Consider the following 144,179-nt stretch of genomic DNA (forward strand, 5'->3'; position numbering starts at 1 on the left):
GTCTAGATATATGAATACAAAAGGCATACCCCGACCCACATGATCCATGAGGCGTTGGAACGCCTGGGCGGCGTTTTTGAGGCCGAAAGGCATCCGCAGCCACTCGAAAAGCCCGAACGGGGTGATGGTGGTGGTCTTAGGAATGTCTGCAGGGCGAACCGGGATCTGGTGATACCCTCGGATTAAGTCCAGTTTTGAGAAAACCGTGGCACCCTCTAGGCTGGCAGAAAAATCCTGAATATGCGGGATCGGGTATCGGTCAGCCGTGGTGATGGCGTTCAGGCGTCGGTAATCGCCACATGGTCTCCACCCCCCAGATGCTTTTGGGACCATGTGTAATGGTGAGGCCCATGGGCTGTCTGACGGGCGTATGATCCCCAGTCGTTCCAAGGTGAGGAACTCTTCGCGAGCGACTGCCAGCTTATCAGGGGGTAGACGACGGGCTCGGGCGAAAACAGGTGGTTGCTCCGTGGGGATGAAGTGTACGACTCCGTGCTTGGCAGCAGGTGTGTCGAATCGCTGGACTAGGAGCTCCGGGAAATCAGCGAGTATCGCAGCAAACGGGTCGGAGGTCGTGGTGACGGCCTGGACGGTCGGGCTGGATGACACGGAAACCGAAGAAGCGGGGGGGTCAACGCTACTGGACGACGGTTGCAGGGTCTTCCCGCGGACGTCAGGGATTAACGAGAAAGCCCAAAGGAAATCTGCGCTCAGGATTGCCTGGCCTACATCTGCGATGATGAAAGTCCAGTTGTAGGTCCTGGAACCAAAGGACAGGGACATGTCCCGTGTTCCATAGGTACGGACCGGGCTGCCGTTGACTGCAATGAGGGGGGGGTCGGTCTTACCTGATCGCACTTCTTGGCAGGATGGAGGCACAATGCTGACGATCGCCCCGGTGTCCACGAGGAAAATGGTACGCGTATGTTGCTCCGCCAGGTAGAGGCGATGGTTCTGGCCGATTGAGATTGCCTCTACATTTGATCGGCCGAGGCATTTCCCGAGAATGTGCAGGGGCTTCTACAGTTGCGTGCCGCTTTTTCTGCGAAATCCATCGGGTCCCCGAAAGTAACGTCTGCTAGGACTACGCGGACGTCCTCTGCAATCTTTTCGCGGAATGCCTCCTCGAACATGAGGCATTTGGTGTGTTCTCCCGCTGGAGTCATCATCTCCGACATGACGACCGACGGCGGTCGGTCCCTGAGCTCAGGTAAGTGCAGGAGTGTGCTGGCCCGCTGTTGTTGGCTGCGCCCGAAGGTTTTCAGCAGCAGAAACTTGAGGCCCGCATACTTGTCGGTTTCTGGCGGGTCAGTGACGTACTGTTCGACCCGTGCGGACGTTTCCGACGGCAGGACGCTCAGTAGGTGGTAGAATCGGGTCGCGTCCTCCTGTATTCCCCGGAGGTGGAACTGTGCCTCCGCTTGGGCGAACCACAGGCGTGGTTGGTGGGCCCAGAATGGGGGCAGGTGAACGCCGGCTGCGTTTGGCGTCGATGCCTCCCGTTGGGACATCTTGGTGATCTGTGATCACGTCGGGGTCACCACTATGGCGAGTCGTAGGCGAAGTACGTTGAGGTAGACGTTTATTATAACATTAACAACCGTGACAATCAACGCACCAAACGACAGACTCTCTAGTTCGGAGGACTAAACGAGACTCTCTAGTTCCTTTACCTGCGCACCACCTCACCTCTTCTACCAATCAGAGGGTTCGATGGTCTGGACCAATCCCTGTGTCCCTACAGGGTGATGTTTCAGGTTGGGACCCTTCTTCAGACAAGGGGGGGAAGGTGAAGAGCTGGTTTTAATCAGGACCTGATCATTTCATTGGTTAGCTGATATGCAAAACAGTGCAATCCTGTATATCTCGTACACAAAATGATGTAAATCTTACGATGAATGACAGAAATAAAAAGTGTTATCCTTTTTTATGAAGTTCATTTTTGAATGATGTAAAATTGAAGGGGGTTGGTGCAATATACTGCTTATCCACAAATGTGTCATTATGAGATATTCACATTTGAAAAATCCTTAAGTCACAAATAGAACAAGAAGGTGCCTATGTTATTTCACCAACTTATCAGTTGAATTTAAATATGATTTTTTTACAGGTTGTAGGGTAGTGGGTAAGGATCGTGTTAATGCATGTAACTCATTTTTCTCAAAAGTGAGGGTTAGCACTATATTGCACCAATTATATGTTAAATTCAAAACTAAACTGTGGTAGCAATGTACATTATTCATGTCTAAAGCGAGCACTTCTGTCTCAGTGTAGGTATGTATGCATTACATTTTATTACACTAATATAGAATGAAAAGAATGAAAAAATATCCTGACATGTGTTCATATTATTTTAATAATAATAATAATAATAATAATATTCATTTATTGTCATTGCAACGAGTACAACGAAATTAAAAAATAGCCAATCCTGATGGTGCGTACAAACATATATGCAATAAATGCAAAAACAAATAAATACATAAATACAATTATATTAAGTACAAGATTTTTTAACGGTGTTGCCTAGTGCAAAGGTAGTGTTCAGTTCTCGTATGGCCCTGGGGTAAAAACTGTTCTTAAGTCTGTTTGTTCGGGATTTGATCGACCTGAAACGTCGACCAGAGGGCAGATGAACAAACAGACGGTGGCCGGGGTGGGATGGATCTTTTATTATTTTGCCTGCTCTACTGAGGCAGCGTACGCTGAACAGGTGCTCCAGGGAGGGCAGTGAGCAGCCGATGATCTTCTGGGCCGTCGTGATGACCCTCTGAAGGGCCTTCCTGTCCTTTTCTGAGCAGCTGGCATACCATGTGGTTATACAGTATGCCAGCACACTCTCGATGGAGCAGCGATAGAAGGACAACATGAGCTTCTCCTGCAGGTTGGTTTTCCTGAGGATCCTCAGGAAGTGGAGTCTCTGCTGTGCCTTCTTTACTGTGGTGATGGTGTTGGTAGACCAGGTAAGATCCTCTGCGATGTGCGTACCCAGGAACCTGAAAGCGGGTACCCTTTCCACACAGACCCCATTGATGTAGAGTGGGTCGTAATCTACACTGGTTTTTCTAAAGTCAATTATAAGTTCCTTTGTTTTGGAGGAGTTCAGGACCAGATTGTTCACTGAACACCATGCTGCCAGCCTTTGGATTTCATCCCTATAGGCTGTCTCATCTCCTCCTGAGATGAGTCCAACCACAGTCGTGTCATCCGCGAACTTGATGATGGTGTTGGTGGGATGGGTGGGGGCGCAGTCGTGAGTGTAGAGGGAGTAAAGGATGGGGCTCAACACACAGCCCTGTGGTGAGCCGGTGCTCAGTGTAATGGTGGAGGAGAGGTGAGGGCCTATTTTGACGGTCTGGGGGCGGTTGGTCAGGAAGTCCTTGATCCATTGGCAGATGGTTTGGGAAAATCCAAGGTCGGAAAGTTTGGTGACCAGTCTGCTCGGGATGACCGTGTTAAAGGCAGAGCTGAAGTCGAGGAAGAGCATCCTCACATAGCTCCCCTGGTGTTCAAGGTGGGTCAGTACAGTGTGAAGAGCAGTGTCGATGGCATCCCCTGTGGACCTATTTGCTCTGTAGGCAATATTAGGATTTCTGGAAATACGTTTGATGTCACTGATTGCGAATGTGTATGGATCGGCCTTAATAAAATGAATGTGAGAGAACAGTGATCATGATAGGGAGAACCATGTGCTGAGAAGTGTGTGCATGACTGATTATATATATAGAGATATATATATATAGAGATATATATTAAGATATATATATTTATATCTATATATCTCTATATATAGATAGAGACTATATATAGAGACTGTATACAGATAGAGACTATATAGACTATATATCTCTCTATCTATATATAGAGATATATAAATATATATAGATATATAGATGGAGATATAAAGATAGATTGAGAGATAGAGAGAAGGTTGCCAAACAAATAATTAGAGGAAATCACAAGAAACGAGAAATGTGTGTATATATATATATATGCAAATAAATAAACCATATAGGTCGAACCGCCTTTATGGTTTATGTACATCATGTGAAAAATAAGATGAAGAGAGAAATAGAGCGTTACTTTAAATCAAAGTTGCTTCTGATCCATGAGAAGTAACTTTGAGATCTATTTATCTCTATCTTCCCTCTCACACACAAACACACACACAAACACACATTCATATCTATATATACATAACAAGTTAAATATGTGCAGAGTGTGTGTTTGAGCAATAGAAGAAGGGAACCTGCAAAAAAGAGGGGGGCTGGATGGGAGGAATGGGAAGGAAATGGGCAGAAACAGTAAGAAAGAATAAAATCAGAGAAATTAAGCTGGGGGAAAACATTAAAAAATGAAAATAACAAAATTATGTGAGTTGATTGATGAGATATATTCTGCATTTTAATGGTATCATCACACATACTGTTCCCCCACAACACTGATTACACTGCGAGAGGCATGGTTTGCTTACTAAAATGGCGGACGTTACGCTCCTTTACGTGCAACACTTCAGTATAGGCGATTTCGACAGTGGTCCATCTTGCTCCTCTAGTATCTTTGAGTGTGTGTCCGCCTGCAGCAAAGATACTACAGGAGCAAGATAAACCACTCGACCCTAAACACTGCAGTAGGTCACGGCGCCATTTTAGTAGACAGAATCTTGCAGAAACACTCAAAGAGAAATATAACAAAAATCTGTGAATTGATAGATGAGATATATTCTGCATTTTAATTGTATCATCATCACACATACTGTACCCCCACAACACTGATTACACTGCGAGAGGTATAGGCAGCGAACGGTGAGGTTTGCCCACTAAAATGGCGGCCGTTACGCTCCTTTGCGTGCTACACTTCAGTATAGGCGCTATCGATGGAGTGGTCCATCTTGCTCCTCTAGTATCTTTGATTGTGAAAGATACTAGAGGAGCACGATAGACCACTCGACCCTAAAGACCGCAGTAGGTCACGGCGTCATTTTAGTAGGCAGATACTTGCAGAAACATTTAAAGGGGGCGTGGCTGCGCCTTGCTCACCGGCAGTCTCTCTGTCTTTTTTCTGTCTTTGTCTATTGTTACCGTTTAAATGTATGTATTGATGTATTTTTAGCTCTGTATATGTGGGGGGGTGGTGGGGGGGTGGGGAAACCTTTTTTCTAAATCTCCTCCTCAACGGAGATGCGACCAGCCATAGCAGCTTCGACCGCCCCGAATCGCGAGGCTCGATCGACCTGCTCGCAGGACCTTCATCGCCCTGCGTGGCTCGGCCGCGGCACTTTCCATCGCCCAGTGGGGGCTTAGGACCTTCATCGGCCTGCTCGGCTCGGCCCTAGGACTTTCCATCGCCCCGGCGGGGGTTTCAAAAGTCGGGAGCCTCGATCGCCTCGAGGCAGCAGTTTGACTGCCTGACAGCTGGAGAAGAATAAGGAGGAGATAAGACTTTTCTTTGCCTTCCATCACAGTGAGGGTGTGCCTGGAGCAATCGCTGTGATGGTTGTCTGTGTTAAATTGTAATTGTGTGTCTTGTGTTCTTTTTTGTTTACTGTGAACCATTTACTGTTTATTGTTTATTGTCAACCACTTACGCCGGACCCTGACGTGAGAGGACGCTGGCGCTGTTTGTTCCCCGCTTCTCCGTCTGGATAAATCTTTTGTTTGTTTGTTTGTTTTTATGTCTTGTTTGCTCTGTAAAGCGTCTTTGAGTTTCCTGAAAAGCTCTATATAAATTAAATGTATTATTATTATTATTATTATTAAAAGGAAAAATAACAAAAACCTGATAGATGAGATATAATCTGCATTTTAAATGCTGCACTGTAAGGAGTTTGTACGTTCTCCCCGTGACCTGCGTGGGTTTTCTCCGAGATCTTCGGTTTCCTCCCACACTCCAAAGACGTACAGGTATGTAGGTTAATTGGCTGGGTAAATGTAAAAAATGTCCCTAGTGGGTGTGGGATAGTGTTAATGTACGGGGATCGTTGGGCGGCACAGACTTGGTGGACCGAAAAGGCCTGTTTCCGGCTGTATATATATGATATGATATGATATGATAATGGTGTCATCACACATACTGTTCCACCACAACACTGATTACACTGCGAGAGGCATGGGTTGCTTACTAAAATGGCGGACTACACTTCAGCAGAGGCGCTATCGACGGAGTGGTCCATCTTGCTCCTCTAGTATCTTTGTCCTGCAGTCCCTGCCTCTGCCGGGTGCGGCGGTGTTGGTGTGTGGGGTTTGGCGCCACCGCCACCACCACCACCCAGGCACCGCAGCGCCGTTGCCGGGTAACGGAGCAGCGAGCGGCCATCATGGCGAGCGCTCCCGCTCCGGCTCCGGCTCAGCGGCCTCCCAGCGGCGCCGCTCGTCCGCCCAACAAAAGCGCCGCCGGCAGACCAGCGACCGGCACACGGCCCCCGCCCATCGCACCGAGACTCAGCACCGGCGTGAGTACAACCCGAGCGGGGCTTGTACAACAACAACAACAACAACAGCAGCAACAGCCCGCTCCTCCTGGGGGGGGGGGAACCCGCCGGCCATTGCTCCTCTACAGAGATGCTGCCTCAACCCCCCCCCCCCCCCCCCCCTCAGTTGATCTGTCGTTTCCATCCCTTCATCTTCCAAATCTCACGTCTCCCTCTCCCCTTGACTCAGTCTGACTAAGGGTCTCAACATAAAACATCACCCATCCCTCCTCTCCAGGGATGCTGCCTGTCCCCCCCCCCCCCAGTTGATGTGTCGGTTCCAAACCTATCTTCATCTTCCAAATCTCTCGTCTCTCTCCATGTTGATCTGTCGTTTCCATCCCTTCATCTTCAAAATCTCCCTCACTCCTTGACTCTCAGTCTGACACAAAACATCACCCATCCCTCCTCTCCAGAGATGCTGCCTGACCCCCCCCCCCCCCCTCAAATGCTATCGTTTCCATCCCTTCATCTTCAAAATCTCTCGTCTCCCTCTCCCCTTGACTCACTCTGACACAAAACATCACCCATCACTCCTCTCCAGAGATGCTGCCTGACCCCCCCTCTCCCTCAATTGCTGTCGTTTCCATACCCTCATCTTCCAAATCTCTCGTCTCTCTCCATGTTGATCTGTCGTTTCCATCCCTTCATCTTCAAAATCTCCCTCACTCCTTGACTCTCAGTTTGACACAAAACATCACCCATCCCTCCTCTCCAGAGATGCTGCCTGACCCCCCCCCCCAATTGCTATCGTTTCCATCCCTTCATCTTCAAAATCTCTCGTCTCCCTCTCCCCTTGACTCACTCTGACACAAAACATCACCCATCCCTTTTCCAGAGATGCTGCCTGACCCCCTCCCTCCCCCTCAGTTGAACTGTCATTTCCATCCCTTCATCTTCCAAATCTTTCATCTCTCTATCCCCCTTGCCTCAGTCTGACACAAAACATCACCCATCCCTCCTCTCCAGAGATGCTGCCTGACCCCCCCCCCATTTGATCTGTCGCTTCCATCCCTTTATCTTCCAAATCTCTTGTCTCCCTTTCCCCTTGACTCAGTTCACACAAAACATCACCCATCACTCCTCTCCAGAGATGCTGCCTGACCCCCCCTCCCCCTCAATTGCTGTCGTTTCCATACCTTCATCTTCCAAATCTCTCGTCTCTCTCCATGTTGATCTGTCGTTTCCATCCCTTCATCTTCCAAATCTCCCTCTCTCCTTGACTCTCAGTCTGACACAAAACATCACCCATCCCTTTTCGAGAGATGCTGCCTGACCCCCCCCCCCCCTCAATTGTTGTCGTTTCCATCCCTTCATCTTCAAAATCTCTCGTCTCCCTCTCCCCTTGACTCAGTCTGACTAAGGGTCTCAACATAAAACGTCACCCATCCCTTCTCTCCAGGGATGCTGCCTGTCCCCCCCCCCCCCTCCAGTTGATCTGTCGGTTCCAAACCTATCTTCATCTTCCAAATCTCTCGTCTCTCTCCATGTTGATCTGTCGTTTCCATCCCTTCATCTTCAAAATCTCCCTCACTCCTTGACTCTCAGTTTGACACAAAACATCACCCATCCCTCCTCTCCAGAGATGCTGCCTGACCCCCCCCCCCCTCAATTGCTATCGTTTCCATCCCTTCATCTTCAAAATCTCTCGTCTCCCTCTCCCCTTGACTCACTCTGACACAAAACATCACCCATCCCTTTTCCAGAGATGCTGCCTGACCCCCTCCCTCCCCCTCAGTTGAACTGTCATTTCCATCCCTTCATCTTCCAAATCTTTCATCTCTCTATCCCCCTTGCCTCAGTCTGACACAAAACATCACCCATCCCTCCTCTCCAGAGATGCTGCCTGACCCCCCCCCCATTTGATCTGTCGCTTCCATCCCTTTATCTTCCAAATCTCTTGTCTCCCTTTCCCCTTGACTCAGTTCACACAAAACATCACCCATCACTCCTCTCCAGAGATGCTGCCTGACCCCCCCTCCCCCTCAATTGCTGTCGTTTCCATACCTTCATCTTCCAAATCTCTCGTCTCTCTCCATGTTGATCTGTCGTTTCCATCCCTTCATCTTCCAAATCTCCCTCACTCCTTGACTCTCAGTCTCACAAAACATCACCCATCCCTTCTCTCCAGAGGTGCTTCCTGTCGTCCTCCCCCCCCCCCCCATCTCAGTTGATCTGTCGTTTCCAAACCTACCTTCATCTTCCAAATCTCTCGTCTCTCTCTCCCCTTGACTCAGGCTCAGTTTGACTCAGGGTCTTGACATAAAACATCACCCATCCCTCCTCTACAGAGATGCTGCCTGACCCCTTCTCCCCCTCAGTTGATCTGTCGTTTCAATCCCGTCATCGTCCAAATCTCTTGTGTCCTTCTCCCCTTGACTCAGTCTGACTAAGGGTCATGACATAAAACATCACCCATCCCTCCTCTCCAGAGATGCTGCCTGTCCTTCTCCCCCCCCCCCCCCCCCCCCAAGCTGATCTGTCGTTTCCAAACCTTCGTCTTCCAAATCTCTCGTCTCCCTCTCCCCTTGACTCAGTCTGACTAAGGGTCATGACATAAAACATCACCCATCCCTCCTCTCCAGAGATGCTGCCTGCCCCCCCCCATGTTGATCTGTCGTTTCCATACCCTAATTTTCCAAATCTCTCGTCTCCCTCTCTCCTTGACTCACTCTGACACAAAACATCACCCATCCCTTCTCTCCAGAGATGCTGCCTGACCCCCTCCGCCCCCCAGTTGATCTGTCATTTCCATCCCTTCATCTTCCAAATTTCTCGTCTCCCTCTCTCCTTGACTCAGTCTGACACAAAATATCACCCATCCCTTCTCTCCAGAGATGCTGCCTGACCCCCTCCCCTCCTCCCCCCCCCCTCAGTTGACCTGTCATTTCCATACCTTTGTCTTCCAAATCTCGCGTTTCCCTCTCCCCTTGACTCAGTCTGACTAAGGGTCTCGATGCAAAACATCACCCATCCCTCCTCTCCAGTGATGCTGCCTGACCCCCCCCTCAATCGCTGTTGTTTCCATACCTTCATCTTCCAAATCTCTCGTCTCCCCCTCCCCTTGACTCAGTCTCCCATAAAACGTCACCCATCCCTCCTCTCCAGAGATGCTGCCTGACCCCCCCTCCCCCTCAGTTGATCTGTCGTTTCCAGACCTTCACCTTCCAAATCTCTCGTCTCCCTCTCCCCTTGACTCAGTCTAACACAAAACATCACCCATCCCTTCTCTCCAGAGATGCTGCCTGTCCCCCCATTGTTGATCTGTTGTATCCATACCGTAATCTTCCAAATCTCTCATCTCTCTCTCCCCTTGACTCAGTCTGACTAAGGGTCTTGACATAAAACATCACCCATCCCTCCTCTCCAGTTTTGCAGCATGTTACTCCAGCATTTTGTGTTTTATCTTCGGTGTAAACCAGCATCTGCAGTTCCTTCCTGCAGATTCCCTCTCCTTCCGTCCCCCACTGTAGTCACTGCACTGGTGAGGCAGTCCACCTGGTGAGTTTCATTGCCTGGATAACTCATTTATACCGAGCCCACGGCTCACAATGGACCACCTCCTTTCTCATCGTTACCTTTTTGTATCCATTTCATTCACAGTACATTTTCAGTGGGGGGTGATTGGATCAGGTGCAAAGGTGGTATTTACGAGGTATATATTAGATATGCACATGAATGTGCAGGGAAAGAAGGGATATGGATCATGTGCAGGCTGAACGGATTAGTTTAATTAGGCAACATTGTTTGGCACAGGCATGGTGAGCTGAGAGGCCTGTTCCTGTGATGTATTGTTCATTGTTTCTTGCAGAAACAAGGAACTGCAGATGCTGGTTTAAATCGAAGGTATTCACAAAATGCTGGAGTAACTCAGCGGGTTAGGCAGCATCTCTGGAGAGAAGGAATGGGTGACGTTTTGGGTCGATACCCTTCAGACTCTGAAGAAGGGTCTCGACCCAAAATGTCACCCATTCCTTCTCTCCAGAGATGCTGCCTGACCCGCTGAGTTACTCCAGCATTTTGTGTCAACCTTCGGAGTAACTCAGTGGATCGGGCAGCATCTCTGGAGAAAAAGGATGGGTGATGTTTTGATCAGGACACTTCTTCAGCCTCTGTCTCTCTGTCTGCCTGCCCCTCTGCCTGCTTATCCCTCTGCCCGCCTACCGCTCTGCCCACCTACCTCTGTTTTATGTCCTGTATATTACAAGCAACAGAGGTCCTAGCACTCATCCCTGCAGAACACCACTGCCCGAGACTTCCTACCAGAGGAACATCCCTCCACCACTCTCCTCTATCATTTACAACCAAGTCAATTTTCAATCCAATCTATCAAGTCACTGTGAATCTCTTTCGTCTTAAACTTGTGGATCAGCCTAAAATGGGGGACATTGTCAAATTCCTTACTAACATCCACATAAACAACATCCAACCCTTATCAATCATCGTAACCACTTTATAAAAACACAATCAGAAATCTATTCAGCAGAAATCTATGCTGATGATTCCGAATAAGCCAGTAAGGCCATTAGAGACAGGAGCAGAATTAGGCCATTTGGCCCATCAAGTCTACTCTGCCATTCAATCATGGCTGATCTATCCATTCTCCTAACCCCATTCTCCTGCCTTCTCCCCATAATGATTAGTACGCGTACTAATCAAGAGTACTTTTGCAAATGTGAGTAGGAACATTCCAATGAATGTTCTCCAAAGCTTTCCTAACATTGATATAAGGGTCACTGGCCTACGAGTTGCTCAATTATTATTATTATTGCCATTCTTAAACAAAAGAACAAGGTTGGTTGCTCTCCAGCCTCGTCGACCTTTTCTGTAGATAGATAGGGTTCAAAGAGCACACCTCTTGCCTCTCAATAACTTGGTACAGTTCCAATCAGGCCCTGGAGACAGATCCACCTAATGCTCTTTAGGACACCCAGCACCACCTCCTCCTTGATCATCGACACGATCTAGAACGTTAACACAGTCCACACTGATCTCATTATCCTCTACCTGAATACCAATGTGAAATATTGGTGAAAGTATTAAACCAATTGTCTTTTTTTTGACAAACTTGATCTTTTAAAGATTCAAAAGGGAGAAAATATTATCGTACATATTCATAGAAACATAGAAAATAGGTGCAGGAGGAGGCCATTCGGCCCTTCGAGCCAGCACCGCCATTCATTGTGACCATGGCTGATCGTCCCCAATCAATAACCCGTGCCTGCCTTCTCCCCATATCCTTTGATTCCACTAGCCCCTAGAGCTCTATCAAAAACCATCCAGTGATTTGGCTTCCACTGCCCTCTGTGGCAAAGAATTCCACAAATTCACAACTCTGGGTGAAAAGGTTTTTTCTCACCTCAGTTTTAAATGGTCTCCCCTTTATTCTACGACTGTGGCCCCTGGTTCTGGACTCGCCCAACATTGGGAACGTTTTCCCTGCATCTAGCTTGTCCAGTCCTTTTATAATTTTATATGTTTCTATACGATCCCCTCTCATCCTTCTAAACTCCTGTGAATACAAGCCTAGTCTTTTCAATATTTCCTCATATGACAGTCCCGCCATCCTAGGGATCAATCTCGTGAACCTACGCTGCACTGCCTCAATTACAAGGATGTCCTTCCTCAAATTAGGAGACCAAAACTCTACACAATACTCCAGATGTGGTCTTACCAGGGCCCAATACAACTGCAGAAGAACCTCTTTACTCCTATACTGAAATCCTCTTGTTATGAAGGCCAACATTCCATTAGCTTTCTTCACTGCCTGCTGTACCTGCACGCCAACTTTCAGTGACTGGTGTACAAGGACACCCAGGTCTCGCTGCACCTCCCCCTTACCTAACCTAACACCATTGAGATAATAATCTGTCAATAATTCAAGTCATGTAAGCACAATACTTTAACTTGTATGGGAAGAGAACATTTTGCCAATAATGTGAAACATTTTGAATAATATGAAACAGAGTATTCAAATTCTCCGTTTTTTGACACAGTGGATTTCTGTCTCCAGGTATCTCCTGGTACAGCAAGACTAGGCACACGTGGTGGAATGGTAATGTCTGGAGGAGTGCTTTCTGCCCAGATTAAAGTTGCAGATCGCCCAGTAACTCAGCAGGGGTTGAGTGGAATGAAAACTGGAATGAAAGGTAGGTTTATGTTATAATTGATACATTTTTCCATAATTAGAAAATTTAATTTGTGAATAAGATATATATGCTCTTCAAACATAGATAAACTTGGCTGATGCCATGCGCTGCTTATCTAAATTTATTAAGAATTTATCTTGTGATTGACTCGTGTTTGGGAAAAGCCATTTTATTATCAGATTAAAGAAAATCCCAAAGATTTTATGCATAGATTAAAAACAAGAACGTAATCAGGGAGAGGTAGGACCACTCAAGGATAAAGGAGAGAACTTGTGTTTGGAGTCTTTTAACTTGCTCTGTTAAGCCTAGTAAATGATCTTTATGAACGAATTACTTTGTAGGACCACACCGTCAGATTCTGGACAAATCCTACTTTCTTGGACTGCTTAGGTGAGTTAATGTTCTTGATTAATATAAAGTAAGACTACAACTAGCAGACTTTTGGACCCTTCTTTTGTCAACATTGCTGTTCTGTTTCAATCACATTTTTAATTCCCATATTTATCCATTGTGGAGGTTTTTGTCTTCTACCACCAGTTTTATTTCATGATCTCAAGCTTATCTTAATCCTGTCAAGTGTCATTGCCATATATTTCTTCTGTTCTTGCTAACCGTACTACTGTCTAGTCCTATTGTGCATTCTTAACTGTTCATGCTTGTTTTTGAATTCATTCCAATCTATTCCAACATTATCCTGAACAATCCATTAGTTTAATTAAAGTTATTTTTGTCATGTGCACAGAGACACAGTTAAAAGCTTGGCATGCATGCTGCCCAGCCAAATAATACCATATATTTCCTTCCATGATGTGAATGCAGGCAAATGAGACTAGCCCCGAATGCCACCTTGATGAGCATGGACAAAGTGGTCCAAACAGTCGTCTTCCATGCTGTGCTGCTCTTTGATTTACGGTTTTAAAAGTTACACAGTGGAGTCAAAGTTTGTTGGGATATTTCCTTTAAAATTAGCCCATCTCACCCTAAAGCTACGGCCTTTCGTCTTTGACATTTTCAACCTGGGGAAAAAGATATGACTTTTTCCTATTTGTTGCCTCTCATAATGTTATATACTTCTCAATATCCTGCAGCTCCACTCTTGCTCCCCCTCGCTCCATTCGTAACAAGGATAGACTCCCCCATGTCCTCACCTTCCACCCCATCAGCCGTCGCATACAACAAATTATCCTCCAACATTTCCGTCACCTCCAACGAGACCCCACCACTGGCTACATCTTCCCATCTCCTCCCCTTTCTGCTTTCTGCAGAGACCGTTCCCTCCGTAACTCCCTGGTCCACTCGTCCCTTCACAACCAAACAACCCCCTCCCCAGGTACTTTCCCCTGCAACCGCAGGAGATGCAACACCTGTCCCTTTACTTCCCCCCTCGACTCCAACCCAAACAGTCTTTCTTGGTGAGGCAGAGGTTCACCTGCACCTCCTCCAACCTCATCTATTGTACCCGCTGTTCCAGATGTCAACTTCTCTACATCAGCGAGACCAAGCGCAGGCTCGGCGATCATTTCGCTCAACACCTCCGCTCAGTCCATCTCAATCAACCTGATCTCCCGGTGGCTCAGCACTTCAACTCCTCCTCCTATTCCCAATCTGACCTTTCTGTCCTGGGCCTCCTCCATTGTCAGAGTGAGGACCAGTGCAAATTGGAGGAACAGCATCTCATATTTCGCTTGGGTAGTTTCCACCCCAGCGGTATGAACATTGACTTCTCTAACTTCAGGTAGTCCCTACTTTCCCTCTCTATCCCCTCCCCCTTCCCAGTTCTCCCACTAGTCTTCCTGTCTCCTACTACATCCTATCTTTGTTCCGCCCCCTCCCCTGACATCAGTCTGAAGAAGGGTCTCGACTGGGTAACGTTACCCATTCCTTCTCTCCTGAGATGCTGCCTGACTCGCTGAGTTTCTCCAGCATTTTGTGTCTACCTGTGTGATATACTTCCATCAGTTACAAAGATAGACACTAAATGCTGGCGTAACTAAGCCAGTTCCATCATAACTGCTGCATCATAACTTCCTGACGCCTATACTCAATGTCCAAACTAATGAAGACAATCATACCATACACCTTCTTTACCACCTTATTTGCTTGTTTTATCTTTACTAATCAAGAATCTACCAATCTCTGCCTTAAAAATGTCCATTGACTGGGCCACCACAGCCGTCTGTTAACAACATCAGTGTTGCTAAGGGTCTTGCCTTTCACTCTATACTATCCTATTCCATTCAATCACCCAAAGTGCCACATCATGCACTCTGTTCATTTCTATAGCTAAGCTATATCTCGCTGTAAACTTTGACAGCCCAACTTTCACTGTTGGCAACCCTAGGTATCTTTATGTCGGCTGCAAACTTACTCACCAACCAATATACATTTCAGTCCAAGTTATTTATATATGTATCACAAATAAAGATCCCAGCACAGATCCCTCTGGACCTCCACTGGTCACAGATCTCCAGCCAGAATAACATCCTTTCACCACAATCCTCTCTTCAATGAGTAAGCTCGTTCTGAATCCCTTCAACCAAATCACTGTGAATTCGTGCATCTTAATGTTGGAGATCAGCCTACCATGGAGAACGTAACCAAATGCCTTACTAAAAACCATGTTGACAACATCCACTGCCCTACACTCAGCGATTACCTTTGTCACCACCTCAAATAACTTGAAGGTATTTATTCACAAAATGTTGGAGTAACTCAGCAGGCCAGGCAGCATCTCAGGAGAGAAGGAATGGGGTGAATAAAGACCTTCGATTTGTACCAGCATCTGCAGTTATTTTCTTACACCTCAAATAACCTGATACAGCACAGAAAGCTAAAATGTAAATCTGTGCTGAACATTAATTTATTCTTATAAATATGGTATTTATAAACATCATAAAATATGGTTTTTATAAAATAATCTAAAATGCAACTATTTGTTATGGAATAACTTGTGATGTTTTTGCTCAGAGCCAAAATCAGTGAACTTACAACAGAAGTTAGCAAGCTGCAAAAGGAAATCGATACCTTTAATCAAGAAAATTCTGTGTATCTATCCTATGAAAAGAGGTGAGAACATAATGCCTGCTTGTGCAAAAATTGCATACATGGAATAAATAGTTGGAAGAATGGTGTTGGTTTTTACAAAAGTTCATATTTTTCAACAGAGCTGAAGCATTGGCTATAGAAATCAAAGATCTGCAAGGGCAGCTGGCAGATTACAACATGGTGAGTGGATTTGCTTTTGTTGAGAAATGCAGAGTGATCTGTTATATTTAAGCAGCTGGAATTATTTTGTGTGTGTGTGATAGTAAGACAATGTTTATTTTATGTCTCCTGAACAACAATCATGTCAGCATATCAGTATATCCCAAAGTTCAGACTGGGGAAGGGTCTCGACCCGAAACGTCCCCCATTCCTCCTCTCCAGAGATGCTGCCTGACCCGCTGAGTTACTCCAGCTTTTGGTGTCACAAAGTTAAGTTGGGTCTCTTGGAGCGTATTAAGACAGTCAGGTTGGATCTATCCGAGGTTATTAAGAAGGGCATTGTCAAGGCCTTAACATAAATCTCTGTATCGTCTTTGGTCACAGGCAAGATCCCGGAGGACTGGAGAGTAGCTAATGTTGTGCCTTTTTTGTTAACGAGGACAAGTAGAGACAAACCGGGAATTTCGAGGCTGGTGAGCCTCGCGTCATGGTAGGGAAACTATTGCACAGGATTCTTTGGGTCGGATTTACTCGCATTTGAAAGAGAATGGGCTAGTTCGCTTTGTCTGCGGCAGGTCATGTCTGACAAACTTGATTTGAGTTTGTGAGGAGGTGACAAGGGTGCTCAATGAGAGTAGGGCCAGTGGATAGACCATAAGACATAGGAGCAGAATTAGGCTATTCGACCCATCGACTCTACTCTGCCCTTCAGTCATGGCTGATTTATGTTTCCCCTTCAACGCCATTCTCCTGCCTTCTCCCCGTAACCTTTGATGCTCTTGCTAATCAAGAATCTCGGCTTTAAAAATACCCAAATGCCTTGGCGTCCACTGCCGTCTCTGGCAACGGATAACACAGATTTGCCACCCTCTGGCTAATGAATTTCCTCTTCATCTCCATTCTAGAGGTTGTAGACTTTCCCATGACTGGAAATATCATTTTCATGCCCAATCTATGTAGGCCTTTCATTATCCAGTAGGTTTCAATGAGATTCCCCCCCCCCCCCCCCCCCACCAACCTTCAAAACTCCCAACGAGTACAAGCCCTGAGCCTTCAAATGCTCCTTGTACGTTATCCTGGGTTCGTTCTCATCAATCTCCTCTGGACCTTCTCCAAAGCCAGCACATCCTTCCTCAGATATGGGGTCCAAAACTGCTCACAATATTCCTAACGTGTCCTCATCAATGTCTTATAAAGTCTCAGTATTACATGCTTTATGTACTAGTTCGCTCAAAATGAAAGCTAGCATTGCATTTGCCTTCCTTACTGCCAACTCAACTTGCAAATTAACTTTTTGGGAATCCTGCACCAGCACTTTCAAGTCCCTTTACACCTCCGATTTCTGAATCCACTCCCCATTTAGAAAGTAGTTATACCTTTATTCATTGAGTCATACTTTTCCTTCTACCAAAGTGCATGACCGTTTACTTTGCTGTATTCCATTTGCCACTTCTTTTTCCACTCTCCCGACCTGTTCAAGTCCTTCTGCAGACTTCATACTTGTCTATTGAATAGATGGGGTAAATGGACAGAATCTTTTAATCAGAGAAGGTGAATCAAGAACTAGATTTCGTAGGTTTAAGGTGAGAGGGGAAAGATTTAATAGGAACCTGAGGGGCAATTTTTCACACTGAGCCTGGTGGGTATATGGGATGAGCTGCCAGAGGAGTTAGTTGAGGCAGGTACTATACAACATTTCAAAGACATTTGGAGTGGTTCATGGATAGGAAAGGCTTAGAGGGATATGGACCAAACACGGGGAAGTGGGACTAGTATAGATGGAGCATCATGGGCAAGTTGGGCCGAAGGCCCCTTTCAATGGTCTATGGTCTAGAGACTCCGTCTCTATATAATTGTTGCTGCTGCGTGTATTAATTTGAAACAAACCTATTCGTCTTTTTTGTTCAATAATTAGCTGAAATATTTTATCTATGTTGTGATGGTACAAGCTACCGTGTAAATAGTAGTCAGTTGTGTTTTGATATATTTTGTCTTTATTTTATGCTTTCACTTTAGCTGGTCGATAAGCTGAATACCAATACTGAAATGGAGGAAGTCATGAATGATTACAACATGGTAAGTATTTTAATTTCCAGCTTTATGGTTGATTTCTCCATGAGTAGTTTTTTAAATCTTTATTCTTTCAGAAATACTGCAGGTAAAGTAAATCAAGCCCTCTCAATTTACTATGTGTAGGAAAGAACAACAGATGCTGGCTTACATCGAAGGCAGACACAAAATGCTAGAGTAACTCAGCAGGACAGGCAGCATCTCTGGAAAGAAGGAATGGGTCGAGACCCTTCTTCAGACTGATGTCAGGGGAGTGGGCGGGACAAAGATAGGATGTATTGATCAGAAACAGTAAGATGGGTGGGAGAACTGGGAAGGGGGAGGGGATGGAGCGAGGGAAAGCAAGGGCTATTTGAAATCAGAGAAGACAATGTTAATACCACTGGGGTGTAAGCTGCCCAAGCAAAATATGAGGTGCTGTTCCTCCAATTTGCGCTGGGCCTCACTCTGACAATGGAGGGGGCCCAGGACAGAAAGGTCAGGTTGGGTATGGGAGGGGGAGTTAATATGATGCGGAACCAGGAGATCAGGTAGGTTAAGGCGGACTGAGCGGAGGTGTCCAGCGAAACGATCGTCAAGCCTGCACTTGATCTCGCCGATGTACAGGAGTTGACACCTGAAACAGCGGATACAGTAGATGAGGTTGGAGGAGGTGCAAGTGAACCTCTGCCTCATCTGGAAAAACTGTCGGGGTCCTTGGATGGAGTCGAGGGGGGAGGTAAAGGGACAGGTGTTGCATCTCCTGCGGTTGCTGGGGAATGTACCTGGGGAGGGGGTGGTTTGGGTGGGAAGGGACGAGTTGACCAGGGAGTTGCAGAGGGAACGGTCTCTGCGGAACGCAGCACCCCCAGCATCTCTACTACAAACCATTGCCTTTTGAATGTGGGCAGCATAATTGCACAGCGTGTACGTACCTCTGCCTCACAGTTCCAGCAACCTAAGTTCAATCTTGACCTCCGGTACTGTTTGCGTGGAGCTCCTCCTCTACCAGCTTTAGTTTCCTCTGGTACTTCAGCTTCTGCTGTCTTTGCAAAGATGTAAACATTGGTCAGTCCCAAGGCATGATCAGTGGTAGAATCTAGTGAATGTTGATGGGAATTTGGGGAGCATAACATGGTATTAGTGTAGGATTAATGTCATTGCACACTTGATGTTTGGCAGAGATTCAGTGGGTCAATAGTCTTGTTTCTGGGAATTGAGGATCGCTTGCTTTCACTTCAACGCTGAAGCAGTACCACTCACATTTCTCTCGGAAAAACCTGGGAAAATCTTTACTTCTACCATAGCATCTTGCATTTACTGTTCTTGTCCCATTCAATCACCACGAGTCAAGCTGAAGCATAAATGTTTTATTGCGTGAATGCTCAGAGGATACAATACATCGTGCTGTTGTCTCCGCGCCCATTTTACTGCTCGGGCAATTACTGTCACTCGCACCAGAATTTAGACGTTAAGTGTTAAGAAAATGTACTGCCATGATATGGCACAGACACTGATCCATTGGGCCTCCTTGCCAATGCAGCCATTAAATACCATTTATACTAATTTATACTAAATGCTTGTATATACTGTATTCTCCTTAAATGTGAGAATATCGGTCTCCTACCCACCAAGGCAATGTCTCCAGATGCCAACCACCATGTGAGTGAAAAGATTCTTCTTCATATCTCTCTCTAATACTCTTACACCTTCCCTAAACATAATTTTAATTTAGTTTGGAGATACAGCGCTGAAACAGGCGCCCACCGAGTCTGCGATCTCTGTACGCGCGAGGAACAATGTACAATTTTTCACCAAAGCCAAATAATCTTCAAACCTGTGCGCCTTTGGAGTGTGGAAGGAAACCGGAGCACGTGAGGAGTCACAGGGAAAACATACCAACTCCATACAGACAGCACCCGTGGTCAGGATCAAGCCCGGGTCTGGTGCTGTAAGGCAGCGACTCTGCCACTGCGTCACTGTGCCGCCCCATGGGGGAGACATTTGTACTGTCCCTGCTGTAGGGAAACATTTATACTGTCTATCCTATCCTAGGACGGCACGGTGGCGCAGCGGTAGAGTTGCTGCCTTACAGCGAATGCAGCGCCGGAGACTCAGGTTCGATCCTGACTACGGGCGTCGTCTGTACGGAGTTTGTACGTTCTCCCCGTGACCTGCGTGGGTTTTCTCCGAGATCTTCGGTTTCATCCCACACTCCAAAGACGTACAGGTTTGTAGGTTAATTGGCTGGGCAAATGAAAAAAAAATTGTCCCTAGTGGGTGTAGGATAGTGTTAGTGTGCGGGGATCGCTGGGCGGCGCGGACCCGGTGGGCCAAAGGGCCTGTTTCTGCGCTGTATCTCTAAATCTAAAAAATCTAAATCTATATGTGCTCTTCATTTTACATACTTCTATTATGACTCTCAGGAAAGCAAACCAAATGTATTGATGTCTGATCTCATAACTTACACACTCCATCTGAGGCAACATCCTGGTGAATCTTTTCTGCACCCTTTTCTGAATCTTTTTTGAAAACAGCATCTGCAATCCTCCAGAGTAAATCCAGTATTTTGTGTTTTTCAAATATAAACCAGCATCTGCTGTTCCTTGTGTCTCTCTTTTCTGCACCCTGTCTGGTGCTTTCATTTCCTTCTCTATAGTGTAGCAACTAGAATTTCACCCTGCATTCCAACTGTTGGCATAACTAAAGCTTTATCGTACCATAACATTCCTATTCGGATACTCTATACCCAAGCTAATGAAAGTAAGAAGTTTGTATTTAGTTAACAAGCTACTTTTAGATAGACAATAGACAATAGGTGCAGGAGGAGGCCATTCGGCCCTTCGAGCCAGCACCGCCATTCAATGTGATCATGGCTGATCATTCTCAATCAGTACCCCGTTCCTGCCTTCTCCCCATACCCCCTGACTCCGCTATCCTTAAGAGCTCTATCTAGCTCTTTCTTGAATGCATTCAGAGAATTGGCCTGCACTGCAGATTCACAACTCTCTGACTGAAAAAGTTTTTCCTCATCTCCGTTCTAAATGGCCTACCCCTTATTCTTAAACTGTGGCCCCTGGTTCTGGACTCCCCCAACATTGGGAACATGTTTCCTGCCTCTAACGTGTCCAACCCCTTAATAATCTTATATGTTTCGATAAGATCCCCTCTCATCCTTCTAAAAGGAGATCCCTCGGGTCTCTTTATTCCTCAATTCTTCCAAGTGCCTACCATTCAGATACTGGAATCTGAAACAAAAAAATCAGAAAATGCTGGAAGAACTCGGCTGCTCTACCGAAAGAGAAATCAGTTTATATTTTGTGTCAGGAACCATCCGCAGTGCTTGTGTTATCCACATTAGTCATCACATAGAGGAACATCTAGCAGTTAAAGAGGATTACATTCCTATTCTTCTGACCATCTTTTCATCTGATCAATATTATCCTATAATCATAGACTATCCTCTTTGCTATCAACAACACCATCTATTTTTGTGTCCTTTGCGCACTTACCAATCAAAGCTCCTACATTTGTATCCAGAACATTAGTTTATTTATGTATTGAGTATATAGAGGTACAGCGTAGAAACAGGCCCTCTGGCCCATAGAGTCCACGCCGATCATCGATCACTTGTTTACACAAGTTCAGTTAGACCACTCTCATCCACTGTGCTGCCCAAACTGTTAATGTACACCGATCAGCCAAAACACCATGGCCACCTGCCTAATATGCTGTTGGTCCTCCGTGTGCTGCCAAAACAGCGCCGACCTGCCGAGGCATGGACTCTGCAAGACTCCTGAAGGTGTCCTGTGGTATCTGGCACCGAAACATTAGCTGCAGATCCTTCTAGTCCTGTAAGTTGTGAAGTGGAGCCGCCTTGGATCGGACTTGTCGATCCAGCACATCTCACAGATGCTCAATCGGATTGAGATCTGGAGAATTTGGAGGCCAGGGCAACACCGTGACCACATCATCATGTTCCTCAAACCATTCCCGAACAATGTGTGCAGTGTGGCAGGACGCATTATCCTTCTGAAAGAGGCCACTGCCATCAGGGAATACCATTGCCATGAAGGGGTGTACCTGGTCTGCAACGATGTTTAGGTAGGTGACACGTGTCAAATTGACGTCCACATGAATGGCCGGACCCAGGGTTTCCCAGCAGAACATTGCCCAGAGCATCACACTCTCTCCACCGGCTTTTCGTCTTCCCACAGGCTATCCCACATTGCCCTCGCGCATCGATGAGCCTTGGGCGCCCAACACCCTGTCGCCGGTTTGTGGTTTGTCCCTCCTCGGACCACTGTCGGTAGGTACTCACCACTGTTGACCGGGAGCACCCCACAAGCCTTGCCGTTTCAGAGATGCTCTGACCCAGTCGTCTGGCCATAACAATTTGGCCCTTGTCAAAGTCGTTCAGGTCTTTACGCCTGCCCATTTCCCCAGAATCCAACACATCAACCTCAAGAACTGACTGTTCACTTGCTGCCAAATATATCCCACCCCTTGACAGGTGCCATTGTAACAAGATAACCAATGTTATTCACTTCACCTGTCAGTGGCCATAATGTTTTGGCTGATCGGTGTATATAACAGTCATGATGGGAGAGTGCAGAAGTTGGCGATTTTCTTCCTGGAGTGGTACGGTTAAGAGGAGACACTAAGAAGAAGGGAGGTTAATAGGAATGTATACAGTAAATGGTAGAACCCTGAGAGGCATTGGTGTGTGGAGGGATCTTGGGGAATAAGTCCAGAACTCCTTGAATGTGACGAAAAAGGAGATTGTTTGGTAATAAGGCAATACGGTATTCTTTCGTTCATCATGCAGGATGTTTAAAGTCAAAGTCAGGAAGTCATTTTGCAGATGTTTGATGCATAAAGGGGGATCTTTGGGTCCGGTCAGTTTTGCAGCTAAAGCAGTTAGCATGCTGGAGTGGTTTCTCCAAGTAGGTGTATAAAAAGAAAGGCAGACACCAGTGTAGTGGCCATGTAGAGGTGAAGTGCCATGTGGATGATAAGTGTGAGGGTTTGGCTCGAGAGGCTTTGGTCGCCTCCTGACGGGCTGCGCTGTAGAAGTTTGCTTCCCAGTGTGAACCGGCCACAGTTTAAGAATAAGGGGGAGGCCATTTAGAACTGAGATGAGGAAAAACTTTTTCAGTCAGAGAGTTGTGAATCTGTGGAATTCTCTGCCTCAGAAGGCAGTGGAGGCCAATTCTCTGAATGCATTAAAGAGAGAGCTAGATAGAGCTCTTAAGGATAGCGGAGTCAGGGGGTATGGGTAGATGGCAGGAACGGGGTACTGATTGAGAATGATCAGCCATGATCACATTGAATGGTGGTGCTGGCTCGAAGGGCCGAATGGCCTCCTCCTGCACCTATTGTCTATGAGTCTCCTATCACTCTGGCTCTGCCCGTCTTCACTGTTCCATGCTGTGCCTCAGAACCAGGCCCAATGCGCTGTAGACATGACTGCCGCTGCTCCCCACTGGCAGTATACAAAGGGGCATGTTATCGAAGGGAATGGCCACAGGGGCTTGCCGCACTCTCTGCCGACTCCTTATCCTTGCAGTCACCCATCTGCTTTCTGCCCATACCCTAGTCATGACCACCTCACTTCTATCTGCAACCTCCTCAGTCTCCCAAGTGATCCGGAGGTGGTCCAGCTGCTGCTCCAGTTCCCTCATGTGGTCTGTGAGGAGCTGTCACGCCTTGCACAGGTGTAGTCCTCAGGGACAACGGAGGTCTCCCCGATTTCCCACATCCTTCAGGAGGAGCACACCACTGCCCTAATTGCCTTGTGTACTGCACAAGACAACAGATTTTTGAAAGAAAAAAAAACAGACCGTAATTATCCCGTCCCTCTCTACACTAATGGTTCAATGGTGTCTTTATTGTCACGTGTACCAGGGAACAGGGAAATGCATTTTTTGCATACAGCTAACAAGACTATCCAAGTACATATGCTCAATCGCCCCGGCCAGAATAGTATGCACAGAACAGCACAATAAGTTTATGTGCAAGAGGCGCCATTGTACAGTCCCAGCTGCAGCTGGCCACAAAGCCTCCATTCCAGTCGTCCCGCCATCCGATGTCCCTCTCCACGTCTGGCCCTTCAGCCCTTATTCACCCAGGGGTGCCTCTAACGTGTCAAACCCCTTAATAATCTTATACGTTTCGATAAGATCTCCTCTCATGAGTTAGGGGGGACAGGCAGGAGATTCTGTCGCTGCAAAAGAGACTGTCGCATGGTGTGGAGGCAGAGTTCAAGATATCTTGGAGCGGCTGCAGAACATTCTCTCGGGGAGGGTGAGCAGGCAGATCTCGTTGTGCACGATGGCACAAATGACATAGGCTGAAACGGGGCCTCTTTTTAAGAGGTGATCAAAAAGGTCGATGAGGTCAGAACTGTCGACATTGTATATATGGATTTCAGCAAGGTATTCCACAAAGTTCCACATGGTAGGCTGCTCTGGAAAGTTAGATCTCAAAGGATCCAAGAAGAGGTTGCTGAACAGAATAGAAAATTGGCTTGATGGGAGGAAGCACAGGGTAATGTGGAAGGTTGCTTTTCGGAGTAGAGGCCGTTACAGGCAGGAAACATGTTCCCAATGTTGGGGGAGTCCAGAACAAGGGGCCAGAGTTTAAGAATAAGGGGTAGGCTATTTAGAACGGAGATGAGGAAAAGCTTTTTCAGTCAGAGAGTTGTGAATCTGGAATTCTCTGCCTCAGAAGGCAGTGAGGCCGATTCTCTGAATGCATTCAAGAGAGAGCTACATAGAGCTCTTAAGGATAGCGGAGTCAGGGGGTATGGGGAGAAGGTAGGAACGGGGTACTGATTGAGAGTGATCAGCCATGATCACATTGAATGGCGGTGCTGGCTCGAAGGGCCGAATGGCCTACTCCTGTACCTATTGTCTATTGTCTGTGACAAGTGGTGTACCTCGTCGTTTGGTGCTGGGCCCATTGCAGTTTGTCATCTATATTAATTATTTGGATGAGAACATAATGGCATGATTAGCAAGTTTGCAGATGACACAAAAGTGGACGATATTGTAGATAGTGAAGGTGGTTGTCAAAAATTGCAGCAGGATTTTGCACGGTTGGGCAGATGGTCTGAGGAATAGTTGATGGAATTTAATACAGAAAAATGTGAGGTGTTGCATTTTGCAAAGTCTAACATGGGCAGGACCTACACAGTGAATGGTAGGGCTCTGGGGAGTGTTGTAGAGCAGAGGGGTCCAGGAGTGCATAGTGGAGGTACATCCATCCTGGAAAGTGGCGTCCCAGGTAGATGGGGTGGTCAAAAAGGCCTTCATCAATCAGAGTATTGAGTATAGAAGTTGGAAGGTCTTGTTACAGTTATATAAGATGTTGGTAAAGCCACATTTAGAGTATTGTGTTCAGTCTTGGTCACCATGTTATGGGAAAGATGTTGTCAAGCTGGAAATGGGGCAGAGAAGATTTATGGGGATGTTGCTACAACTCGTGGGCCTGAACTGTAGGGAGAGGTTGAGCAGCCAAGCACTATTCCCTGCAGCGCAGGAGGATGAGGGGTGATCAAAATCATGAGAAGAATCGATTGGGTAAACGCAGTATTTTGCCCAGAGTAGGAGAATCGAGAAGCAGCGGATATAAGTTGAAGGGGAAAGATTTTATAGGAACCTTTTTTTGGGGAACCTTAATAGGTAACTTTTTTTTTACACAAAGGGTGGTGGGTGTATGAAATGAGCTGTGGAGGAGGTAGTTGAGGTAGGTAATGTAACAATATTTAATAGCATTTGGACAGGTGCATGGATAGAAAAGGTTTAGAGAGATATGGTGCAAAAGCGGGCAAGTTGGGCCGAAGGGTTTATTTCCATGCTGTATGACTTGAATACAGCCTCCTCTTGAATGTCACAAAAACTAAGGAGCTGATTGTGGACTTTAGAAGTGCTCAACATCCGAGGACGTACACGCCACTGGAAATAAATGGGATTACTGTGGATAGGGTGAGCAGCTTTAAATACCAGGAGTCCACATCACAGAGGATCTGACATGGACAACACACATTGCCGCACTGGTGAGTAAGGCAAGGCAGCGCCTTTACCACCTCAGACAGTTGAGGAAATTCAGAGTCTCTCTGAGGATCCTTCAGTGCTTCTACTCTGGGGCTGTAGAGAGCATCTTGTCCGGCAACATCACAATCTGGTTTGGGAACAGCTCTGCCCAGGACAGGAAGGCTCTGCGGAGAGTAGTGCGTTCAGCTGAACGCACTATGGGAACTACACTCGCCCCCCTGCAGGGCCTGTACATCAGGAGGTGCAGATCCAGAGCCAGCAACATTATGGGGGACCCCTACCACCCCAGCAACGGACTGTTCCAGCTGCTACGGTCAGGCAAACGCCTCCGCTGTCACGCTGTGAAAACAGAGAGGATGAGACGGAGTTTCTTCCCACAGGCCATCAGGACTGTTAACTCTCATATCACCAAGGACTAATTTAATTTACTGCATTAATTTATTTTTTGTATTAAAAAATAAATTCTATTCTGTTTTGTAGTTTTAGCACAATCCGCAGGTGTTGCCACTTTCATTTCACTGCACATCTTGTATATGTATGTGACAAATAAACTTGACTTGACTTGACTATGATGCTATGTTCATTTTCCTTAACTCATTATTTTCCAACATAACCTGCATGGTTAATACAGGTGAGAGATATTCATTTAACACTTCACCCATCTTTTGTGGTTGCGCAAAGTGGCAACACAGACAGGGTGGGGAAGGAATCGTTTAGAATGCTTGCCTCACAGCTCAGGACATTGAGTACAGGAGCTGGGACGTCTGCTTTTATTAAACTTTAAGATATTCTCATAATCCACATTTTAACTACATTTTCACGATCCCACTTAATGACAAGCAGTTTAACATGTCACTGAAACAAATATTCTCAGTGCTGTGAATATTTGGAGCGCTATTGTCTCATTTTTTAAAATTGTATTTTAAAATAGTTGCAGTATAATTGCTATGGTGGTAGCATTGGAGGTTTTAATAGGCTAATTTGCAAAATTTCGTTCTATTTTAGCTCAGAGCACAGAATGATCGTGAAGCACAGAACATGGATGTAATCTTTACAGAACGACGCGAGTAAGTAGTTGTAATTATACACTGATGAGCCAAAACATTATGACCACCTGCCTAATATGCTGTTGGTCCCCCGTGTGCAGCCCCATACGCAGCAGGGTGCAATGCACTGTGTATTGTGACACATTCCACCCGTGACCACCATTAACATTTTCTGTGACTTGTGCCACAGTCGACCTTCTATCGCTTTGGACCAGACGGGATAGCCTTCGTTGCCCCCGCGCATCGATGAGCCTTGGGCGCCCAACACCCTGTCGCCGTTTTGTGGTTTGTCCCTCCTCGGACCACTGTCGGTGGGTATTCACCACTGACCAGGAGCACCCCACAAGCCTTGCTGTTTCAGAGATGCTCTGACCCAGTCGTCTGGCTATAACAATTTGTCCCTTGTCAAAGTCGCTCAGGTCTTTACCCCTGCCCATTTCTCCTGCATCCAACACATCAACTTCAAGAACTGACTGTTCACTTGCAGCCTAATATATCCCACCCCTTGACAGGTGCCATTGTAACAAGATAATCAATGTTATTCACTTCGCCTGTCAGTGGTCATCATGTTTTCGCTCATCGGTCGGTGTATGTTGTTCAGAGTCGCTGTTATATTATAAAACAACGTTACAGATCGGAAACAGTCAAAACTGAAAAAGATTTCAAGAAGTTTATCAAGCTGCAAGGAGAAGGCGTTGAAGGGTAAACCTGGCGTGACCATGGAGATAAGCTGTAAACAATTTTATCTGGTCAATGAGTGAATAGAGGATGAATTCATAGACAAAATAATGTAGTTGTACAATGCAGAGATGGATGTTTCGCTTGTCCATCACTCCTAAAGAGAACAAAAACAAGCCAAACTAACTTTACAGGCAGAATAGAAGATAGACATAAAATGCTGGAGTAACTCAGTGGGAACAGCAGCATCTCTGGAGAGAAGGAATGGGCAAAGAAGGAATACCCATCTTCGTTTTAATCCGGCATCTGTAGTTCCTTCCTACCCTAAGTCTACAGACATGTCTTAGAGGGGGCGGGATAAAGCTTTATTCCCCTGACATCCGTCTGAAGAAGGGTCTCGACCCAAAACATCACCCATTCCTTCTCTCCTGAGATGCTGCCTGACCCGCTGAGTTACTCCAGCATTTTGTGCCTACCTTGGATTTAAACCAGCATCTGCAGTTTCTTTTTCCCTAGACAGATGTCTGATGCAGACTGAGAAATGGTTAGAGTTCAGTATTGAATCCCGAAGGCTGCAATGTCACCCTCTCTGCAGCTTTGAAAGCTCAATTTGTGTCCTTTTCCCTTCTGATGAATGGTCTCAGATCTGAAACTTTGAATTTCTTCCCACAAATGTGTCCTGACCTCCTGTGAATTTCCAGCATTTTTTGTTCTTATTTTAGATTTCCAGTTATTTGAATTAAGTTAAAGAGACATTTTCTGAATTTCACTACGAGAAGATATGTTTACTTTAAGTCTGCTGCCACAAGTCTTCTTAAACACCACCTTTTCCGAGGATACAAGCCATATTTATCAGCCATTACCTTTAATTCCATTATCACTGTATTGAATCTGGTATATCCTCACTCAAAATCTTGCATATTTTTATTGAAGTTTAGAACTTCCCAAATGAATACAGTTTTGCTGGGTCTCTGGGTATAAACAAATAGGTATGTTTAGAGTTTAGAGATTCAGCGTGGAAACAGGCCCTTTGGCCAAACCAGTCCACAGCAACCATTGATCATTCGTGCACTAGTTCTATGTTGGCCCACCTTTGTATCCTACACACCAGGGGCAATTTACAGAAACCAATTCACCTACGCCTTTGGAATGTGGGAGGAAACCGGAGCACCCAGAGTAAACCCACCCATTCTCAGAGAGAACATACTAACCCAGCACCGACAGTCAGGATCGAACCCAAGTCTCTGGCGCTGTGAGGCAGCAGTTCTACTGCTGCGTCACTGGGCTGTCCAATGGAATATTTGATTTTGAGTCAGGGCATGTAGAATACAGTTTGGTTTATTATTGTCATGTGTACAGTGAATATTGTTCGTGTGCTATCCAGTCAAAGAAAAGACTACATGAATACAATAAAGTTGTCCGCAGTTCACAGACAAACTGCACATTTAGTGCAAGGTATAACATTGAAGTTGAACTTCAACAAAACCTAGAGCTTTTTTGGATTATTTTGTACAGTTTTGAACAGCCATTAGATTCAGAGAGCCAATCTCTGTGGAAACAGGCCCTTCGACCCAGCTTGTGCATGCTAGTGCCATTTGCTTGCATTTGGCCCATATCCCTCTAAACCTTTCCTATCTACGTACCTGTCCAATTATCTTTTAAATGCTTTTATAATTGCTGCTTCAACCACTTTCTCCATCAGCTTGATCAATATACCAACCACCAATGCGTGAAAAAGTTGCCCCTCAGGTTTGTAATAAAGGTGTCACTATGATTGTGATATAAAAGGACTGAGAAATGGGGCTACGCTCACGGGTTACGAGATGGGACTTCAACTTTACACTGACGTAGAACTGTAAAGAGCAGTGAAACATCGGTCCACAATCTCTGTGCCAAACATGGTGTCACGACTCATTTTTATCTGTCGGCACATAATCTGCATCCCTCCATATCCATACAATTACCCCAAAATCTCTTAAAAGCCACTGTCGTATCTGCCTCAACCACCAACCCTGGCAGTGCATTCCAGGTACTCACCACCCTCTGCGTGAAAAAAACTTTCCCTGCACATCTCCTTTAAATGTTGTCCCTCTCACTTTAAAGCTTTGGTTTCTCATATTTGATTTTTCCAACCTGGAAATCCTGACTGCTCCCGGGTGGCATGGTGGCGCGGGAGTAGAGTTACTGCCAGTCTTCAGGTTGTGGGAGGAAACGAGCATCTGGAGGAAATGTCCACGTTTTTTTTAATATACTGAAATCCAGGTTGTCACCTCTGTTTCCTGTTGTCAAATGTAGAGTCATAGAGTGAAACAGTGTGGAAACAGGCCCTTTAGCTCAACTCGTCCACACCGGCCAACAATATCCCAGCTACACTAGTCCCACCTGCCTGCGCTTGGTCCATATCCCTCCAAACCTGTCCTATCCATGTCCTGTCTAATTGTTTCTTAAACGATGGGATAATCCCAGCCTCAACTACCTCTTCTGGCTGTTTGATCCATACACCCGCCACCCTTTGTGTGAAAAAGTTACCCTTCAGATTAAATCTTTTCCCCTTCACTTTGAACCTATGTCCTCTGGTCCTCGATTCCCCTACTCTGGGCAAGAGACTCTGTGCATCTAACCGATCTGTTCCTCTCATAATTTTGTATACCTCTATACGATTTCCCCTCATCCTCCTGCGCTCCATGGAATAGAGACCCAGCCTACTCAACCTCTCCCTATAGCTAACACCCTCTAGTCCTGGCAACATCCTCGTAAATCTTTTCTGAACCTTTTCAAGCTTGACACCATCTTTCCGAGAAACATGGTGCCCAGAACTGAACACAATATTCTAAATGCGGTCTCACCAACGTCTTGTACAACTGCAACATGACCTCCCAACTTCTATACTCAATCCTCTGACTGATCAAGGCCAAAGTGCCAAAAGCCTTTTTGACCACCTTATCTACCTGCGACTCGACCTTCAAGGAACCATGCACTTGTACTCCGAGATCCCTCTGCTCTACAACACTACCCAGAGGCCTACCTTTGCTGTGTAGATCCTGGCCTTGTTCGATGTCCCAAAATGCAACACGTCACACTTTTGTGTATTAAATTCCATCAACCATTCCTCCGCCCACCTGGCCAATCGATCCAGATCCTGCTGCAATCGTTCACAACCATCTTCACTTGATAATACTTTTGTAACGTGCATCTGCTCATAATGTCTAAAATAAAGTTTTGGTTGTGGGTTGGAGAGGCATTAAGTATTCCTTTACCACACAGAAAGAATATTCTGTTGTAAAATCTTAATTTCTTCAGTTCATTATTAAAGAATACACAAATTAAATATCCTGAGCTGAACAGAGATGTTCAGAAATCTACTTAAATCTTTAGTCAACACGTGGAAAATCTTTCTTCCTCAACTAGTTTTACTGACCACAAGATGAGAGGGAGGTTTAAGGGGTATTTGAGAGTAAATATTTATGCCAGAGAGGGTGGAGCAGCTCATTCTGGATACAAACCACTCTTTGTGTGAGGTAGAAAGGGAAGTGAGGGAGAACTGTCGTTGGCAGTTTTTTATGAGGCCTAAGTGGATGAAAAACAAAAGGCCAAAGATGGCAATTGTAGAAACCGAATAAGAAGCCTTCAGTGGTGATTCCTTGGTTATGAACGGATATGTAAGAGTGAAACAATGGATGGTGACATTGAAGGGTTTTTAATGAACATTGACAAGAACAGGTTGAGAAAGATAAAAAAGGATAACCTCATTTGGCATAGAGTCATACAGCTTGAAAACAGACCTTTCGACCCAACCTGCCCACCCCAATCACCATGCCCAATCTACACGTCCCACCTGCGTGTGTTTGGCCTTTAACCCTCTAAACCTATCAATAGACAATAGGTGCAGGAGGAGGCCATTAGGCCCTTCGAGCCAGCACCGCCATTCAATGTGATCATGGCTGATCATTCTCAATCAGTATCCCGTTCCTGCCTTCTCCCCATACCCCCTGAATCCGCTATCCGTTAGAGCTCTATCTAGCTCTCTCTTGAATGCATTCAGAGAATTGGCCTCCACTGCCTTCTGAGGCAGAGAATTCCACAGATTCACAACTCTCTGACTGAAAAAGTTTTTCCTCATCTCAGTTCTAAATGGCCTACCCCTTATTCTTAAACTGTGGCCCCCTGTTCTGGACTCCCCCAACATTGGGAACATGTTTCCTGCCTCTAACGTGTCCAACCCCTTAATAATCTTATACTTTTCGATAAGATCTCCTCTCATCCTTCTAAATTCCAGTGTATACAAGCCTAGTCGCTCCAGTCTTTCAACATATGACAGTCCCGCCATTCCGGGAATTAACCTAGTAAACCTACGCTGCACGCCTTCAACAGCAAGAATATCCTTCCTCAAATTTGGAGACCAAAACTGCACACAGTACTCCAGGTGCGGTCTCACTAGGGCCCTGTACAACTGCAGAAGGACCTCTTTGCTCCTATACTCAACTCCTCTTGTTATGAAGGCCAACATTCCATTGGCTTTCTTCACTGCCTGCTGTACCTGCATGCTTCCTTTCAGTGACTGATGCACTAGGACGCCCAGATCTCGTTGTACGTCCCCTTTTCCCAACATATTTATATACCTGCCCAAATGTCTCTTAAATGTTATGATAGTGCCTGCCTCAACTATCAACAAGCTCCTCTGGCAGCTTTTTCCAAATGCCCACCACCGTTTGTGCGATTATTATTTTTCCAGCTTAACAACACCTTTCCCAAAACAGGCTGACCAAAACGGAACACAATACTCCAACTGTGGCCTCACCAGTGCCTTGTACAGCTGTAACATTAGAAGTTCTAGACTCAAAACCCTGACTGATGAAGGTCACCTTGTATACCTGTGATGCCACTTTCAAGGAACTATGTAACTGCACTCCAAGATCCCCAATGCTCTACAACACTCCCCAGAGCCCTGCCATTTACTGTGAAGTTCCTGCCCTGGTTAGAGTTCCCAGAATCCAACAACTCACATTTATCTGTATTAAACTCCATTAAAAACTCCGCTGTCCACTTGCCCAACTGATCACGATCCTGCTGTGACCTTTGATAACCATCTTCCCTAATCTACAATACCGCCCACTTTGGCGACACCTGCAAACTTAGTAAACATGCCTTATACATTCTCATCCAAATTATTGACAAAGATGACAAACAGCAATGGGCCCAGCAACAAACCCTGAAGCACCCCACTAGTCACAGGGCTTCATTCCGAGAAACAACCTTTCACCATCACCTGCTTCCTTCCATGAAGCCAATTTTCTATCCAATTGACTAGCTATGCTTGTATCCCATCCCATCCCATCCTACCCTACGGGTTAGATTGATATATGGAGGCATGATGGACATAATTTTGGTGGGTGACAACACATTGAAGGACTTCAGGGTACTGTGAGTACAGCATAGAATCAGGCTCCTGCTGTCCACTGTTTCTATGCTGACTACTATGGCTATCTATACTAATCACAATTGCCTACATTAATTATGTATCCCTCTCTGTCCTGCTTATTCAAATACTGGTCACCTTACCTCTTAAATGTTATTACTGTTCCTACCTCCTTTACCTCCATGTGACCAAAAAGCCCCATCTCATCGACTCCCTTTGCCCTGCATTTGGACAATATCCCTCTCAATCTTTCCTATCCATGTACCTGTCCAAGTGCATTTTAAGTGTTACTAGACCAAGTGGACCCGTTGGGCCCAAACCTCTCCTGTATTGGTGCAGCGCCTCTTCTCCCGCTATCGTGTACCGTTTTGGCTGTGGTTCAGGAACAAACAAACAAGCAAACGGGAGTTTTAGTGTATAGATTGTATCTGCCTCAACTACCTCCTCTGGTTGCTCTTTCCATTTACCTACCACCTTCTGAGTGCCCCTCAGGCTTGTATTAAGTCTTGATTTCCAACTCCGGTGAAAGATTCTGTGCATTCAATGTGTGAAAAGATTTATTACTCAGATCTCCATAGAACAATACAGAACAGGAACAGGAACCAAGCAACCTCGATCCATTACAGTTCTCCCACCACTACAACAAGTCCATGGCTGATTTAAGTTCCCTCGCCCTACATTCATCCATGGGGCATCTGGATAAGTAAGACACCTATGTCAGGCTCCTTCATAGACTATAGCTCTGCTTTCAATACAATTATGGCCTTCATAACAACAGGAGTTGAGTATAGGAGCCTAGAGGTCCTTCTGCAGTTGTATTGGGCCCTAGTGAGACCGCACCTGGAGTACTGTGTGCAGTTTTGGTCTCCAACCCTATTGAGGGCGTGCAGCGTAGGTTTACTAGGTTAATTCCCGGAATGGCGGGACTGTCATATGTTGAAAGACTGGAGCGGCTAGGCTTGTATACACTGGAATTTAGAAGGATGAGGGGGATCTTATCGAAACATATAAGATTATTAAGGGGTTGGACACGTTAGAGGCAGGAAACATGTTCCCGATGTTGGGGGAGTCCAGAACCAGGGGCCACAGGTTAAGGATAAGGGGTAGGCCATTTAGAACAGAGATGAGGACAAAAACTTTTTCAGTCAGAAAGTTGTAAATCTGTGGAATTCACTGCCTCAGAAGGCAGTGGAGGCCAATTCTCTGAATGCATTCAAGAGAGAGCTAGATAGAGCCCTTAAGGATAGCGGAGTCACGGGGTATGGGGAGAAGGCAGGAACGGGGTACTGATTGAGAATGATCAGCCATGATCGCATTGAATGGCGGTGCTGGCTCGAAGGGCCGAATGGCCTCCTCCTGCACCTTTTGTCTATTGTCTATTGTCCCATCCATGCTGATGTCCAAATTGGTGGAACTTAGAATCAGCACAAGCCACGACAATTGGATCCTTGATTTCCTGACCAACAGATCACAATCAGTGAGAATAGGTGATAAATCACCCTTCTCTAATAATCCTCAACACTCGTGCTCTGCTGGGATGTGGCCTCAGCCCCCTTCTATACTCCTTATATGCACACGATATGCAGCCGAATATCATTCCAACTCAATTTACAAATTCGCAGACAACACCCCCGGATATCAGTTAATGAGAAAACACCAGAGGAAGGAGGTTGAGAACCTCATAACCTGGTGCCAAGACATCAATCTCTCCCTCAATGTCTGCACGACAAAGGAGATTGTGACCGACTTTTAGTTTAATTTAGAGACACAGTGCGGAAACAGGCCCTTCGGCCCACCGAGACCGCGCCGACCAGCGATCCCCGTAGAATAACACATTCCTCCCACATTCCAAAGACGCACAGGTTTGTAGGTTAATTGGCTTTGGTAAAAGTTGTAAATAGTCCCTTGTTTGTAGGATAGTACTAGTGTGTGGAGATCATTGGTCGGCATGGCACAGTGGGCCAAAGGACCTGTTTCCACGCTGTATCTCGAAACTAAACTAAATTTCTACAGAACCAGCATAGAAAGCATTTTATCGCGATGCATCAGAGCATGGTTTGCAAACTGCTCTATCCAAGACTGCCACAAATTGCAGAGTTGTGGATGCAACCCAGTCCATCATTCAAACCAACCTCCCTTCTGTGACTCCATCTACCACTTCATGGTGCCTCAGCAAGGCAACCAGCATAATCAAGGACCAGTCTCACCTCGGTCACTCCCTCTTCTCCCCTCGCTCATCAGGCAAAGAGGTAAGAGAAGTGTGAAAACACACACCTCCAGATTCAGGGACAGTTTCTTCCCAGCTGTTATCAGGCAACTGAACTGCCCTCTCACCAACTAGAGAGTGGTCTTGACCTCCCGTCTACCTTATTGGTGACTATCTTTAAGTGGAATTTATTGGACTTTATCTTGCACTAAACATTATTTCCCTTATCCTGTATCTGTACACTGTGGACAGCTTGATGTAATCATGCATAGTCTGGATAGTACACAACACAAAGATTATCATTCTACCTGTGACAACAATAAACTAAACTAAACTAAACTAAACTAACCATCTTCACTATCCACAATACCACCTTTTCATTTGGGCCTTGCTGAAATCTAGGCCAATCTCTTTAAATGTTGAAGGAAACAACTTGTTCCCAAACCAATTACAATCTGCCAAAAGCTTATTTCTGCAGGACAAAGATGTGAGTTGAAGATAATTACATACAAATTGCCGACAGTTGAAGTTGGATGACTAGCTGGCTTGATTCATATTTGAATTGAATGGAATTGAATACATTTTATTAGCCAAGTATGTATACATACAAGGAATTAGCCTTGGTGCTTTGCTCGCAAGTAACAACACGATATACAGTAAACAATTAAGAATAAAACATTATAATTTAAACATGTGAAGAATGAAATAAAATACCAGAGCAAAAGGAGGCTACAGACTTCTGGCTGTTGAGTAGAGCTACTGCTCATGGAAAAAAAATGTTTTTATGTCTGGCTGTGGCTCCTTTGACAGTCCGGAGTCACCTTCCAGAGGGAAGTGCTTCGAAGAGTTTGTGGCCAGGGTGAGAGGGGTCAGAGATGATCTTGCCCGCTCGCTTCCTGGCCCATGCAGTGTACAGTTCATCGATGGGGGGAAGGTTGCAGCCAACAACCTTCTCGGCTGATTGAATGATGCGCTGCAGCCTCCAGATGTCGTGCTTGGTGGCTGAGCCAAACCAGACCATGAAGGAGAAGATGAGGACAGACTATGATGGCAATGTAAAACTGGACCATCATCACCTAATGATCTACACCCTTTCTATTATCACCATAAGCTGCCACATTTTCAAACCACTAAGTGCAGTTTCTGAGGAAATCCTTTGGAAGGATTATGGATTTGAAATTGTAACTGTTCCAAACTGCAGATGCTACATCACCTGTTGATAATGAGAAATTACTTTTAAAGCTGTTGCTTGAATATATTCTCACAGAGTAACAGTTTGCGTACATTTTTTATGTAAAGGAAAGAAGACTTGATTAGAATTATTGATGCAGAAATTGACCAAGAGAAACAGGCAGCAGACACCATTATCAAAAATATGACAGAAGATAAACAAGCTAAATACATGAAGATGAAAGCAACTAATGAGCATCTGTTACAGGTGGGTGGTTTAAAAAATATATATATGATGATTGATGAGGATAAAGTAGTGGATATTGCATGCATTGATTTTATTGCAGCTCATTGAAGATATACAGCACTGGAACAGGCCCTGTGGCTCACGATGTTTACGCTGACCAAGTTGGCATATTGCTGGTCGCATTTGGCTGCATTTGGCCCATAGTTCCCTAAACACTTGCTGTCCATATATCTGTTAAAATATCTTTTGAAAGTCATAGCTGTATCCACTTCTGTAGCTTTCTCTGGCAACTCATTCCAGATGGGCACTGCACTCTGAATGAAAGAGTTGCTCATGTGGTCCCTCTTAAATCTCTCCCCTCGACCCTTGAGCCTGTCGTTTAGTTTAGTTTAAAGATACAATATGGAAACAGGCCCTTCAGCCGAACAAGTTCATGCCGACAATCAATCAGGTGCCAACGCCAGTCCCATGTTACCTCACCTTTCCATTTACATCCCGCATACTTGTGGCAACGTAGTGGCCAATTAACCTACAAACCCACACATCTTTGGGATGTGGGAGGAAACGGGTGCATGCGGGGGAATCTCTCATGGTCACGGGGAGAACATGCAAACTCCACATCGACAGCACCTGAAGTCAAGATCGAAGCCGGGTGTCTGGTGTTGTGGGGCAGCCGCTCGAGTCTTAGAATCCTCTCCTCTGCAAAAATAGAAAACTGTCAGAAAACATTTTATGCAGGCACATCGTGATCTTGTACACATGGTTCCACGTGGTTATAGACAATAGACAATAGACAATAGGTGCAGGAGTAGGCCATTCGGCCCTTCGAGCCAGCACCGCCATTCAATGTGATCATGGCTGATCATTCTCAATCAGTACCCCGTTCCTGCCTTCTCCCCATACCCCCTGACTCCGCTATCCTTAAGAGCTCTATCTAGCTCTTGAATGCATTCAGAGAATTGGCCTCCACTGCCTTCTGAGGCAGAGAATTCCACAGATTTACAACTCACTGACTGAAAAAGTTTTTCCTCACCTCCGTTCTAAATGGCCTACCCCTTATTCTTAAACTGTGGCCCCTGGTTCTGTACTCCCCCAACATTGGCACGGTAGCGCAGCGGTAGAGTTGCTGCTTTACAGCGAATGCAGCGCCGGAGACTCAGGTTCGATCCTGACTACGGGTGCTGTACTGTAAGGAGTTTTTACGTTCTCCCCGTGACCTGCGTGGGTTTTCTCCGAGATCTTCGGTTTCCTCCCACACTCCAAAGACGTACAGGTATGTAGGTTAATTGACTGGGTAAATGTAAAAATTGTCCCTAGTGTGTGTAGGATAGTGTTAGTGTGCGGGGATCGCTGGGCGGCGCGGACTTGGTGGGCCGAAAAGGCCTGTTTCCGCGCTGTATCTGAAATATGAAAATAAATAAATATTGGGAACATGTTTCCTGCCTCTAACGTGTCTAACTCATAATAATCTTATATGTTTCAATAAGATCTGTTTCGTTATGCTCTCTGGCAGTTAGACTGCATTGGGTTCAGGGACAGCTTCTGGACAGAGAATTGGCTTAATGGAAAGAAGCTGAGGGTGATGATGGAAGGTTGCTTCTCAGACTGGAGGCCTGTGAGCAGTGGTGTGCCTCAGGGATCGATGTTAGACCCTTTGCGGTCTGTGGCTAATTTCAGCGATTTGGATGAAAATGCACAAGACATGATTTGTACGTTTGCAGATGATACTAAAGTGGGTGGTATTGTAGATCAAAACATAGAAAATAGGTGCAGGAGGAGGCCATTTGGCCCTTCGAGCCAGCACCGCCATTCATTGTGATCATGGCTGATCATCCACAATCAGTAACCTGTGCCTGCCTTCTCCCCATATCCCTTGATTCCCCTAGCCCCGAGAGCTCTATCTAACTCTCTTTTAAATCCATCCAGTGAATTGGCTTCCACTGCTTTCAGTGGCAGAGAATTCCACAAATTCACAACTCTCTGGGTGAAAATGTTTTCTCTCATCTCAGTTTTAAATGGCCTCACCTTTATTCATTGATTGTGGCCCCTGGTTCTGGACTCCCCCAACATTGGGAACATTTTTCCTGCATCTAGCTTGTCCAGTCCTTTTATAATTTTATACGTTTCTATAAGATAGTAAAGATGGTTAGCAGAAATTACAGTAGGATCGTGATTAGCTGGATTAGATGCAACAATCATCACTTGGTTTTACTGTCAATTAGGAACAAGGCTATTGTTCTGTTACCATTCGGTCAGTCGATCGATCTCCCCTCCCCCTTTACTCTGACTCGACATTATACATAATTTGTCCAACAATGGTGGTGTCGTCGATGAATGACAAATTAAACAAATCGTTTCTGCCTGCACATAACCGTATTCCTCCATTCCCTGCATATTCATGTGCCTATCCAAAAGCCTCTTATATGCCACCTTTCTGTCTCTCTGTCATCACCCCAGCAATGCATTCCAGGCTCCTACGAGTGTCTGCAAAGAAACAACTTGCCTTTAAACAACTTGCCGTTTCCTTTAAACGTGCCCCTCTCACAAAGCCGTCTGGATTTTGATATTTCTACTTTGGGAGATAGTTTCTGATGTCTATACTATCTATGCTTCTTGGAATTTTATAGAACCCCTGTCAGGTCACCCCTCAGCCTCTGACACTTCAGACAAAACAGTCCAAGTTCACCAACCTCTCATTACAGCTAACATCTTTTAATCCAGGCAGCATTCTGGTAAAACACTTCTGTACCCCTTGTAAAGCCTCCACATTTATCCTGTAATGATGTGTCCAGGACTGCACACAATACTCCAAATGTGGCCCGACTTAAGCCGCAAAATTACGTCCTGACTCTTAATGCCCCGGCGTTTCAAGGCAAGCACACCACTCGCTTTCTTTACCACTCTATCAACTTGTGTTGCTGCCTTCAGGGAGCTGTGAACTTGGACTCCAAAATTCCCTCTGGTATATTAATGTTGTTCAGGGTCTTTCCATTAATTGTATTGTTTCTCCTTACATTCAACCTCCCAAAGTTCAGCACCTCACACTTCCCCAGTTTAAAGTCCATTGCCATTTCTCCGCCCATTTTTGTACCTGATCTACACCCTGCAGTGTGATGTTTTGGGCCAGGACCCTTCTTCAGACCAGGAGACGTAACCTAACCATTTTCTCCAGAGATGCTGAGGAAGATGCTATGAGGTTGCAGGGTGACTTGGACAGGTTGTGTGAGTGGGGGGATGCATGGCAGATGCAGTTTAATGTGGATAAGTGTGAGGTTATCCACTTTGGTGGTAAGAATAGGAAGGCAGATTATTATCTGAATGACGTCAAGTTAGGAAAAGGGGACGTACAACGAGATCTGGGTGTCCTAGTGCATCAGTCACTGAAAGGAAGCATGCAGGTACAGCAGGCAGTGAAGAAAGCCAATGGAATGTTGGCCTTCATAACAAGAGGAGTTGAGTATAGGAGCAAAGAGGTCCTTCTGCAGTTGTACAGGGCCCTAGTGAGGCCGCACCTGGAGTACTGTGTGCAGTTTTGGTCTCCAAATTTGAGGAAGGATATTCTTGCTGTTGAGGGCATGCAGCGTAGGTTTACTAGATTAATTCCCGGAATGGCGGAACTGTCGAATGTTGAAAGACTGGAGCGACTAGGCTTGTATACACTGGAATTTAGAAGGATGAGAGGGGATCTTATCGAAACATATAAGATTATTAAGGGGTTGGACACATTAGAGGCAGGAAACATGTTCCCAATGTTGGGGGAGTCCAGAACCAGGGGCCACAGTTTAAGAATAAGGGGTAGGCCATTTAGAACGGAGATGAGGAAAAGCTTTTTCAGTCAGAGAGTTGTAAATCTGTGGAACCCGGGTCTCTGGCGCTGTAACCGCTGTAAGGCAGCAACTTTACCGCTGCGCCCCCTGACCTACATCCCGCAGTGTACTTTGACAACCTTCCTCCCCGTTAACAACTCCACCAATTTTGGTGCTGTCAGCAAACCTACCAACCAACCCATCTACACTTACGTACATGTGGTTGCATATATCACATGCAACAGTGGTCCCAGCATCGATCCCTGTGAATCTCCACTCCAGCCAGAATAATACCTTTCCACCCCAATGTTCTGTCCCTGAGTAAACCAGTGCTAAATACAAATGACATGCAAACCATGATGGGAATGCATAAGGAAAGCACAGTGTCTTTTGCCCAGGTTATGTGAATCAAGAACTATAGTGGATAGGTTTAAGGTGAGACTGGAAAGATTTAATGTATAACTGAGGGGTAGGTTTTTCACACAGGTGAATATATGGAATGAGCTACCAGATGAGGTAATTGAGGCGGGTATAATAACCACATTTAAAGGGCAGGTGCATGGGTAAGAAATATTTAGAGGGATAGGGGCCAATCATGGGTAAATGGGACTTGCATCGGTGGAGCATCTTGGTTAGTATGAATGAGGAGGACTGCAGGGACTACAGTTTCCATGCTGTACATATCTGACTCAAATTACAAGGATAGATTAGAGAGACTGGGACAATTTTTATGAGAAAATGAATGGTAAATGGAGATATAATAAAATGCGTAAAATAATGAGGTGACGTTGGGAGTGGAATGGTGGGACTTTCCATTGGTGGAGAGTTCAAGGATTTAAGTTTACAGAAGTAAACTTCTAAAGCTCGAGGGGCTAGTGGAATCAAGGGATATGGGGAGAAGGCAGGCACGGGGTATTGATTGGGGATGATCAGCCATGATCACAATGAATGGCGGTGCTGGCTCGAAAGGCCGAATGGCCTCCTCCTGCACCTTTTTTCTATGTTTCTATGTAAAGGGGAAGAGGATTAATAGTAACATGAGGAGAAATTACAGTATGCGGTTGGAATCTGCATTTAATGCCTGCAGATTTGGATTGAATAATTATCTTGAAAAATATGGTAGACACAAAATGCTGGAGTAACTCAGCGGGTCAGGCAGCATCTCTGGAGAGAAGGAATGGGTGATGTTTCGGGTCGAGATGATCATTGAAAACGATCAAGAATGTAGAACTCGTGAGTTGCTGTGATAAAGAGCTGGATCAGAGACAATGAGCTGAATAACCTTTGGACTTTAGAGATACAGTGCGGAAACAGGCCCTTCGGCCCACCAAGTCCGCGCCGACCAGCGATTACCCTGTACGTTAACACTATCCTATACACTGGGGCCAATTTATAATGTTAATGAAGACAATTCACCTACACCTGCACGTCTTTTGGAGTGTGGGAGGAAACCGGAGAAAACCCATGCAGTCACAGGGGGAACGTACAAACTTTGCACAGACGGCATTCGTAGTCAGGATCGAACCCTGGTCTCTGGCGCAGTAAGGTAGCAGCTCTGCCGCTACACGCCCTGTGCATGACTTGACTATTTCACGATTCCATGACGCGTGGGGAAACCCCCCCAATGTTTCTTGTGTGCAATTACTTTTGCAAGAAGAATAGCAAGGTTGAACCTTGTAAAATATGTAGAATTCAATTCCGAGGAAGGGTGGTAAAGGAAGCTGCAGTCCTGAGGAATTCCTGTAACAACTTTAAAGGCAGATGTGGACCACCAGTGCAACAAGTTGGATAAACTTACAGAAAACCTTACTTAATGCACTTTTCCGGATGCCTAAATGATCTGAGCTGAGCGCTGACATGTACAAATGTAATTGAAAATGCAGCGTTATTTGCATTCACATACATCCACATCTTAATAATATTGTTTCTTTTGATAAGAAGAGTACCAAAGTGTTTCTTGGCTCCCAATTATTACACTCCGAAGGGATGTCTGGCTTGTCTGCACAGGATAGACTTTCAACCATGTTTTCCTGTTTCCTTTGTTATAGTATTTTCCTGTTTAGCTGAGTGCAAGCCTGTTGTTATCTTTGCACTTCACTAGTGCCTTGCAGTTGTCGCCAACAAGAAAGGCATAACGTATCAGAAACAAAGTCCAGAGGAAGTTTTGTAAAATACTAAATTAGCCACAACTTCACGACTGGCAGTTCTGCTGCAACGAACATTTCCATAAGACAAATTAGATACAGCTATGAATTAGGATAAAAGTATTTGCATTACACGGGCTAAATCGGTTCATAAGTGACAGGAGCAGAATTAGGCCATTCGGCCCATCAAGTTTACTCCGCCACTCAATCATGGCTGATCTCTTACCCTCTCAACCCCATACACCCGTACTAATCATGAGTAACTCAGTGAGTCAGGCAGCCTTTCTAGAGAATATGCATAGGTGATGTTTTGACCTGCAACGTCACCGATCCATGTTTTCCAGAGATGCTACTCCAGCATATTGTTTCTTGTTTTTGTAAGCCAGCATTTTGTGGTTATACTGTGATTTTGATCGGGAACTGGGGAATCACTGTTGTTTTGAGGTTTGGCAAGCAGAACAAAAAGATATCTTGAGAAAAAACATTGAGGGCCTCCGTGCAGTAATCAGACACTGTTATCTGCAAATAACACAAAGGTTACTTTAATTATGGGTGGCCATTAAAACTGAGAAGTAATTGCTTCTACTGACACTTAGAGTCAGAGCTATACAGCAGGGAAACAGGGTCAATAGACAATAGACAATAGGTGCAGGAGGAGGCCATTCGGCCCTTCGAGCCAGCACCACCATTCAATGTGATCATGGCTGATCATTCTCAATCAGTACCCCGTTCCTGCCTTCTCCCCATACCCCCTGACTCCGCTATCCTTAAGAGCTCTATCTAGCTCTCTCTTGAATGCATTCAGAGAATTGGCCTCCACTGCCTTCTGAGGCAGTGAATTCCACAGATTTACAACTCTCTGACTGTAAAAGTTTTTCCTCATCTCCGTTTTAAATGGCCTACCCCTTATTCTTAAAATGTGGCCCCTGGTTCTGGACACCCCAACATTGGGAACATGTTTCCTGCCTCTAACGTGTCCAACCCCTTAATAATCTTATATGTTTCGATAAGATCCCCTCTCATCCTTCTAAGTTCCAGTGTATACAAGCCCAGTCGCTCCAGTCTTTCAACATACGACAGTCCCGCCATTCTGGGAATTAACCTAGTCGAAGGGCATGTTATCCATACCGTCCAAGTTAACATACGTGGCTAGTCCTTTTGCCTGCATCTTTGCAATGATACTCTGTTAAAACAATTGCCTTTCGTATTTTTGGCTTGCAGTATTAAAAATAAATTTATTGCTATTAAAACATCATTTGTTTTTGAAAATCCCACAGGAAAAATAACTTATTGCAAATCTAAAACTCTCTCGCCCTTATTCCCCATTTCCCCCACTGGTGCAGTCATCATTAAACCATTTTCCGAATTGCGAGGTTTCCTAAGTGCCCAACTGTCACTTCAGAGCAGAACCACGTACTGTGTCGAGTTCTGGTCAACATATTTAGCAAAAACTAGACAATGTGGACCCGTTGGGCCCAAACCTCTCCTGCATTGGTGCAGCACCCTGCCCTCCCCCACCCTCCCCTTTCTCATCAACCTCCCTTCTCCCCCCTCCCTCCTCCCTCCTCCCCTCCTTTTAAACTTTATAATGTGAATAATTTTAAAAATATAAGACCGATTTCAATAAAACTACTTGCATTATCACTAAAGTGACAATGGTGAGTAAGGTGGGCCTAAAATTGTCACGCTATCGTGTACCGTTTTGGCTGAAGTTCAGTCACAAACAAGATAACAAACGAGAGTTTTAGTATATAGATGTGACTAGAAAGGATGCAGAAGATATTTATAAAAACATTTCCAAGGTTGTCAAACATTAGTTATATGAAGAGACTGATATGAAGAGACTTATATGAGTTGATATCCATGGAGCACAAAAGATTATGAGGACAATGAACTAATTTGTTAGAGGAATGGGTCCAGGTTAGATGCAGATGATGTACGTAAATATAGAAGGAAAACTAAGTCCGTGCAGCAGGCAGACAATACATGGACGTGAAAGCAATATTGATTAAGGCATCCACAACAATAGTAGAAAAGAGGATATCCTAGAAGGATATTTAAAGGAGGTCACATGGACAAAGCTTGGGAACAAAAAGGTAGTGTTTACTTTTTTGGTGGTTACTACAGGCTCCTGACAGTGAACGGGGAAGAGGAGGGGAGGGGAGAGAGGGAAGGGGGAGGGGAGGGGAGGGGGAGGGGAGAGAGGGGAGGGGAGAGAGGGGAGGGGGAGGGGGGGAGTAGAGAGTGCTGCACCAATGCAGGAGAGGTATATTCATTGTGCCGAAGTAGTGATGGTTTAAAGCTTCAGGTTCTTAGGAATAAATGTCACCAGCAATTTGTCCTGGATCCACCATATCGAAGTAATGGCAAGGAAAGCACACCAATGCTTCTACCTTATGAGAGTTAGGTATTTTGGCACGCCCACAACAACTCTCACCAACCTCTACAGATGCACCGTGGAATGCATTTTATTGGGATGCATCACAGCATGGGTTGGGACCAGCTCCAACAAAGACCACAAGACATTGCAGAAAATTGTGGACGTGCCCAGATGATCACGCAAACCAAGGACGAGTCTCATCCCGGTCACTCCCTCTTCCCCCCTCTCCTATTAGGCAAGAGGTACAGAAGAATGAAAATGCACACCTCCAGGTTCAGGGACAGTTTCTTCCCAGCTGTTATCAGGCAACGAACGATGGTATCGCCAACTAGAGAGTGGTCCTGACCGACCACCTATCTCATTGGAGACCTTTAGACAATATTTAATCGGACTTTACTGGACTTTATCTTGCACTAAATGTTATTCCCTTTGTCCTGTAGCTGTTCACTGTGGACAACTTGATTGTAAACATTTGTAGTCTTTCTGCTGACTAGACAGCATGCAACAAAAAACTTTTCACTGTCCCTCAGTACACGTGAAAATAAACTAAACAAACAAACAAGATCCCGACAGCAAAATCTGAGTGCCTCATGTCTCTCGGCATTCCATAGAATAATTCATTAACATCATCAGTGCAAATGCACCAACGCTTTGTGCCCTGGCCGAAGACAAGAACTGATTCTATGACACTCTGCAAGACCCTCTGACGCACATCCCAAATCAAGAGAAGATATTTTTCTCGGTAATTTCAATGCACATGTTGGTGCAAACTGAGAATCATGGACAAACTGCCTCAGCCATCACGGTGTTGGAAAGATGAATGAGAATGGAGAGTGATTGCTGAATTATGTACACAAAACAAACTGCATCATAAACACCTATTTACAGGACATGCACTGCCACACACCGTCACGGGATCATCCCTGCTGCAGATACTGGCACCAACTCTATCTACCCTTCACCATAGGAAATGATCTGCCTTGTGCTGTCTGCACTCAAACTCATCACAGTGGAGATTGCGACACTGACCACTCACTCATCAAGAGCAAGGTGAAGCTACTCCCATGTAAGGTACATATGTCAAACAGAAAGGCCAGCCCTGTATCAACATCTCCAATAATGTTAGAGTGCATCAACATTTCTCAGAACCATTCACCCAAGTGCTCTCAACTCTGGCCCCTCTATGAAATGCCGACGAAGCCTGGATATCTCTGAAAACGGTCAAGATTCAAGATTCAATTTATTGTTACGTGTACCAATTAAGGTACAGTGACATTTGAGTTACCATACACCCATCTATATACTAAAACTCTCGTTTGTTATCTTGTTTGTGACTGAACTTCAGCCAAAACGGTACATGATAGCGCGGCAATTTTAGGCCCACCTTACTCACCATTGTCACTTTAGTGATAATGCAAGTAGTTTTATTGAAATCAGTGTTATATTTTTTAAATTATTCACATTTTAAAGTTTAAAAGGAGGGGATGAGTGAGGGAGGGGGGAAGGGGGAGTGGGGGAGAAGGAAGAGGGGAGTTGAGGAGAGAGGGGAGCGGGGGAGGACAGGGTGCTGCACCAATGCAGGAGAGGTTTGGGCCCAATGGGTCCACTTGGTCTAGTACTAAGTAAAAAGCAACAAGACACACAGCCACACAAAATAAAATTGAACATAAACATCCACCACAGCGGATTCCACACTTCTCACTGTGATGGAAGGCAATAAAGTTCAATCAACTTCCTCTTTGTTCACCCGCGGTCGGGGCTGTTGAACCGTCCGCAGTCGCCGCTGCCGACGGTTTGATGTCTGAGGCCCTCACGTTGGGATGATCGAAACTCCGGCATCGGGACAAATTGAAACTCTTTCCACGGCTTGGAGCTCCCGAATCGTCCTCTTCTTACCAGAGATCACGGGCTTCACGGTGTTAAAGTGCACAGGCCCCCATGGTTGGAGCTCTTCTGTTGATCCTCGGCAAAGGATCGCAAGCTCCCAATGGTAAAGTTCGCGCCGTGCCCGTGGTTTGAAGCGCCGGGCTGGTCTCCAGGAAAGGCCGCATCACTCCACGATGTTAGGCCGCAGAGGGGACAGAGATACGATACGGAGAAAAATCGAGGTAAGAGATTGAATCAAAGTTTCAATCATCTATGTCATCTATGATGTCTGAAGAAGGGTCTTGACGTAGCATCACCTGCCTTCGGAAGAGAAATGCATAAGAATACGACTGGTTTGAGGCATACTTAGATGAAATGTCATCCATCGTTGAAGATAAACACACTGCGCACCACGCGCATGTTGTAAAATTGAACCTCAACGTTCATAAAGCCATAAAGCTTGCAAAAGCAGCCACACAGAGAGCAGCAAGGCATTGTGCAAACAGGAATTGGAATGAATTGTGAAGAAGTCCAAGCTGCAAACAGTCATAGAAATTTTTGTGTACAATGATATAAATCGAACAATAACTTGTCTGTCAACTAATTTTCTATCCATGTCAGTACCCTACCTCCAATACCATGTGCTCTAATTTTGCCCACTAATCTCCTATGTGGAACCTTGTCGAAGGCTTTCTGAAAGTCAAGGTACACCACATCCACCGGCTCTCCCCTGTCAATTTTCCTAGTTACATCCTCAAAGAATTCCAGAAGATTTGTCAAGCATGATTTCCCCTTCGTAAATCCATGCTGACTCGGAACGATCCTGTTACTACTATCCATAACTCCAACCATCTCCAAGTTTGCTCCTTGTTACTACTATCCAAATGCTCTTCAATTTCGTCTTTTATAATTGACTCCAGCATCTTCCCCACCACTGATGTAAGACTAACTGGTCTATAATTTCCCATTTTCTCTCTCCCTCCTTTCTTAAAAAGTGGGACAACATTAGCTACCCTCCACAGGAACTGATAGAACATTGGAAAATGATCACCAATGCGTCCACAATTTCTAGCGCCACCTCCTTAAGTACTCTGGGATGCAGACCATCAGGCCCTGGGGATTTATCAGCCTTCAGTCCCATCAGTCTACCCAACACCATTTCCTGCCTAATGTGGATTTCCTTCAGTTCCTCCGTCACCCTAGGATCTCTGCCCACTAGAACATCTGGGAGATTGCTTGTATCTTCCTTATTGAAGACAGATCCAAAGTACCGGTTCAACTCGTCTGCCATTTTCTTGTTTCCCATAATAAATTCCCCCGCTTCTGTCTTCAAGAGACCCACATTTGCCTTGACTATTTTTTTCCTCTTTACATACCTAAAAAAGCTTTTACTATCCTCCTTTATATTATTGGCTAGTTTACCCTCGTACCTCATCTTTTCTCCCCGTATTGCATTCTTAGTCATCTTCTGTTGCTCTTTAAAAGAGTCCCAATCCTCTGGCTGCCCACTCTTCTTTGCTTTGTTGTACTTCTCTTTTATTTTTATGCTGTCCTTGACTTCCCTTGTCTGCCTCTTACTCCCCTTAGAATCTTTCCTCCTCTTTGGGGACGAGAGGGGATCTTATTGAAACATATAAGGAATTGGACACACTCGAGCCAGGAAACATATTCCCAATGTTGGGGGAGTCCAGAACCAGGGGCCATAGTTTAAGAATAAGGGGTAGGCCATTTAGAATGGAGATAAGGAAAAAAAAAATCACTCAGAGAGTTGTAAATCTGTGGAATTCTCTGCCTCAGAAGGCAGTGGAGGCCAATTCTCTGAATGCATTCAAGAGAGAGCTAGATAGAGCTCTTAAGGATAGTGGAGTCAGAGGGTATGGGGAGAAGGCAGGAATGGGGTATTGATTGAGAATGATCAGCCATGATCACATTGAATGGCTCGAAGAGCCGAATGGCCTCCTCCTGCACCTATTGTCTATTGTCTATAATACAAACCAAGCCTTTTTGTAACTAAAGTAAAATTCAGCTACGCAAAATAAATTCACCAATTTCTTTACTGAAATAAAAGCACATTGAAGATCTCATTTTGGCACAGAAAACGTTGTCAGGCAAATAAATGTTTATATTTCTCCTGGTGTTCTGCCCAACAGTGATCAATTTTGAGAAGTTACTATGAAAGCACCTAACTGAAATCAATGGAGACAAGTGGTCAATGCAGACAAGTGGTATCATGGGAAAAAACCAACGATGTTCACACTGAATTGTGGAGTAGGCACAAGGAGCTCAGTGGCATGTGATTGTTTCTATTTCTCATTTTTTATTCTTGTTATATTTTCAGGAGTTGGATTCTCGGCAGCATGACTTGGATGTCTTGAACACGAGAAAGGAATCTCTGGAGGCTGTAAGACTTCTGACTAATTACTTGTGAAGAATTACATTTTCTATTTTATTTAATCATTATGTAATTAAAACACAATGACTACATTCAAAATGTTTCTTTGAATAGAGTCATTCTAATTTACACAGTGATTGGATATTTGGTTTGCTGTTTCTCCAATGGATAACTTTGACTTTAACCTTGGCCAAAGGAGTAGTTTCGAATTCAGATTTCTCTCAATTAAATCTGGATATGTTGAATCAATAATTAAGATCTAGATATGTTGAGTCAGTAACTATGGATTCTCATAGAGTCATAGAGTGATACAGCGTAGAAACAGGCCCTTTGGCCCAACTTGGCCACACCGGCCAACATGTATGTCCCAGCTACGCTAGTCCCACCTGCCCGCGTTCTCATCCAACCAGCAGCCAACTTCCTATTAAATTGCATTTCTAAGTTAGATTCCTACAGTGCAGAGGCATAAATTATAGGGGAATTTTATGGCAAAGAGTTTGAATTGCCACAAAAAAATTCATGCAAAACAACAAATTTGCTGCATTGAAATAGCTCTCCTCATTTTGGGTGGAGATTTGTTCATTCAGCATTACATTTGGCCCTTTTAATGACGTTGTGTACTTGGAACCTGAAAACAAAGCTATAGAAATATAATAAGAGTGGGTGTAGGCCATCCGGCCCATCAAACCTGCTCCACAATTCCACATGATTATCGGTCATTATCCAAATTCACTGCCCTGTTCTGACTTTCTCCACAATTTCCTTGATACAATACAATATATCTTGCAATTGCCATTGTACAGGGGTACAACGTGATTGGGAATGCGACTTCCATTCAATGCAATAAATTAATTAGCTAATCAGTATTAATTTAAACAACCCAATGAAACAAATTAGAACAGTTTTAAAACAGAATAAAGTGCAAGTAAATCTGTGCCGGTTCACTGTGCGATGTGACCATCCGGCTCAGCAGGACCGGTTCATAGCAGCTATGGCCCTGGGGATGAAGTTGTTCCTGAGTCTGGAGGTGCGGGCGTAGAAGGCCTTGTAGCATCTGCCCGATGGTAGAAGTTCGAACAGACTGTTGCAGGGGTGTGAGGAGCCTTTGTGGATGCTGGTGGCTTTTCTGAGGCATCGTGTGTTGTAGATACCCTCCAAGGCCGGTAGCTGTGTTCCGATAGTCCTCTGAGCTCTATGGACTACCTGCTGAAGAGCTCACCTCTCTGCCTCCATGTAGCTGAGATACCACACAGAGATGCCATGTGTTAGGATGCTCTCTATGGTAGAAGGTCGTCAGCAGCTGTTGGGGTAGACCAGACTTTTTCAGTGTTCTTAGGTAGAACAGTCGTTGCTGTGCCTTCTTGACCAGCGCAGCAGTGTTCTAGCCTTAAGAAATGCAACTTACTCCTTGAATATTTGTAATGATTTGGCCAGTTTCAACAAATTAACCACTCTCTGGAAAATTTAAACAGTTTACGCTTTATCCTTGGTCCTGGAGTTCCCTGACATCAGGACCATCTTTCCTGCATCTCACTTAGTTCAGACATGGGCCCTCTGAACCAATGAATCCATGCCGACCAATGATCACCCATACACTAGTTCCATCCTATCCACGAGGGATAATTTAAAGACGCCAATTGACCATCGAATCTGGACATGGCAGATGGGGTTTAACCTGAGCAAGTGTGAGGTTGAATTTAATGGGGAGGTTGAAAGTAAGGGGAAAGTATACAGTTAATGACAAGACCTTCAACAGCATCGATGTGCGGAGGGATCTTGGATTCCAAGCTCCCAGCTCACTGAGGGTGGCAGCACAAGTAGTTTGGGTGGTAAAGAAGTATGGTATGCTTACCTTCATTGCTGGAGGAAGGAAGTTCAATGGAGATGTGCTGAGCATGTTTCAAACACAGAGAGTGGTGGGAGCGTGGAACGCATTGCCTGGGGTGCTGGTGGAGGCAGATGCAATAGTGCATGAGGCTTTCTGATACGCACATGGAAGTGCAAGGAATAGAGGGATGTGCATCATGTACAAGCAAATTAGATAAGCTTAACTTAGCATCATCTTTGGCACAAATATTTTGAACACCGAAGGGCCCATTCCTGTGCTCTTCCTTCTATGTTTTAAGGCATGGAAAAACAGAGAATCAGAGTCATGCAGCAGAGAAACAGAGCCCTTTGGCCTTATCAATGCCGACCAGGATGTCCCATATAGACTAGTCGCACCTGCGCATTTGGCCCGTATCCTTTGAAACCTTTTCTCTCCATGTTTCTGTCCAAATGTTTTTTAAATGTTGTTATAGTACCTATCTCAACTACTTTGTCTGGCAGCTCGCTCCATGTATGCACCACTCTCAGTGTGAAAAAGTTGTCCCTCAGGTCCCTATTCAATTTTTTTCCCTCACCTTATACCTATGTTCTCCAACTCTGGATAAAGGACTCAAAGCACTCATCCTCTCTATTCCCCTCATTATTGTACTGTATACACCTACGAGATCACCCCTCAGACTCCTTCGCCACAGGGAAAAAAATTCCTTGCATGCCCATCTTCTTCCTATGGGTCAGGCGATCAAGTCCTGGCAACATCCTTGCAAATCTTCTCTGAAATCTTTCCAGCTTAATGACATCCTTCCTATAATAAGGTGTCCAAAATGAACACTATCTACATTAGCCATTCCGGAAACCACTTGCCCAACTGATCAAGATCCTACCAAGCTAATGAGATTCGATGAAAGGGGTGGTAAATTAATCCCAGGCCCATCTCAGCTCAAAGTGGAGAAGGAATACTGAGAGTCTCATGTCCGAATGGGGTACATCGAAGCTCAGCCTATACAGTGGGAGAAGTGTGTAAACAGAAGCAGTTACTTCTATCCAGCGATGCTGCATGTTTCGCTGACTCACTTCAGCATTTCGTGTCTATCTTCAGTGCACACCAGCATCTGCAGTTCCTTCCTACACAGTCAAATTGCTGTTCCAGTCCATCATGAAAGGTATAAAGTGCAAAGTCAAAAGAGTCATATCATAAGATGAAATTCATCTTCTGTTCAATTGCACAGGAGATATCTCACTCCCAGTTGAAGCAGGAAGCGGTGGTGCTTTATGAAAAACTCCATGAACTTGAAAGTCATCGCAATCAGATGATTGCAGAGAATAAAAGCGTGGAATCGCCACAGGAAGAACGGGAACGTCTCCTAAAGCAGGTGATGAAATTGACTCTCAACTGGTTAAGCTAGCCAGTCATCTCCCCTTTTATATTGTGATCTCCAACAGAGAGTTAATCAGCATGATATAATACAATTGTTTATGTGCTAAAATCAATCATTCCATGTGCCAGTATTTAATGACATTGCAATGATTTCTGACACCTGAGGATGTGTTTTTAATTAAGTGTTTCATTAAAAGGCCTGTCCCACTTAGGTGGTTTTTTAGGCGACTACAGGTGACTAGGCTGTCGCCACACGGTCGCCGGAGTGTCGCCGGTACGGTCGTGAGTCATCTCCAAAGAGTCGTAGCGTTTTTCTGGTCGCCGCTGGATTTTGAGATGTTTAACATTTTTCGGCGACTGTTAGTTTGACGTCAATGATCGTAGCTTGACGTCTCCTGACGTGGGCGCTGTCGTAGGTTGTCGCCAGGTGACGTAGGTTGTCGCTGGTGCTGACTTCGGTGAATTCCTACGTCGACCGGTGACAGGTACCGGCGTCAAAACCGGAGGCCAAAATGATGTGAATTGTCTTCAGTTGTCGTAGCTTGTCATAGCTTGTGTTAGACGTAGGTTGACTTCAGTTGTCGTAGCTTGTCGCCTATGTGGTCGTAGGTTGTCGTAGGTGCGGTCGTAGGTGGACGTCCTACTCGCGACGATTGGGTCGCCGGTTGTCGGTAGCTTGCCCTAGCTTGACGTCGACCAGGTGGTAGGTTGTTGTAGCTTGTTGTAGACATTGTCGTGGGGGGGGGCGGGGGGGTCCAGTCGCCGTTTTTTCGGCGACCTGCTACGACTATAACTCGCCGGCAATCGCCTAAAAAATCGCCTGAGTGGGACAGGCCCTTTAGTGCAGCACAGAAATGGGGCCTTTGGCCTACCACATCTATTTTGATCTTTGTGCCTCTTTTACATCAAATTTAATCAAATAAATAAAACCAAATGTTATGGGCCAGGTTCCATTTTGAGGTGCAGACATTCATGAAATTTGGTTTTCCTTGCTTTAACAGGTTAAAGAAGATAACCAAGAAATAGCAAGCATGGAAAGACAGTAAGAAAGGATTTTATTTACTATCTCCATTCATTTTTCTATATTGTTTTTTGCAGTGTGTTTAATTTCAATATATATTTTTCGTGTGGTAACATAGGACCAGATGAGACCTTAAAATTATTCTGTAGAAACGATTAAGCCTATTTCCCCATCCCACAGACACACTCAGATGTGGGGATACAAACTCCTCGATGTTGCTGTTGCCCTCCTCCATGCACAGCAATAGTTCTTTGTTTGCTTGGATAGCTGTGGCTACCATCAGTGATCACCATGCAGAAGGCTGTGGGGGCTGTCAAATGGATATTTTTAAGGTAGAGATGGACAGTTTCTTGATGAGGACGGGTGTCAGGAGTTATGGGGAGAAGAAGGCAGGAGAATGGGGTTGAGGGGGAGAGTTAGATCAGCCATGATTGAATGGCGGAGTAGACTTGATGGGCCAAATGGCCTAATTCTGCTACTATCACTTATAAATTTATGAACTTACTAGACCAAGTGGACCCGTTGGGCCCAAACCTCTCCTGCATTGGTGCAGCACCTTCTCCTCCCCTCCCCCCTCCCTCCACCCCTCCCCATTCCCCTCCCCCACTCCATCCCCCTCAACCCCCTTTATCCTCCCTCCCTCCTCCCCTCAGTCTGAAGAAGGGAACTGATCTGAAACTTCATCTGTCCATTCCCCCCACTAAATTCCTCCAACCCTTTGTTTGGAGCTTACGGAGGGTTGTTTTTCAGACTGGAAAGCTGTGACCTGTGGTGTACCACAGGGATCGGTGCTGGGTCCCATGTAGTTTGTCATGTGTATTAATGATTTGGATGAAAATGTAGCCACATGATTCGTGCGTTTATAGAACACAGAACAGTACAACGAAGGAACAGGTGTTTGGGCCTGTGGTGTGGTGCCGACCATGGTGCCAATCAACATAAATTAACACATCTACCTGCACATGGTCCAAACCCTTCATTCCCTGCTTGTTCATGTGCCTATTTAATTGCCTCTTAAACATTGTTATTGTATCTTGTTCCACCACTTCTCCCAGCAGTCCAGGAAGCTATCACTTTCTGTATATCAAAAAGACAATCTCCTTTAAACATTCCCACTCTGAGCTGAAAACTATGCCTACAGTATTGCTGCCCTGGAAAATAAATTGACTATCTTACGTATTTATAGTTTAGTTTAGTTTAGTTTACAGACACTGCAGCTCCTAGACTGTGGAACAGCATCCCTCTCCCCATCGGAACTGCCCCCTCCTTCGACTCCTTTAAGCCTATTTCTACTCCCTAGCGTTTGAGGCTCTCTGAGGGGGCGCTGTGAACTGTTTATGTATGTGCTGTTATGTTTGTGTGCCATTGTATGTTCGTTCTCAGTACCTGAACTGATGTACAGCACTTTGGTCAACGTGGGTTGTTTTTAAATGTGCTCTGCAAATAAAATTGACTTGACTTGACTTGACTTTCTGCCACCGAGTCCATGTTGACCATTGATCAATCGTTCACACTAGTTCCATGTTATCCCACATGCTCATTCACTCCTTACACGTCTTTGGGATGTGCGAGGAAGCCGATGTAGTTACAGGGAGAACGTGAAAATTCCACACAGGCATCTCAGGTACATAGGGTGGTCAAAAAGGCTTTTGACATTGACCTTCATCAGTCAGAGTGTTAAGTAGAGAGGTCATGTTGCAGTTGTACAGTCGGCGAGGCCACAGTTGGAGTAATGTGTTCAGTTTTGGGCATCATCATCTATATACCAAAACTCTCGTTTGTTTGTTTATTTGTGATCGAACTTCAGCCAAAACGGTACAAGATAGCGCGACAATTTTAGGCCCACCTTACTCACCGTCGTCGCTTTAATGGTAAAAATGGTAATTTTATTGAAATTGATGTTATATTTTTAAAGTTATTCACATTTTAAAGTTTTTAAAAACCAGCGCATGCGCAGTCGGGGAGGGGGGCTTCACGTAAGATGGCCACCAGAGCAGCGCCTACACTTACGTAAGAGTAGGCGCTCTCAAATACCACCTCTCTACCAATAACCTGTATGAAACTTTCCAATCCGGATTCCGCTCAAACCACTGTACTGAAACTGCGCTCCTCAAAATCACAAACGACATTCTCCTCTCCTCCGACGCTGGCAACCTCAACATCCTCATCCTACTTGACCTCAGCGCCGCTTTTGACACCATAAATCACTCCATTCTCCTCACCCGACTTGAAACCTCCCTTAACATCACCGGCACAGCCCTATCCTGGTTCAAATCTTACCTCTCTGACAGACACCAGTTAATCTCCATTAACAACTGTAAATCCCCCACCGCTCCCCTCCCCCAAGGTGTCCCCCAAGGCTCAGTCCTTGGCCCCCTCCTCTTCATCCTCTACCTGTTCCCCCTTGGTCAATTAATCTGCCGTCATGGTCTCAACTTCCAATGCTTCGCCGATGATATCCAGCTCCTCATCTCCACCAAGTCAATCTCCTCCACCACACACTCTACACTGACAAACTGCATTACTGAAATAAAATCTTGGCTTCAAATCAAACTTCCTCAAACTCAATTGCAACAAATCTGAAATCATCATCATTGGTCCAAAAATGCTCACCAAATCCACCCAAAACTTCATCCTCAACATTGATGGTCTCCCAGTATCCACCTCACCTCACATCCGGAATCTTGGAATCATCCTTGATCAAACCCTCTCCTTCGACAAACACATCAAACACATCACAAAGACAGCCTTCTTCCACCTCAAAAACATTGCCCGTCTCCGTCCATCCCTCTCCTCCACAGCTGCAGAAACCCTCATCCACGCCTTCATCACCTCCCGTCTGGACTACTACAACAGCCTCCTCTATGGCGCACCCTCAAAAATCATCAATAAACTTCAATACATTCAAAACTCCGCTGCCCGTCTACTCACACACACCTCGATCCGTGACCATATCACCCCCGTCCTTTATAAACTCCACTGGCTCCCCATCCCCCAGAGAATCCAGTACAAAATCCTCCTCATAACCTACAAAGCCCTCCATAACCTGGCCCCATCCTACCTGACCGACCTCCTCCACAGGCACACTCCCACCTGCACCCTCCGCTCTGCCGCTGCCAATCTCCTATCCCCCCACATCCGGACTAAACTCAGATCCTGGGGGGACAGGGCTTTCTCCATCGCTGCTCCCACCCTATGGAACTCACTACCCCAAACCGTTAGAGACTCCCCCACACTCACCACATTCAAAACATCGCTGAAGTCTCACCTGTTCAGTACTGCCTTCAACCACTGAAGGTCACCTCACCTTCTGTCTCCTTTCTCTGTTCATTTATTTATTTACTTATTTATCTATTTATTCATTTCCCTATGTTCTCAAAATCTCTGTAAAGCGTCTTTGAGTATATGAAAAGCGCTATATAAATAAAATGTGTTATTATTATTATAAGATGGCCGCCGGGTGACTGTGCGTGTGCAGTTGGGGGAGGGTCATCATTTTAGTTCAGCTCCCACTTCCCGCCAGACGCCCGTTTGGTTCCGCGGCCCAAGTGGGGGGAGCGTCACCACCCCCGCTCCAAACCACGGGCGTCTCCATCATGGCCGCTGCTCCAGAGCGCCCGCCATCAGTGCCGCCGCCACTCCAGAGCCCCCGCCATCACCATTGCCGCCGCTCCCGCTCTAAACCCCGGGCGTCTCCTTCAACCCCGAGCGTCTCCTCCTGATGGACCCGGAGCCGTCGCTAAACCATCGCCCGGCCGCCACCGCCGCTGCAAACCCCAGGCATCTCTGTCACCGCCGCCCGGCTGGAGCCCCAGCCCCGTTTCCAACCCCGGGCGTCTCCATCGTGGCCGCCGCCGCTTCTTCCCGCTCTAAACCCCGGGCGTCTCCATCTTGCTGCCGTCGCCGGTCAGCCTCCAGCTGCTGCCGCTCCCGCTGCCGCTCTCAGCCACGGGCGTCTCCTTCACCGCTCAGCCCCGGAGCCGCTGCCGAGCAGTTAAAGGTCAGACTAATTAGACCAAGCGGAACCGCTGGGCCCAAACCCCTCCTGCATTCGCGCAGCGCCCGACCATTCCCGCCGGTCCTCGCCCGCTGGGCCGTGGTGATTTGCTGTTGAAGACCACTGGAGCAAGTATGTCTTCAATGAAATTAGGTATGTGCAGTTTTAAATGAAACTCTTTCTTCATAACTTAGTCATACATTTTATGTCCATTGTCCTTTTATTCAATATCAAGAGAATTGGGATGTGTACGGAAAAACCAAAATAGAAAAAACAAAACAAAACAATTTTTTCTTTGTTGTAAAAAGCATTTCAGTTCAATAACCTTTCTATCAATTCCAAAATATACTCATGATAGGCCTGACATTGTACATGTAGTCCAAGAACTACAGACTGTTGGAAATAATAGTCGTTTTTCACACATGAATGTAGCGCAACGTGTATGCGCATTTGGCGTGCATACTTTTTTTGCTGAAAAGTTGCATTACGTGCCATGTTATGAATTTGTTGTAAAATTGTGAATTTTGGACATCAAAATTATGAATTTGTAAAATCAAATGTTGGGAGGTCTGTTCATGAACCATACTGTGACCACACCTCTTCATGTTGGAAGAATGGAAGGTGAAGAAAGAGATTCCCGAAGCCGTTTATCAAAAGCACAAGGTGTGGAGCTGAGTCACATCCTCTGTACAGGAGACGATCTCCGGATATGGGAGGATTTCAGGGACATCAAGAAGGACGCCGGGATCGACCTATTACTTCTGAATGGGTGGTGCCCTGTAATGCTCAACTCTTGAAGTTGTTCAAATGTCTCGTCAACGTTGAGATATGCTCCTCTGTAAAGTCGGTCAAATACATGTTCAAGTGCACCTTGAAGGGGAGTGATCGAGCAGTTTTTGGAGTTAACAGGGATGACGAAATTGCACAGTACTTTACTGGCAGATACATTGGTCCCTCGGAAGCAGTGGGATCAATCCTTGGATTTCCAACTCATGAGAGACGCCCCGCTGTCATTCGACTCCAGGTACATCTACCACAAGAACAACGAGTTCTCATCAGAGTCGATGCTGGTCGGCAAGTGAGAAATGAGGATATCACGAGAACAACTTTAACTGAATGCATGGAATTGTGTTCTCGAGATCAATTTGCAAGAACACTGTACTACGCTGATGTACCCCGATTTTAGACATGGAACAATAAGAAATGGCAAAGAAGGAAGGTTGGGAAGATAGTGGAAGATCTTCCAGGTATTTTTGAAGCCAACGTTCTGGGACGAGTGTATATCGTTTCTCCAAGATGTGACCTCTACTACTTGAGACTGCTTCTCCATCACGTAAAAGGGCCAGTATCCTTCGATTCATCGAGGACGCATGACGGACATATTCTTCCTTCCTTCAAAGATGTCTGCGTAGAAAGAGGTTTGTTGCAAACTGACGACCATTGGCAACAGACGATAGGGAGATGCTGAACGGACAAGACTCCCCAAAGCAATGAGAGATTTGTTTGTTTTGCAGACGATTGCTGAGGTCAACACTTCTCGACAATTATGGAAATGCTTCAAGAATTCAATATCTGAAGATTACCTTCAAAGAGAACGGAGAACAATCGATGATCCAAATATCATGATTGATGAGAGGCATCATGATCAGGCTCTATTCAAGACAAGCTTGGGAATTACAACAAGACACTGGGATACTTTCATGTGCCACTACCAAGACATGGAAGGACGAACCTTGATGGTGACAATCCAGAATTGATGAGTGAATTGCAGTACAATAGACCTAAACAACAGTGATTTGTTGAAGAGAAGGAGCCTCTGCTGAATGCTGAGCAAAGAGCAGTGTGTGACCATGTGTGCAGCTGCTTGGAAAGGAATGTTCCTTCAAAGTTTTTCATTGATACACCAGCAGGAATGGGCAAAACAATTCTCACCAATTTGATCGTCTCCAAAGTTCGAGGTCAAGTTGATGTTGCTTTTGCTGTAGCATCCTCTGGTATAGCAGCTACATTGATGCCTGGTGGAAGAACTGCACATTCTTGATTCAAGATACCCATCGAAGTGACCGATAATACAATGTGCAACATTGAGAAGAACATTTGATCAGGAGTGTGAGACTGATTGTTTGGGATGAGTGGCCGATGATTAGGTGGGAGAGCTTTGAAGCAGTGGACAGAACTCTTCGAGATCTATGCAAAAAGAACGATGAGCCTTTTGGCGGCATTCTTACCATTTGTTGTGGCGATTTTCGACAACTGCTTCCTGTTGTGAAAAGGGGAAATGATGCTGATGTTGAAAATTCTTGCATCAAGAAATCCTATTAACGTTCAAATTGTTATATTTTGTTATTCATATTTTAAACTTTATCATATCATATCATATATCTACAGCCGGAAACAGGCCTTTTCGGCCCTCCAAGTCCGTGCCGCCCAGTGATCCCCGTACATTAACACTATCCTACACCCACTAGGGACAATTTTTACATTTACCCAGCCAATTAACCTACATACCTGTACATTTAATAAATCCCTTTTCCACTTGCTGTGCCCGTCAGCCGCCCATGTGCAGTAATACCTCCATGTTCCAGGTCACCATGGAAACTCGACGGGCGGGAATGGCGGCGCCGCCGGAGAGACCCTAAGCCCCTGGAGGGGGGGGGGAGATAAGGGGGGATGGAGTGGGTGACTGGGGGGTGGGAGGGGAAGGGGGGGAAGTCTTTGGGGAAGAAGGGGGTTGAGGGGATGGAGTGAGGGAGGGGAGGGTGCTAGACCAATGCAGAAAAAAATACAATTTTAAAGAAAAATCGCAATTTTCACTGAGATTTATTTAAATGTTTTAAAAAAGCCATTTATTTTGAAGAGAAAAGTGCAATTTTTTTCCCACATCACAATGGCCACGCAGTGAGTTGTAGGCCCAACGGGTCCACTTGGTCTAGTGTTATAGGAAAGATGTGGTCAAGCTGGAAAGGGTGCAGAGAAGATTTACGGGGATGTTACCAGGCCTCGAGGGCCTGAGCTAGAGGAAAAGGTTGAGCTCGGTAGGACTATTCCTTGGAATGCAGGAGGATGAGAAGTGATCTTATAAAAGTGGGCAAAATCATGAGGGGGAAATGATCGGGTAGATGAACAGAACCTATGGCCAGAGTACATGAACAGAGTTCAGGTTCATATGTTCATGAGCCTATGGGCAGAGTTGGGGAATTGAGAACCAGAGGACATCGTTTAAGGTGAGAGGGGAAAGATTTAATAGGAACCTGAGGGGTAACATTTTCACACAAAGGATGATGGGTGTATGGAACATGCTGCCGGAGGAGGTGGTTGAAGCAAGTACTATCGCAACGTTTAAGAAACATTTTGGGCAGGTACCTGGATAGGACAGGCCGAATGCAGGCAGGTGGGACTAGTGTAGATGGGACATGTTGGCTCGTGGAGGCAAGTTGGGCCAAAGTGCCTGTTTCCAAGCTGTAATGACTGTATATATTTTATCCAGTGCAAACTTAGCATTTGGGTTAGTCTGGCTGTGCTTCTGCCCCCTGCTTACATGCACAAGTTGAAGCAAGAGGATATGGTACAGAAAGTCACACAGAGCTGGTCTGCGAAAGTAGCTGAGATCTGTGTAGGAAGGAACTGCAGATGCTGGTTTAAACCAAAGAAAGACACAAATAGCTGCAGTAACTCAGCAGGTCAGGCAGCATCTCTGGAGAAAAGGAATAGGTGACGATTCAGGTCGAGAAACAAAAAACGCACGCACAGTTTAATGATAGTATCAGACAGGAATGTAAAGAAAGGAGGAAAGGACTTAAGCAGGTTATTAGAAGGGCAAAAAGGGGCCACAAAATGGTTTTGGCAGGTCGGATTAAAGAAAATCCCAAATCTTTTTATACCTATATTAAAAACGCGAGAATAACCAGACAATAGAACTGCTCAAGGATAAAGGAGGGAATTCATAGATACATAGATACATAGACAATAGGTGCAGGAGTAAGTAGGCCATTTGGCCCTTCAAGCCAGCACCGCCATTCAATTTGATCATGGCTGATCATCCACAATCAGTTCCTGCCTTCTCCCCATACCCCTTGATTACACTAGCCCTGAGAGCTCTATCTAACTCTCTTTTGAATGCATCCAGTGAATCGGTCTCCACTGCCTTCTGAGGCAGGGAATTCCACAAATTCACAACTCTGTGTGAAAAAGTTTTTCCTCATCTCAGTTCTAAATGACCTACCCCTTATTCTTAAACTGTGGCCCCTGATTCTGGACTCTCCCAGTATCGGGAACATGTTTCCTGCATCTAGCGTGTCCAATCCCTTAATAATTTTATATGTTTCTATAAGATCCCCTCTCATCCTTCTAAATTCTAGTGAGTCACATGCCCAGTCGACCCATTGTTTCATCATATGACAGTCCCGCCATCCCGGGAATTAACCTTGTGAACCTACGCTACACTCCCTCAATAGCAAGATTGGCCTTGCTCAAATTATGAGACCAAAACTGCACACAATACTCCAGGTGTGGTCTTACCAGGACCCTGTACAACTGCAGAAGGGCCTCTTTGCTCCTATACTCAACTCCTCTCTTTATGAAGGCCAACATGCCATTAGCTTTCTTCGTTGCCTGTTGTACCTGTCTGCTTACTTTCAGTGACTGATGCACAAGCACACCCAGGTCTTATTGCACCTCCCCTTTTCCTAACCTGACACCATTTAGATAATAATCTGCCTTCCCGTTCTTGCCTCCAAAGTGGATAACCTCACATTTATCCACATTATACTGCATCTGCCATGCATCTACCTATTCACACAACCTGTCCAAGTCACTCTGCATCCTCATAGCATCCTCCTCGCAGCTCACACTGCCACCCAGCTTTGTGTCATCTGCAAATTTGCTAATGTTACTTTTTATTCCCTCATGTTTGAAGTCTGGGGATCTGGGCAAGGCATTAAATAAGTACTTTTTTATCTTTTAACCAAGGAGAAGGACATGGAGGAGAATGTCCATGGAGGAGGATACTAAGATGCAAAGGCAGTTTGAGGTTAAGAAGGAGGAGATATTGAGGCTCTTGAAGAGCATTAAGGTGGATAAATCCCTAGAACCTGATGAGATTTATCCCAGGTTATTGGGAAAGGCTAGAGAGGGGATTGTGGGAGCCTTGATGAAGATCATTTGAGTGGCGCAGCAATAGAGTTGCTGCTTGAAGCACCAGAGACCCTGGTTCAATCCTGACTATGAGTGCTGTCTGCACGGAGTTTGTATTTTCTCCCTGTGACCACGCGAGTTCTCTCCAAGTGCTCCGGTTTCCTCCCACACTCCAAAGACTTGCGGGTGAATTGGTTTCTGTAAATTGCCACTAGTGTGTCGGATGCAAAACTGGCAGAACATAGAACTAAAGTACGGGTGATTGTAGGTCAATGCGGACTCAGTGGGCCAAAGGGCGTGTTTCCATGCTGTATCTCTGAACTAATCAAACAAGGCTAAGCTGAACATTGTGCTTCTCGAGCCATAGCAAGGACTAGGAGGACTGCCGAGTAACTTATGTTCCTTTGTTTAGGAAAGGGAGTAGAGACAGTCCAGTGAATTATCGGCCGGTAAGCTTCACATCAGTGGTAGGGAAACTATTGGGGAGGATACTTCAGGATAGTTTATTCCCATTGGGAAGGTAATGGGTTAACTAGTTGCCATGGTTTTGTACATGGCAGGTTGTGCTTTCTTTACTTGATCGGGTTAACCGAGGAGACGCTGAAGGTGATCGATGTGAGTAGGGTGATGGATGTTGTCTACATGGGTAATAGCAAGGCATTTGATAAAGTCAGGAAGTAGGAAGGCCGATTCAGAAGTTTAAGGTACATGGGATGAAGTAGGGACTTGGTCGTAAGGATTCGGAACTGGCTTTCTGATAGAAAACAGAGGGTTGTGGTGGAAGGACAACATTCAGACTGGACGTCTGTGACCATTGGAGCTCCACAGGGATCTGTGCTGGGACCGCTGCTGTTTGTGATATGTATAAAGGACTTGGATGTAAAAGTGGACAGGTTGGTTAGTAAATTGGCCGATGATACCAAGATTGCTGGGGTCGCGTATTCTGAAGAAGGCTCTCAAAATATACAGAAATGGGTGGAGAAATAGCAGATGGAGTTTAATCTGGGCAAGTATGAGTTGATATGCTTTGGCAGGTCAAATGTAAGGGGAAATTATACAAGTTATGGTATGACCCTTACGAGCATTGATGTACAAAGGGATCTTGCGGTCCAAGTCCATAACTCCCTGAAAATGGCAACAAGTAGATATAGTGGTAAAGAAGGCATATGGTCTCAGCTTTATAGGACTTTAGTTAGGTCGCGTTTGGAGTATTGTGTGCAGGGCCGTCTTAAAGCATGGGCCTGATGGGCACTTGCCCGGGGGCCCACGAGCATAGGGGCCCCATGCTGATCTGTGTATGTTAAGTGACTTGCAATAAATAAATACTACTTTAAAAATGTAGGTTCAATAAGTGCTTTTTTCGCAACATTTTCAGTCATTAAGTGCTTCTCACAGCGATCTAAGTGCTTTTCGCAACAATGTAGCACCCTAAGTCCATCGCTAAGTGCTTTTCGGTAAGTGCTTTTCGCCGGCACGACAGGGGGGGGCTGGTAGGGAAAAGGGGGTGGGGAGAGTAACGGTAGGGGCCCCAGTACACTGCTTTGCCCGGGGGCCCATAATGCTGTAAAAACGGCCCTGATTGTGTGTAGTTCCGGTCGCCCCATTACAGGAATGATGTGGAGATTTTGGAGAGGTGCGGAGGAGGTTCATCAGAATATCGCCTGGATCAGAGGAGAGGTTGGACAGACTTGGATTGCTTTCTCTGGAACGCTGGAAGGTGTACTGTTCTATGTGATATAAGTGCAGCCCTTAAAATCAGCAGCAGTGTCCATGTTTGTAATTACATACCTTTTGAACTTAATATATAAATGATGACTTTGAACATTTAATTCTAGGCTCACAGAGATGAGGGAGAAAGTAAACCAGGTGACTGAGGAAATCCGACAACTTGATATGGATTTGGAGGAGCATCAAGGTCAGTTATCATCATATCATCATATATATACAGCTGGAAACAGGCCTTTTCGGCCCTCCAAGTCCGTGCCGCCCAGCGATCCCCGTACATTAACACTATCCTACACCCACTAGGGACAATTTTTACATTTACCCAGCCAATTAACCTACATACCTGTACGTCTTTGGAGTGTGGGAGGAAACCGAAGATCTCGGAGAAAACCCACGCAGGTCACGGGGAGAACGTACAAACTCCTTACAGTGCAGCACCCGTAGTCAGGATCGAACCTGAGTCTCCGGCGCTACATTCGCTGTAAAGCAGCAACTCTACCGCTGCGCTACCATGCCGTACCGTACCGTACCGTTGCCTTCAATCAAATTCGGGCAATTACACAACTGAGGCTATTTTTTGGACAATGTTATCCAGGGAATCTATTTAGCAATCACCGTATGGTCTACATATTGTTGGCCGCAACCTTCCCCCCATTGGCGAACTGTACACTGCAAGGGCCAGGAAGCGAGCGGGCAAGATCATCTCTGACCCCTCTCACCCTGGCCACAAACTCTTTGAAAGACTTCCCTCTGGAAGGCGACTCCGGACTGTCAAAGCAGCCACAGCCAGACATCAAAACAGCTTTTTTCCCACGAGTAGTAACTCTACTCAATAATCAAAAGTCTGTAGCCTCCTTTTGCTCTGGTATTTTATTTCATTCACATGTTTAAACTATAATGATTTATTCTTAATGTTTTAATGTTTCATGCATTATTCTTAATTGTTTACTGTATGTCGTGTTGTTACTTGCGGGCGGAGCACCAAGGCACATTCCTTCTATGTGTACATACTTGGCCAATAAACTTACTCAATTCAATTCAATTCAATTCATAGAATGTCTTTGGACCACATCACGCAATACGTATTGCAATTGGTAATAGACAGCCATAATGTTCAACGTAAATCATTGAATGCTACAGAACAAAACAGACTCTTCAATGACTGTGCCGAACATGATGTCAAGACAATCTCTTATCTACATCCATATAATCCATATTGCTTATCCAAAAGTCTCTTATATACCACTATCTTATCTGTCTCAACCACCAACCCTGGAAGCGCATTCCAGGCACTTACCATCCTCTGTGTAAAAAAAGCTGCCCTGCATATTTCCCCAAACTTTGTCCCTCTCACCTTAAAACCATGCCCTCTCGTATTTGATATTCCCATCATTGGAAAAAGGTTCTGACTGTCTACCCTATTCATGCCTCTCATAATTTCTTTCCACTTCTATCAGGTCTCCCTGCAACTTCTGGCATTCCAGAGAAAACAACCCAAGTCCATCCAATCTCTCCATAATCCTCCCCTATTGCAGGCATCATACTGGTAAACCTCTGCACCATTCCCAAAGTCATCCTTCCTGTAATGGGGTGACCAGAACTGCAGACAATACTTCAAAAGCGGCCTAACCAAAGTGCTATAAAGCTATATAACGTACAACGAGATCTGGGTGTCCTAGTGCATCAGTCACTGAAAGGAAGCATGCAGGTACAGCAGGCAGTGAAGAAAGCCAATGGAATGTTGGCCTTCATAACAAGAGGAGTTGAGTATAGGAGCAAAGAAGTCCTTCTGTAGTTGTTCAGGGCCCTAGTGAGACTGCACCTGGAGTACTGTGTGCAGTTTTGGTCTCCAAATTTGAGGAAGGATATTCTTGCTATTGAGGGCGTGCAGCGTAGGTTTACTAGGTTAATTCCCGGAATGGCGGGACTGTCATATGTTGAAAGACTGGAGCAACTAGGCTTGTATACACTGGAATTTAGAAGGATGAGAGGGGATCTTATCAAAACGTATAAGATTATTAAGGGGTTGGACACGTTAGAGGCAGGAAACATGTTCCCAATGTTGGGGGAGTCCAGAACAAGGGGCCACAGTTTAAGAATAAAGGGTAGGCCATTTAGAACAGAGATGAGGAAAAACCTTTTCAGTCAGAGAGTTGTGAATCTGTGGAATTCTCTGCCTCAGAAGGCAGTGGAGACCAATTCTCTGAATGCATTCAAGAAAGAGCTAGATAGAGCTCTTAAGGATAGCGGAGTCAGGGGGTATGGGGAGAAGGCAGGAACGGGGTACTGATTGAGAATGATCAGCCATGATCACATTGAATGGCGGTGCTGGCTCGAAGGGCCGAATTGCCTACTCCTGCACCTATTGTCTACATCGTGACTTTCTGATTCTTATACTCAATGTCCCGACCTATGAAAGCAACCATACCATTTGCCGCCTTTACCACTCTATCTACTTGTGTGGCCACTTTCAGGGAGATATGGGCATACCACGAGATCCTTCTGTACATCAATCCTGTTAAGGGTCATGCCATTAATTGTACAATTTCCTCTTCCATTTGACCTCCCAAAGTGCAACATCCAACTGCCATATCTCTGCCCACTTCTGTCGCTGATCTATATCTTGTTGTATAACTTGACACCCTTTCTCACAGTCCACAACACTAGACATAGAGTCACCGAAACAGGCCCTTCAGCCTAGCGTGGCCATGTCAACCAAGGTGCTCCACCTGCACTAGTCGCACCTGCCTGCATTTGGCCCATATCTAAACCTTTTGTACCCATGTGCCTCTCCAAATGTTTTTTAAATGGTGTTATAGTTTGTCTCAACTACCTCCTCCAGCAGTTCATTCCACATAACCCACCACCTTCTGTGTGAAAAAGTTGCCACTCAGATTCCTATTAAATCTTTCCCCAGACACCTTAAACCCAAGTCCTCTACTTTTTGATTCCCTCATGATCTTATACACACAGAGGTTCACCTCTCATCCTCCTACACTCCAAGGAATACAGTCTTAGCCTGCCCAACCTCTCCCTATAGCTCAAGCCCTCAAGTCCTGGCAACATCCTCGTACATCTTCTCTGCTCTCTTTCCAGGTTAACAACGTCCTTCCTTCAGTTCCGCTTAAGTTCTCCCCTCCCTTCTTTAGGTGGTGTCCGATTCCATCCTCCGAAACCTTGCAAGGTTCCCTTACTTGCTATTTTCACCACTCCTCCTCACTGGAACACGCCGGTTCTGAACTTCGATCAACTCATCAATAAATAACACTCACGTGTCCGATGTAGACTTGCCCAATAACAGTGAACCCTCCCGAGCTCCTATCTAATAAAGTGGTAGTTTGTCTTGCTCCAATTTAGTACTTTCCTGCAAAGTCCAGCCTTCTCTCTATTCAAAGCAATCCTAACAGTTACAATGGTAGAGACAAAATGCTGGAGTAACACAGGCGGGTCAGGCAACATCTCTAGAGAGAAGGAATGGGTGACGTTTCGGGTCGAGATCCTTCTCTCCAGAGATGCTGCCTGAACCGCTGAGTTACTCCAGCATTTTGTGTCTACCTTCGATTTTAACCAGCATCTGCAGTTTTTTTTCCCCTAACAGATACAATGTTGGGTTCACGTTTTGCTTCGTCTCTGAGAATATTTTCAGAGGCTCAAAGAAGCCTCTGTGTGCCCTTAAATACCTTTTCATTAAGTGACTCTTTCAGCTAACTCGAGTTATGTTGGAAAAATGAATATCCAATGGTGTTGTACTTCTGATTACATTGGAATACATGAGAATTATTTTATGTACAACATTCCCTATTGATCAGGATTTTGACCCCGTATCCTCATTGAAAGAGAACGACTGGAGATTTTGTTTGAGAATTTACAGAAGATGACAGTGAAATTAAAGACAATGTTATCATTAAAAGGGAGGAATTATCAGAAGTCCTGGTGGGACAAATCCTCAGTGCTGATGAGACTGCAGTCAAGTGTATTTAATTGTCTCAGGTTCTAACAACAGAATAATGAAATTCTTACTTGCTTCAGCTTACCAGCTTGTTAATACAATGACGCACAAATAGACCTGCAATAATTAATAATATAATCAATTAATAATCAGTAAAACTGGGTAATCATAAAAGTGCAAGACCCAAGTCTGTATTGCAGCCCAAAAAGAAATCCAGGGAAAGTCATAATTGCTGAGATGGTGGTTTGTGTTGTGCAGTGTTCAAGAACCTGATGGTTGCTGGGAAGAAATTGTTCTTGAACCCGATATGACTTCTCTAACTTCAGATGGTCCCTCCTTTCCCTCTCTATCCCCTTCCCAGTTCTCCCTCTAGTCTGCCTCTCTCCGACTACATTCTATCTTTGTCCCGCCCCCTCCCCTGACATCAGTCAGAAGAAGGGTCTCGACCCGAAACGTCACCCATTCCTTCTCTCCCGAGATGCTGCCTGACCGGCTGAGTTCCTCCAGCATTTTGTACCTTCAGTAGATTGCGGACCTGCTGGTTGATCAAGGCTTCAGGTTAGGGAACACTCAGATGGTTGGGCCACACTGCTCCACAAGTTTTCTTCAGTTGGTAACATTCAGGGTATATTTGTTCGGATCCTTCCCCAGTGTGCATTCTCACACACTGGAGCGGCCCTTTTCATTTACTACCTCTACACAGGGAGGAGTACACAGAAACAAGCCATTTGACCCAACTTACATACGCCAACCAAAATGCCTCATCTAAACAAGTTCCACTTCCCTGCGTTTAGCCCACTAATCTATGTACCTGTCCAAATGTTTTCGAAACATTGTTACACTACCTATCTGAACTGTACTTCATGAAGTGAATTGAACTATTTTCTTTGTCCTTTTTTTAGGCGAGCGAAATCAGAAGTACAAAGAGCTAAAGAAAAGAGAAGAGACAATGGATGGTAAGGTTAAAATTCTTACCATAGGAAAATTGTTCCTGTGCCTTTCCGTTTTATATGTTCCTGTCGATTGTTAAATTAGGGCATATTTTGCTTCGCAATTTTAAACCATCAAGAAAGTATAAGGTAAAGAAATTTACAAAATTATTGTGCAAGAACATATGGAAAGATAACCATCTATGAAGGCACCTTTGTGTTCTTAGACCAATTCATTCATGCCTTTTTGTGTTAGTGTTGGAGATCTTGAGGCACATATGGGTGGATAAATCCTCAGGACCTGACCAAATGTATCCTGGAACAATGTGAGAAGCAAGGGAAGAAATTCCTGAGGCCCTTGCAGAGATTTTGGAAACATGCTTGAAATACAAGAAGACTGCACGGTGGCTAATGTTGTGTCTTTATTTAAGAAGGGCCGAAAAGGACGAGTTTGATTGAGATTTTTGATCAAGATGGTTGAAGTGGATGTCCTTATGAAACTTAGCAAGGTCCCACGTGGTAGGCCTGTCAGGAAGCTTTGGATATATGAATTCCAGTGTGAGCTAGTCAATTGCATAGATATGTATCCGATATGTTAAATCGCCTTGGGTGGGAGTCGCTGGAGTCAAGATGCACCGAAGACCGCTTATGTACTGTCTACAACAAAACTCATGGCATCACCCCCAGTAACATATCTCACTTCATTCAATCCAATACCCAGAAATTTACAAGACAGTCCTCAGGTCACTTCATCTATCCATATACTAAAACTCTCGTTTGTTAGTTTGTTTGTTCCTGAACTACAGCCAAAACGGTACACGATAGCACGACAATTTTAGGCCCACCTTACTCACTGTCGTCCCTTTGGTGCTAATGGAAGAAGTTTCATTGAAATCGGTGTTATATTTTTTAAGTTATTCACTTTTAAAGTTTACATCTATCTCCTAGGGAGGGAGGGGGGAGGCAGGGAGGGGGGGGAGATGGAGGGAGGAGGGAGGATAAGGGAGGTTGAGGGGGATGGAGTGGGGGGAGGGGAAGGGGGTGGGGAAGGGATAGGTGGAGGAGGGGTGGAGGGGATGTGGAGGGGGGAGGAGGAGGGGTGGACGGGAGGGGAGGAGAGAGGGGGAGGAGAGGAGGGGAGGGTGCTGCACCAATGCAGGAGTGGTTTGGTCCCAACGGGTCCACTTGGTCTAGTTTATACTAGAATTAGAGCAAACAAAAATAGCTACCTACAGTTACCATATCCATGGACTGTCCCAGAGTGGAACATCCTTCCTGCCACCACCAGATGTGCACCAACCTTGTCACTCTTCAAGTCACAGCTCGACAACTTGGACATGGATCATCTCACCAAACTTGCCCATATAAAAATCTAAATAACTTTCTAGGACCAGTACCTAGGCGAGCGAAACTTGCATGAGATAGCCCAGCTGTTGGCGGTTGTGCAGTAGAAAGCAGAAAAGCATAGAAGATTGGCTTGGTGGAAGGAGTCAGACAGTTGTAATGAAGGGTTATTTTTTTTCTGTATTGGAGGCTTGTAAGCAATGGGGGTGCCGCAGGGATCAATGCTGAGTTGCCAATTGTTTATCGTTACATTGGTGGCATTATTTGTACACTGGGGATGACACTAGAATTGGCTGTATAACAGACAGTGAAGAAGGTTGTAATTGGATCCAGATATGGGGTAATGGGTAAAAAAAATGGCAGATGAAATTTGACGCCGATAAATGCAGAGTGATGCATTTTGGGAAGTTAAATTAGACGAGAAATATATCATGAATGTCAGTGAGTGTTTTTTCAGAGTTACAGCATGGAAACAGGCCCTTCGGCCCACTGAGTCCTCGCTGACCATCGATCATCCGCTCGCAATAGTTCACTTCCTGCACACTAGGGGCAATTTACAGGGGCCAATTAAACTACAAACCCGCACGTTTTTGGGATGTGGAAGGTAAACCAGAGCACCCGGAGGAAGCCCACACGGTCACGGGGAGAATGTAGAAACTCTACACAGACAGCACTATAGGTCAGATTGCAACTGGGTCTCTGCTGCTGTAAGGCAGCAGCATACACAGGAATTTAGAAGGATGAGAGGGGATCTTATCAAAACGTATAAGATTATTAAGGGGTTGGACACGTTAGAGGAAGGAAACATGTTCCCAATGTTGGGGGAGTCCAGAACAAGGGGCCACAGTTTAAGAATAAGGGGTAGGCCATTTAGAACGGAGACGAGGAAAAACTTTTTCAGTCAGAGAGTTGTAAATCTGTGGAATTCACTGCCTCAGAAGGCAGTGGAGGCCAATTCTCTGAATGCATTCAAGAGAGAGCTAGATAGAGCTCTTAAGGACAGCGGAGTCAGGGGATATGGGGAGAAGGCAGGAACGGGGTACTGATTGAGAATGATCAGCCATGATCACATTGAATGGCGGTGCTGGCTCGAAGGGCCGAATGGCCTCCTCCTGCACCTATTGTCTATTGTCTCTGCCAGGAGTGCCACTGTGCCCAATGGTTCAATGATGCCTTTATTGTCACATGTGCGAAGTGCAAATACACAGTGAAATTCTTTACTTACAAACTGTTCAGAGAATGTTGCTGCACCTAAGCACATCCCCAGTTGGCAAATTCTACAGCCATAGTCTACTCATCCTGCATGCAAGAGGCTCCATGTTTCGGCGGCTTTCCTCGAGTCCAGTTCACTCTAGTTATTATGAGCGGTGCCCGCTCCAGGCGAGCCCCAGGCTGCTGAGGGCCTCCAGCCATCGCCTTCCTTCGGATGTGTGAATGCTGCCCTCAACAGCGCCCTACGGACTGTCTCCGGATGCCTACGAGCTACCCCAGTAAACCAACTGCCCGTCCTTGCCGGCATCGCCCCGGCCAATATCAGACGAGAAGCAGCCACGCCGGCCCTTTCTCGAAAGGCACAGACCGGTCGGTGATTTCCACCTTCTCCATCAGATCGTCACGGAGACACCACGACATGTGCGCCTCAAGTCAAGGCGCCCCTTTGCCATGCAAGCCCACGAGCTGCTCTGTACAACACCGGTTGACACTTCCAAGGCCGCCTGAGTCAAGACGAGATGGAGAGACCAGTGGAAGTCAGCAGAACCATCTAGGCTACACCGCTATATCGGTGAACCCATGGACATCCCTGGCCAGGACCTGCCCCGAAAGCAGTGGCTAACCCTCAATCGCCTGAGGACAGGCGTCGGTCGCTATGGAGTAGCGATGAAGAGGTGGGGTCTCGTGGACAGTGCCTTCTGCGAGTGTGGGGACCCAACACACAGACAGTGGAGCACATCGTCACCAGTTGCCCCAAATACCGGCCACCGAATGGTGATCGAGGTCTGATTGACCTGGACGATGACACGTTGGCCTGGCTCGCCTCAACGGAGCTGCAGGTCTAAAAGACATACGACAGAAGAAGAAGAAGGATGTGTGGAATGACCTGCAAACTGATGTCCCTCATCACGTCTGTCGACCTTTGATTTCCGGGGGGGGGGGGGGGGGGGTGCGTCCGGCCGGCAGCCGAGCTTGAAGGCCCGGTCGACAAGGCGTCGGTTCCCTCTCCTTTCCTGCGGCCTCGTTCACCTTCCGTCAAGTCCATCGTCGCTGGCTCCATCCTCCCGATCTGTGGTCTTTGGGGGGGGGCGAGCAGGAGCTGGCTCAGCGGGCTCCCCCTCCAGGCCGCAGTCTGGCGGGTTTTGCGTTCGGCCGCTGGGGTCCGGCTCGGCGGCTACCCCCTGTATTGGAAGGATGATTAAGCTGGAGAGGAAAAGCTGAAGAAAAGATTCATGAATATGCTGCTGGAACTGGGGGGGGGGGCGGGGGGGAATTGGGTTATAAGGAGAGACTGGATAGGCTGAGACTGTGTCCCATCAAGTAGGGGAGGCTGATGGGTGATCTTCTCAAGGTTTATTAAATCACTAGATGACCCGTTGGGTCCCGGGCGGCCATCGCGGCGGCCAACAGCAGGAGAGCGGCCGCATGGCGCTGGCCCATGTTCGCCTGCCGGCGGGCATCTTCTTTAACCTTCTCTCTGCTGCCGCGCTGCACCACGGGAGGAAGGTCAGGCGCGGAACACGCCGGGACGCGGGACGGGCGCCGGTCCTCCTGGCGCTGCTGCGCCATGAAGTGTTTTTTTCCCCCGAGGTAAGGTCCAAAACCCGTGGGTAGAGGCTGTATTTGGAGTATGAGACACATCATGTTTGGCATGGACTTTGTGGGCCAAAGGGCCGGTTCCTGTACAGTACTGTCCCATGTTCTATATGTAAGGTTTAACAAAATATTTGGACAGATACACAGATAGGAATGTTTATAGGGATATTCTCTATCAAGTTGCCCTCTTTGCCGTAATGTACTTATAAAATCTCCGTAATTTTATCTGTCATCGGTATCACCTGCCCTCCTGATTTCCTTTTTAAGTATACTCCTCAGACCCCCTAAACTCCTCCAGGGATACACTTGATCCCAACTGCTACGCCTGGCCCATGCCTCCTTCTTTTTCCTGACCGATGCCTTAATTTCTTGCGCCATCCAGGGTTCCTTACTCCCAGCTGCCTTGCCCTTCACTCAGAGACACATATGTCTTGACCTAACCATAGGTCTTTTGAAGGGTGGAATAGGGTTCAGAATGACCTATTTTGCTTGTATTTCATCTACTCAATTGTTGCCGTTTGTTAGCAGTAACAAATTTAGTGTCGAGAGAGTCATAAGATTTGGGCGTAATTTGTCTTTCAAGGATTCCTGGATACTGCTGAAGAAATCAAAAATCAAGAATTGGAACGAAAATCTCAACTTGAGGGTAGCATTGTCGCCATTCTGGAACACACAACTAGAGTAAGTGCAATCACAAACATGAATCCAGACATTTTGGCCTCTGTGAGAGAAAAGCTGGTGAAAATTTATGTGTGTTTTGTAAGTTCACTGCCTGTCAGCCATGACTGTCCAGCTGAATGCCACCCATGTAAAAGTTAATAATTTGTAAATTAACCACACTCTATATTTGTTCTGCATAATTTGTATTAGAATGATAGATCTCTGTTCCAAATCTACAGAAGGTCCGTGGCTCCTTGAAATTGGTGACACAGGTGGACCAGGTGTGCCTTATGCATAGAACATAGAACAGTACAAGAGGAACTGTTCCTTCGGCCCACAACATCTCTGCTGAACATAATGCAAGACCCGCCCCCCCTGACATCAGTCTGAAGAAGGGTCTCGATAGTGGCATTTAAGAGACTTTTGGATAGGCACATGGATATAGAAGGATTGAAGGGATATGTATTATGTGCATTCATTCACAAAATGCTGGAGTAACTCAGCAGGTCAGGCAGCATCTCAGGAGAGAAGGAATGGGTGACGTTTCGGGTCGAGACCCTTCTTCAGACTGAAGTATGAATGTTTGCCAAGCTTTTGGTCAATACCTTAATATCAAGATTTTTAAATCTCTTGAATGATTTACCACCAATGCAACGTTGTAAAAAACATTACGGGCTCTACGTAATGACACATACAACATCCTCAGAGGTTCCATTTCCTGACACAGTATTTCCTATTCCAGCATTACCAATTAAGATGACATGGCTTTCTGAGCAGTATATTTTAATTTTTTTAAATAGCTTTCATTGTGGTTTGATAATGCCAGATTTTTTTAATTGACTGAAGGATTTCCTCCTCGCCATTATGCTGGGTAAACATTTTTGTGAGAAGAATGAAACTTATTCAATGTTAGAGAGTCATACAGTCTTGAAACAGGCCCTTCAGCCCAACTTGCCCACGCCGGCCAACATGTCCCAGCTACACTAGGCACACCTGCCTGCGTTTGGCTCATATCCCTCTCAACCTTTTCCTATCCATGTACTTGTCTAATTGTTTCTTAAACGTTGCAATAGTCCCTACAGCTCCTCTGGCAGCTTGTTATAATTAACATGCCCTGATGTAATAATGTCAAAATAATTATACTGTATCTAGGGTTTTTAGTGCTTGCATAAAATAGTAAAGTTAACAAAGTAAGTCCATGAAAGAGCAAAGCAATTAGATAATATATTACTTCAAAATTTCCCCCCTGCAAAATCAGTTTCTTTCCTGCCATCTTTCTCAGGTGATTTTTAATTGAGGCTGCTCGTCCTTATTGTATCAAGAATGTAATTGTTGTTTACAATATTTAGTATATAGCGTGGATGACGGGTCAGTTAGCAAAGGTTAATGTATATCCTGGTATTACATTGCAGAATATGAACCGGATGAGACAGATTTCCTCAATAACTGCACACGAACTTAAATCTATGCAGGAAGACCTGACTTTCAAGGAAACTGAAATGCAGAAATCGCAGACAACTGCCAAGGGTTTGACTGATGGTAAGGAATATTAAAACGCGGTGTCCTCTTTGTCAGTTGCTTTCACATGCTCTGGGGGAAAAAAATGCAGGGACTTACACTGGACACTTGTATATCAGCCATTTAAGACTGAAACTAGACCAAGTGGACCCGTTGGGCCCAAACCTCTCCTACATTGGTGCAGCACCCCCCCCCCCCCCCTCCTCCCTCCCCCTCCCTCCCGCCATGGATTATCATTGGCACTAGTCTCATGCCTTTCCCTTTCTGAAATCACCAATTAGTTCCTTAGTCTTGTTAACAGTGAGCAAGAGGTTTTAGTTGTGACATGAGTCGCAACATAAACACAGGGTAGTGATCTCTGGATTACTTCCAGTCCCCCATACTAATGAGGGTGGGAACAGGAAGAAAGGGCAGATGAATGTGTGGCTGAGGAGTTGGTGCAGGGGTACAGATTCAGATTTCTGGACCATTAGGATCTCTTCTGGGGCAGAGGCAAAGATACTAGAGGAACAAGATGGATCACTCCGTTGAAATCGCCCATACTGAAGTGTAGTACGCACAGGAGCGTAATGTCCGCTATTTTAGTAAGCAAAACCCGCCGTTCGCTATGCCTCTCGCAGTGTAATCAGTGTTGTGGGGGAACAGTATGTGTGATCATACCATAAAACTGCAGAATATATCTCATCTATCAATTCACAGATTTTTGTTATTTTTCTTTTAAAATGTTTCTGCAAGTTTCTGCCTACTAAAATGGCGCCGTGACCTACCACGGTTTTCAGGGTCGAGTGGTCTATCTTGTTCTGCTCTATTATCTTTGGGCAGAAGTGACCTGTACAAGAGGGATGGATTGAACCTTAACTGGAGGGGTATCAGTAGTGCTACACAGGTAGGTTTGAACTAGATCGGCAGGGGGATGGGATCCACTGCAGGACCGAGGCAGGTGAGAAGCTGGAAGTCGGGGTGGATGGTGATGAAAGAAAGTTCAATGGACAGAATAGGCATAAGAAAGGCAGGGAACATGGAAGGACTCTTCTTTTGAATTGCACTTACTTTAATGTGAGAGGCCTGACGAGTAAGACAGATGAACTCAGGTCGTGGATTGGTACGTGCGACTGGGACATAGTAGTCATTACAGAAACCTGGTTAAGAGAGGATCAGGGCTGGCAGCTTAATGTCAGGGTGCAGATGCTTCAGGAGAGAGAGTGGTGTGGAAACTGGTCCTTCGGCCCAACTCGCCCACACTGGCCAACATGTCCCAGCTACCCTAGTCCCACTTGCCTGCGCTTGGTCCATATCCCTCCAAACCTGTCCTATCCATGTACATGTCCAACTGTGTCTTAAACGATGGGATAGTCCCAGGCTCAACTACCTTCTCTGGCAGCTTGTTCCATACACTCACCACCCTCTGTGTGAGAAAGTTACTCCTCGGATTCCTATTAAATCTTTTCCCCTTCATCTTGAACCTATGTCCTCTGGTCCACAATTCCTCTACTCTGGGTAAAAGACTCTGTGTATCTACCCAATCTGTTCCTCTCATGATGTTATATACTTCTATAAGATCTCCCCTCATCCTCCTAAGCTCCATGGAATAGACACCCAACCTCCTCAACCTCTCCTTATAGCTCACACCCTCTGGTCCTGGAAACATCCTCGTAAATCTTTTCTGAATCCTCCTTCATCAATAAAACGACACCCCTCCCCTCCTATACCTCGACTTTCAGAAAGCCTTCAACAAGGTCCCACATAGGAGATTAGTGGGCAAAATTAGAGCACATGGTATTGGGGGTAGTGTACTGACATGGATAAAAAATTGGTTGGCAGACAGAAAGCAAAGAGCGGGGATAAATGGGTCCCTTTCAGAATGGCAGGCAGTGACTAGTGGGGTACCGCAAGGCTCGGTGCTGGGACTGCAGCTATTTACAATATACATTAATGACTTGGATGAAGGGATTAAAAGTACCATTAGTAAATTTGCAGATGATACAAAGCTGGGTGGTAGTGTGAAGAGTGAGGAAGATGCTATGAGGTTGCAGGGTGACTTGGACAGGTTGTGTGAGTGGGCGGATGCATGGCAGATGCAGTTTAATGTGGATAAGTGTGAGGTTATCCACTTTGGTGGTATGAATAGGAAGGCAGATTATTATCTGAATGGTGTCAAGTTAGGAAAAGGGGACGTACAACGAGATCTGGGTGTCCTAGTGCATCAACCACTGAAAGGAAGCATGCAGATACAGCAGGAGGTGAAGAAAGCCAATGGAATGTTGGCCTTCATAACAAGACGAGTTGAGTATAGGAGCAAAGAGATCCTTCTGCAGTTGTACAGGGCCCTAGTGAGACAGCACCTGGAGTACTGTGTGCAGTTTTGGTCTCCAAATTTGAGGAAGGATATTCTTGTTATTGAGGGTGTGCAGCGTAGGTTCACTAGGTTAATTCCCGGAATGGCGGGACTGTCGTATGTTGAAAGACTAGAGCGACTAGGCTTGCATACACTGGAATTTGGAAGGATGAGAGCGGATCTTATCGAAACATATAAGATTATTAAGGGATTGGACATGTTAGAGGCAGGAAACATGTTCCCAGTGTTGGGGGAGTCCAGAACCAGGGGCCACAGTTTAAGAATAAGGGGTAGGCCATTTAGAACGGAAATGAGGAAAATCTTTTTCAGTCAGAGAGTTGTAAATCTATGGAATTCTCTGCCTCAGAAGGCAGTGGAGGCCAATTCTCTGAATGCATTCAAGAGAGAGCTAGATAGAGCTCTTAAGGATATGGGTCAGGGGGTATGGGGAGAAGGCAGGAACGGGGTACTGATTGAGAATGATCAGCCATGATCACATTGAATGGTGGTGCTGGCTCGAAGGACCGAATGCCCTACTCCTGCACCGATTGTCTATTGTCTAACTGCTGATGGTAGTAGCATAATGAATTCTGAAGTGTATAGACATATCCTATCTGCTCAAGTTTAAACAAATGCCTCAAATCTCATTGGCCAGCGGTTCATTCTACAGCAAGACAATGATCCGAAACATACTGCTAAAGCAACAAAGGAGTTTTTCAAAGCTAAAAAATGGTCAATTCTTGAGTGGCCAAGTCAATCACCGGATCTGAACCCAATTGAGCATGCCTTTTATATGCTGAAGAGAAAACTGAAGAGGACTAGCCCCCAAAACAAGCATAAGCTAAAGATGGCTGCAAAACAGGCCTGGCAGAGCATCACCAGAGAAGACACCCAGCAACTGGTGATGTACATGAATCGCAGACTTCAAGCAGTCATTGCATGCAAAGGATACGCAACAAAATACTAAACATGACTACTTTCATTTACATGACATTGCTGTGTCCCAAACATTATGGTGCCCTGAAATGGGGGGACTATGTATAAACACTGCTGTAATTTCTACATGGTGAAACGAAAATGGATAAAAATGGCCTTCATTAAAATCTGACAATGAGCACTTTAACCACATGTGATTTTTTCTATTACAAATCTCAAATTGTGGAGGACAGAGGCAAATAAATAAATGATGGGTCTTTGTCCCAAACATTACGGAGGGCACGGTATCTCATTGGTGACCCCTGGACTATCTTTGACGGACTTTATTGGCTTTACCTCGCACTAAACGTTATTCCCTTATCATGTATCTATACACTGTAAATGGCTCAATAGTAATCATGTATTGTCTTGCGCTGACTGGTTAGCACGTAACAAAAGCTTTTCACTGTACCTCGGCACATGTGGCAAAAACTAAACTGAACTGAAAGAAAAATTGAGATCACGGTAAAATGTAGTTTTCTGACCAGATCCAGACTAATGATCTGAAATTTACTTCCTGAGGTAACCCATTAAAAAAAAATCAGTGTTTGTTTAGATCAGTGTACATTTGATAATTGGTGGGAAGGATAGTGCTCCTAAAAAGCAGAAACGTTTATTGCCGATTCTGACTTTCCAACAAGCAATTTCAAATGAAGAACAAATGGAATAAGGCAAACCGCCAGTAACACAGTGTTTGATTTACACATGATATTACAATAGAACATAGTTTCCAAAATCTACAAACCTTTTTTGAAATCTTTTATCACGTCTGATGAAAGACCAACCACAATTGCAACACTTCATGTTATGTTTTTGCCACACTAAAGAAGTCAATTATTTCACACTGGGTAATGATACATTCAGTACTCTCATTGATTATGCAAAAAGTTACAAATGAAAAAAGAATTCCGAACCATGGTACCGAAGTAAAAAAAGTGGCCATTATCTTTACAAAGTGCATTTACAACAAAGTCAATCCAAATCTCAGTTTTAGCTCCACTGTTCTGCCTTATCCTGAGGACCCTAGATTTCTCTATTATCTTGAAATTATCTATCGCAGCCTTGAATATAATGAATGTTGTCATCTGTTCCCTGGGGTAGTAATTTTAAATTGATCAATATTCCTTTGGTGTTCTTAACCCATGTGGAATTATTACAGGTTGCAGATTATCCTGCATATTGATCTAGTTTTTCATCTTGCATGTTTTAACAACTAATAGCTGAGGGGATAGTGTCGTAGACCATAACTTCTCTTTCTCTCATCTGGCCAACTAGAGAGCCAACGGCTCCAACAAGACCTTCAGAAAGTTGAACAACTTGAGAACAAGATCAGTGCTGAGCTAGGTTCTTTAAAAGAAAAAATCCAGCAGATAACAATTGCGCTTGAAACCTATAATGACCTGAATGGCCTAAAGACAGCTGGAGAGGAGAAGAAAAAGGTAATAGAACTTGAAATCATTCATTGTGATATAACTGAATGTTGGTTTTGCATTAAAAGTGGCATGTGTTCCATGTATGAAATAAGCATTTTTTAAGCTATATATTTACGTAATTTGGATTTAAATGCCTCAATGAGGCTGAATTAAGCTCACAGTGGGAATATAGGTTGCAAAATTGTATTTTTCTATCACTATATTACAAATCCATACAAAATTCTCATTTTATGTCTACTTTCCCTTCGTGTCCATCATCCATGTTTCAAATGTTGACATCACTGTCATCATCCGTCCTGAAAAGGGCACAAGCTTCCGGCGACAATCAGTGGGAGCCATCACTTGTACAATAGATGATGGTGGGAGCAGAATTAGCTCAGGACACTTAGAGTTCCTGCCCCGCGACCTGGACGCTTCTGCTATGGGGCCATTTTATGTCTACTGTGAAATGGTGTTTGATAATTGTTTACTGCTTTTGCCTTTTGTAAATCTTGCTTTACTTTCACTTAACCTTCTTTTCATCACAAATAACTTGGAGAAATAAAAAAATCTACTTTTATCGATATCATTATTCAAGTTTTTCTCGGATTTTCCCATCCTGTCGTTACATATTGTATATTTTCCTACTATCATGCCAGTGTTTCATAAATATGTGGGCTATTCAAATTTGTACCTGAATTTTACAGATCCGTTGACAAAAATCTAACCAATCTAACCAATTGTTTTCCTGATATGTCACCAACAATTTCTATCTTCTTGCATAAACTATCTCTAGATTATTTTGAGTTATCTTATCCGCTACTTCACCATGTCAATGTAGAGTTTCTGCTGCTCCTATAGGAAAAGAAAACACACCTTGTTGGCGAACTTAACATGGATAACTTTTGTTTATTTATTCTTTCATTCTTCATATCAGGTAGTGAAAGAACTGTTGCAGGGTGACTTGGACAGGTTGTGTGAGTGGGCGGGTGCATGGCAGAGGCCGAATTCAAGAGAGAGCTCGATAGAGCTCTTAAGGATAGCGGAGTCAGGGGGAAAAATGCTCCCAACTGTTGGGGGAGTCCAGAACCAGGGGACACAGTCTAAGAATAAGGGGTAGGCCATTTAAAACTGAGGTGTGAAGGAACTTTTTCATCCAGAGAGTTGTGAATTTGTGGAATTCTTTGCCACAGAAGGCAGTGGAGGCCAATTCACTGGATGAATTTAAAAGAGAGTTAGGTAGAGCTCTAGGGGCTCGTGGAATCAAGGGATATGGGGAGAAGGCAGGCACGGGTTACTGATTGTGGATGATCAGCCATGATCACAATGAATGGCGGTGCTGGCTCGAAGGGCCAAATGGCCTCCTCCTGTACCTATTTTCTATGTTTCTATGTTGCAATCTGGAGTAAAAATGCACTGTTGGATGAGGCAGATGGGGAGATGGGGACATGCAGCAGAGAAATTGCAGCTCTGGTCAAGAAAAAGGAGACATGGAGCAAGTATAGGCAGCTGGGATCAAGTGTATCCCGGGAGAAGTTTTGGGAACTGAGAGGTATGCTAAAGAAGGAAATCAGGAGAGCAAAAAGGGGGTCAGGATATAGCTGTGGCAGATAATAATAAAGATAATTTCAAAAGATTTTACGTACATTAGGGGGGAAAAGGGTCACCAGAGAGAGAACGGGCCCCCCAGATGTCAATGCGGTCAACCGTGTGGAGCCACAGGGGCTTGGCAAGGTTCTCAATGAATATGTCTCCTCTGTGTTTATCGTGGAGAAAGACATGTGGAACTTGGGGCAGTTGATGGAGGTGTCTTGAAAGCTGTCAGTATTATGGTCAAGGAAGTGCTGCAGGTCCTACACACGTATGAATGTGGACAAATGTGGGCCTGACCACTTCGGGAAGCTAGGAAGAAATTAGGTGTCCTGGCTGAGACATCATTAAATACGGATGAGGTACCAGGAGACTGGAGGGTGGCAAATATTGTGCCTCAGCATAGTTTTGGACGTGAGAGATCATGTCTCACGAATCTGTGTTTTTTGAAGATGTAAGCATAAATATTGATAAGGGCAGAGCTGTGGATGTGCGCATGACTTTCAGCAAGGTATTTGTCAAGGTTCTGCTGGTAGGATTCTCTGGAAGGTTAGAATTGGATCCAAGAAGAACAAGCCGACTGGATAGAACATTGGCTTCATGGAATCTCCCAGTTGCTAAACACTTTAACTCCCCCCACCATTCTCATACTGACCTTTCTGTCCTGGGCATCCTCCACAGTGAGAGGCCGGTCAAAGTGAGGCCAAACGCATATTTTGCTTGGGTAGCTTATAACCCAGCATTATGAATATTGATTTCTCTAACTTCAAGTAACCCTTTCTTTCCCTCTCTCTCCATCCCTCCCCCACCCTAGTTCTCCACCTAGTTTCCCTGTCCTCCTGATTAATTTTACTGTTTGTATGCCTCATTGTCACCTTCCCCATATCCATCAATGAACCATTCTACATTTCCTTGATCACAGTCTGCTTTGATCTGTCATTTTCACACCTTACCCTTCCATATCTCTGCTTTCCCTCCCCCTGACTCTCAGTCTGAAGAAGGGTCTTGACCTGAAACATCACCCATTCCTTCTCTCCAGAGATGCTGCCTGTCCTGCTGAGTTACCCCAGCATTTTGTGTCTATCTTCAGTATAAGTCAGCATCTACAGTTCCTTTCTACACAACAGATAGATTTCCTTGCAGTATTGTTGTTTATCTCCAACAGAAATGAGCATGGATCATATGCTACAGGGAAATGTGAGGTAGTGATGAATTATAGTGAAAGTATAAAACCCACTTGAAACCATTGCAATGCAAATTCTGTAAATTGCTAGAGATTTTTTGAGTCTGATGTTTAATCGAGCTCTTACACAAAGCGTTTCCACAGAGTATTATGAAAAGGTCTGAAGACCATGGCTTCTTCGAAAGACTCACCACTGCTGTACGAGAGTTTCTTTGTGTGTTAACTAATCTGAGCCATAATTAAAAGGCTGATCAGTCCCCATGTGAAAGTCAGATTCATGGCACAGGTCATGCAGACTAATCCGTCCAAGAGCCTCCAGGGAATAAAGTCCCAGCCAGTCCTCTCTCTCCTCATAACTCAAGTCATACAATCCCAGTACCATCAATGTGTGTCTTTTCTGCACCCATTCCAGCATAATAGCATATTTCCTGTAGCTGGCAACCAGGCTGCATAAACAATTGTAAGTGTGGTCTCACCAACACAGTTGTAACATGATCCCTCAATTCCTTGAGTACCAATGAAAGCAAGCACGCCAAATACTTTCTTCATTACCTTGTCTACCTGTGTCACTGCTTTCAGAGACCTATATACGTACCCCTTGGTCTTTCTCTATCTCCAAATACCTGTCATTAACTTTAACCTGTCGTTAACTCCAAATACCGGTCATAAGGTCATAACTAATTGGAGCAGAATTAGGCCATTCGGCCCATCAATTCTACTCTGATCAACCATGGCTGATCTATCTCTCCTTCCTAACCCCATTCTCCTGCCTTCTCCCATAACCCCTGACACCCGTACTAATTAAGAATATATCTATCTGCCTTAAAGATATCCATTGACGACGTCCACATCCTTCTGTGGCAAAGAATTCCACAGATTCACCACCCTCTGACTATAGCAATTCCTCCTCATCTCCTTCCTAAAGGAATATCCTTTAATTCTGTGGCTGTGACCTGGTTTACCTTTCCAAAATGCAACACTTCGTACTTTAATTTAATTTTTTTTAATTTAGAGGAACAGCGCGGAAACAGGCCCTTCAGCCCACCGAGTGCGCACTGACCTGCAATCCCCGCACACAAACACTATCCTGCACACACTAGGGACAATTTACGATTTTACCAAGCCAATTAACCTACACACCTGTACGTCTTTGGAGTGTGGGAGGAAACCGAAGATCTCGGAGAAAACTCACGCGGGTCACAGGGGAAGAACGTACAAACTCCGTACAGACAGCACCAGTAGTCAGGATCAAACCCAGGCGTCTGGCGCTGTAAGGCCCAGTAAGGGCGGCACGGTGGCGCAGCGGTAGAGTTGCTGCCTTACAGCAAATGCAGCGCCGGAAACTCAGGTTCGATCCTGACTACGGGCGCCGTCTGTACGGAGTTTGTACGTTCTCCCCGTGACCTGCGTGGGTTTTCTCCGAGATCTTTGGTTTCCTCCCACACTCCAAAGACATACAGGTATGTAGGTTAATTGACTGGTAAATGTAAAAATTGTCCCTAGTGTGTGTAGGATAGTGGTTAATGAGCGGGGATCGCTGGGCGGCGCGGACTCGGTGGGCCGTAGGGCCTGTTTCCGCGCTGTATCTCTAAAACAAAAAGGCAGCTACCTCTGAGTTAAATTCCATACCTCATTCTCCGCCCCACTTCCCGAGTTCATCTCGATCCTATTGCACCTTACATAACCTTCCGCCCTGTGTGAGCCTCGTAATTCTTATGTTATGCTTTTGTTTTGGAACTTTATTTTGTTTTGTTTTGTATTTGCACATTTTGTAGATTTGCCTGAAAAAATAAACAATTTTCATTCCATCTGATTTTCAGAAACTCCAGGAGGCGAAAGTGAGACTCATAAAACGAAGAAACACATTTAAGAAGATGATGCAACAGGTCTCAAAGGAATACGATATTCTGAAGATGCAGTTACAGGAAAATGAAACCCATTCACAGGTTACTTCTTCACAGCATAACACCTAGAGTCATTCAGAGCGGAAATAGGTCCTTCAGCCCAACTTGCCAACACCGATCAACATGTCCCTTCTACACTAGTCCCAGCTGCCTGTCCATGGCGCATATATCCCACTAAACCTATCTTATCCGTGTACCACTCTAAATGCTTCCGAAATGTTGCGAGAGTACCTGCTTCAACTACCTCCCCCAGCAGTTCGTTTCATACACACACCACCCTTTGTATGAAAAAGTTACCCATCAGGTTCATATTAAATCTTTCCTCCCTCACTATAAACCTATGTCCTCTGGTTCTCAATTCCCCTACTCTGGGCAAGAGACTCTGCGTTTTTACCTGAATCATTCCTCTCATAATTTTGCATACTTCAATAAGATCACCCCTCATCCTCCTCCCTGTAGCTCAGGCTCTTGAGTCCTGGCAGCATCCTCATAATTATCCTCTGCACCATTTCCAGCTTGACAACATCTTTCCTATAACATGGTGCCCAAAACTGAACACAATATTCTAAATGTGGCCTCTCTAACATCTTGTACAACTGCAATATGACCACCCCCCCCCCCCCCTCCCACCTTCGAACCCATTGCACTGACTTATAAAGGCCAATATGCCAAAAGCCTTTTTGACCACACTATCTACCTTTGATGCCAATTTCAAGGAACTATATATCTGCACTCATCGATCTCTCTGCTCTACAACGCTCCCTAGATCCCTACCATTCACTACGTAGGACCTGGCCATGTTAAACTTCCCAAAATGCAACACCTCACATTTCTCTGTGTTAAATTGCATCAACCATTCTGCAGCCCACCTACCCAACCGATGTAGACCCTCCTGCAATTTTTGACAGACATCTTCACCATCTACAATACCACCCACATTTGTGACATCTGAAAACTTGCTAATCATGCCTTGCACATTCTCATCCAAGTCATTGATAGAGATGACAAACAGCAATGGGTCCAGCACCTAATCCTGACGTACACCATTAGACATAGGCCTCCACTCTGAAAAGCAACCTTCCACCATCACTCTCTGCTTCCCTCCATGAAGCCAATTTTCTATCCATTCAGCTATCTCCTTGGATGCAGAGCCTTGTTGTATGCCTTGCTCAAATTCACATATACAACATCTACATGCCTTAACCATCAGGCCTCTTGCATTAAAAAAGTGTAATTTAAACCAATATTCCTTCCTCGCTCCCCCACTTTCTCCTGACTATTCTGTCCTCTAAACTTTCACTCATCATCCTCCAAACCAACTTCTAACCTCTCACCTTCCTCAGTCCTGTATAAGATCTGACCCCCCCCCCCCCCCGCCAATCTAGTTTAAACCAACCCGTGTAGCACTAGTGAACCTGCCTGCCAGGATATTGAAGGTAAACACAAAATGCTGGAGTAACTCGACACATCAGGTAGAATGGGGGACGTTTCAGTTCGAGACCCTTCTCATGATACCCCTCTCGTTAGGGTGTAACCCATCTCTCTTGAATGGGTCGCCTCTGCCCCAGAAGTGATCCCATGCGTCCAGAAATCTGAATCGCTACCTCCTGCACCACCTCCTCAGTGTAGATTCATCTCCCCTATCTTCCTGTTCCTACCCTCACCAGCACTAAACAACCTATTTGATGATTCAGAGTCAGACATTGCCAAAAACACCAACGTGCAATGAAATTCCTTGTTCACCTGAAACTCGTGGCGTAAACAGTGTACATACTGTACTGAAAATCCCGCGGCCTATTTCAAAATAAACTATTGTAGTGGCGTGGTGGAGGCCAGAGAAAGGCCACACTATCTTAATATGCATTTCTGTATGGCCTTGGTAAGCAGTTTTTAAAAAGAGACACTGGAATCCAGAGCAATAAACAAAGTGGTGGAGGAAGTCTGCAAGTTAGGCAACTTCTGTGGATGCAATGGACAGAAGGGGCCTGATTTGAAATGTCGCCAGTCCGTTTCCCTCCACAGATGCTCCTTGACCCACTGCACTTTGTCCAGCACTTTGTCTTTTGTTTTAAAAAGAGAACAAGACCCATGTGCGTGTATCGGAAATTTTGCAATGGACCAGTTACAATTATGCCATAAAATGCATTTCTAAAGAATATAATTTCATGCAGAGCAAATAGAGGCTTGATATTATGGAGGATTTGTTAGATTCCAGTTAAAATGGACATGTTGAGCTGGAGGACCTGTTTCCATGATCTACGACTATAATTTTTACTATTGTTGATGCCTTATTTTGATAACTCTCAATATTTACTTTTTCAACCGATTACTTTTTTCAGCTGATGAATCTAGAACGCAAATGGCAGCACCACGAACAGAACAACTTTGTCATGAAAGAATGTATCCTTGACCATTTGCAGTTTGCAGTAGCGTTTAAGCAATAATGTGTCATGAGAGCATCAAAACCTTTTACTTTCAAGAGATTTAAATACTAGTTCAGATCAGGCCAGGCCACCGGGAAGAATTACCTTAACTTTCCCCAAAAATCACGTGGTATCTTTTACACGTAGCTAATCTGGCTGGAAGAGCCTTCATTTATTGTCCCATCGGAAAGATGGCAGCACGTCCTCATTACTGCTTGGAGGTGTTCACTTGGATTCCCGGAATGGCGGGACTGTCATATGTTGAAAGACTGGAGCGACTAGGCTTGTATACACTGGAATTTAGAAGGATGAGAGGAGATCTTATCGAAACGTATAAGATTATTAAGGGGTTGGACACGTTAGAGGCAGGAAACATGTTCCCAATGTTGGGGGAGTCCAGAACAAGGGGCCACAGTTTAAGAATAAGGGGTAGGCCATTTAGAACTGAGATGAGGAAAAACTTTTTCAGTCAGAGAGTTGTGAATCTGTGGAATTCTCTGCCTCAGAAGGCAGTGGAGGCCAATTCTCTGAATGCATTCAAGAGAGAGCTGGATAGAGCTCTTAAGGATAGCGGAGTCAGGGGGTATGGGGAGAAGGCAGGAACGGGGTACTGATTGAGAATGATCAGCCATGATCACATTGAATGGCGGTGCTGGCTCGAAGGGCCGAATGGCCTCCTCCTGCACCTATTGTCTATTGAGTGACCCATAGCCTATTGGCCCAGGTAAGACTGCTGTCAGCTGAGCAAGATCTGCCACCTTTCTGACAGATTTCATCTTTGTTATCTTGCAGGACATCTCATGTCTGGCAGTCTTATTTTCAATATGGATGGTGTGTTTGTCACCAACGATTGCAATAAGTATTTATCAAAAATTCGATCTATCACCCAAAGGATGGAAAATGCACTGCTGTTACCTGCTCAGCACCAGGTTTCACACCCATTCGGTATCAGCAAGCAGATACAGGGGAATACTATTTGCAGATCCCCCCTCGAAGTCATGCAACTTCCTGCTCTGTATATACACCGATCAGCCAAAACATTACAACCACTGACAGGCAAAGTGAATAACATTGATTATCTTGTCACAATGGCACCTGTCAAGGGGTGGGATATATTAGGCAGCAAGTGAACAGTCAGTTCTTGAGGTTGATGTGTTGGGTGCAGGAGAAATGGGCAGGAGTAAAGACCTGAGCGACTTTGACAAGGGCCAAATTGTTATGGCCAGACGACTGGGTCAGAGCATCTCTGAAACGGCAAGGCTTGTGAGGTGCTCCCGGTCAGCAGTGGTGAGTACCTACCGACAGGGGACAAACCACAAACCGGCGACAGGTGTTGGGCACCTGCAGCAGTTCAAGGTGGTGGCTTATTCCCATCTTCTTAAGGGGCGTGAGGGATGCATGATAATTGCTGGCCCTTCTCAGTGACACTTGTATCCTGAAAAATGACCCAATTAGGAATAAATGCACATTTAAAGTTTTTCAGAGGAGGTAGAAAATGGCAGAAATATTTTGATTGAAAAGAAAATACAAACTACTGTCTGCACTTGAGGTTGTGCTGATTTGTTCAAATATTACTTTACTGCTCAAAAGAAGGTACTGTTGAGCAAGCACTAATTCCAGCAAGAGTAGATGCAGCACTGCAATATGAACATTCCTGGAGAATGACCATACTGCTTTTGCAAACTATTTCAGTTTTCCCCGTACCCCTGAATATCAAATTTATAAAGAGAAACGTGAATTAAAAAAAATATACAACAGAAATCACACGGCTCACAACACACACTGTTCCATTGTGCTAATGTTATACACTGATGAGCCAAAGCATTATGACTACCTGCCTAATATGCTGTTGGTCCTCCGTGTGCAGCCCCATACACAGCAGGGTGCGATGCACTGTGTATTGTGACACATTCCTCCCGTGACCACCATTAACATTTTCGGTGACTTGTGCCACAGTCGACCTGCTGTCGGTTCGGACCAGACAGGATAGCCTTCGTTGCCCTCGCGCATCGATGAGCCTTGGGCGCCCAACACCCTGTCTGTCGCCGGTTTGTGGTTTGTCCCTCCTCGGACCACTGTCGGTAGGTACTCACCACTGCTGACCGGGAGCACCCCACAAGCCTTGCCGTTTCAGAGATGCTCTGACCCAGTCGTCTGGCCATAACAATTTGGCCCTTGTCAAAGTCATGCAGGACTTTACTCCTGCCCATTTCTCCTGCATCCAACACATCAACTTCAAGAACTGACTGTTCACTTGCTGCCTAATATATCCCACCTCTTGACAGGTGCCATTGTAATGGGATAATCAATGATATTCACTTCACCTGTCAGTGGTCATAATGTTTTGGCTGATTGGTGTACATCTAACTGGAAGAGTTAGTGGAAGTTTTTGTTTCATTGATAAATTCAGCATTTTCAAAGCTGGATTCATATCAGTTGAGTTATTTAAAAATGCCAGTCTGCTTTACTGGCTGACCTTTCAATAGCATTTTGGTGATTATTATTATTTCTGAGACGAGTATTGTTAGATTATTTTTACTATTATTGGTAAATTCTTATTTCAGTGTTTGGGTTCATTTTTTAAAGCTTGTGATTATGCTACTATATTTACTCATTTTCCAGGATTACCATTTTATGTGTTACTTGAATGTTAATATGCTTCCCGAACACAGAGTTTAAATTGAAAGTAAGTAAAAAAGCCTTGTTGCCATTTTATTGTGAAATATTTTTGGTGTAAAAATCATTTGGATACCAAATAGGAATCTTGCATGCTGAAGATCTAGAATAGGTTCATATATAATAACCTGGTTTTATACAAGAAATTTATTTTAATAGCAATTAGAAACTTACAAACATAGAGGAGGCCATTTGGCCCTTCGAGCCAGCACCACCATTCATTGTGATCATGGCTGATCATCCACAATCAGTAACCCGTGCCTGCCTTCTCCCCATATCCCTTGATTCCACTAGCCCCTAGAGCTCTATCTAACTCTCTCTTAAATCCATCCAGTGATTTGGCCTCCACTACCCTCTGTGGCAGAGAATTCCACAAATTCACAACTCTCTGGGTGAAAAAGTTTCTCTCAACTCAGTATTAAATGGCCTCCCCTTTATTCTTAGTCTGTGCACCCTTCTTGCATATTCTATTACCATGTAAATATTGTAAGTAATGTTTATGATTTAAAGAAGATTATTTTAAAGGTCTATTTCAGGACTACCTATACATTCATCGCCACACTGCATTTTGAGGATTTACTAAAAAGCCAGCCGATTTACTCTGCAGTTGGTGGGATGGAAGCTCAAGACTCCTGAGCAGCTTTTCTCTTCCTGAGCACCTGCACAGTAACAGTGGATTCCAATAAGATAGTGCAGATTTCCTGTGATGTGCTAGATCTCGGTGCATTGTGCCACATCCACCATCCTGATCATTCATTTCCTCCACCATCGGCACAGCGGTAGAGTTGCTGCCTTACAACGCCAGGGACCCGGGTTCGAATTTGACTACGGGTGCTATCAATATGGAAATTGTATGTGGGTTTCCTTAGGGATCTCGGGTCTCCTCCCACACTCCAAAGGCGCACAGGTTTGTAGGTTAATTGAAGGTAGACACAAAATACTGGAGTAATTCAGCAGGACAGGCAGCTTCTCTGGAGAGAAGGAATGGGTAACATTTCGAATCGAGACCCTGTTGAAGAAGGGTCTCGACCTGAAACATCACCCATTCCTTCTCTCCAGAGACCCATTTGAAGAAGGTGTCTCGACCTGAAACGTCACCCATTCCTTCTCTCCAGAGACCCATTTGAAGAAGGGTCTCGACCTGAAACGTCACCCATTCCTTCTCTCCAGAGATGCTGCCTGTCCCGCTGAATTACCCTAGCATTTTGTGTCTACCTTCGATTTAAACGAGCATCTGCTGTTCTTTCCTGCACACGTTGTTGGTTAATCGTTGGTATAATGGTAAATTGTCCCTAGTGTGTGGAGGAAAGTGTTAATGTGCGGGGATTGCTGATCGGCGCAGACTCAGTGGGCCAGTGTTTCTTCACTGTATCTCTAAACTAAGCTGAACTAAATCAGCATGCTGTGGCTATAGTCACCATTTACAATATGCACGTTGAAAAGATTGAGAATTTCTTCCCAGTTAAATGAATGGAAAGAAGGGTTTGTATAGAGTTTTTAATTTGGTTTAATTCAGTTACTTTAAATATATTTAATTTTGCCTGTGGTTATTTTTTTTTTCAAGAAAAAAACTGAAAAATAAATGTTTTTCGATTTATCAAATATTCAGTGAAGGCTTTGGAATTTTGGTTAAGGTCGAAGACATTCCCAAGCATAGCTATTGAGAGATTAGCCAGCTAATTGTGCTTTGCTGCATGGGCCTTATTTTGTAGTATGCAAGCTCTTCTAATGTTACCCCCATGTTCACGAAAAAGTTTCACTTTTTTCAGTTACTGTTCGTTAGTTGGATCGGTTTTGTCCCTCCAAAACAATAATTTTCAATGTACTGTCCTTGTTTTTCCTTAACTCTGTTCAACAGTCATTGCTACAAAGGGAATGGAGAGTAATTACCAACCTGTTGTGAAAAATGTTACCAAACAACTTACCGAGTTCAACAAAATACTTCAAGAAGCCCTTCAAAATGCCAGAAATTGACCTAAACTTTATCTCGTTTGGAAAGACTTGAAAGGGAAATAGTTCATTTATTGTGAAATATTCATATGAAGTTTGCTCATGTTTTACTAACTTTTTCTCATACATTTCAGTATTTTCTGGTTTTAGTTTACCTGCAGTTTATCGTGAGAATGTTTATTGTTCTTGAGTTCTACACACGAAGATAAATACTTTGCTGAAATGCAATTTATTTCGTAATGGGTGATTTAATAACTCCAGGATCCACTTCAGTTATTTTTGTGAATCTGAGAAAATAAAATGAGTATTATAACAAATAAACATTTCCTTGTCATGTGAACTAACTTAAGTGAAATCCTCAGAAATAAATTAGTTAAGCTGTCAATAAGAAGAAATGGTTGGGAAGGAACTGCAGATGCTGGTTAACATTGAAATAGACACAAAATACTGGAGTAACTCAGCGGGACAGGCAACTCTGGAGAGAAGCTGCCTGTCCTGAGTTACTCCAGCATTTTGTGTCTGTCTACAATAAGAAGTAGTTGCTTGGTGTATTCTATAGTGCCTTGCACAGAGTTGGATGCACATATGATTTGGCCAAGTGATACAATACAATACAATACATCTTTATTGTCATTGTACAGGGGCACAACGAGATTGGGAATGCGCCTCCCATACGATGCAATAAATTAATTAGCTAATCAGTATAAATTTATACAACCCAGTGAAACAAAATTAGAAACAGTTTTAAAACAGTATAAAGTGCAAGTAGATCTGTGCCGGTTCACTGTGCGATGTGACCATCCGGCTCAGCAGGACCGGTTCATGGCAGCTACGGCCCTGGGGATGAAGCTGTTCCTGAGTCTGGAGGTGCAGGCGTAGAAGACCTTGTAGCGTCTGCCTGATGGTAGAATTTCAAACAGACTGTTGCAGGGGTGTGAAGAGTCTTTGTGGATGCTGGTGGATTTTCTGAGGCATCGTGTGTTGTAGATGTCCTCCAAGGCTGGTAGCTGTGTTCCGATGGTCCTCTGAGCTCTATGGACTACCCGCTGAAGAGCTCTCCTCTCTGCCTCCGTGCAGCTGAGATACAACACAGGGATGCCATGCGTTAGGATGCTCTCTATGGTGCAGCGGTAGAAGGTCGTCAGCAGCTGTTGCGGTAGACCAGACTTTTTCAGTGTTCTCAGGTAGAACAGTCGTTGCTGTGCCTTCTTGACCAGCGCAGCAGTGTTAGTGGACCATGTGAGGTCCTCCGAAATGTGAGTGCCCAGAAACTTGAAGCTGAACACTCTCTCCACACTGTCCCCGTTGATAAAAATCGGGGTGTATTCCCCGTTGTGTGATCCACGGAAGTGGATGATCTGGTACTGGAGGTTTAGGGACAGGTTGCTAACTGAGCACCAGTTTCCATGTTGCTAATTATTTACGGCAATACAGAAAGCCATTCATCCCAATCTGCCAGCTCCAAACAGAATAATCCCATCTTTCCTAGTCATAGAATCATTCAGCGGGGAAACGGGTTCTTCAGCCCAACCAACCCACACTGACCAACATGTCATAAGATCATAAGTGACAGGAGCAGAATTAGGCCATGCAGCCCATCAAGTCCACTCCGCCATTCAGTCATGGCTGATCTATCTCCACCTCCTAACCCCATTCTCCTGCCTTCTCCCCATAACCCGTGACACCTGGGTCCCACCTGCCTGTGTTTGGTCCATATCCCTCTAAACCTATCCTATACATGTAGCTGCCAAAATGTTTGCGATAGTAAATGACTCCTTCGGCAGCTCGTTCCATACCCCTCGGGTTCCTATTAAATCTTTTCCCCCCTTCACCGTAAACCTATGTCCTCTGTTTCTTGATTCCCCAGTCTAGGCAAGAGACTTTGCATTTACCCGATCTATTCCTCTCATGATTTTGTACACCTCGATTGGATGACCCTTCATCCTCCTGCGCTCCAAGGAATCGAGTCCAACCCTGCTCAATCTCTCCCTGTAGCATAGACCCTCGGGTCCTGGCAACATCCTCGTAAATCTTCTCTGCACCCTTTCCAGATTGACAACATCTTTCCTGTAACATGATGCCTAAGACTGAACACAAAACTGAAAATGTGGCCTCACCAATGTTTTATATAACTGCAACATGACCTCCTAACTTTTATACTCAATATTCTGACTGATGAAGGCCAACGTGCCAAAAGCCTTTTTGACCACCCCATATACCTGTGACACCAAGGAACCATGCACCATCACTCCTAGAGATCCCTCTGCTCTACAACACTCCCCAGAGTCTTCGCATTCACTGTGTAGGTCCTGCCCATGTTAGACTTCCCAAAATGCAACATCCCACATTTTCTGCATCAAATTCCATCTGCCATTCCTCAGCACACCTGACCAATCGATCAAGATCCTGCTGCAATTTTTGACGACCATCTTCACTATCTACAATATCACCCATTTTTATGTCATCTGCAAATTTGCTAATCATGCCGTGTACGTTCCCATCCAAATCATTGATATAGATCACAAACATCAATGGGCCCAGCACCAAACCCCAAGGCACACCATTGGACTCAGGCCTCCAGTCTGAAAAGGAACCTGCCACCATCACCCTCTCCTTCCTTCCATGAAGCCAATTTTCTATCCATTCTGCTATCTCATCTTGGATCCGATGTGGTAACCTCCCAGAGCAACCTACCATGCATAATCTTGTCAAATGGCTTGGTGAAATTCATAAATACAACTACAGCTCTGCACTCATCAACCTTTTTGGTAACATCTTCAAAAATCTCAATCAGAATCATGAGACACGACCCACGTACAAAACCATGCTGACTATCCTTAATCACCCATTGTCCATCTACAGTGCATTCAGAAAGTATTCAGACCCCTTGACTACTTCCACATTTTAGATTTAGATTTAGAGATACAGCGCGGAAACAGGCCCTTTGGCCCACCGGGTCCGCGCCGCCCAGCGATCCCTGCACAGTAACACTATCCTACACCCACTAGGGACATTTTTTTTACATCTGCCCAGCCAATTAACTTACAAACCTGGGGGTGGGGGAAACCTTTCTCTTTTAGGTCTCTTCCTCACGGCGCGGGGTGCGGCTCGGCCGCGGGGCCTTCCATCGCCCGGTGCGGCTCGGCCGCGGAACTTAACATCGTCCAGTGCGGCTCGGCCACTGGACTTAACAGTGCCCGGTGCGGCTCGGCTGCGGGGCGCAACATCGCCCGGTGCGGCTCGGCCGCGGGACTTTACATCGCCCGGCATGGCGCGGCCGCGGGACTTTTCATCGCTGGTGCGGCTCGGCCGCGGGGCCTAACATCGCCCGGCGCGGCTCGGCCGTGGGACTTTTCATCGCTGGTGCGGCTCGGCCGCTGGACTTAACATCGCCCGGTGCGGCTTGGCCGCGGGGCCTTCCATCGCCCGGTGCGGCTCGGCCGCGGGGCCTTCCATCGCCCGGTGCGGCTCGGCCGCTGGACTTAACATCGGCCACGGGGCCTAACATTGCTGGTGCGGCTCGGCCGCTGGACTTAGCGGTGCCCGGTGCGGCTTGGCCGCGGGGCCTAGCATCGCCCGGCTCGGCCGCGGGATGTTTCAGCGCCCGGTGCGGCTCGGTCGCGGGGACTTCCATCCCCTTGAGGGGACTGTGTGGGTCGGTCGGGGACGAGCTGTCTGTCCGTGGGCGTGGGGAAGAGAGTGGAAGTTTTGTTGCCTCCATCACAGTGAGGGGGTGTTTGCAGTCACTGTGATGGAAGTTTGTGTTGGGGTCGTGTGTCTTGTGTTCTTTTTTGTGTATGACTGCTATGTAATTTCGTTCGGTACCTTGGTACCGAATGACAAATAAAGCTCTGTTGAACTGTTGAGCTTTGGAGTGTGGGAGGAAACCGAAGATCTCGGAGAAAACCCATGCAGGTCACGGGGAGAACATACAAACTCCGTACAGACGGGGCCCGTAGTCAGGATCGAACCTGAGTCTCCGGCGCTGCATTCGCTGTAAGGCAGCAACTCTACCGCTGCGCCACCGTGCCGCTTATCCTTTTGTTACGTTACAGCCTTATTTTAAAATGGATTAAATTATTTTTTTTATCATCAATCTACACACAATACCCCAGAATTAAGTGAAAACAGGTGTTTAGAAATTTTAGCAAATTAATTTAAAAAAAGTAACTGAAATATCAGATTTACATAAGTGTTCAAACCCTTTGCTTAGTTGAGCTTAGATTCATCCTGTTTCCATTGATTATCCTTGAGATGGTTCTACAACTTGATTGGAGTCCACCAGTGACAAATTAAATTGATTGGACAAGATTTGGAAAGGCACACACCTGTCTATACAAGGTCCCACAGTTGACAGTGCACGTCAGAGCATAAACCAAGCTATGAAGATGAAGGAATTGTCCGTAGACATCCGAGACAGGATCGTGTTGAGACACAGATCTGGGGAAGGGTATAAAACAATTTCTGCACAGTGCACAGTGGCCTCTATCATTCTTAAATTGAAGATGTTTCTATGTTTCTGCGGAGCTCTATCATGACTTCATGGTTCTTAAATTCAATGCCCCGAGCAGTGAAGGTAAGCATACCCTATGCCTTCTTAACCACCCTATCTTCTTGTGGTGCTCAACTTCTTAGAGCTAAAAACTTGAACTCTTAAGAACCCTCTGCACATCAATGCTGTTAAGGGTCTTGCCATGAACTATTTTCTCCCTCACATTAAACCTCTGAATGTGCATCACCTCACACTTTCTCGGGTTAAACTTCATCTGCCATTTCTCTGCCCATTTCAGCAGACAGCTGAGGGAATTGAATGCAATATCTCTAAGTTTGCGGATGACACGAAGCTGGGTGGCAGTGTTAGCTGCGAGGAGGATGCTAGAAGTCATGATAGAGCTCTGCAGCTAGGAGGCTGCAGAGTGACTTAGATAGATTAGGAGAGTGGGAAAATGCATGGCAGATGCAATATAATGTGGATAAATGTGAGGTTATCCACTTTGGCGGCAAGAACAGGAAAGCAGAGTATTACCTGAATGGTGGCCAATTAGTAAAAGGGGAGATGCAACGTGACCTGGGTGTCATGGTGCACCAGTCATTGAAAGCAAGCGTGCAGGTGCAGCAGGCAGTGAAGAAAGCGAATAGTATGTTAGCATTCATAGCAAGAGGATTTGAGTATAGGAGCAGGGAGGTTCTGCTGCAGTTGTACAGGGCCTTGGTGAGACCGCACCTGGAGTATTGCGTACAGTTTTGGTCTCCTTATCTGAGGAAAGACATTCTAGCCTTAGAGGGAGTACAGAGAAGGTTCACCAGATTGATCCCTGGGATGGCAGGACTTTCATATGAAGAAAGACTGGATAGACTAGGCTTATACTCGCTGGAATTTAGGAGCCTGAGGGGGGATCTTATTGAAACATATAAAATTCTTAAGGGGTTGGAGAGGCTAGATGCGGGAAGATTGTTCCCGATGTTGGGGAAGTCCAGAACAAGGGGTCACAGCTTAAGGATAAGGGGGAAGTCTTTTAGGACCGAGAGGAGAAAACATTTCTTCACACAGAGAGTGGTGAATCTGTGGAATTCTCTGCCACAGAAGGTAGTTGAGGCCAGTTCATTGGCTATATTTAAGAGGGAGTCAGATGTGGCCCTTGTGGCTAAAGGGATCAGGGGGTATGGAGAGAAGGCAGGTACAGGTTATTGAGTTGGATGATCAGGCATGATCATATTGAATGGCGGTGCAGGCTCCAAGGGCCGAATGGCCTACTCCGGCACCTATTTTCTATGTTTCTATCCTACTGCATCTTCTGATAGTATTCCTCACTGTCTGCAACTCCTCCAATTTAGGTGTCATCAGCAAACTTACTTACCAACCCAACGATATTTAAGTCCAGGTCATATCTATCTATCTATCTCTCTATCTATCTCTCTTATCTTGTTTGTTCCCTTCCCCTGTATGTTTGTTCTGCCGTTTGTTTGTTTGTCCTGTATGTGCAGTTTTCATCCGGAAAAAAACGATAGCGCCACAATTTAAGGCCGAACCTACTCACCATTGCCCCACGGTCTCAATAAATCGAATTTTGTTGCTTTTTAAAAACAATTTATCGAATAGACTTGAATAAATGCGCTCTCCCCCCCCCCCCCCGCCCCCCCGGGGGAGGACGAGTGAGAGGACCGGCGCCCGTCCCGGCGTGCCCCGGGCCTGACCTTCCTCCCATGGTGCAGCATGGCGGCACAGGGTCCAACAAGATGGCCGTCGCCGCCGTTCGCTGCCGACCGCTGCAGGAGAGCTTTCGGGTCCACGGCTCGTTCTGGCCAACGCGATGGACGCCCGGGGCCAACGTTTGTGGCTCCCTCTCCCCTTCCCTGTCCCCCCTCGCCTGCCCACAGCCCCGGGGTACACTCCACGCCCGGCAATGGGTCCACGGTTCGGTAGGGTTGCTGGGCCCGCAGCAGAGATTTGCACCCAATGGGTCCACACCCGTCTAGTATATTACAAACAGCAGAAGTCCCAGCACAGATGCCCATGGAACTCCATTGATCACAGAAATAGTCAAGAAGTCACGGTATTGATCATAGAAGTCGGGATGTGTGCTGCAGGTCTGCAAGGTGCTGCTGAGGCCACAGTTGGAGTATTGTGTTCAGTTTTGGTCATCTGGCTACAGGTAAGATGTTGTGAAGCCAGAACGAATGCATAGAAGATTTATAACGATTTATAAGGATGTTGGTTGCCAGGACTTGAGGGCCTGAGTTATAAGGACAGTTATAAGAATAAAGGGGAGGCCATTTAAAACTGAGGTGAGAAAACACTTTTTCCCCCAGAGAGTTGTGAATTTGTGGAATTCTCTGCCATAGAAGGTAGTGGAGGCCAATTCACTGGATGAATTTAAAAGAGAGTTAGATAGAGCTCTAGCGGCTAGCGGAATCAAGGGTATATGGGGAGAAGGCAGGCACAGGTCACTAATTGTGGATGATCAGCCATGATCACAATGAATGTCAGGTGCTGGCTCGAAGGGCCAAAATGGCCTCCTCCTGCACTTATTTTCTATGTTTCTATGTGACATGTTGGTCAGGCTGGGACTATTCCTTGGAGTACAGGAGGATAGGAATTGAACACTGAGGTGCAAAAGGGCACAAGGGGAATAGATAGGGTGGAGGCATGGTGTATTTGATCCAGTGTAGGGGATTGACAAACCAGAGGACATGGGTTTAAGGTGAGAGGGGAAACGGGGGAATCTGAGTGACACCTTTTTCACATAGAGGGTGGTGAAATGAACAACTGGAGGAGGAAGTTGTGGCAGAAACTATAACTTTTTCACACAGAGAATGGTGCATGTGTGGAACAATCTGCCAGAGAGTGTGGTTGAAGAAGGTACAATAACAACATTAAAAAATATATTTAGTGTAAGAAAATAACTGCAGATGCTGGGACAAATCAAAGGTATTTATTTCACAAAGTGCTGGAGTAACTCAGCAGGTCAGTCAGCATCTCAGGAGAGAAGGAATGGGTGACCTTTTGGGTCGAGACCCTTCTTCAGAAGGATATTTAAAAGATATTTGGACAGGTACATGGATAGGAAAGGTTTAGAGGAATCTGGCCAAATGCAGGAACATGGGACAGCATGGGAAAGTTGGGCTGAAGGGCCTGGTTCATCATCAGACTGATGAAGGAAATCAACCCCTAAACATCACCTGTTCCTTTTCTCAAGAGATGCTGCTTGGCCCGCTGAGTTACTCCAGCATTTTGTGTCTATCTTTGGTGTCAAGTCAAGTCAAATTTATTTGTCACATACACATACACATACACATACACGATGTGCAGTGAAATGAAAGTGGCAATGCCTGCGGGTTGTGCACAAAAAGAATTACAGTTACAGCATATAAATAAAGTTAATAAGTTACTATTAGTGTCGACAAAAATTTAGTCTCTGGGGTTATCAAAGTTGACAGTCCTGATGGCCTATGTGAAGAAGCTCCGTCTCATCCTCTCCGTTTTCACAGCGTGACAGCGGAGGCGTTTGCCTGATCGTAGCATCTGGAACAGTCCGTTACTGGGGTGGCAGGGGTCCCTCATGATCTTGCTTGCTCTGGATCTGCACCTCCTGATGTATAGGTCCTGCAGGGGGACGAGTGTAGTTCCCATGGTGCGTTCTGCTGAACGCACTACTCTCTGCAGGGCCATCCTGTCCTGGGCAGAGCTGTTCCCAAACCAGACTGTAATGTTGCTGGACAGGATGCTCTCTACAGCCCCAGAGTAGAAGCAATGAAGGATCCTCAGAGACACTCTGAATTTCCTCAGTTGTCTAAGGTGGTAAAGGCGCTGCTTAGCCTTACCCACCAGTGCGGCAATGTGCGTTGCCCACGACAGATCCTCTACGATGCGGACTCCCAAGTATTTAAAACTGCTCACCCTACCCACAATAGACCCATTTATCTCCAGTGGCGTGTACGTCCTTGGATGTTTAGCCCTTCTGAAGTCCACAATCAGCTCCTTTGTTTTAGTGACATTCAAGAGGAGGCTATTGTCCTGACACCAGAGTGCCAGATCAGCCACCTCCTCCCGGTAGGCCTTCTCATCGTTGTTGGAGATCCGGCCCACCACCACAGTGTCATCAGCAAACTTGATGATGGAGTTTGAGCTGAACCTGGCCCCACAGTCATGTGTGTACAGGGAGTACAGTAGGGGGCTAAGGACGCAGCCCTGGGGGGATCCTATGTTCAAGGTGAGGGAGCTAGATGTGTGTTCCCCCATCCTGACCACTCGGGGCCTGGCAGTGAGAAAGTCCAGGACCCAGGCACACAGAGGGGTGCTAAGCCCCAGTTCCAGCAGCTTCTCAACCAGTCTGCTGGGGACTATTGTGTTGAATGCTGAACTAAAGTCAATGAACAGCATCCTCACATAACCCCCCTGGCTGTCCAGATGAGAGAGAGCGGTGTGTAGAACCTGGGAGACCGCATCATCCGTGGACCTGTTCGGACGGTATGCGAACTGTAGTGGGTCCATGTTGCGAGGAAGGAGGGCGCAGATGTGCTCCAAACCAGCATCTGCAGTTCCATCTTACAACCCAATGATATGCACATTGAACTCTCCAATTTTAAGTAATGACCAAACCCCCTCTCTTTTCTTTTCCACTCTCTCTCTCTCTCTCTCTCTCCCTTCAGCCCCACCTAGACACATATCTGTTTCCACCCCTCCTCCTGTTCCTTTCTCCCTCCCACCAGCTTCAAAATTTGCAGTTCTTCAATCCTTCTGTCTTTTCACCTCTGGCCTTATACCAACCATCTACCTATCAACACCCCACTTACCCACCTGATACTTAGACAATAGGTGCAGGAGGAGGCCATTCGGCCCTTCGAGCCAGCACCACCATCCGCTATCCTTAAGAGCTCTATCTAGCTCTCTCTTGAAAGCCTCCAGAGAATTGGCCTCCACTACCTTCTGAGGCAGGGAATTCCACAGATTTGCAACTCTCTGACTGAAAGTTTTTCCTCATCTCCGTTCTAAATGGCCTACCCCTTATTCTTAAACTGTGGCCCCTGGTTCTGGACTTGCCCAACATTGGAAACATGTTTCCTGCTTCTAACGTGTCCAACCCCTTAATAATCTTGTATGTTTCTCAGTACTCCAGGTGCGGTCTCACTAGTACAGCTGCAGAAGGACCTCTTTGCTCCTATACTCAACTCCTCTTGTTATGAAGGCCAACATTCCATTGGCTTTCTTCGCTGCCTGCTGTACCTGCATGTTTCCTTTCAGTGACTGATGCACTAGGACACCCAGATCTCGTTGTACGTCCCCTTTTCCTAATTTGACACCATTCAGATAATAATCTGCCTTCCCATTCTTACCACCAAAGTGGATAACGTCACACTTATCCACATTAAACTGCATCTGCCATGCATCCGCCCACTCACACAACCTGTCCAAGTCACCCTGCAACCTCATAGCATCCTGCTCACAGTTCACACTACCACCCAGCTTTGTATCATCTGCAAATTTGCTAATGTTACTTTTAATCCCTTCATCCAAGTTATTAATGTATTGTGATGTCTTGAGAGGTCGGGAGCTTTTCTCTTGAAGGTTGGGAGGTGTGGGCGCCGGAAATGAAGACAGAAAAGTTCTTGTTTTCAAACTTAAATTCCATATATTTAGTCTTTTCAAAAAACAGGTAAACTTAATTGTTTGCAGACAGGTACACAAAACCTGTAGCTTGCTGCCTTCTTACAAAATATAACTCAAGCACTGCTCCTCTCTCCCTGTCTGCTCCAGTCGTTGTCTCTCCCTGTCTGCTCCAGTCGTTGTCTCTCCCTGTCTGCTCCAGTCGTTGTCTCTCCCTGTCTGCTCCAGTCGTTGTCTCTCCCTGTCTGCTCCAGTCGTTGTCTCTCCCTGTCTGCTCCAGTCGTTGTCTCTCCCTGTCTGCTCCAGTCGTTGTCTCTCCCTGTCTGCTCCAGTCGTTGTCTCTCCCTGTCTGCTCCAGTCGTTGTCTCTCCCTGTCTGCTCCAGTCGTTGTCTCTCCCTGTCTGCTCCAGTCGTTGTCTCTCCCTGTCTGTCTGCTCCAGTCGTTGTCTCTCCCTGTCTGCTCCAGTCGTTGTCTCTCCCTGTCTGCTCCAGTCGTTGTCTCTCCCTGTCTGCTCCAGTCGTTGTCTCTCCCTGTCTGCTCCAGTCGTTGTCTCTCCCTGTCTGCTCCAGTCGTTGTCTCTCCCTCTCCCTCTCCCTCTCCCTGTCTGCTCCAGTCGTTGTCTCTCCCTGTCTGCTCCAGTCGTTGTCTCTCCCTGTCTGCTCCAGTCGTTGTCTCTCCCTGTCTGCTCCAGTCGTTGTCTCTCTCCCTGTCTGCTCCAGTCGTTGTCTCTCCCTGTCTGCTCCAGTCGTTGTCTCTCCCTGTCTGCTCCAGTCGTTGTCTCTCCCTGTCTGCTCCAGTCGTTGTCTCTCCCTGTCTGCTCCAGTCGTTGTCTCTCTCCCTGTCTGCTCCAGTCGTTGTCTCTCCCTGTCTGCTCCAGTCGTTGTCTCTCCCTGTCTGCTCCAGTCGTTGTCTCTCCCTCTCCCTCTCCCTCTCCCTGTCTGCTCCAGTCGTTGTCTCTCCCTGTCTGCTCCAGTCGTTGTCTCTCCCTGTCTGCTCCAGTCGTTGTCTCTCCCTGTCTGCTCCAGTCGTTGTCTCTCCCTGTCTGCTCCAGTCGTTGTCTCTCCCTGTCTGCTCCAGTCATTGTCTCTCCCTGTCTGCTCCAGTCGTTGTCTCTCCCTCTCCCTCTCCCTCTCCCTGTCTGCTCCAGTCGTTGTCGCTCCCTGTCTGCTCCAGTCGTTGTCTCTCTCTGTCTGCTCCAGTCGTTGTCGTTGTCTCTCCCTCTCCCTCTCCCTCTCCCTCTCCCTCTCCCTCTCCCTCTCCCTCTCCCTCTCCCTCTCCCTCTCCCTCTCCCTCTCCCTCTCCCTCTCCCTCTCCCTCTCCCTCTCCCTCTCCCTCTCCCTCTCCCTCTCCCTCTCCCTCTCCCTCTCCCTCTCCCTCTCCCTCTCCCTCTCCCTCTCCCTGTCTGCTCCAGTCGTTGTCTCTCTTTTTAAATACACTGCCTCCCTTCCCTTTTAGCTCTCTCACTGAGGCAATCAGCTCATCTGGTTCAGCTGGGCAGCAATCAGTGTCAGCAGCAATCAGTGTCAGCAGCAATCAGTGTCAGCAGGGCAGGCAGCCCTGCTGACTATGGGTTTTGTAGTCTTTTGCTGGCCGCCATGATGGTTTGTAGTCCTTGTTACATCCACCGGGAGGAAATGTATCTCCCCTCTATGACACTACCTCTCATGATATCACAGTATATTGTAAATAGCTGCGGTCCCAGCACCGAGCCTTGAAGTACCCCACTTGTCACTGCTTGCCATACATAGCATTTGCTCCTCTGCCAGAGGAGTATTCATTCTGCCCCTCCTCTCGTCTCTCTTCCAGCATTCTTTCACTCCCATTCACAATTAGCCTGAAGAAACTTCAAATTCCTAGGAGTCAATGTCACCAACATCTTCTCCTGGGCCACCTTTATTGAAGCAACCACCAAGAAGGCACACCAATGCCTCTACTTCCTCAGAAAGCTCAGGAAGTTTGGCAAGTCCCCGATTACCCTCACCAACTTCTACCGACGCGCCGTAGAAAGTATTTGATCGGGATGCATCGCAGCTTGGTTTGGGAACAGCTCCATCCAGGACCGTGAGAAATTGCAGCAAATTGTGGACGCAGCCCGGACCATCACACAAACCAACCTCCCTTCCGTTGACCCCATTTATACCTCACGCTGCCTTGGCAAGGCCAGCAGCATAATCAAGGTCTAGTCGCACCCTGGCCACTCCCTCTTCTCCCCTCTCCCATCAGGCAAAAGGTATAGAAGTGTGAAAACGCACACCTCCAGATTCAGGGACAGTTTCTTCCCAGTTGTTATTAGGCAACTGAACCATCCTACCACAACCAGAGAGCGGTCCTGAACAACGACCTACCTCTCCGATGATCCTCAGACTATCCTTGATCGGAATTTGCTGGCTTTACATTGCACTAAAGGTTATTCCTTTATCTTGTGTCTACACACTGTAAATGGGTCAATTGTAATCATGTATTGTCTTTCCACTGACTGGTTAGCACGCAACAAAAGCTTTTCACTGTACCTCAGTACACGTGATAATAAGCTAAACTAAACTAAACTAAGAAGGGTCCCCATCAGAAAGTCACCTATTACTTATATACTTATTTATATTCTTATATTATTATATACTTATTATATACTTATTTATTTATATACTTATTTATCTATTTATTCACTTCCCTATGTTCTCTAAATCCCTGTAAAGCGTCTTTGAGTATATGAAAAGCGCTATATAAATGTAATGTAATGTATTATTATTATTATTATTATTATTATCCACGTTCTCCAGAGATGCTGCCTGACCCGCTGAGTTACTCCAGCACTCAGTGAAACGTCACCTATCCATGTTCTCCAGAGAAACTGCCTGACCCGCTGAGTTACTCCAGCACTCTGCGTCGTTTTTTGTTTGTAAACCAGCATCTGCAGTTCCTTTTATCTATACACAATCCAAGACAGAAGTGCGCCATATATAGAGTACATTTGGAACAAGGCATAACCAGTAATAGCACTCGATAATAAGTTAGACTCAACTTGTTAATTTTTTGTTCATTATTTGTCATGAACACCCAGAGAGCTGTGAATCTGTGGAATTCTCTGCCACAGAAGGCAGTGGAGGCCAATTCACTGGATGCTTTCAGGAGGGAGTTAAGCACCTGTCCCACTTTAGGCGATTTTAAGGCGAGTGCCGGTGACTAGGCTGTCGCCGACAGTTCGCCAGGGTGTCGCGGGCATGATCATGAGGAGCCTTCCAACAATCGTAGTGGATCTCAGCGCATCGCTGAGAAATCAAACGGAGTGAAATTTCTTGCCGACAGCTGGCTTGACGCCAGGTATCGTTGCTTATTGCGGGCGCTGTTGCATGCTGTCGCAGGCAGCACGGTGGCGCAGCGGTAGAGTTGTTGCCTTACAGCAAATGCAGCGCTGGAGACGCAGGTTCGATCCTGACTACGGGCGCCGTCTGTACGGAGTTTGTACGTTCTCCCCGTGACCTGCGCGGGTTTTCTCAGAGATCTTCGGTTTCCTCCCACACTCCAAAGCCGTGCAGGTTTGTAGGTTAATTGACTGGGTAAATGTAAAAATTGTCCCTAGTGTGTGTAGGATAGTGTTAGTGTGCGGGGATCACTGGGCGGCGCGGACACGGTGGGCCGAAGGGCCTGTTTCCGCGCTGTATCTCTAAATCTAAAAAAATAATCCCCAGGTTTGCTAGGTTCTCTTAGATGCATTTAGAAGCACATTATATTAAAATAAGTAAAGTCATTTCAAAATACCATAAAATGCTTGTGTTTAACCAATGTATTTACCGTCAGGACATTTGACAGGTAGATTGGAGGCGACAGTTTGACGGTCAGGTAAGCTGTGGGAATTTTCGCGATGTTTATGGCCTTCAGCGATTACATTTAAAGTAGGCTCCAAACCCAGATATGCAACCCAGAAACCAGATATGCATCTCCAGTACATTTTCAAAGAATGCCCACATACTTTTCACATAAATCCACTTAACCACTTTAGAAAAAAAAAATTCAATACAGCTATTAGTAAACTGGAAGTAAATCCAGTTTATTCCTTGTTACAGTGATGCTTGGTTTTTAAGTAACCCATACAAGATGTTATAGTTCAAAACTCTCAAGTAGTTACCGACTTGTCAGTGATTTCAGCGAAAATTAGGACGCCGGAGAAGCATTGACAGCGTGGGAATTTCGCGATGTTTCAGAAGACGCTGTAATCTCGACCTGACTCGGCATTGTCGTGGTCATTGTCGTGGTCACTGTCGTGGTCATTGTCATCGGGTAAAAGAAAAGTTCGGCGATCTGCTATGACTTTGAGAATCGCCGGCAGTCGCGTTAGAATCACCTAAAGTGGGACAGGCCCTTTAGACATAGCTCCTAGGACTAACTGAATCAAGGAATTTGGAGATAAAGCAGGAACGAGGTACTGATTTTAGATGATCGAGCCATGATCATATTGAAAGGCAGTGCTGGCTCGAAGGGCCTCCTGCTGCACCTAATTTTCTATGATTTCTATGATTCTACTAGACCAAGTGGACCCGTTGGGCCCAAACCTCTCCTCCCCCCCTCCCCTCCCCCCTCCCCTCCCCTCACTCAATCCCCCTCAAGCCCCCTTATCCTCCCTCTTCCCCCTTCCTTCCTTCCTCCAAAGGAGATAGATTTATACTTTAAAATGTGAATAACTTAAAAAATATTACACCGATTTAGTACAGGTATGTAGGTTAATTGGCTGGGTAAATGTAAAAATTGTCCCTAGTGGGTGTAGGATAGTGTTAATGTTACGGGGATCGCTGGGCGGCACGGACTTGGTGGGCCGAAAAGGCCTGTTTCCGGCTGTATATATATGATATGATATGATATGATATGAAACTTCTTCCATTAGCACCAAAGGGATGACGGTGAGTAAGGTGGGCCTAAAACTGTCGCGCTATCGTGTACCGTTTTGGCTGTAGTTCAGGAACAAACAAACAAACAAACAAACAAACGAGAGTTTTAGTACATAGAAGATAACACGTTAAACATGTCTGCGTAACAACCATTACAAACGGCGACTTTGGTTCCTGAGTTGGTGTTTTATGAGTTGTTTTCACTACATTGCTCCGCGCAGTTGACTATTTCCAAGGTTGCCAAAACTCCTTGTGCTGTGAGCGCTGCCGCATCCGATACAAGGTTCTGTGTCGCTCCCACAGGAAACAGGAAAGGAGAACAATCACACACTCCCTGGGTCAGGAGAGCTGGAATCCGCCTTGGACGCAACCTTGGATTATTTCAGCCAATTTTCTGACCCAGTTTTTAATTGGGTTTTTTGTTGTTGTTGTTGTTGTTAAAGAGAAATCGTTCCTTGCCCAAGTTCTGTGACAGAGGCGAAAAGATCAGAAAGAACACCAGTCATGATAATGGGGAGGACAGTGAGAACAGAATGAGCCCGTGATGTGAAACTGACCGATTACCGTGCGGCAGTGATGGAGCTACTGTGGATTTTCATCATTGATGTTACCTGCTGGTTAAATCCAGGTAGGATGGATTCGCAACTTCCAGCGGCCTGAGTCGGGGAATCCCTTTCTTCAGGCTCGCAAGTTGAGGGTTTTTTTTAAACATACGTCTATCTAATCTATGTACTCGTTGCTTCGAAAAGGGAACGGTGTCCAAACCGGTTTAAAATGCGTGGAAAGGAACTGCAGATGCTGGTTTAAACCGAAGATAAGACACAAAACGCAGGGGCAGGCAACATCTCTGGAGAGAAGGAACGGGCGAGAGTCGGTCGGTTTCTTCAGTCCGAAGAAGGGTCTCGACCCGAGACGCCACCCATTCCCATCTCTCCAGAGATGTTGCCTGGCCCTGCGTTTTGTGTCCATCTTCGGTTTTAAAGTGTGTCGACTCTCTAAGGAATACCAGCGCAGGAGGACTTTATAGAACTCAATGCTAGAAACGAGAAGCGATGATTGAAAGATATGTGGGTGCGTTGACTTTTGGTGGTCCTGTAGCGTGGCTGGTAACTGTTCATAATATGAAGGTATTTATTTCACAAAATGCTGGAGTAACTCAGCGGGTCAGGCAGCATCTCAGGAGAGAAGGAATGGGCGACGTTTCGGGTCGAGACCCTTCTTCAGACTGATCAGTCTGAATAGACAATAGGTGCAGGAGGAGGCCATTCGGCCCTTCGAGCCAGCACCACCATTCAATGTGATCATGGCTGATCATTCTCAATCAGTACCCCATTCCTGTTTTCTCCCCATACCCCCTGACTCCGCTATCCTTAAGAGCTCTATCTAGCTCTCTCTTGAATGCATTCAGAGAATTGGCCTCCACTGCCTTCTGAGGCAGAGAATTCCACAGATTCACAGCACTGTGACTGAAATAGTTTCTCCTCATCTCAGTTCTAAATGGCCTACCCCTTATTCTTAAACTGTGGGCCCTGGTTCTGGACTCCCCCAACATTGGGAACATGTTTCCTGCCTCTAACGTGTCCAACCCCTTAATAATCTTATACGTTTCGATAAGATCCCCTCTCATCCTTCTAAATTCTAGTGTATACAAGCCTAGTCGCTCCAGTCTTTCAACATATGACAGTCCCGCCATTCCGGGAATTAACCTAGTAAACCTACGCTGCACGCCCTTATTTCAGCATTTTGTGAAATAAATTCCTTCGATTTGTACCAGCATCTGCAGTTATTTTCTTACACTTCATAAGATGAAGGTAGACACAAAATGCTGGAGTAACTCAGCGGGTCAGGCAGCATCTCAGGAGAGAAGGAATGGGTGACACCCTTCTTCAGCATTTTGTGTCTTTCGTTATAATTTAAGCCATCTCGTTGAGTCAGCGCATTTCGGTGTTGGTGACGGGCGATTCATGGTGCGTAATGGTCTATCAGTGTATTTAACTTTCTCGACACACTTAAACAGGTCACTTTCTAACATGTCCAATCGTGGGGTGAGCTAATATTCATATCGGGTCAAATATTTGAAATAAAATGCGAGGGAGTTTGTTGTGATGCAAAAAAAAAAACCCAATACATTCCCTGAGCAACTGTATTAGTCTTATTAATGCACAGGAGTATTGTGTAAGTGATTCCCAGATCTGGTGGGCTGATAGATTTCTTTACACCTTGTTGCAAACCACGCCTTCAAGATTAATCCTTTTTGAGAGAGGCTGGTATCATCAGAAAGTCGATTTAAATAGTCAGTCAATTAAAATAAAACCACCAGTGACAACATCAGTCTGAAGAAGGGTCTCGACCCGAAACGTCACCCATTCCTTCTCTCCCGAGATGCTGCCTGACCTGCTGAGTTACTCCAGCATTTTGTGAATAAATACCTTCGATTTGTACCAGCATCTGCAGTTATTTTCTTGCAGTGACTACACATACTACATTTTTAAAGAGTACTTCCACGTGTTAGGGTGTGAAAGATGCCTTGGCCTCATCCTACACACATGGAAGGACCTTTTAAAAATATTTTGGACTGTTTTATTTATTTTACTTCTCACTTTCTTTCACGATTTGGTAAATATAAAACATCAAACCCGAAGTGTGTACAGTTCCATTACAGCTTAATCTTTGTTGCTCTTTCAGAGCTCAAAAACTGTTGGTCCACCCTTTTCCTGATCCAATGCTTTTCCTTTGTGCTCAGAATAACGTTGAAGTCATAGAGTTATGAAGCACGGAAACAGGCCCTTTTGGCTCACCTTATTCATCATACTGGGCTAGTCCCATTTGGCCCTTAGCCTCCTCAATCTTTCCCATCCATAAATCTGCGAAAATTTCTTAAACGAGCTTAAACTTGATTGTATCCACTTCTGCAGCTTCCTCTGACAGCCCATTCCAGATAAGGACTATCCTCCATGTGAAAAGGTTGCCCCCAAGCTCGCTCTCAAATCTCTCCCCTCTCACATTAAGCAAACACCCTCCAGTTATAAAATCCACCATCCATGGAAAAAGACTGAGCGTTCACTGTATTCATGCCCCTTATGATCTTGTACACTTCAATAGGGTCATTCGAAAGTATCACAAAATGCTGGAGTAACTCAGCGGGTCAGGCAGCATCTTAGGAGAGAACACAAAATGCTGGATTAACTCAGCAGGTCAGGCAGCATCTCGGGAGAGAACACAAAATGCTGGATTAACTCAGCAGGTCAGGCAGCATCTCGGGAGAGAACACAAAATGCTGGATTAACTCAGCGGGTCAGGCAGCATTGCAGGAGAGAACACCCGAAACGTCACCCATTCCTTCTCTCCTGAGATGCTGCCTGACCTGCTGAGTTACTCCAGCATTTTGTGAATAAATACCTTCGATTTGTACCAGCATCTGCAGTTATTTTCTTACACAAAATGTGCTGGAGTAACTCAGTGGGTCAGGCAGCATCTCAGGAGAGAAGCCAAAATGTGCTGGAGTAACTCAGCAGGTCAGGCAGCATGTCAGGAGAGAAATCTCTGAAGAAGGGTCTCGACCCGAAACGTCACCCATTCCTTCTCCCCTGAGATGCTGCCTGACCCGCTGAGTTACTCCAGCATTTTGTGATACCTTCAATAAGGTCATTCCTCACTACTCCAAAGAACTAAGTCCCATCCTTTCCTTATAACTTATTTCCTTATAGAAGTTTACCAGGGTGCTGCCTAGATTGGAGGGTTTCAGCCACTTGGAAGGCAGGAAAACCTGGCTTGTTTTCCCTGGACCTTTGGAGACAGGGAACACCTGATAGAAGTTTAATTTCATGTTTCATGTACATTGTGTTCTATGACCAGTAGGTGGGAAGGAACTGCAGGTGCTGGTTTACATCGAAGATAAACACAAAATGCTGGAGTAACTCAGCGGGACAGGCAGGCATCTCTCTCTCCCTCTCCCTCTCCCTCTCCCTCTCCCTCTCCCTCTCCCTCTCCCTCTCCCTCTCCCTCTCCCTCTCCCTCTCCCTCTCCCTCTCCCTCTCCCTCTCCCTCTCCCTCTCCCTCTCCCTCTCCCTCTCCCTCTCCCTCTCCCTCTCCCTCTCCTCTCCCTCTCCCTCTCCCTCTCCCTCTCCCTCTCCTCTCCCTCTCCCTCTCCCTCTCCCTCTCCCTCTCCCTCTCCCTCTCCCTCTCCCTCTCCCTCTCCCTCTCCCTCTCCCTCTCCCTCTCCCTCTCCCTCTCCCTCTCCCTCTCCCTCTCCCTCTCCCTCTCCCTCTCCCTCTCCCTCTCCCTCTCCCTCTCCCTCTCCCTCTCCCTCTCCCTCTCCCTCTCCCTCTCCCTCTCCCTCTCCCTCTCCCTCTCCCTCTCCCTCTCCCTCCCCATCTAGGGAGATACATAGATAAGGAAGCTTGAAGGTGTGAAAACAGGGAAAAGGGAATGTAGAACAGGGAAAATTTAGACTAGATCATTGTTAGCTGGGAGAAGGTAACAGCAAAGTAAACAGAGATAAAATGTGACCTGATCACGCTCATTAACATTATCCTACAAGCACTAGAGCCAATTTACACTATATCTAGTCAATTAACCTACTACGTCTTTGGAGCGTGGGAGGAAACCGAAGATCTCGGAGAAAACCCAGGCGGTCACCTGGAGAATGTACAAGCCCCGTACAGACAGCGCCCGGAGTCAGGATCGAACCCGGGTTTCTGGCGCTGTAAGACAGCAAACTCTACCGCTGCGCCACCGTGTGACCCAACATTTCCCCGCATTGTACTTGTAAAAATACCACATTGGCCTTCATTATAGATTCAATGCTCTTTTAATTAAATTTTTTTTTTCTTTCCTCCAGATCTAGTCGAGGCATTGCTGGATTTAACGTTAATAAACTCCAGCCCTCTAATCTCCACATCGGAAACCTCATTCGTATGTGTTCTTCATGTGCTCATCTAATCTGACCAGATATCAGTCGCGCGTGATAGCGAGGCCTACCACGGTCAGCTACAGAGCCCCCTGGAACAAAGAACGACTGAAACTACTCTTCAAGTGTTGTGTGGAGTGCAGACAAGAGACATGAAGGTGTTGGAGTATTCTTCTGTGAGGGTAGAGTGAAAGAAGAAGTTGAGCGGATTACTACAATTAAGATGTCACACGAGAAGGTAAATCATACGCATCTGTGATGGTTTGGAATAGATGGGTTCAGATTGGTGCTCTGTTTATGGTTTGACAATAGACAATAGGTGCAGGAGGAGGCCATTCGGCCCTTCGAGCCAGCACCGCCATTCAATGTGATCATGGCTGATCATTCTCAATCAGTACCCCGTTCCTGCCTTCTCCCCATACCCCCTGACTGCCATCATTAAGAGCTCTATCCTAGCTGTCTCTTGAATGCATTGAGAGAATTGGCCTCCACTGCCTTCTGAGGCAGAGAATTCCACAGATTCACAACTCTCTGACTGAAAAAGTTTTTCCTCATCTCCGTTCTAAAATGCCTACATCTTATTCTTAAACTGTGGCCCCTTGTTCTGGACTCCCCCAACATTGGGAACATGTTTCCTGCCTCTAACGTGTCCAACCCCTTAATAATCTTATACGTTTCGATAAGATCTCCTCTCATCCTTCTAAATTCCAGTGTATACAAGCCTAGTCGCTCCAGTCTTTCAACATACGACAGTCCCCCGCCATTCCGGAATTAACTTAGTGAACCTACGCTGCACGCCCTCAATAGCAAGAACATCCTTCCTCAAATTTGGAGACCAATGGCTTTGCTTCTCTAAGAATTACATTGGCAGGCTTAGAGGCCTGCACTTTTGGGCTATTGGTAGCCATTCTGTCAATGCGTTTAGTTTGAGTTTAGTTCGGAGATACAGCATGGAAACGGGTCTTCGGTCCACCGAGTCCACGCCGACCATCGATCGCCGTTCACATCAGTGCTACGTTATCCCACTTTCTCATGCACGAGGGTCAATTTCCAGAGGCAGATTGACTTTCAAACCTACACATCTTTGGAATACGGGAGGAAACCAGAGCACCCGGAGGAAACCCCACGCAGTCACAGGGAGAACGCACAAACTGTGCACAGGCAGCACCTGTGGTCAGAAACATAGAAACTTAGAAACATAGAAAATAGGTGCAGGAGGAGGCCATTTGGCACTTCGAGCCAGTACCCGCCATTCAATGTGATCATAGCTGATTATCCACAATCAGTAACCCGTGCCTGCCTTCTCCCCATATCCCTTGATTCCACTAGCCCCTAGAGCTCTATCTAACTCTCTTTTAAATTCATCCAGTGATTTCGGCCTCCAGTGCCCCTCTGTGGCAGAGAATTCCACAACTTCACAACTCTCTGGGTGAAAAGGTTTCTTCTCACCTCAGTTTTAAATGGCCTCCCCTTTATTCTTAGACTGTGTGGCCCTGGTTCTGGATCAGACCGGGTCTCTGGCGCCGTAGGGCAGCAGCTCTACCACCAGGCCGCTGTGTGTGTTTTGTCCTAATGCTTTCCGATTCATTTTGACAGCCGCTCACGACTGAAGCAATTGTCGCTGAAGTGAATTTATAATTTTTCATCCTTTGGCCCGAGCTGGGCAAAAATATGCCGGAGATCTGGAATAAGACGGGGCAATGCTAGAAATGCACAGCGGGTCAGGAAGCATTTGTGGAGAGCGCAACAAATGAATGCAGCAGAGGGGAACCCACATCCTGGTGGGCAGAGGTTGCCAACGTTACTTTGGAGGATTGAAACTGGATTGGCGGGGGGGGGGGGGGGAGAGGGGGGTAGGGAACCCAATGCAGTTGTGAGGCAGGTGGGAGGCTGGAAGTCATTAAAGAACTCGATGACTGCTGTTCTGTAGACAGGATAGGCAGGGAGTGGGGAAAGGCAGTTGGATAAAATTACATTTATTTCAATGCTAGAGGCTGAACAGTTTAAGAATAAGGGGTAGGCCATTTAGAACGGAGATGAGGAAAAACTTTTTCAGTTGTGAATCTGTGGAATTCTCTGCCTCAGAAGGCAGTGGAGGCCAATTCTCTGAATGCATTCAAGAGAGAGCTAGATAGAGCTCTTAAGGATAGCGGAGTCAGGGGGTATGGGGAGAAGGCAGGAACGGGGTACTGATTGAGAATGATCAGTCCATGATCACATTGAATGGCCGGTGCTGGCTCAAAGGGCCGAATGGCCTCCCTCCTGCACCTATTGTCTATTGTCTATTGTCAGTTAAGGCAGGGCCTTGGATAGGTTCATGCAAGTGGGACATTAGAGCCACTATGGAAACCTGGCTCAGGGGAGGCCAGGCTGAAGAAGGGTCTCAACTAGGGTCGCCAACTTTCTAACTCCCAAATAAGGGGCAAAATGTGACGTCATTGCCCGCGCTCCAAGTGACCTCACCCAGCCGCGGCCACGTGCCCCCGCTCCACCGATGGCGACCGTCCGAGCCGGGGGGTGGTTGCTACACAACCTCCGTTAGGCGAACACACTCGGCCCCCGCTCTCCGAACACACTCCAGTAGCCTATTGTCCGGCCCAACAGTGTCCGGGCCGACTGTGGCCCCCCGGCCTTCAGTGTCCGGGCCTACAGCGCCCCCCCCCCCCGGGCCTAATACGGGACAAGGGCAGTCCCATATGGGACAAACAAACTTAGCCCAAAATACGGGATGTCCCAGCTAATACGGGACAGTTGGTATCCCTAGTCTCAACCCGAAACGTCACCCATTTCCTTCTCTCCAGAGATGCTGCCTGTCCCGCTGAGTTACTCCAGCACTTTGTGTCTATCTAAGGACAGGACGGGACAGGTACAGGGTACAGGTGCTACAGGAGAAACATAGAGGTTCGAGCAAAGAGGAGGGGGAGTTGCTTTATTGATCAAGGAGAACATCACGGCTGCAGTCGGAGATGGCAATACTGAGGGATCATCTACTGAGGGTACATGAGTGGAGCAGAGAAATAGAAATAGGATTATCACATTGTCGGGACTGTCTCCAAAGCTCCAGAGAAAACAAGCCAGGATCATAACCTTGTCGGGGCTATCAAGAACCAGAGGACAGAGTTTTAGGTGAGAGGGACAAAGTTGAATAGGAATTTGGGGGATAAATCTTTCACTCAGAGGCTGGTGGGAATGAGGTGACAGAGGGCGTAGTTGACGCCTAGACACTTAGACAGGTACACGATCAGAAAGGTTTAGATACTAGACCAAGTTGGGCCCAAATCTCTCCTGCATTGGTGCAGCACCCCCTCCCCCTTCACGCCCTTCTCCCCCTCTCCCTGTTCCCCTCCCCCTCCCTCCTCCCCCACCCCCGCTCCCTTCGAGCCAGCACCGCCATTCACTGTGATCATGGCTGATCATCTGCAATCAGTACCCCGTCCCTGCCTTCTCCCCATACCCCCTGACTCCACTATCTTTAAGAGCTCTATCTAGCTCTCTCTTGAATGCATTCAGAGAATTGGCCTCCACTGCCTTCTGAGGCAAAGAATTCCACAGATTTACAACTCTCTGACTGAAAACGTTTTTCCTCATCTCAGTTCTAAATAGCCTACCCCTTATTCTTAAACTGTGGCCCCTGGTTCTGGGCTCCCCCAACATTGGGAACATGTTTCCTGCCTCTAGTGTGTCCAATCTCTTAATAATCTTGTATGTTTCAATAAGATCCCCTCTCATCCTTCTGAATTCCAGCGTATACAAGCCTAGTCGCTGCATCCTTTCATCATACGACAGTCCCGCCATCCCGGGAATTAACCTCGTGAACCTACGCTGCACACCCTCAATAGCAAGAGTGTCCTTCCTGAAATTTGGAGAGCAAACCTGCACACAGTACTCCAGGTGTGGTCTCACCAGGGCCCTGTACAACTGCAGAAGGACCTCTTTGCTCCTATACTCGTCTTGTTCTGAAGGCCAACATGCATTCAGCATTCTTCACTGCCTGCTGTGCCTGCATGATCAGCCATGATTGAATGACGGAGCAGACCTGATGGGCCGAATGGCCTAATCCTGCTCCTATCACATGACGTTGTATGAACATGATGTTGGTACCCCAATTCTCCTGAATATGAACGTATATGGATGGAGTGAGAAGCTCTGTGTGTTTTAAATTAGCAGCCGGCATCTTTCACATATTCATTATCGTCATATATATATATATATACAGCCGGAAACAGGCCCTTTCGGCCCACCAAGTCCGTGCCGCCCAGCGATCCCCGCACATTAACACTATCCCACACCCACTAGGGACAATTTTTTACATTTACCCAGCCAATTAACCTACATACCTGTACGTCTTTGGAGTGTGGGAGGAAACCGAAGATCTCGGAGAAAACCCATGCAGGTCACGGGGAGAATGTACAAACTCCTTACAGACGGTGCCCGTAGTCAGGATCGAACCTGAGTCTCCGGCGCTGCATTCGCTGTAAGGCAGTAACTCTACCGCTGCGCCACCGTGCCGCCCTCTGCGATTAAGAATAACACGATTTATGCGAGATGATGAATTTGAATAACAATCTTTTATTTTACAGCTCATTTCTTGCCAGATTTACTTACAATTACTGTGAGTAAAGGTGAAAACACTACCATCCAGTTCCACCGACAGCACCAGACAGAAGCAGATTTAATGCTCTACAAAAACGGTAACAAAACTGTTCATTTATCATCTCATTACCATCAGACAAAAGATGTTTATAATCTCGAGTTGATCATCTTAAAGTTAAATACAAATAAATTGTATTATTTTAAATTATTTTCCAATTGACATTGCAAACTCAAACATCTCTCTATAATTTGCGTACAAGGGTTGGGGATTCAAGTTACAATATAAAAATATTGGTGAGACCAAACTTCGAGGGTTGTGTGTCATTCTGGTCAGCAAGCTATAGGAAGGACTAAACCAAATGGACCTGTTGGACCCAAACCTCCCCTGCATTGGTGAAGCACCCTCTCCTCCCCGTCCCCCTTCCCTCCTCCCCCCTCGCCCTCTAACCTCGCCCTCTAACCTCGCCCTCTAACCTCGCCCTCTAACCTCCCCCTCTACCCTCCCCCTCTACCCTCCCCCTCTACCCTCCCCCTCTACCCGCCCCCTCAACCCTCCCCCTCTACCCTCCCCCTCTACCCTCCCCCTCTACCCTCCCCCTCCACCCTCCCCCTCCACCCTCCCCCTCCACCCTCCCCCCTCCCCCTCCACCCTCCCCCTCCACCCTCCCCTCCACACTCCCTACTCCTCCACCTTCCCCCTCCCCCATCCCCTCCCTCACCACCCCATCCCCCTCAACCTACCTTTTCCTCCTCCCTCCATTGCCTTCCCTCCACCCCCTCCACTCCATTCCCCCTCCCTCCATCCCCCCTCCCTCCCGAGGAGATGGATTTAAACTTTAAAATGTGAATAACTTAAAAAATATAACACCGATTTCAATGAAACTTCTTCCTTTATCACCAAAGGGACGACGGTGAGTAAGGTGGGCCTAACATTGTTGCGCTATCGTGCACCGTTATGGCTGTAGTTCAGGAACAAACAAACAAACAAGAGTTTTAATATATAGATTTCATACAGCAATGGCAATTCAAAGTGCGTACGCAGAACATACAAAATACAGAACAAGAAGGTAGGAAAATGCAAATAATAAGAGTAATAAGGTAAATAAATAATAATTATAAGTAAGATTAATAGATAAAGGAAGAAATTTGTGCTTCGAATCTGGGGAGTCTGAAGAAGGGACTCGGCCCCAAATGGCACCCATTCCTTCTCTCCAGAGATGCTGCCTGCCCCATTGAGTCACTCCAGCACTTTGTATCTATCTTTGATGTAGGCAATGTACAAATCTGGTACCTTGCTTCCATTTTATCAAGGAGAAGGACATGGACAAACAGTGAGGCCAATGTGGAGAATACTGCTATGTAAGGGCAGTTTGAAGTTAAGTAGAAGGAGATACTGGAGGTCTTGAAGAGTATTAAGGCGGATAAGTCCCCAGAAACCCAGATAGGATTTATCCCAAGTTATTGAGCAAGTCAAATGAGAAGATTGTACGAGCCTTGATGAAGATCTAAAGGCTGATTCAGAAGATTAAGATGCACGTGATTAATACATCCGGGATGTTCTCATTCTTTAGGGGTTGGGGGTTTCCCCCCATTGTTCTATAGAGGAGGCCCTCACACGTGTTTCCTATGTACTCCGTAGTTCTGCTCTTGATCCCCCTCCCCTCAGTCGGACCAGGGACAGAGCCCCCCGAGTCCTCACCTTTCACCCCATCAGCAGACAGCACATGATCCTCCGACATTCTCGTCACCTCCAACGGTATCCCGCCACGAGTCACATCTTCCCATCTCCACCTCTTTCCTGTTGTCCGCGGAGACCGTTCCCTCCACCACTCCCTGGTCAACTCGTCCCTTCCCATCCCGAATTTAGAAGGATGAGAGGGGGATCTTATCGAAACATATAAGATTATTAAGGGGTTGGACACGTTAGAGGCAGGAAACATGTTCCCAATGTTGGGGGAGTCCAGAACCAGGGGCCACAGTTTGAGAATAAGGGGTAGGCCATTTAGAACGGAGATGAGGAAAAACTTTTTCTGTCAGAGAGTTGTGAATCTGTGGAATTCTCTGCCTCAGAAGGCAGTGGAGGCCAATTCCCTGAATGCATTCAAGAGAGAGCTAGACAGAGCTCTTAAGGATAGCGGAGTCAGGGGGTATGGGGAGAAGGCAGGAATGGGGTACTGATTGAGAATGATCAGCCATGATCACATTGAATGGTGGTGCTGGCTCGAAGGGCCGAATGGCCTCCTCCTGCACCTATTGTCTATTGTCACCACCCCCTACCCAGGTACCGCAGGAGATACAACACCTGTCTTTATACCTCCTCCCTGAACTTCATCCAGGGACCCCCGACAGTCCTTTCAGGTGAGCAACTCTACCACTGTACCACTGTGCCACGCCTTTTTGGGCCTCTTAGAAAAAAACATTCCTTCCTTGTTCTTTTCATGAGAATGACATCACCATTTAAATCCCAAATCTTCACTTCATTCGGCAACTGTTTTGCATTTTTTGACATTTATTTCTATTTCTCCAGATATGTTCATCTCATCCGTCCCACATAACGACATCACGAACATTTTGGAATATCACATCCAGTCAGCCAGCCTGGAGAACGCGGGCGTCTACGCAACATTTCTCATTGGACAGGGCAACTCGTCCAAAGCCTTCACGCGGCTGATCGTCAGAAGTAAGACTCACAAATATCTCTGGTTTATTTTCACCTCGAATATCAACAGGAATTATTACTGGAACCGTGGAGATAAGTCAGCCAACATCTACTGATTGAGAATGGTCAGCCATGATCACATTAAATGGCGGTGCTGGCTCGAAGGGCCGAATGGCCTACTCCTGCACCTATTGTCTATTGTTTATTGTCTAAGAGAAAACCGGTTGGTATTCAGTGTAAATGTGCAGGAAGCAACTGCAGATACTGGTTTACACCGTAGATAGACACAAAATGGTGGAGTAACTCAGCGGGACAGGGATGGGTGACCTTAAAGTCTGCTTTGATCTGTCGTTTTCACACCTTACCCTTCCATGTCTCTAGACTCCCTCTCCCCTCACTCTCAGTCTGAAGGTCTCGACCCGAAACGTCACCCATTCCTTCTCTCCAAGGATGCTGCCTGTCCCGCTGAGTTACTCCGGCACATTGTGTCCATCTTCAGTTAGTATTCAGATTTGATCTTCATTGATTTGAAATGTTAACTCCATTCCTTTCTCCACATGTGCTGCCTGACCTGCAGAGTTTCTTTAACACTGTTTTTTTTTCCTCACAGATTTCTAACATCTTCATTGTTTTTTTTATTTTTTATCATGCTACTGCTTATATAGAAACATAGAAACATAGAAAATAGGTGCAGGAGTAGGCCATTCGGCCCTTTGAGCCTGCACCGCCATTCAATATGATCATGGCTGATCATCCAACTCAGTATCCCGTACCTGCCTTCTCTCCATACCCCCTGATCCCTTTAGCCACAAGGGCCCCATCTAACTCCCTCTTAAATATAGCCAATGAACTGGCCTCAACTACCTTCTGTGGCAGAGAATTCCACAGATTCACCACTCTCTGTGAGAAAAAAAACGTTCTCATCTCGATCCTAAAAGCCTTCCCCCTCATCCTTAAACTGTGACCCCTTGTTCTGGACTTCCCCAACATCGGGAACAATCTTCCTGCATCTAGCCTGTCCAACCCCTTAAGAATTTTGTAAATTTCTATAAGATCCCCCCTCAATCTTCTAAATTCTAGCGTGTGCAAGCCGAGTCTATCCACTCTTTCTTCATATGAAAGTCCTGCCATCCCAGGAATCAATCTGGTGAACCTTCTCTGTACTCCCTCTATGGCAAGAATGTCTTTCCTCAGATTACACAATACTCCAGGTGTGGTCTCATCAATGCCCTGTACAACTGCAGCATAACCTCCCTGCTCCTATACTCAAATCCCCTCGCTATGAATGCCAACATACCATTCGCTTTCTTCACTGCCTGCTGCACCTGCATGCCTACTTTCAATGACTGGTGCACCACGACACCCAGGTCACGTTGCATCTCCCCTTTTCCTAATCGGCCACCATTCAGATAATAGTCTGCTTTCCTGTTCTTTCCACCAAAGTGGATAACCTCACATATATCCACATTATACTGCATCTGCCATGCATTTTCCCACTCACCTAACCTATCCAAGTCATCCTGCAGCCTCCTAGCCACCTCCTCACAGCTAACACTGCCCCCCAGCTTCGTGTCATCCGCATATATATCCACATCATATGACTGATGTGAAAGCTGAAAGTGTCATATTGTAACAGCTGGTTGCAGTCTAATTTTTTATTTATTTAAACATGGATCTAATATTAAAGAATTGCCCGAGACAAATCACTTCTCTTGTGGTGAGTCCAGGGCACTATCTAGAACTTAGAGGCAGGCATTAAGAAACACCTCCTCACACAACATTCCAATAACTGTCGGCTAGTTGTTGTCAAATATTGTCATGCTGGAGAAGGTGCAGAGAAGATTTACAAGGAGGTGGCCAGGACTAGAGGGTCTGAGCTGGAGGGAGGAGTTGAGTAGGCTGGGACTCTGGGAGTGCAGGAGGTTGTGGGGTGATCTTATAGAGGTGTATAAGATCATGAGAGGAATAGATCGGGTAGATGCACAGAGGAGGACCAGATGACACAGGTTTAAGGTGAAGGGGGAAAGATTTAAAGGAATCTGAGGGGTAATGTTTTCACACAAAGGGTGGTGGATGTATGGAACGAGCTGCCAGTGGAAGTAGTTGAAGCCGGGTCCAAACCCAACGATTACGGAACATTTAGACAGGTACATGGACAGGGACACGTTTGGTGGGATATGGGCCAAATGCAAGCAGGTGGGACGTGTAGCTGGGACATGTTAGGCAAGTAGGGCCGGAGGGCATGATTCCACAGTGTATCACTCTATGACTCTATAGCATTTGTTGGCTGGTTATGCCCGTACAGCTCAGTTTAGCAACTTGGTCAGCACAGGCGAGTTGGGTCAAAGGGCCTGTTTCCAAGCTGTATAGCTCAATCACTGAGCTTTGTGACCTTGTCTAAAGAGATTAAAGTATAATAGATTGTGAATTGGAAAATAGAAATAGTCACTGATAGCACTTAAGAAATGTCAAGATGAACACTTAAATTAGTTAGGCATAGAAGCCTTCTGGAAGATGGGTACATAGTGAACAGCAAGGACATTTTGAGCCAAATGCAATGTTTCCATGCTGTATGGAATCTATAAGTTGAGCTATCCACACATTCGAGAGATAATTAAATGCTGGCAAGATTTGTTTAGTTAATCCATTCAAATTAACTTTTTACTAACCCATTCCTGTTGTTCCTATTGAGCAAGATACACCTTTATTTCCGGCCGTTTCTGCAGTTTCAGTCTCAGTTTCGTTTATTGTCACGTGTACAGTGAAAAGCTTTTGCTGCGTGCTCTCCAGTCAGTGGAAAGACAATACGTGATTGCAATCGAGCCATTCACAGTGTATAGATACATAATAAGGGAATTATGTTTAGTGCAAGGTAAAGCCAGCAAAGTCTGATCAAAGATAGTCTGAGGGTGACCGATGAGGTAGATAGTAGTTCAGCACTGCTCGCTGGTTGTGGTAGGATGGTTCAGCTGCCTGATAACAGCCGGGAACAAACTGTCCCTGAATCTGAAGGAAGGATTAAAGGTTTAAAGGAGGTTAAAACTGAAGATAGACACAAAAAGATGGAGTAACTCAGTGGAACAGGCAGCATCTCTGGAGAGGGGAAATGGGTGATGTTTCAGGTCGAGACTCTTCGTGTCCTAATAGGTTCTCATTCTCAACTAGCAAACGGCTAACAATGGCCCGTTTCTAGTAGTAGTTCTAGTAGTAGTTCTACTCAATAACCAAAGTCTCTTTTTTGCTCTGGTTTATTTGCACCCACATGTTTGGACCGTAATGTTGTACCCTTATTGTTTTGATGTGGTTATGCTTTATTCTTAATTGTTAACTGTATGTTTGTGTTGTCATTTGTGAGCGGAGCACCAAGGCACATTCCTTGTATGTGCACATACTTGGCCAATAAACATATTCATTCTTATCGAAACGTATAAGATTATTAAGGGGTTGGACACGTTAGAGGCAGGAAACATGTTCCCAATGTTGGGGGAGTCCAGAACAAGGGGCCACAGTTTAAGAATAGGGGGTAGGCCATTTAGAACTGAGATGAGGAAAAACTTTTTGAGTCAGAGAGTTGTGAATCTGTGTAATTCTCTGCCTCAGAAGGCAGTGGAGGCCAATTCTCTGAATGCATTCAAGAGAGAGCTAGATAGAGCTCTTAAGGATAGCGGAGTCAGGGAGTATGGGGAGAAGGCAGGAACGGGATACTGATTGAGAATGATCAGCCATGATCACATTGAATGGCGGTGCTGGCTCGAAGGGCCGAATTGCTCCTATTGTCTTTGTCTATTCATTCATTCATTCATTCATTCATTTCTTTTATCATCGTTACTTTTTTGCATTTCTTTCATTCATTTGTTCTATACCTCTCTACACCACTGTCTATATCTCCTTTCCCTTTCCCCCCCGACTAGTCTGAAGAAGGGTCTTGACGCAAACCATCTTCCGTTCCTTCTCGCCGAGGGATGCTGCCTGTCCCGCTGAGTAACTCCAGCAATTTGTGTCTATCTTCGGTTGAAGCCAGCATCCGCAGTTCCTTCCTACTCAGTGTGCGTTTTTTGAATTACAGAGTGCAAGACTGGAAAGTGGGGAGCCAACTGTACAAAGGACTGTCCATTGTGTCTGAACGGAGGGGTTTGCCATGATGAGAGGGGACATTGCATCTGCCCACCAGGTTTCATGGGCAAACGATGTGAATCAGGTAAGCATCACTCCAATAGGTCAGGCAGCATCTCAGGAGAGAAGGAATGGGTGACGTTTCGGGTCGAGACACTTCTTCAGACTGATGTCAGGTGGGCGGGACAAAGGAAGGATATAGGTGGAGGCAGGAAGAGAGAGGGAGAACTGGGAAGGTGGAGGCAGGAAGAGAGAGGGAGAACTGGGAAGGGGGAGGGGAAGAGAGAGGGAGAACTGGGAAGGGGGAGAGGAAGAGAGAGGGAGAACTGGGAAGGGGGAGAGGAAGAGAGAGGGAGAACTGGGAAGGGGGAGGGGAAGAGAGAGGGAGAACTGGGAAGGGGGAGAGGAAGAGAGAGGGAGAACTGGGAAGGGGGAGGGGAACAGAGAGGGAGAACTGGGAAGGGGGAGGGGAAGAGAGAGGGAGAACTGGGAAGGGGGAGGGGAAGAGAGAGGGAGAACTGGGAAGGGGGAGGGGAAGAGAGAGGGAGAACTGGGAAGGGGGAGGGGAAGAGAGAGGGAGAACTGGGAAGGGGGAGGGGACTCTAGATGTTAGCTTCTCTACATCGGCGAAACCAAACACGGGCTTGACGATCGTTTCGCTCAACACCTTCGCTCAGTCCGCCTCGACCAACCTGATCTCCCGGTGGCTGAGCACTTCAACTCTCCCTCCCACTCCCAGTCTGACCTTTCTGTCATGTGCCTCCTCCAGTGCCATAGTGAGGCCCACCGGAAATTGGAGGAACAGCACCTCATATTTCGCCTGGGCAGCTTGCAGCCCAGCGGTATGAACATTGACTTCTCCAACTTTAGATAGTTCCTCTGTCCCTCTCTTCCCCTCCCCCTTCTCCCTCTATCTTCCTGTCTCCACCTATATCCTTCCTTTGTCCCACGCCCCCTGACATCAGTCTGAAGAAGGGTCTCGACCCGAAACGTCACCCATTCCTTCTCTCCTGAGATGCTGCCTGACCTGCTGAGTTACTCCAGCATTTTGTGAAATAAATATCTTCGATTTGTACCAGCATCTGCAGTTATTTTCTTATACTCCAATAGGACAAATCTCTTAAAATGCTTTCAACTGGTGAAGCTGTTGTCACAAGCCAAGGATCTAATCAAAGGTTTTTGATTACTTCACAAACAATTGCTTTTGAATCATGAGCTTAATGAGCATTCTCATCCCAGGCACCAGTTTCTAATGCACTCTGAATTGTTAACCCTGTTTCCTTTCCGCAGGTGCTGCCTGACCTGCATTTTCTGTTTTCAGTTTTGATTACCAATTGCAAAAGTGTACCGACCGAAAACGTTAACTTTGTTTTAATCACCAGAGCTGTGCCTGGCACATTGATTAAAGTTCAGGCGTGGAAGCAGGCCCTTCGGCCCACTGAGTGCATGCTGACCATCCAACGATCACCCGTACACTAGTTCCATCTCTAAACTAAAACTCTCGTTTGTTTGTTTGTTTGTTTGTTCCTGAACTACTGCCAAAACGGTACACGATAGCGCAACACTTTTAGGCCCACCTTGCTCACCGTCGTCCCTTTGGTGCTAATGGAAGAAGTTTCATTGAAATCGGTGTTATATTTTTAGTTATTCACATTTTAAAGTTTAAATCTATCTCCTGAGGAGGGAGGGGGGAGGAGGGAGGAATAGGGGGTTGAGGGGGATGGAGTGAGGGGGATGGAGTGAGGGGAGGGGTGAGGGGGAGGGGAGGGGGGTAGGGAGGGAGGGAGGGGGCCAAGGGGAGGGGGAGGGGGGGGAGGAGAGGGTGCTGCACCAATGCAGGAGTGGTTTGGGCCCAACAGGTCCACTTGGTCTACTGTTATCTGATTTTTGCATCTTAATAATAATAATAATAATACATTTTATTTATATAGCGCTTTTCATATACTCAAAGACACTTTACAGAGATTTTGAGAACATAGGGAAATTAATAAATAGATAAATAAGTAAATAAATAAATGAACAGAGAAAGGAGACAGAAGGTGAGGTGACCTTCAGTGGTTGAAGGCAGTACTGAACAGGTGAGACTTCAGTGATGTTTTGAATGTGGTGAGTGTGGGGGAGTCTCTAACGGTTTGGGGTAGTGAGTTCCATAGGGTGGGAGCAGCGATGGAGAAAGCCCTGTCCCCCCAGGATCTGAGTTTAGTCCGGATGTGGGGGGATAGGAGATTGGCAGCGGCAGAGCGGAGGGTGCAGGTGGGAGTGTGCCTGTGGAGGAGGTCGGTCAGGTAGGATGGGGCCAGGTTATGGAGGGCTTTGTAGGTTATGAGGAGGATTTTGTACTGGATTCTCTGGGGGATGGGGAGCCAGTGGAGTTTATAAAGGATGGGGGTGATATGGTCACGGATCGAGGTGTGTGTGAGTAGACGGGCAGCGGAGTTTTGAATGTATTGAAGTTTATTGATGATTTTTGAGGGTGCGCCATAGAGGAGGCTGTTGCAGTAGTCCAGACGGGAGGTGATGAAGGCGTGGATGAGGGTTTCTGCAGCTGTGGAGGAGAGGGATGGACGGAGACGGGCAATGTTTTTGAGGTGGAAGAAGGCTGTCTTTGTGATGTGTTTGATGTGTTTGTCGAAGGAGAGGGTTTGATCAAGGATGATTCCAAGATTCCGGATGTGAGGTGAGGTGGATACTGGGAGACCATCAATGTTGAGGATGAAGTTTTGGGTGAATTTGGTGGATCTTACACATGAGGGACAATTTACGGAGGGCCAATGAACCTTCAAACCTGCACGTCTTTGGAATGTGGGAGGAAAGCAGTGCACCCAGAGAAATCCCACGCGGTCACAGCGAGAACGTACAAACTCCGTACAGACAGCACCCGTAGTCAGGATCGAACCTGGGTCCCTGGCGCCACAAGGCAGCAACTGTACCGCTGCGCCACCGTGCCGCCCCAGCAGGGGTATCTCCAATACCTTTTTTTTTTTAACAATCCAGGCACTCGAGTTCCAATCACGTTGTGGCAGCGATGGAATTTAAATTCAGTCAATAACCTGAAAATTAAAAGTATAGCTATTCATAACTAATGATCGTCACAAAACCGGTGAATCTTCATATGCTCTTGTTGTGAGGCATTACAATTGTGTCAACTGGAATCTATATACTAAAACTCTCGTTTGTTTGTCTGTTTGTTCCTGAACTACAGCCAAAACGGCACACGATAGCCGGACACTTTTAGCCCCACCTTACTCACCGTCGTCCCTTTGGTGCTAATGGAAGAAGTTTCATTGAAATCGGTGTTATATTTTTAGTTATTCACATTTTAAAGTTTAAATCTATCTCCTGGGGAGGGAGGGAGGGAAGGTGAGGAGGGAGGGAGGGGGGTTGAGGGGGATGGAGTGGGGAGGGAGGGAGGAGGGAGGGGAGGGGGGTGAGGTGGGGCAGTGGGGGGGGGGGAGGAGAGGGTTTGGGCCCAATGTGTCCACTTGGTCTAGTAGACTATAAAAAGATCAGTCAGCCCCAAACAAAGACATTATCACTGTAACCAACTACAGGAAGGCTCACTGTTGTTGTATTCTCGTGAGCAGGTATCTTGTGGGAAGGTATCTCATAGAGTCATAGAGTGTTACAGTGTGCAAACAGGCCCTTCGGCCCAACTCGCCCATACCGGCCAACAATGTCCCAGCTACACTCGTCCCACTTGCCTGAACTTGGTCCACAACCCTCCGAACCTGTCCTATCCATGTACCTGTCCAACTGTTTCTTAAACGATGGGATTAGTCCCAGCCTCAACTACCTCCTCTGGCAGCTTGTTCCATACACCCACCACCCTCTGTGTGAAAAGGTATCTCTCTCTCCTTCCACCATTGTTTTGCCTCCTTTTCATTTGTAGTCTTTGCCACTTACTCCACCCATCTGACCAATAAAATTCTCTTCAACTGTATCTGTCTATCAGTTCGACACAAAATGCTGGAGTAACTCAGCGGGACAGGCAGCATCTCTGGAGAGAAGGAATGGGTGACGTTTCGGGTCGAGGCCCTTCTTCAGTCTACACACTTTGTCTACCTATCAGTTGCCAGGCTTTGTTCCATTCCCCACTTCTTTTCCAGCTTTTTCCCTCCCTCGTACAATCGGTCTGAGGAACGGACCCCACCCGAAATGCCACCTGTCCATTCTCTTCATGGATGCTGCCTGACCCTCTGAGTTACTCCAGGACTTTGTGTTTTGGTTCAAGCATACAACAGGCAATCTGTGGAATTAGATCTGTGGAATTCTCTGCCTCAGAAGGCAGTGGAGGCCAGTTCTCTGGATGCTTTCAAGAGAGAGCTCGATTGAGCTCTTGAGGATAGCGGAGTCAGGGGGTACGGGGAGAGGGCAGGAACGGGGCACTGATTGAGAATGATCAGCCATGATCACATTGAATGGTGGTGCTGGCTCGTAGGGCCGAATGGCCTCCTCCTGCACCTATTGTCCATTGTCTATTGGCAAGACTATCTGATCTCTTCAGCCAATGGATCAGATCAAACTTGACCAGCAATTAAATATTTAATAGGAGTTGTCAATTTAAATATTTAAATTTTATTTAAATGATATTTAATTATACATTTAATGGCGGGTTTTATTTAAATATTTAAATATTATTTAAATAATATTTAATGAAATATTTAATGGGAGGAAAAGGCTCCTCATCCTCGCATGCTAGGCCCTGCCATCATTGAGAGTTTAAAGTAAGGCTGAAGCAGCCACGTTCAGTGAGCATTACCAAATAGATAGTCCAAAGATAGACACAAATGCTGGAGTAACTCAGTGGGGCAGGCAGCATCTCTGGAGAGGAGCTGGTGAAGTTTCAGGTCAACACCCTTCTTCGGAGTCTGATGGATAGATGGAATGAGCTGGTGAAGGAGGTAGTTGAGGCAGGTACATTTCAAATGACATTTTAACATGTACATGGGAAAATTTTAGAAAGATAGGGGCCAAATATGGGTAAACTAGACCAAGTGGACCCGATTGGCCTAAACCTCTCCTGCATTGGTGCAGCAACCTCTCCTCCCTCCTCCTCCCCTCTCCTGCCCCTCCCCTCCCCCATCGCCCTCCCCCTCCACCCTCCCCCTCCACCCTCCCCCACCACCCTAACCACGATTGTACCTACAAAGAGCCCTTTGGTTTAGTTTAGTTTGGAGATACAGCGCGGAAACAGGCCCTTTCGGCCCACCGGGTTCCCGCCAACCAGCGATCCCCGCACACTAACACTATCCTACACCCACTAGGGACAATTTTTACATTTACCTACAAATTTCCCTATTAATCTACATACCTGCACGTCTTTGGAGTGTGGGAGGAAACCGACGATCTCGGAGAAAACCCACGCAGGTCACGAGGAGAACGTACAAACTCCGTACAGACGGCGCCCATAGTCGGGATCGAACCCGAGTCTCCGGCGCTGCATTCGCTGTAAGGCAGCAACTCTACCGCTGCGCCACCGTGCTGCGGTTCTTCATGGTTCTTGGTCCTCCAAAATACTCCAAGTTGAATTTAAACTGGTCCTAATGGTCCTAATGGATGAGTCGTGCCTTCTCCCTAAATGAATGCCCTGCTGTGATTTTTTAATTGATGAGAGCTTTTCACTTTCAGCCTGTGGAGAGAATACATACGGCCAGGACTGCACGGGGGCTTGTAGTGGAGGGAACTGCAGGTTGTCCATGTTCTGCCTGCCGGATCCATATGGCTGTTCCTGTGCAACAGGATGGACAGGACTTCAATGTGATGAAGGTAAACCTGTGGTTTCAAAGCCAAGAACTCCTCTGCTCAACCCATAGAGCCACATACATTATCCTCAAACAATCCGCTTTTACAATAGACAATAGACAATAGGTGCAGGAGTAGGCCATTCGGCCCTTCGAGCCAGCACCGCCACTCAATGTGATCATGGCTGATCATTCACAATCAGTACCCCGTTCCTGCTTTCTCCCCATACCCCCTGACTCCGCTATCCTTAAGAGCTCTATCTAACATGAAACATTTTTCTGGAGTATTAAGGATTAAAAGTGGGTTCTCCCTTTAAAAGAGGGATTAAGGATTAAAGGATTAAAAGAGGGTTCTCCCTTTAACCCTCCCTTTATTAAGGATTAAAATAGGGTTCTCCCTTTAACCCTCTTCTCCTTCAAAATAATCCTTCTTCCTTCTCAACCTGTTTAGCTCTCAGACAATACACTGTGAAACCTTTGAATTTAATCCTGCTTAATTCCGTTTAATAATAAATAATCAAAAATAAATGTAATACATTTTATTAAAACATTTTTTTACTTGCCATATGTAGGTTGGCACAGGGTCAACTGTACAATGAAATGTATCTGACAAGACAACGGGTCACCTCAGCAGTAATATTCCAACGATAAATAAGATTTAAAAAAATGACATTAGTAAGGTAAAAAGACAATAGTAAAAATAGGTAAAAAGGCAATATTAAAACAATCAACATATATGATGTGAAATGTGTTTCTGAGTTCAGAAGCCTGATGGCCTGATGGTAGAAACTGTTGTTCAGTCTGGTGGTACGTGCAGCCATACCCCTGTATCGTCTGCCTGACGGTAACAAGGAGAACAGCCTGCGTGCTGGGTGACTGTGGTCCTTGATGATGCTGCGTGCCTTCCGCAGGCACCGCCGGTAGAGAATGTCCTGAATGGCCGGGAGACAGTTGCCAGTGATGTACTGTGCCGTCTTCACCACTCTGTGTAGTGATTTGTGGCTGTGGGCAGAACAGTTCCCGTACCAGTTCCAGAACAGTTCACTCCGCCATTCAATCACGGCTGATCTATTTTTCCCCGCCAACCCAATCTCCTGCCGTCTCCCTGGAACATTTAACGCCCTTATTAATCAAGAACCTTGATCTTTAAATTGATCTTTCAGTGTCTTTCAAGATACCAAATGTCTTGGCCTCCACAGCCGTCTGTAGCAATGAATTCCACAGATTCACCACCCTTTGGCTAAAGAAATTTCCCTTATCGTTCTAGACATGTGCCCTCTGGTTCTATACTCTCCCATCGCTGGAAACGTCCATTCAACGTCCACTTTATCTAGGAAAAAAAACTGCAGATGCTGGTTTAAGTCAAAGGTAGACACAAAATGCTGGAGTAACTCAGTGTGAAGAAGGGTCACGACACGAAACGTCACCTATTCCTTCCCTCTTGAGATGCTGCCTGTCCCGCTGAGTTACTCCAGCATTCTGTGTCTACCTTCCATTTTATCAAGGCTTTTCATTATCTGTCCATTAGGTTTCAATGAGATCTCCTGCAATCCTACTGACCTCCAAGTGAGTTCAGGCACAGGGTCTTCCAATGTTCCTCACACATTAATCCAGTAATCCCCGGGATCATTCTCGTAAACCTTCTCTGAAACCTCTCCAAAGCCAGCACATAGAAACATAGAAACATAGAAAAAGGTGCAGGAGTAGGCCATTCGGCCCATCGGCCCTTCGAGCCTGCACCGTCATTCAATATGATCATGGCTGATCATTCAACTCAGTATCCCGTACCTGCCTTCTCTCCATACCCCCTGATCCCTTTAGCCACAAGGGCCACATCTAACTCCCTCTTAAATATAGCCAATGAACTGCACATCCTTGTATTCACTGGGGTTTAGAAGGATGAGAGGGGATCTTACAGAAACATATAAAATTATAAAAGGACTGGACAAGCTAGATGCAGGAAAAATATTCCCGATGTTGGGCGAGTCCAGAACCAGGGGTCTTAGAATAAAGGCGAGGCCATTTAAAACTGAGGTGAGAAAAAACCTTTTCACCCAGAGAGTTGTGAATTTGTGGAATTCTCTGCCACAGAGGGCAGTGGAGGCCAAATCACTGGATGGATTTAAGAGATAGATAGAGCTCTAGGGGCTAGTGGAATCAAGGGATATGGGGAGAAGGCAGGCACGGGGTATTGATTGGGGATGATCATACATGATCACCATAAATGGCGGTGCTGTCTCGAAGGGCCAAATGGCCTCCTCCTGCACCTATTTTCTATGTTTCTATCCTTCCTCAGACATGAGGCCCAAAACTGCTCACAATACACCAAATGTAGCCCCACCAGCACCTCAGCATTGCATCCTTGATTATATTCCCTAGTCCTCTTGAAATGAATGCAGACATTCCATTTGCCTTCCTTAACGCCGCCTCGAACTGCAAATTAACCTTTTGGGAATCCTGGACCAGCACTCCCAAGTCCCTTTGCACCTCTGATTTATGAAGCCTCTCCCCATTTTGAAAGTAATCAACGTTTTTGTTCCTTATAGACAATAGGTGCAGGAGGAGGCCATTCGGCCCTTCGAGCCAGCACCACCATTCAATGTGATCATGGCTGATCATTCTCAATCAGTACCCCATTCCTGCCTTCTCCCCATACCCCCTGACTCCGCTATCCTTAAGTGCTCTATCCAGCTCTCTCTTGAATGCATTCAGAGACTTGGCCTCCACTGCCTTCTGAGGCAGAGAATTCCACAGATTCACAACTCTCTGACTGAAAAAGTTTTTCCTCATCTCCGTTCTAAATGGCCTACCCCTTATTCTTAAACTGTGGCCCCTTGTTCTGGACTCCCCCAACATTGGGAACATTTTTCCTGCCTCTAATGTGTCCAACCCCTTAATAATCTTATAGGTTTCGATAAGATCCCCTCTCATCCTTCTAAATTCCAGTGTATACAAGCCTAGTCGCTCCAGTCTTTCAACATATGACAGTCCCGCCATTCCGGGAATTAACCTAGTAAACCTACGCTGCACGCCCTCAATAGCAAGAATATCCTTCCTCAAATTTGGAGACCAAAACTGCACACAGTACTCCAGGTGCGGTCTCACTGAGGCCCTGTACAACTGCAGAAGGACCTCTTTGCTCCTATACTCAACTACTCTCGTTATGAAGGCCAACATTCCATTGGCTTTCTTCACTGCCTGCTGCACCTGCATGCTTCCTTTCAGTGACTGATGCACTAGGACACACAGATCTCGTTGTACACTTTACACCATTCAGATAATACTCTGCCTTCCTATTCTTACCACCAAATGCATGACCTTACCACCGCCTTCTACCCAAATGCATGACCGTACCCTCTGTAAATGCTGTACACCATTTGGTGTTTCTTTGTCCGCTCTCGCAAGGAGCCCGTCCACTTATCTTCGTATCATCCATAAACTTGGGGACAAACGCATCGATTCCATCGAGATCATTGACAAATAACGTGAAAAGTAGTAGGCCCAACATCGGCATGGCACTAGTTGTCGGCTGCCAACCAGAAAAGGCCCCACTCTTGTCCTTCTGTCAGTCAGCCAATCTTCCATCCATTCGAGTACCTTGCCTCTCACACCATGGGCTCCTGTTCTGCTCAGCAGCCTCACCTGTGGCTCTCTCCCCCTCTCCCCCTCTCCCCTCTCCCCCCCTCCCCTCTCCTCCCCTCCCCCCCTCCTCCTCTCCTCCTCTCCTCCTCTCCCCTCCCTCCCTCCCTCCCTCCCTCCCTCCCTCCCTCCCTCCCTCCCTCCCCACAAGCGTGGTTGTTGTTCGGAAGCCCCGCATTCCCGTGGTGAGCGGCGGTGGTGGTGAGGAGGGACGTTTCCTTGGGTTTGTTTGTGAGGGGGCGCTGCGATCTCTCGCCTTGTCCCGGCTCTGGGTCGGTGGCGATCTGATCCGCTCTCCGGTTAACCTTCGCCGGCAGCTTCTGCCTCCAGTCCCCGGATGACATCTGGTGACATCTGGTGGCGGGCCAGATGTGGCCATAGTTTGGAGATCCCTGTTATAGAGGCATCAAGGGAGAGACAGTAGATTGATGGGCACTTTATGTCATAAGGAAAAGTGAAAATGAATGCTATTCTAACGATCCATTTTTGATTGCTTGCAGCTTGTGACGCTGGCTATTATGGGGCCAATTGTCAACTCAGGTGTGAGTGCATCAATGGTGAAAAGTGCGATCGTTTCCGAGGTTGCTTGTGCCTGCACTGTGACACTGAAGGTACAATCCCATGAGTACTATTTCACATGGAGTTAGGGTAAATTCGGAGCAGAGTTATTACGGGCTAAATCCACATCTGATATGTGGGCAGACACAAAATGCTGGAGTAACTCAGCGGGTCAGGCAGCATCTGTGGAGAACATGGATAGATAACGTTTCACAGAGTGCTGGAGTAACTCAGCGGGTCAGGCAGCATCTCTGGAGAACATGGATAGGTGACGTTTCACAGAGTGCTGGCGTAACTCAGCGGGTCAGGCAGCATCTCTGGGGAGAAGGAAAGGGTGACATTTCGGGTCGAGACCCCTCTTCAGTCTTGAGTCTGTGTACCGCGTGTACATGGAGTGTGTGAGTCTGTGTACCACGTGTACATGGAGTGTGTGAGTCTGTGTACCACGTGTACATGGAGTGTGTGAGTCTGTGTACCACGTGTACATGGAGTGTGTGAGGTTGCAGCCCCTGTTCCAATATCTAAAGGGGCTGCTCCTTGCCTTCTGGCTGCACTTCCCACCCACCATCCCCATCTCTGGACACCCTGTGCGTAGGGGAGAGGGTAGGGCAGAGGATGTCCCGGTTGGGTTGCTCCTGGGCCTGGCCAAGATGGCCGTCTGTGAGTCACGGCGCGAAGCGGAAGAGGGCCTTGCCCGAGCCGGCTGACCGCCCCTTTTCCGGGGTCACGTCCGTCCGCGCCCGGGTGGTGTTGGAGAGGGACCACGTGCTGCCCACGGGCACCCTGGGGGATTTCCGGGACCGCTGGGCACCGCGGGGGATTGGATGTATCCTGGATGGGGATTGTAATATAATTGTATAATAGTTTCAATTGGTATATTTGTTTGTATAATATTCTGGTGGTGGGTTCTGTTTTGGTTTTATTGTATTGTATATATTATTTTAAACGTCACCCATCCATGGTCCCGAGGGATGATGCCTGACCCACTGAGTTACTCCAGACACTTTGTGTCTTTTCGCTAAAATGGAAATATTTTGTTAGGTACCGTATAGAAAAATGTCTGCCATGATTTCATTGATCATCAATGCGAACAAAGCCAGCCTAGTTTCTAAACATCGAAAACAGGTGCAGGGGGAGGCTATTCAGCCCTTCGATCCAGCACTGTCATTCAATATGCTCACGGCTGATCATCCAAAATCAGTACCCCGTTCCTGCTTTCTCCCCATATCCCTTGATTCCGTTAACCCTAAGAGCTAAATCTAACTCTCTCTTGAAAACATCCAGTGAATTGGCCTCCACTGCCTTCTGTGGCAGAGAATTCCACAGATTCACAGCTCTCTGGGTGGAAAGGTTTTTCCTCATCTCAGTCCGAAGGTTTGAAGCCTAGTTCCATCACATTACGGTCTGCTATCCCTTAATAGCTGCGGTCTAATTCGGCATGATTGCCCCTCACCATGAGCGAGTGCACAGGTGTTGCATTGGCAAGGGGATGATGGTGCAAAGGTAGAAGGCTGTTTGCTCGTCTCAGAGCACATCTAACCACCTGCTCCATGATTCATGCTGCCTATCCTGAGGGCAGCGCTGTGGCGCAGCGGTAGAGTTGTTGCCTTACAGCAAATGCAGTGCCAGAGACCCGGGTTCGATCCTGATTACGGGCGCTGTCTGTACGGAGTTTGTACGTTCTCCCCGTGACCCGCGTGGGTTTTCTCCGAGATCTTCGGTTTCCTCCCACACTCCAAAGATGTACAGGTTTGTAGGTTAATTGCCTTGGTATAACTGTAAATTGTCCCCAGTGTGTGTAGGATAGTGTTAGCGTGTGGGAATCGCTGGTCGGTGCGGACTTGGTGGGCAGAAGGGCCTGTTTCCACGCTGTATCTAAACTAAATTTATTGTAGCTACTTTATTAATAGAAACATAGAAAATAGGTGCAGGACGAGGCCGTTTGGCCCTTCGAGCCAGCACCGCCATTCATTGTGATCATGGCTGATCGTCCACAATCAGTAACCCGTGCCTGCCTTCTCCCCATATCCTTTGATTACACTAGCCCCTAGAGCTCTAGTTAACTCTCTTTTAAATCCATCCAGTGAATTGGCCTCCACTGCCCTCTGTGGCAGAGAATTCCACAAATTCACAACTCTCTGGGTGAAAAAGTTCCTTCTCACCTCAGTTTTAAATGGCCTCCCCTTTATTCTTAGACTGTGGCCCCTGGTTCTGGACTCCCCCAACATTGAGAACATTTTTCCTGCATCTAGCTTGTCCAGTCCTTTTATAATTTTATACGATTCTATAAAATCCCCTCTCATCCTTCTGAACTCCAGTGAATACAAGCCCAGTCTTTCCTATCTTTCCTCGTATGACAGTCCCTCCTTCCAGGGGATTAACCTCGTGAACCTACGCTGCAGTGCCTCAATAGCAAGGACGTCTTTCCTCAAATTAGGAGACCAAAACTGCAGACAATACTCCGTGTGTGGTCTCACCGGGGCCCTAATAATGCCGCTCTTGGTTGTAAACTCAATATTCTTTCTTCCAGGCTTTGGCATTATGCTTCCTCAGCTGGTGAATTCCAATGGAAACATCGAGGTTAACACAGGAGTGACAATGCAGATCAACTGTACTGCAACAGGTCAGCCACTACCAGTGGATGGAAACATACAGCTTATCACACCCCAGCGAAGGGAAGTAAATGTAAGTACTTTAAAAGACTACTGCTTCTCCCAGCACTCAGAATTCAACAATTCAGCAATAATGTAGTGGTATGTGTGGGAACGAACTGCAGATGCCGGTTTTAAATCGAAGGTAGGCACAAAATGCTGGAGTGTCTCAGCGGCACAGGCAGCATCTCTGGAGAGAAGGAATGGGTGACGTTTCGGGTCAATAGACAATAGATAATGGGTGCAGGAGTAGGCCATTCGGCCCTTCGAGCCAGCACCACCATTCAATGTGATCATGGCTGATCATTCTCATTGTCTCAGTCGAGACCCTTCTTCAGACTGAAGTATCTTTAATGTAGTGATGTTTTGCAGAGAAGTTAGAAATCGATTTACTTGCTAAGAGTATAAGAAAATAACTGCAGATGCCGGTACAAATCGAAGGTATTTATTCACAAAATGCTGGAGTAACTCAGCAGATCAGGCAGCATCTCAGTCTGAAGAAGGGTCTCGACCCGAAACGTCACCCATTCCTTCATCAGTCTGAAGAAGGGTCTCGACCCGAAACGTCACCCATTCCTTCTCTCCCAAGATGCTGCCTGACCTGCTGAGTTCTCAACCAGTCTGCTGGGGACTATTGTGTTGAATGCTGAACTAAAGTCAATGAACAGCATCCTCACAAAACCCCCCTGGCTGTCCAGATGAGAGAGAGCTGTCCGCTGTCACGCTGTGAAAACGGAGAGGATGAGACGGAGTTTCTTCCCACAGGCCGTCAGGACTGTCAACTTTTATAACTCCAGTGACTAAATTTTTGTCTACACTCTAGTAACTTATTAACTTTATTTATATGCTGTAACTGTAATTCTTTTTTGTGCACAACCCGCAGGCATTGCCACTTTCATTTCACTGCAAATCGTGTATGTGTATTTGACAAATAAACTTGACTTGACTTACTCCTGCAGTTTGTGAATAAATACCTGCTAAGAGTCATCAGATATTTAGTTCCTGATCACTGTGGGAGTCGGTGCTGGGTGGGAGACAAGCCATTTTCTCTAATAGAGTCACAGAGCATGGAAACAGGCATTTCAGTCCACCTTTCCCACTCTGACCAACTTGCCCCATCTGCACTTGTTCCACCTGCTTGCATTTGTACCTGTCCAAATGTTTTTTAAACGTTGTGTTAGTACCTGCCTCTCTGCCTCAGAAGGCAGTGGAGGCCAATTCTCTGAATGCATTCAAGAGAGAGCTGGATAGAGCTCTTAAGGATAGCGGAGTCAGGGGGTATGGGGAGAAGGCAGGAACGGGGTACTGATTGAGAATGATCAGCCATGATCATATTGAATGGTGGTGCTGGCTCGAAGGGCCGAATGGCCTCCTCCTGCACCTATTGTCTATTGTCTATTGCCTCAACTACCTCCTCCGGCAGCTATTTTCACCTATCTACTACCATTTGGGATAAAAAGGTAGCCCCTCAGATTTCTACTAAATCTTTCCCCCCTCATCATAAACCTTTGTCCACTGGTTCTTGATTCCTCTTTTCTGGGTAAAAGACTACTTCCTGTGGCAGCTCGTTCCAAATACCCACCACCCTTTGTGTGAAAAAATTGCCCCTAAGGTTCCTATTAAGTCTTTCCCCTCTCACCTTAAACCTATGTCCACTGGTCCTTGAATACACTGCACTGGGTAAAGGACTGTATGCATTTCCGCTATCTATTCGTCTCATGGTTGTGTACACCTCCATAAGATCACCATAGTGGTGGGTGATTCCATTATCAGAGGTGCGAACAGGAGATTCTGTGGCGACAGGCGACACTCGAGGAAGGTGGTATAAGAAAATAGCTGCAGATGCTGGTACAAATCGAAGGTATTTATTCACAAAATGCTGGAGTAACTCAGCAGGTCAGGCAGCATCTCAGGAGAGAAGGAATGGGTGACGTTTCGGGTCGAGACCCTTCTTCAGACTGATGTCAGGGGGGCTGGACAAAGGAAGGATATAGGTGGAGACAGGAAGATAGAGGGAGATCTGGGAAGGGGGAGGGGGAAGAGAGGGATAGAGGAACTATCTAAAGTTGGAGAAGTCAATATTCATACCACTGGGCTGCAAACTGCCCAGGCGAAATATGAGGTGCTGTTCCTCCAATTTCCAGTGGCTCTCACTATGACACTGGAGGAGGCCCCTGACAGAAATGTCAGACTGGGAGTGGGAGGGGGAGTTGAAGTGCTCGGCCACCGGTTTGGTTAATGCGGACCGAGCGCAGGTGTTGAGCGAAGCGATCGCCGAGCCTGCGCTTGGTTTCGCCGATGTAAATAAGTTGACATCTGGAGCAGCGGATGCAATAGATGAGGTTGGAGGAGATGCAGGTGAACCTCTGTCTCACCTGGAAAGACTGTTTGAGTCCGGTCCTTGGATGGAGTTTGGGTCCGAGGAAGGTTTGTTGCCTCCCTGGTGCCAGGGTCCAAGATGTCTTAGGCTGACTTGAGAACATCCTCGAGAGGGAAGGTGAACAGCCGGAAGTAGTTGTGCATGTGGGCACAAAGGACGTGGGTAAGAAGAGGAAGGAGGTTCTGCAACGTGCGTGCAGAGAACTAGGTGGGAGGGTGAAAAGCAGGATTTCTAGGGTGGTTATCTCTGGGTTGCTTCCAGTACCTCGTGCTAGTTAGGGTAGGAACAGGGAGATAAAGGATCTGAATTTGTGGCTGAGGAGTTGGTGCAGGGAGCAGGGATTTAGATCTAGATCACTGGGGTTTCCTCTGGGGCAGGGGTGACCTGTACAAAAGGGACGGGTTGCACCTTAACTGGAGGGGGACCGACACTCTGGCAGGCAGGTTTGTTCGTGCTACACGGGTGGGTTTATATTAAAAAGTTGGGGGGGGTTTGTCAACAATGTGGACACGTATTCGTGCAGTTAACGGGAAAGTGAGTGTAGGAAAGGTCACGTTTAAACTAACAGGGCAGGGGGGGTGGGACCCAATGCAGGGAGACAGAGGGCCATAAAAGGAGGACGGAAGCAAAAGGTAGAAAGGGAGATAAGAAAAACCAACCTGAAAGCTTTTTGCTTTAATGCGAGGAACGTTCGAAATAAGGTGGATGAATTGAATGTGCAGTTAGTAGTTAAGGACTACGATATAGTTGGGATTACGGAGACATGGCTCCAGGGTGACCAAGGATGGGAGCTAAACATGCAGGTAGGATAGACAGAAAGGAAGAGGAGGTGGGGTGGCATTGCTGGTTAAAGAGGAGATTAATGCAATAGCAAGGAGAGACATTAGCTTGGATGCTGTAGAACTGGTATGGGTAGAACTGCGAAATAGCTCAGGGCAGAAAACGCTTGTTGGAGTGGTATACAGACCAGCAAACAGCAATAGGGAGGTTGGGGAGAGCAACAAGCAGGAGATGAGGGATGCGTGTAGCAAATGTACAACAGTTATCATGGGTGACTTTAATTTACATATAGATTGGGCCAACTAAATTGGTAACAGTGCTGAGGTGGAGGATTTCCTGGAATGTATACGGGATTGGTATTTAGACCAATGTGTAGAAGAACCGACTAGAGGGCAGGCCATCCTAGACTGGGTATTGTGTAATGAGGAAGGATTAGTTAGCAATCTTGTTGTGCAAGGCCCCTTGGGCAACAGTGACCATAATATGGGGGAATTCTGCATTAGGATGGAGAGTGACACGGTTAATTCAGAGACCAGGGTCCTGAACTTAAAGAAAGGAGACTTTGAAGGTATGAGACGGAAATTGGCTAGGATAGACGGGCAAATTATACCTAAAGGATTGATGGTGGAGATGCAATGGCAAAGAATTAAAGACCGCATGGATGAACTCCAAAAATTGTTCATCCCAGTCTCGCGAAAAAGAGGTGAGACAGAGGTTCACCTGTACCTCCTCCAACCTCATCTATTGTATCCGATGCTCTAAATGTCAACTTCTCTACATCGGCGAGAACAAACGCAGGCTCGGCGATCAATAGACAATAGACAATAGGTGCAGGAGTAGGCCATTCGGCCCTTCGAGCCAGCACCACCATTCAATGTGATCATTGCTGATCATTCTCAATCAGTACCCCGTTCCTGCCTTCTCCCCATACCCCCTGACTCCGCTATCCTTAAGAGCTCTATCTAGCTCTCTCTTGAATGCATTCAGAGAATTGGCCTCCACTGCCTTCTGAGGCAGAGAATTCCACAGATTCACAACTCTCTGATTGAAAAAGTTTTTCCTCATCTCCGTTCTAAATGGCCTACCCCTTATTCTTAAACTGTGGCCCCTGGTTCTGGACTCCCCCAACATTGGGAACATGTTTCCTGCCTCTAACGTGTCCAACCCCTTAATAATCTTATACGTTTCGATAAGATCGCCTCTCATCCTTCTAAATTCCAGTGTATACAAGCCTAGTCGCTCCAGCCTTTCAACATATGACAGTCCCGCCATTCCGGGAATTAACCTAGTGAACCTACACTGCATGCCCTCAATAGCAAGAATATCCTTCCTCAAATTTGGAGACCAAAACTGCACACAGTACTCCAGGTGCGGTCTCACTGGGGCCCTGTACAACTGCAGAAGAACCTCTGCTCCTATACTCAACTCCTCTTGTTATGAAGGCCAACATTTCGTTTCGCTCAACACCTTCGCTCAGTCCGCCTTAACCAACCTGATCTCCCGGTGGCTCAGCACTTCAACTCCCCATCCCACTACCAGTCTGACCTTTCTGTCCTAGGCCTCCTTCAGTGTCATAGTGAGGCCCACCGGAAATTGGAGGAACAGCACCTCATATTTCGCTTGGACAGCTTACAGCCCAGCGGTATGAAAAATTGGCTTCTCCAACTTTAGATAGTTCCTCTGTCCCTCTCTTCCCCTCCCCCTTCCCAGTTCTCCCACTGTCTTCCTGTCTCCACCTATATCCTTTCATTGTCCCGCCCCCCTGACATCAGTCTGAGGAAGGGTCTCGACCCGAAACAGCGTCCCATTCCTTCTCTCCAGAGATGCTGCCTGACCTGCTGAGGTACTCCAGCATTTTGTGATACCACTTTCAAGGAACTATGTGTTTCCATTGCTAGATCCCTCTGATCTGCAACACTCCCAGAGCCCCACCATTAACTGGGTATGTCCTGCCCTGGTTTGGCATCCCAAAATGCCACACCTGACACTTATCGATATTAAACTCCATAAACCCATTCCTCAGCCAACTGATCAAGATCCTGCTGCAATTTTGGACAACTACCTTCGTTGCCGACAATACCACCCACTTTAGTGTAACCATGTCTTTGTGTAAGAAAATAACTGCAGATGCTGGTACAAATCAAAGGTATTTATTCACAAAACGCTGGAGTAACTCAGCGGGTCAGGCAGCATCTCGGGAGAGAAGGAATGGGTGACGTTTCGGGTCGAGACCCTTCTTCAGACTGATGTCAGGGGGGCGGGACAAAGGAAGGATATAGGTGGAGACAGGAAGATAGAGGGAGATCTGGGAAGGAGGAGGAGAGGAGAACTTCTTCAAAGTGGACATACCTTGAGGAGAAATCGCACTGCAGCAACAGGTAGTATAAGAAAATAACTGCAGATGCTGGTACAAATCGAAGGTATTTATTCACAAAATGTCTTTGTATGTTCTCTTCCAAATCATTGAAATAGAAGACAAACAGCAATGGGCCCAGCATCAAACCCTGAGGCACAGCACTCGACACGGGCCTCCAGTCCGAAAAACGACCCTCAACCGTCACCTTCTGCTAGCTTCCATGAAAGCAATTTTCTATCCAGTCAGCTAGCTCTCCAGGGATCCCATACGATCTAACCTTCCAAAGCAGCTGACCTTGTGGGACCTTGTCAAAAGACTTGCTGAAATTCATCCAGAGAATGCTGACAGCCCCACCCTCATCTAACTTTTTAGTTAGACTCAAAATGCTGGAGTAACTCAGCGGGACCGGCAGCATCTCTGGAGAGAAGGAATGGGTCGACGTTTCGGGTCGAGACCCTTCTTCAAACTTCGGTTTGAATCCGCATCTGCAGTTCCTTCCCACACTAACCTTTTTAGTTGACCGACTAAAGTCTCAGCATCCTTCCTGTCCTGTTGTGGGCCAACCAGAACTGCACTCAATAATCCACATGCAGCCTAAGCAAGGTCCTATAAAGCTGCTTCATGAATTCATGACTCTTATACTCAATGCCCTGCCCTATGAAAGCAAGCCTACCATATGCCTTATTTACCACTTTGTCCACTTGAAGGTATTTATTTCACAAAATGCTGGAGTAACTCAGCGGGTCAGGCAGCATCTCAGGAGAGACGGAATGGGTGACGTTTCGGGTCGAGACCCTTCTTCAGACTGAAGAAGGGTGAGTCTGAAGTAGGGTCTCGACCCGAAACGTCATCCATTCCTTCTCTCCCGAGATGCTGCCTGACCTGCTGAGTTACTCCAGCATTTTGTGAAATAAATACCTTTGATTTGTACCAGCATCTGCAGTTATTTTCTTACTCTGTCCACTTGTGTTGCTACTTTCAGGGGAGTTATGCTCTTAAGGGTCATTAACCTCACAAAGTGCAACACCTCACACTTGCTCGAAATTGACCTCCATCTGCCATTTCTCCGCCCATTTGCAGTTGGTCCATATCCCACTGTGTGCTGATAGACTCGCTCACTGTCCACAGCCCCAGATTTATCAGGAATTCCTGACTCTTCTATTCAATTCCCCGACCTAGGAAAGCAGGCATTCCATATGCCTTCGTTACCACTATCTCGCTGTGTTGATAGTTAAACAACCTAGGGAAATGCAGACAGGAGAGTCTTGTATTTTGCTTGGGCAGTTTACACCCCAGCGATATTAACATTGACTTCTCGAACTTCAGATGGTCCCTGCTTTCCCTCTCTATCCCCTCCCCCTCCCCAGTTCTCCCACTAGTCTTTCTGTCTCTTGCTAAACATAGAAACAAAGGAAATAGGTGCAGGAGGAGGCCATTTGGCCCTTCGAGCCAGCACCGCCATTCATTTTGATCATGGCTGATCATCAACAATCAGTAACCTGTGCCTGCCTTTTCCCCGTATCCCTTGATTCCACTAGCCCCTAGAGCTCTATCTAACCCTCTTTTAAATTCATCCAGCGAATTGGCCTCCACTGCCTTCTGTGGCAGAGAATTCCACAAATACACAACTCTCTGGGTGAAAAAGTTTCTTCTCACCTCAGTTTTAAACGGCCTCCCCTTTATTCTTAGACTGTGTCCCCTTGGTTCTGGACTCCCCCAACATTGGGAACATTTTTCCTGCATCTAGCTTGTCTAGTCCTTTTATAATTTTATATGTCTCTATAACATCCCCTCTCATCCTTCTAAACTCCAGTGAATACAAGCCCATTCTTTCCAAATTTTCCTCATATTACAGTCCCTTCATCCCAGGGATTAACCTTGTGAACCTACGCTGCACTGCCTCAACAGCAAGGACGTCCGTCCTCAAATTAGGATACCAAAACTGCACACAGTACTCCAGATGTGGTCTCACCAGGGCCCTGTACAACTGCATAAGGACCTCTTTGCTCCTGTACTCAAATCCTCTCGTTATGAAGGCCAACATGCCATTAGCTTTCTTCACTGCCTGCTGTACCTGCACGCTTACTTTCAGTAAGAAGAAAGATGTTGTATGTGCCATCCGTGCCTCATGCTGTTTACGAATTTTTCTTTTTTTTCCCTAGCTCACATCCACAAGAATTATTACACACCCATTCAATCACACCATCAGCACATTCAGAGTGCCAAAAATGTCCCCATCCGATTCAGGGGAGTGGATCTGCCTTGTTAAAACTCCAGTTGGCATGGCTACTAGATCATTCAACGTCTCAGTGAAAGGTATGTTATTTACAATATAGAAGCAAGCCATTTATAGACAATAGACAACAGGTGCAGGAGTAGGCCATTATGCCCTTCGAGCCAGCACCGCCATTCAATGTGATCATGGCTGACCATTTACAATCAGTACCCCGTTCCTGCCTTCTCCCCATATCCCCTGACTCCGCTATCTTTAAGAGTTCTATCTAGCTCTCTCTTGAAAGCATCCAGAGAATTGGCCTCCACTGCCTTCTGAGGCAGAGAATTTCACAGATTTACAACTCTCCGACTGAAAAAGGTTTTCCTCATCTCCGTTCTAAATGGCCTACCCCTTATTCTTAAACTGTGGCCCCTGGTTCTGGACTCCCCCAACATTGGGAACATGTTTCCTGCCTCTAATGTGTCCAATCCCTTAATAATCTTATGTTTCAATAAGACCCCCTCTCATCCTTCTAAATTCCAGCGTATACAAGCCCAGTCGCTCCAGTCTTTTAACATACGACAGT

The 144,179-nt window shown here is 46.1% G+C and overlaps 2 protein-coding genes across 2 annotated transcripts in view; both read left to right on the plus strand.

Moving 5' to 3' along the window:
* Positions 1–6,272: 6,272 nt before the first annotated feature.
* ift74 (intraflagellar transport 74) lies at positions 6,273–92,328 on the plus strand. Its single transcript, XM_078396840.1, has 19 exons — positions 6,273–6,451; positions 12,483–12,618; positions 12,960–13,008; positions 15,586–15,684; positions 15,783–15,843; positions 17,839–17,898; positions 26,934–26,995; positions 36,574–36,712; positions 49,226–49,288; positions 52,333–52,476; positions 53,483–53,523; positions 64,468–64,547; positions 69,209–69,262; positions 73,971–74,068; positions 75,460–75,586; positions 80,151–80,314; positions 84,881–85,006; positions 87,304–87,364; positions 91,922–92,328. Exons 1-19 carry the CDS (start codon positions 6,317–6,319, stop codon positions 92,035–92,037), a joined length of 1,815 nt encoding a protein of 604 aa, XP_078252966.1. The 5' UTR covers positions 6,273–6,316; the 3' UTR covers positions 92,038–92,328.
* Positions 92,329–107,344: 15,016 nt separating this feature from the next.
* Positions 107,345–144,179, plus strand: part of LOC144592313 (angiopoietin-1 receptor-like) — a 98,666-nt gene continuing 61,831 nt past the window's right edge. The window contains 11 exon segments of the mRNA XM_078396842.1: positions 107,345–107,627; positions 111,840–112,016; positions 112,019–112,133; positions 114,278–114,288; positions 116,489–116,599; positions 119,029–119,181; positions 123,227–123,358; positions 128,902–129,039; positions 133,154–133,264; positions 135,742–135,896; positions 143,541–143,694. Coding sequence (XP_078252968.1) covers positions 107,576–107,627; positions 111,840–112,016; positions 112,019–112,133; positions 114,278–114,288; positions 116,489–116,599; positions 119,029–119,181; positions 123,227–123,358; positions 128,902–129,039; positions 133,154–133,264; positions 135,742–135,896; positions 143,541–143,694 — 1,309 coding nt within the window. The 5' untranslated portion in view covers positions 107,345–107,575.

The sequence above is a fragment of the Rhinoraja longicauda genome, chromosome 3 (assembly GCF_053455715.1).
Source record: "Rhinoraja longicauda isolate Sanriku21f chromosome 3, sRhiLon1.1, whole genome shotgun sequence".
In the NCBI taxonomy this organism is placed as follows: Eukaryota; Metazoa; Chordata; class Chondrichthyes; order Rajiformes; family Arhynchobatidae; genus Rhinoraja; species Rhinoraja longicauda.

Coding starts and splice junctions, on each gene's coding strand:
- ift74 (XM_078396840.1), top strand. CDS start 6,317: ATGGCGAGCGCTCCCGCTCCGGCTCCGGCTCAGCGGCCTCCCAGCGGC. Junction 80,315..84,880: donor CTGGAGAGGAGAAGAAAAAG/GTAATAGAACTT, acceptor TCTGATTTTCAG/AAACTCCAGGAGGCGAAAGT. Junction 85,007..87,303: donor AAAATGAAACCCATTCACAG/GTTACTTCTTCA, acceptor TACTTTTTTCAG/CTGATGAATCTAGAACGCAA.